Here is a 121,896-nt window from a genome sequence, read left to right as displayed (position 1 = left end):
CATATCTCTACCTGTCTAGTAACTGAAACATATCATTATAAGAATTAATAATTTCATAATTAATTAGTCATAATCTTCTTATTAGAAATAAAATCAAAACAATCAAGTTTGTTTCGTTATTTTTACTTTTTTTTCCTCGTGCATCTTCTTCGAAATAATGCACACTCTCAGAAATGAAATTTGATTACTCAGCCATTCTTGAGCTGTGTTTCGTTACGAAATCACGATTTGTAGCGAATTTGCAACGAAACGCGAACTCTCAAATCTATGACGAAAATGTTTCCTCAACTCAAAACTTCACCGTAGTGCATTGTGAAAAATTGTTTTACCAGATCTGTCCTTCTTATGTTGTTTGGATGAAATTGATAAATCTATATGGTGGCCCCGATAAAGTGATTATTAGAAAAGTTTAATACATTCAGCATTACGATTTTTTTTACTTTTTTGAAAACAAAATAGATTAATTAAAATATTCCTTTAATTTTGACGAAATTTGTTTCTTTGATACTTATGTGACGACAGTTATTTAGTCACTTTGATGAAATTTGTGTTCGCAGTACTAGTAAACGGTTTCGTCAAAAACGAAGAAAGTTTCGTAGTAAAATTTGAGTATCCATTTTTTATTCGGTAAAAATTGAGTTTCTCCACCATCATCATTTCACTCCGTAGGAACTGGTTTTGATTGATTCTGATATTTAAATAAATGTAAACATTTCATCGAATTCTGTATTTTAAATTTATTTTTACTTACTTTTCATTGTAAAATTATCTTTTGTAAAACTTACAAACAATTATAACGAATTGAATTGATTTTTAAAATGTAGTTGGTTATGTTTTATATAATTAGAAATACTTCTTACGGGTAGCAAAAGCAAAGCAAGTGCTTTGAGAAAACGATTATTTATAGAACATGTTTTCATATTTCTAAGAAAAATATGTAGATTTTTTCATGAAGCATATCTTAAAACTGGGTTTCGCACATCTTGCGAATTACACCTGTCCAATTATTTTACGCTTAAGAATGCTAGATTATGCCTTATTCAAATGAAAATAATATTTATTAAGGGGACCGCAAAGATTTTGAGCAAATTATTACATATTTGAAGAACTTATTTTCAAATTCATATAAAAGAAGATTAAGGAAAACATATTTTCATTTATCTATAAATATTTTGCACAGCGTACAAATATTGCTGTTAAGTAATAGAGTGAAAAATTTGTCTGGTATGTCTTGGCCACAAAGAAAGAATACAAAAAATAAAAAAAAATAGCAAGCGATTCTATGAATGTATGTAACTAAAAAATATTGTATATATATATATATATATATATATATATATATATATATATATATATGGGTCATTCTCACGAAAACTGTCATTTTTCAGTTCATAAAATCCCGAAAAAGTAAAGTGAATAAAAAGCTCTGAAACTTTTTATATTAATAGAAATATGTAATGGCATTATAAAGAAAGTATATATCCTATCAAATATACTTAATATTTAAATTAATTAATTTTTTAAATAGTTAATTTATAATTAATTAATTTATAATAATTAATAATTAATTAACTAATTTAATAAATAAATTAATTAATTTAATAAATAAATTAATTAATTTAATAAATAAATTAATTAATTTAATAAATAAATAAATTAATTTAATAAATTAATTTATTAATTTTTTATTTTATTTTTCAAATTAATTAATAAGTAAATTAATCATTTTCACTATTTAAAAAGTGAGGGAATGACACTAATAGTGAGGGAATGATATTTTATTTTAATACATGTTTTTATCTAAGTTACATCTACCTAAAGTTTGAAAATGATGACATACTAAGTATATCGAATATTTAATATAATTTACTCTTATGTATTTAATAGTTTTTACAGGTTTGGGAAATAAAATTGACTGGCACGATTGAACAAAAAAAAAATTTAATAATATACTCATCTTGAATCATTCCCTCACTTCAGCGTCATTCCCTCACTTTATACACTAGTGAGGGAATGACGAATTCAATAAAATTTAAAAATAACAGTTAGGCCTAATTAATTTCTGAAGTCAATCACATACAATTATATTCATACAAGAAAGCAACATATAATTATCCACTTTCTCGATGAAGTTGTATTTTATTTTACTCTAAAAAATGACATGAGGGAATGACAAATGTAAAAAATTTTACCTGGTTTGATTTACCTGTTGTTAAAATTTTTTTTTTTATTTCAGTAGCAATTTTTTTCTTTTTTTAAACCAGCAGCGGGGACAAGTGAGGGAATGACATATTGGTATATTTTAATTACCTAAAATAAATAAAAAATAAAAATTGATAATTTTATTTTTATTCTTTTGTTAACTTGCATTCTGAAGGACACTTTCCCTGAATTTTTTTTTTTTTTCGTAAGCTGTAAAACAGACATAAAATATACTGGGGACATGAAAATGACTGTTTTTGTGAGAATGACCCATATATATATATATATATATATATATATATATATATATATATATATATATACTGTTTTGTTTGATTAGTTTGGTAGTTTATAGGTCTTTCGTTAAACCAGAAAATTATATTGAAAAGACGAAAGAGATGCATTTAAAAATGAAATTGATGTTAACTTTTTGTATGCATTAAGCAATTGTAAATGCATAATGTTTACAAAACTCATACAAACTACATATTAGTATATATGTTTCAGCCAAACCAGCTAAACCTATGAGTTATTTGGTTTATTTAAGACTATTTGATGAAAGAATTTTTAATTTCCCACTCAAAAAGTGTACCGATTTTAACTCTAACTTAGTCAATATGTTTTTTTTCTCAATATAATTACCAATCAGGTTCTTAGATTTCATAGAAATAATAATTGTAAATTATTTTAAATAAGTTGACAATTTTAAACAGATCTAATAATTACTAATTTTTTAGTTTTTCATTCTTTTAATTTCATTTTAACAAAATTATAAGCAATTTGAGAAATCCATCTGATCTCACTATTAGCCTAGATTTATTTTTAAGGACAAAACTAATTATGATAATCTATTCCTTCAGCTGGATGAAATAATTTGGTCTTACTTAATTACTTAATTAATGAGTTTATTTAAATTATTAATTTTGAGCTTTACAAAAATAAGTTTTAGTTTTAATTATGCAGTATAATAAATTTTTTTTTCTATTTAAGTAAGTATATGGATAGGGCTCTGACCTATAAACGGACACCCCCAATGAATACAAGTAATTCGTGTAGATTTAATAATTATGAAAGAATTTATTAATTAAAGGTGAAGTCTAAGAACAGCTTTCTAGTCATATATGTAGGTTCTGACTTATTAACTGTCGCCCTAGAAGACCAGTAAAATGGTTTATTCCTTGTTTGTGTTTGTTTGTCCTATAAATATTTCTAGTACGAATGATTTTTTATTTTATTTTCTTTATGGTTTGTAACATATTTATAAATAATTATTGAATGGCTTCAATACATATATGGTTTAAATGTATATGAATATAAATTTTTAAAATTTTTCACCTGATTGTTCGCTAGATGCACTTTTAAAGCGATCTTCAATGTTTGACAAAACGCTCATTACTTCATTTGAGAGAAAGAGAAAAATCTAACAGTTTAAAGAATAAAATTCAAATCACATAAGCAATACTAGTAGCTAAAATTAGTGCTAAATAAGCTAAATTAGTAGATATTATTTAAAATTTTATTTGCATGCATAAAATTCAAACGAAAGGAACACATATCAACCCACACCAATGTCTTGATTTCCTTACCGTTTTATCATTTATCCATCCCACTGTGGATTGGATTGGTGAAAAGATCCAGCAAAGCCACCTGAAAAGAATTGTACTAACAATTCCTGGGGTTGGTGAGAGATATCGAATAAGGTTGCTTGGTCTCTAATATATTTGAGATAAAACGTAAGAGAACTTTAGGTATAATAGAAAATAAATTAAAGTATTCAAAATAAATCTTCACAAAATGTGCGAAATGTGCGGAGCGAATCACAGATAACGAAGAAATCTTCTAGAACTGCGTAAGTAGTAGCGGGGAGTTGATGAGCTATTGGCGAGCATGGAATTCAAGAAGCAGAGCATACAAAATTTTAGGTAAATAAGAATAACATTGATGCAAAAAATTTTGCTCAGAAAGAAGTCAAACATGTCAAACCAAGGAGTAACCATTCAAACCAAGGAGTAACCATTCAAACCTAGGAGTAAACAGTCAAATTTCGGAATTACCAAACCAGTCAAACCTAAGAGTAATAAAACCAGATAAATCTAGGATGTACCAGTAAGACTTAGGAGTTACCAATCATACTTAGGTGTTACCAGTCAAAGCTAGGATTAACCAGTCAAACAAGTAAAACCTCGGAATTACTAGTCAAACCAGCAAAACCCTGTTAGCAGCCAAACCAGCAAAATCTAGGGATTACCAGCAAAACCTAGCGGTTAGCAGTAAAACCAGCAGAACCTAGGGTTACCAGCTAAACTTAGAGGTTACATACTTAGGTGTTACCAATCAAAGTTATACTTATCATACTTAGGTGTTACCAGTCAAAGTTAGGATTAACCAGTCAAACAAGTAAAACCTCGGAATTACTAGTCAAACCAGCAAAACCCTGTTAGCAGTCAAACCAGCAAAACCTAGTTGTTAGCAGTCAAACCAGCAAAATCTAAGGATTACCAGCAAAACCTAGCGGTTAGCAGTAAAACCAGCAGGACCTAGGGTTACCAGCTAAACTTAGAGGTTAACAGTAAAACCAGTAAAAATCAGAAATTACCAGTAAAACCAGAAAAGCATAGGAGTTACCAATAAAACCAGCCAGGGAGTTGCCAGAAAAACCTAGGAGTTAGCAGTAAAACCTTGAAGTTACCAGTAGCACTTAGGAATTACCAGTAAACCAGTAAAACCAATAACGAGTTTAAAAAACAAGTAAAAGTGAAGTTATAAAAAAAAAATACGATTTTGAAGTAAGTTTGTAAAAAATTGATAACTTCAAGTAATCAACATTGAAAAAAAAACATTTCGTTAAACATTATAACATCAATATTAAAAACATAACATCAATAACATTACAATAATGGGTAAAGAGTGACGAATAAAAAGTAGCTTAAAAAATAACGGGTAAAAAAAAACAAGTACAGTAAATTCCCGATTCTCGGCGGATAACGGTGAGGTATTCATAAAGAGCCAATATGAGTCCTGATTTATAGCGGTCGAACTACAAATACAGGATGAAGTTCAAATTTCAAAGAATAGATTCGTATTCCATCAAAGCAATGATATTGATGGCGAGTAAAGAAATTTAGTAAAACAATTTATGATTTGTGTCTAAAGCATTTTGTGAATTATCCGCTTATCCGCGTTAGAAAAATGGATTTCCGCGTTACTCAAATCAGCGCATAATCAGGAGTTTACTTAACAAAACAATAAAGTAACGATTTTAAAGTCCATTTAGGAAAAATCGAAAATTTAGAGAAATCATAAATTTCAAAACCAAAGTCAAAGTATTCATTAATAATCATAATTGTGACAGTAATATACCAAACTCACTCATAGTTAGTTAACTCATAATCATTAAATCATCCCAATGAATTTTATCATAAGTAAAAATTGAGAAATTTAAAAAAGAAAAAAAAAATGTTTTTTTTTACAAAACCAAAAAATTAAAAATAAATGAGTCTCTATAGAATTTTTTTTAATCCATACTAAAATATTCTAGAGACTTACTCATTATATAAATTAAGACGGATTAAATAATTAATTATAAATTTCGAGAGAGTGTTTGAGGAAGCAACCCTGTTAGAATAATTATAGCAATTAGGTATTTAAAGGTTTAATAAACTATTTTTCTGAAAATAGTTTATAAACGTTATACTTATTTTACAGTATTTCAAAGCACAATTTCCCAGTTCTAAAATTTCTTCTTTCTGAGCTCAATTCCTTTTCAACACCAAAGGTATTCACGTAGTGTATCACCACTGATTCTTTAAAAATAGAGAACGCTTGTTACTGGAATAATCAATCAATCAATTACTTTTGCAGCATTTAAGAGTTCAACGGGAAATTGCAATCATCAAAAGTGTTTCGAAAAAGTTAGCTGTTGAAACTTACATAATTCATTAAATCCATTATTGTAAAAAATTTTAATAAAAAAAATGTTTTTTGGAAAATAAATAAAAAATTCCCAAAAAATAAGATTTCTTTCATTTTTGTTATGATAATGATTCATAATGATTCATTCATTAATAATTCATCATTGATAATGATAAATAATGATTCATTTTTGTTATTAATACTTGTATTTAATAAAGTAACGAAAAACAAGTGAAAAGTATTAAATTTAAAAAGTAACGAAGTACAAGTAAGAGTAACGTACTTTACTTTTTATTTCTTTACAAGAAACTAAAGTATAAATATTGCCATATATGGAGGTCAGTTCTAAGCAGCGACCAAAGGTGTGCGATATTGTTCCTCTTTATATTGCTGTTGTTGTTGTCACTTGCCCCTACCAGCAAGCTTGTTTGATGAAGCCAAGAGAATTTAAGGCAGAGGGTGCAATTCTTGTTTTTCAGTGCCGCCATCTATGACCAAGAATGCGACTTCAGCCATGGAAACGGCATTCCCATTCATACATGCATTTATTCATCCACAGATCGTAATTTTGAAGTGAACTAGATCACGATCAATCTCCAATTCAGTACCCTCAAATGTATGATTTGTTTTGAGAACATGTAGGATTTTGTGACCCGACAGATTAGATATGCACCAGTCACCATTTACTAAGCGGGGAGACTTCGGCCGGCGGGGATTGAATTCAAGACCTCTTGGACATGGGTCCGACGCCCTACCAGCCAGGCCATACCCAACTTTTCCTTTAAATTGTTCTACCTAAAAGTGTTAGATTCTGACCAATAGTTGTTGGTCAATAATGTTGCAATAAAGTGACGTAAATAACGTATTTGTACTGAACCAGTAGGGAAAAAGTGTTATTTACATTCTAATTTAATTACAGATGCTACTTGTTGGTTAATTATAGGTGCTGCACACCCTTCAAGAAAAGTTTTATTGAAGAAAAGCTTTACAAGCTGTTTTGTATTATTTTTTAACTGTTCTTAATAATTATCTCATCGTATAAAAGAATCTGGGTCTGGAGGGTCTTATTGTTAGCACGTGGAGTCCGTGTTCGGGAGAACGGGAGTTCGAATCCCACCGGTCATGGGATCCCCGTGTATTAAATGGTGACTGGTGCACATTAAATCTGTCAGGGTCACAAAGTCCTCCAAGTTCCCATAACTCAGGGAGTAATCAGTTAGAGAGTGATCGATCTCTGATTCAGGTCAAAACTGTGGTTTGTGGATAAATTAATGAAGTGTGATTGGGACCTCTCTCTAAAACTGGCTGTTATGTGTTTGTGGCTGAAGTCGTATTCTTCACCATAGATGGCGCCACTATAAAAAGAAGAAACGCACCCTCTGTTTAAAATTTTTCTTGATTTCCCAGGCTTGCTGGTATTGGTAAGTAATATTGGTATAAATAATAACGTATTGGCGTAAGTAATAACAACAACAATAAAAATATATTAGAATTTTAGTGTTGCACAACGTCTCACTGATAAAAATTCTCATTACATACGCTAATATTTTTGGTGTTTTGATAAACCAACCTTCAAATATAATTCCTTACATTAAAATATCGTTCAAATAAATTTTTAAATTCTACCAAGATTTAATATCATGCAGTACAATTTCAATTCAGTTCTTCAACTTGAATGCATGGTATCTCAATGGCTACCCCGCTTTGGTAGTCTGATGAACAGCGCGCGAAGTCGAGCTTTTTACGCTAGAACTATATATATCGAAGACTGATACAGCACACCCTCTGTTTGCTGGTAGTCTAATTAAAGACGTGGCCCATCCACTCACTGTCTGCTGTCTGTGAGGTTTGACTTCCAGAGATTTACTAGGAACCGCTTCTAAACTATCAGTCTACAGCAGGTCATGTAATCATCTTAAAAGACCTATATATCATCTAAAGGGGTACAGTAGCCTCTATTGACCTTTTTTTTTTGTTTGTTTATTTGTTTACTTCTGATCACTATTTCATAGCTTGCCAAAATACAAAATTTGAGAATAAAAATAATTTTCTTTCTCCAAAACCAACGTATGCGCAAATCCACGCAAACCAAAGAATATATGAGCCATACCATATGTATGAACCAAAGTCCATATGAACGCGATTTTCTTATTTATTCATTAACTAATAAATTTTTAAAAAAAACCAGTTTGATATCTTTTATTTATTGAAAAGTGTTCAATAAAATCTACCAATTTTAAATATTAAGGTGGTAAGAATTTTCAAGAAATTTTAAATTTATTATTATACTTTAGAACAAGGCTGTCCAACTGCAAAGAGTCCACGGGCCAGAATTCTGGTCACTGATCACCTGGCGGGCAGCAGTTTGAAAAAGTTGGACAATACCCTCTTACCTCTTATAAATACAATAACAATTAATAGTTGAATTATTAATTATAAAACAATGGAACAGAAGGATTATAAAACAATTTGTTTACATTTTAATGGGAAAACTGAGGCCGATCAGCCTGAATAAGAAGTTGGCGGGCCACATGCGGCCCGAGGGCCGCCAGTTGGACAGCCCTGCTTTAGAAGAAAGTTTTAAAATGCAACCTTAATATTTAAAACTTAGTAATGACGTTCAATAGACCGGTTATATATATTTCTACAATAAGTGCATGTTTATGCATTAGTACAGGTTTAAATTAAAATAAAAGGGAACTCATTGGAAAATATTGATTAGTTGTTTTATAAATGAGCAAATCAACTTTTGAGGAAGTACCCAGGACACTTTATTTGAAATAAAATAAAAAACTTTCCAATCGCAATTTCGCCATTCTAAATTTCACAGGTACGATGCCATAAGGGATTTTCCTGATTTTAAACACATTATTATGAAAAATAACATCCATGATGATTCAGAACATTATATCCACGCAGCATTCAAAAAATGAAACAACAGATAGAAAGACGGTTTTGGGAACTGAAACTAATCTGGTTCATAAGAAGTTGATAAGATATTAGCTATCTTTAACAAGTATACCAAGTTCAATACGTCTCATCTATCATCTGTAAGTAAAATCTAACCTTTTTGTGTAGTTGATTGGCGTATTTTTAATAATATGGTATTTTAGGAATAGTTATTGAGTTGGCATTATATTTTATACTCGTTAGATACTTTTTTTCTTGTGATCGAGCTTATTCTTTTTTAAAATTTAAAACATGTTAATTAATATGCTAAGAGGAAAGCTTTTTTTAGAGTAACAGGAAAAAAATTTTAAATCACGGTATTAAAATTATTAACTGATCCTGAAAAGTCAAGTTTATAAGAAGTTGATAAGATATTAGCTGTCTTTAACAAGTATATATCAAGTTCAACACGCCTCATCTATCATCTGTAAGTAAAATCTATTAATTTGTGTAGTCGATTGGCGTATTTTTAATAATATGGCATTTTAGGAATAGTTATTGTGTTGGCATTATATTTTACACTCGTTTTATACTTTTTTTTCTTGTGATCGAGCTTATTTTTTTTTTTTTTTTTAAATTTAAAACATGTTAATTAATATGCTAAGAGGAAAGCTTTTTTAGGGTAACAGGAAAAGGAAAAAAATGCTTGAATTATGGTATCAAAATTATTAACCGATCCTAAAAAGTCTATGCCAATGTTGGTACATCTTTGTACAACTTTCTATTTGGATAACAAGTGGAAAAACTTTTCGATAAGAAGGACTTCAGTTGAGAGCTCGTTTTCAGCATTCGCAATAGCTCAGCCAGTTTAACAAATCAATTTATTCAAATATATTCAATATTCTAGCTAAAATAATAATAAATATAAACTGTATTTCACTTGAAAATCTAAAAAGAAAAGCACAGCATCGAAAAATAACAAAAAATAACCATTTTAATTAACTTTCACTTGACAATCTTATACCACAAAAATACAAAAGAATATCTGGATTTCTTTTAGAAAATCTTTAAAAACGCAGCATTAAAAAATAACAAAAAACAACCATTTCAATTTTCTTAAAAATAGAAAAGTTTCATTTTTTATAGATATGATAGAGTTTGAAGGGTCAGCCCCGAGTGTGGACTATGAGGATTTGTATTCAAATCCCTCTTATGACCAAGTAACGTAAGGGACTTGCAATTAGTTTGGTAGCTTTTTATTGTTTTTAAAAATAATTATTTTTTGAAAAATAGCTTAAGGGAAACATCATTTTCTTTCCTCAAAAACATTCAGAGTACAAGTAATATTTTTTAAGCATACTGTGAACAATGAAAGCAAAAAATAACTGTTTTGAAATTAATCATTCTAAATTTATATTTTTTGAACACCCTATTTATTACCTATTGGTTTAATGTATTGTAATGGAAGCCTTATAACATATGAGGCTTTGAATGCTAAATAAAATAGTTAACTCTAAACATATTTCATTATGAGATAAATTACCATTTATATAACTCTATATTTCAATAGTCTTTGATAAATAAATATATTTTAGATATAGTTATTTAAACTGTTTTGGCAGAAATTATCTTTATTTAAATTAACCGCCTAGTTTATATTTGGTAATAATTGGAATATTAAACGATTTTAAATTTTATTTTTTATTACGTTAATTAGTGCTTATTAAATCAATTACGCTCTCACCGAAATAGAATTTTTTTAAAAACAAAATTTGATAGGTCATTGCTTTTAATTTCACGACTTTACAAGAGTAAACTAATAAAACTTTGTAAGGAAATTTTTTCCCGTATTTCAGTTATGGAGATCATTAATTTTATATGCAAGAATAATATATAGTATTAAAAGTAAATTAATTTAAAAAATAATTCCAGAACAAAGCCTTATAACAAATGAGGCTTTATATGCTAAATAAAATATCGTGCTCTAAACATATTTCATTATAGGATAAATTACCATTTATATAACCAGCAAATGTAAGTAAACCCAATAAACCAACAATAAACAATAATTGTTTTAAACTAGCTTTCTCTTGGTTTCTACTGTCCCGCAGTGGACTGATCGTTAAGACACGGTTCCCAGTAGAACACCGAAGTCAAGCGTCACTGACTGCTGTCAGTGTGCTGGTGGCTGACCACTTGGATCAGTCTGCGTAGGAACCGAGGGTGTGCGGTATTGGTCCTCGTTAAACTGTTCTACCGTAAAGTGCTCGATTTCGCGTGCAGGTCGTTGGGCTACCGAAGCGGAGGTGCCACCCCCTCTGCAGAGGATAAAAATTGTGATGGCATGTCTTCGGATCATCCTCAGGGATGTTTCCCAGACCGTCGCAAATAGCCCATTGTGCAGCTCTAGTGCGACGTAAATTAACAAATCAATCAATCTATATTTCAATGATTTTCATTAAATAAATATATTTTGGATATAGTTATTTAAACTATTTTTGGCAGAAATTTTTTTCTTCCAAATTAACCTCTTTGTAAATATTTGTAAATATTTGTCAATAATTAGAATATTTGTGCAAACGATATTATATCTTATTTTTTATTACGTTAATTAGTGCTTTTAAAATCAGTTAAGCTCTCTCCGAAATAGATTTTTTTTAAGACAAAATTTGATAGGTTTCTGCTTTTAATTTCACAACTTTACAAAAATAAATTAATTAAATTTTGAAAAGACATTCCCCCCATATTTTAGTTATGGAAATCATAAATTTTATACACAAGAATAATAAATAGTAATAAAAGTAAATTAATTTAAAAGTAATTCCAGAACAAAGCACTTTCTATTTTTAGATTGACTATTGTTTTGTCTTGAGGCCAATAGATGGCAGGCTATGCTTTTTATTAGTTGAAAAGAAACTTGTACTTTAGCTAGACAGAAGAAAAAGGATAAAACATGAAACAAACGTGACGTAATTGAGAGTTGCGACACCTTTGAAGTCCGATAATGTTCTCTCATGGCAACGTTTGTAAATACAAATTTAAGCACGATACAACATTTTTTCACCAGCTGTGAGCTGCCCTAAAGATTATTTTTACAGGTAAAGTTTTCATTTCAATATTATCCTTTTAAGCTCTTTTCATAAATTAAAACTTCGCTTGCCAAGTTAATTAAATATTTATCATCAAATTAAAAGAAAGATTAAAAATATTTATACTTCGAAATTATAAAATTTGATCATTTTAAAATAATTGGTTTCTTTTGAAGAATGAATTTTAACAGGAATTTCGTGTAGATACAGTAACTTATTATAGTCATATTTAGTAGCAATAATTTACTTCATTTTAATAAAATTTCGCAATTAAGTTTTTGAAATTAATACCACAAAGGGATTTTCTTCTTTTTTAAAATATGTGTACTTTTATTACTTGCTTTAATTAGCTTTTTTTGCATGTTTTAGCATGGAAAATTAATTATTTCTCAAGGATTGTTTAAGAGTTTTAGAAATAATGAAATTGCTGTTTGGAAAGGAATTATTTATTCCAGATTTATATTTTTAAAAACCATGCTTTTTTCTTATTAATTTAATGCATTGTAGAAGTCATAGTATCATAGAAGTAAATGAAAAAACTATATACTTAAATCTTATGTTAATATTATTTTGGGACAAAAGTATAAGATATACGTAAAATTCATAAAAATATTATGATAAAAGATTCATTTTATTAGGGAAAGCATAACCTGGCATATTTGGATCCTATGTTTCACATTCCATTAGTACTTTTAAGGGGTGAAGTTTCACTTTTTTAATCGAACTTCATATGCATCCACTGACTTACAATAAGGATGCTAGGAGGGTAACGTCCCTAAATATCCAATTAACCACTATGGACATTTAACCCCTTACGCGGAGTTTTTATTAAACTTATTTTTCATATTTTCTTCATTATTTTGTATTAATTTAGGTAAAAATAATTGAAAAATATTTTTTTAGCATTTTAATGATTCATGGTTTTGAAATACAGTTTAAAACACACCTATGTCTTTTTCTGCGTGAAATGCAAAATCTTCTAAACGCGACTCACTTCTAAACAGTAATTTTTCAAATTTGTGCTGATTTGCTGATCTAAGATAAGCAGTTATTCCACATTGAAATTATTTTAATTTACGAAAACAATCTTGTAAATTAATACAATTTTGTAAATTAATTCAATTGATAATTTGTGAACATGAATAAAAATTTAAAAAAAAAAAAACTTTTTTTTCTGGATTCTACATTTTAGTACAAATATAATAATCTAACAAATTTTTTAGTAACTATTAGACTAATATACAAAATACAATAATATATTTTTGTTTCAAATATGAGCGCCAGATAAGTAGAAAAGTACTTTATTTACGTCGCACTAGATCTATAACAATGGGCTATTGGCTACGGTTTGGGAAACATCCTTGGGTATGATTCGAAGACATACCATCTCAATTTAGACATTGATCTGAGAGGGAAGGAAATTTTCTCCGGATTCCTGTGCACATGGTACTGCTCAGAAACAGATCACAGTACTTGCGATTCCACAGATAACATATCTCAAGTACTCGGTGAGTCACAGTGGAGATAAGGATTCTCTGATCACCGGGCTATCGCGTTCCATTTGAACGCAAGAAAAAAAAATATATTAAAGGGACACCGGTGTCCCGTCTGCATCAAAGAGTTAAACTCGAAATCCATTACTATTTGTTCCAGAAATGGATTGATTGTTAAAACACTGTTTCCAGTAGGACGCCGAAGTCAAGCATCACTGGCAGCGGTCAGTGAGCTTGGAGATGACCACTGATCTGTTTGCGAAAGGACCTAAGGTGCACGTTATTGTTCCTCGTAAAATATGTTCTACCATAAAGTGCTCGATTTCATGTGCAGGTAATAGGGTTGCCAAAGCTGGGGAGCCATGCATTTCCGTTGCAGATGATCGAAACTGCGATGGCATGTCATCGGAATATCCTCAGGGTTGCATCCCAGATCAGCAGCAATAGACCATTGTGAAGCTCTATAACGACGTTAATAAAATACTATTCTACTACTATTAATTATAATTTTTGTACAGAAAAATATATGGTTCAAAGGAAATATTTTAGGAATAATGTAGTCAGAAACCCTTACGTTTTAGAAAAAAATTAAGAATATTTTGTATGTAAGAATTAATTTCTTATTCCTTTATTATTTCTGCCTATTTTTGTATAACAAATGAATTTAAAATAAGTATTTTCCAATACTTTTGTTTTGCCCGTCTCCCTAGTGATTGCACTTCTCCTTTCGGGGGCTTATTTAATCAAAAATGCCCCTGGCATCCTCACTAAGGATCGGGTGTCTCCGGTTTCAAAACCCTATCATGTAGTAGCATGTAACGATCTTTAATGAAATTGTTGTACTTCTTTTCAATAAAAAATTCGGTCCCTGACGACACTTGAGAGCCTGGGTTTAATAACCAAGTAACTCCAGATTCCTAATTCGCTGATGATTGTCTAATGAAATTTAATTTAATTTTATTTAACTAGTGTTCATGTGTTCATGTGTTCATTACAAAGTGTGTTTATTGCAAAGACGACTTATAAGCCCTAGCCAAGTTAAAGAACAGACCTTAGAAAGAAAATAGCTAAAATACACCCTGGTTTACTGTGGGATTCGAACCCACTACCTGCACGCTGAAAAGCGTTTGGGGGATCAACGAGACCTCTCTACCAGACAGGTCCCCAATGAAATCAAATTCGATAAGATAAAAGTGACCAGTGCCCGCAGAAAACCAAAAATCTGATAGAGTAAAATTTCTAAAAAAAGATTCGAAAACTCACATTTTTACCTTTTCAATTACTTAAAAATTATTTACATTAAAGAATCACTGAGAATGACTTTTGTTCTCAGAATATTAAAGTGGAAGGTAAAGCAAGGAGTTTACGAATATCTGCATAGAAATTCCAGTACCATTCTTTTAGTTTCTTGGTAGCTTGGACGCTGGTCAGCTTAGTTTCGATTGTTTCCACTCACAATATTTATTGTACAAAAGAGATTCGATTTATTTATACCAAAGCAGGGGGGCCATCCCTTCTGCGGAAAATCAAAATTATAATAGCATGTTGTCTTCGTTTTACCTCAGGGATGTTTCTTAAACCGTAGCCTATCGCCCAATGTGCAGCTCTAATGCGATGCTGATAAAGTATTATTACTACTACTGTGCTCATTACAAAGTACAGATAAGTCCTGGAGAAGTTGAAGAACAGGCAGGTGAACTTAGAGAAGGGCAAAGATGCATTAAGAGTTTATGGTGGAATTTGAACCCAACACCTCTATTCTGTAGAGTGTTTGGTGGGAAGACGAAACCACTCGTCCAGGGAGGCCCCGAATCGATTTTACACTTGTATTCAGTTTTTGCACTAATCGAAGTCACTATATCGTGCACGAGAAAATTTTCAATAAGATAAGCATGAGTTGGATTTAATTTAATGCATTTAGCCCTTCACTTATTTCCCTAAATTAGAGTATACACCCCTGGTCCTCCCGCTTTCAACCTGACCAAACTTTCATTAGATAGTTTTAGTCGACCGATTTCTTCAAACATGTAATAATGCTTGCTTGTAGTAAAGGAGCTTTTTCTCTAAGTTTCATTTTTAGATATTGATCTGCGTATTGATAGGTACGGTACTTTTATTGACTTCGTACTAGAGTTGCACAATGGTTTATTGACGATAGTCTGGGAAACATCCTTGAGGATGATCCGGAGTCATATCGCTTTCTATGGAGAGGTCACATTCACACACCACACATTCAGTCGTAGATCGTAATTCTGACCTGAACCAGAGCACGATCAATCTGCGATCTAGTACCCCCAGTAGTATTGATTTATTGGAACTTATAGGACTCAGTGATCTCGACAGATTTAGAGTGCACCAGTCACCATTTTTTACAAGAGGAGTCTTCGACCGGCAGAGATCGAACTCATGATCTCTTGGACATCATGATCTAACAATTTGCTTCCAACCATCGTAATATATATTTCCGCTCTGTGGCAAAAATATTTACTCTGGTCCGAGTTATTTGTGGTTGCAATTACAACATTCTCCATATGTTTAATTTACTGTCACTCTTTAAGGAACTATAAACTGAAAATAGCGAAACGTTATGATAACAATATCAGAGACAACCAAGCGATAGTCTACGGCTGGTGGGGATAAGGCTGGTAGGGATCGAACTCAGGACCTTCCGGACATGGGCTCAACGCTTTACCAGCCAGTATGCATATTGAAAGGGAGTTTTTGTTAATTGAATAAATGCAACTGTTTTTATAATAGTAAATATTTTCGAAATGTTAAAATTTTCAAAATTTTAAGCTACGTTATATTATAAAAAAAAGATTAGAAACAAAGCAGATTCAAGTAGATTAAGTCATTCTAGTAAAAAAAAGTGTAAAAAGAAGAAGTATAAGTTTGTTGGTAAAATCTTTGGTAGCTTTATATTCCAAATAGTGTTACTAACATGAATTCAACTTTTTGAAATAATATTCTAATTTTTTTTTCTTCTGTTCAAAATTTGTCCTTTTTTACAGGCAGTAAAAAATCAGTATAATATAAGGACTAAATAATATAAGGACTAAATTACTACAATGTTAAAATTTTTTTAAAAAAAATATCTTTTTGAGTGAATAAAAATAAAAATTCTCTGGAAATTTTTATTATAGCTTTGTGAATTTTCTTTCAATATTTGCTCAGAAATATAAAACAAATTTATTGTTTTTAGTCAACTCTATTCTTGTCTAGTATCAGATTTAGAAAGAAGATTTGCTCTAAATGGAAATAACACAAAAATGAATGAAATCAAGAATTTGAAACTTTTTGATATTGTTTCCAGTGTTATTCTGAATTAGTTGATGCTAATCATTCGTTAAAATTAGTGATTTGAGTAATTTTTGAATAATTAATAAGACTAAGTGGTCAATCATTTCAAATCGATTAGTTCTAACAAAATCTGTTAGTTTTTCGACAAGGGTTCGAATAAGTGTTTTAAACTAGTTTATTTTTATTAATCATTCAATTTAATTGATTATAATCTACTGATTTCAACTAGATTTTAATATGTTTTTAAGTTGATTAAAAAATTAACTGAAATTATTTATTTCTAAGCCAAAAAATAGGACAATTTTGTTACGACTCTTTAATTTCAAGTCCATCTTTACGAATAAAATTCGTTGACATATTTTGGAATTGTTTCCAATAAACTTAATCAAGTTCATAAATTATAATATGTTTTTAAATCGAATTTGATTTCAAAGAGCTTTTTTTTAAATTTGTTATAAGGAAATGGTGGTACAGTTTCGAAAATACTACTTAGTCGCTTGAAATCAGTCAAACACATTGGTATTTAGAACAATTGCATTTCGGCGCTTGTTATTGGTCAAAAAATAACATCGTATTCATCATATTCTCTTGCGGTTGCTACCAATAATAACAACTAGAAAGTACAAACATAAACTTAATTACATTTCGACACAAATCATCACGGAATTTTAAGAATAACATGATAAAAACTCCCATAGTTTTTTTTGTGTGTTAAGAGTCTTTGCATCAAATATAACCGTGGCAGTTATTGTTATAGCCGCAGCAGTTTACGTAATCGTTTGAAGTTGAACTATTCTTTTCCAGTTCATAATTACGTCACGTTTTCTCGAACCACCAATTACCTATTTTACTACCAGAAAGTTCTCTGATATGGCAGCAGCAATCCGAATAAAGAATCATATATTTTTTTCATGGGCCCCATTTACTTGCATTAGTGTAGTATGGAGTATAAAGCAAAATACCAACTTAAGAATCCACTATGGTTATGTGGCTAAGATAATAAAGATAGGAGAGTTGTCTTTCATTACATTAATTAGCAATGTAGGAAAATTGCAAACATACGATATAGTTGTTTACAATATATATTAAGGGCAAAGTTTTGTAAATTATAAATGACCAAAATTGTTTTAACTCTACTTTATTAGTTAGTGTTTTTCATTGAGTGTATGGAGAAAATGTACATAATGCTTTATCCATTTAACCAGGAAGAAATAGTTAATTGACTTGGGGACTGAACTAGCAGTGCTCGCAAGTTTGATTGCCAAATCTGTAAATTACGATAAAACAATTAAGTCTCGGCCTGTTTGAATGCAATTTCAATCATCAAATATTAAGAAGCATAAAATTTAGAAACAAAAGTTTTGGTTTTAGAGTGCACGAACAATCAGTCCATTATATGAAAGCACTCTTAGAGGCATACAATGACATTGACGTTGATGGGTTGCTATAATATGCTCTAGTTAGATAGTTAGTTAGATATAATATGCCTTAGAGATCACGTGTATATATCTTTATTACTTTGCCTAGACTCCACTTTAAAGTACAGTCACACGAATCGAGTGACTGTAATGTTATTATAAGGTGCTGCTACCATTAGTTTCATCATGTATGTCTCAATTGCTTTACATAGGCGAAACTTCATGTACATAAAAAGACCAATGGTAGGAATGCAAAATTTCCTTAAAAGTTTCTATCCTCATGCATCTATCATAATTATTTTACCAAGACACCACTTTAAGGCAATGTTCCATCAGGTGTTCCTACTATTAGTTTCATCATGTATACCGTAATTACTTTACCTAGACACAACGTCATATACACGAGGAGACCAATAGTAAAAATACCTTGACAAAATTTCCTTAAAGAGTGTTGCTGCTATTATTAGTCTCCTCATGAATATATGTTAATTATTTCACCTTGACACTACTTCATATACAGGTGGAGACTAATGCTAATGTAGCAATACTTCGAAATTTTTTCTTTAAAGTGCTGCTATCATTAGTGTCCTCGTGCATATATCGAAATTATTTTATCTAGCTTTCACTTTAAGGTAATGTTTTTATAAAGTGTTGATACCATTAGTTTCGTAGTGGATATCGTAATTACTTTACCCAGGTACCACTTCATCTACACCAGGAGACTAATCGCAAGAATAATACCACAAGAAAACGTCCTTAAAAGGTTGCTGCTATTAGTCTCCTCGTGTATCGTAATTAATTTTCTTAGAATCCACTGTTATTATAAGGTGTTGTTACAATTAGTCTCCTCGTGTATCGATTGTAATGATATTATCTAGACACCACTTAAGGTTAATGTTCTTATAAGATGTTGCTACCATTAGTTTCATCCTGAAAATAGTAATTATTTTACCTAGACACAATTTCATACAAACGAGGAGACCAATGATAGGACTAGTTCAAGAAAATTATCTTATATTGTTGCTATCACTAGTTTCCTTATATATTATATGTATCCTGATTATTTTACCTAAACACCACTATATGGAAATGTTCTTTAGCTAACTTCTAAGAAAAAGGTGAAAATTAAACAGCGTTATTTGACCACTCGAAGCAGCTGATTCAAAAAAATTTTTTTTTTGAAAATTTAATAAAAATAAAGATCTTCAACGTCAAAGACGTTTGATGAGTTAGTTACAACTGTCCAGTTACTTCTCGTTGATCTTTTAGTTCCGTGTTTATTCAGTGTTGAATCCTCTTTTAGAAAAAGAACTAAAAGTAGACATGAAAATAACCACTTCGCCTCCACCCGTTCCGTGACGAGTCAAAGAAAAAAAAGTGGTGAATGAAGTTAAATAAGCAACCGGTCAATTTTCACTATTTTTTTTAAAAAAAATTGTTTTAGTGCGCATCGAATTTCCTTGCACGGCGAAGTCGAATCAGTATGTTTAACCGAATTATGTCATATATTATTTTTATTATTAAACTACCTATTGAAAGCTGTATATTATTTCTAATATGAATCTAAAAAATAAATGATGATGTCACCTTAGAGGCGGCATTAACAGTCACCACTCTAAAATTAAATATTATTATTCAGTAAAAATTAGTGACCACATTATTTTAAGAATTTTAAAAATTATATAAAAATACTATATTATGTATTTTATATGATTTAGTGCTTATATTTGCTCAAACAGCATTTGAAAGTACTTGGAGTGCAAAGGGTTAATCCAAGCAAAAAATAAAATGCTAAAAGTAGCTATTAAATGAATGGAACCAATCGGTATAGGTTACTGACCCATTAGAGTTGGTGGAAAATGTGGCGATTTAGTTAAAGACTACCGGTCACTGGCTACTAACTGAACTTTCAAATTTTCAGATTTAACTAAAACTGTTTCCTACTCCAAAAGAAAGCTCTTTTGACAAAGCTCACGAGTAGAGATAACCTCCGCTAGAATTATTTGAATCTAGAGGATTTTGTTTCATTATCCAAAATTTGAGGAAATGCATTACAAATTTATTCTACGTTATGCTAAAATGTTTAAAAGTAAAATGATTAATTTTATCTATAATAATTAAAAATCACAAAAAAATTTAAAAATGAGTTTTCGAATTTCTAAAAAAAATTGTTTTATTGTTTTTATGAATTCACTTGGCTCTAAGCTGGTTATTTCTAAGTAAAAATAATATTTTCTGCTGTTATTTCTAAGTTCACGGGCAGAGGGAACCTCCGCTTTAATTATTCGAATCGAGTGGATTTTGTTTCATGATCAAAACGTTAATAAATGCATTAAAAATATTTTATAAAAATATTATATATGCTAAAAAATAAAAATTTTCATTTTTTTATGTATAATACTTAAAAATCACTAAAGAATTTTGTGTTAATCATTTGAAATTTTTTAATTTTTTTATTATTTTGCACTTGCTTTACTTCGTTTTAAGCGGTATTTCATTCAAGTAAAAGTCACGTTTTCTTCTATTTTTCGTAAGTTCACAGGTGGGAAGAACCCCAACTAATTCAAATCTAGTGGATTTTGTTTCATGATCAAAACGTGAAGAAGTACATTCAAAAGAATTTTACGATATGCTGAAAAGTAAAAATGGGTATTTTTTAATATATAATACTTAAAATTCACAAAAAAATGTATGGTTAATCAAATTTTAAATTTTTCTTTAAATTTCACTTATGAGTTTACTTTGTTTTAAGCTGCATATTTCTAAGTAAAAATCCTATTTTTCAGCCATTGTTCGCAAATTCGCCGTAGCCACTTTTATTTTTAGAATCTAGATGATTTTGTTTCATAGTCGAAAAGTGAAGAATTACATAAAAAAAAATATCTGTGACAATATGCTAAAAAGTGAAATGAATAAAATTTTATTGAATAATTAAATTTAGTATAATTAAATAATTAAATTTTATATAATTAAATAGTTAAATTTTATGTAATAAAATTTTATAGAATTGAATAATTAAATATATTACATACATTAAAAATATTTAAATGTGCTTATGTTTTTTTCTTCCCTTCCTTTTTTATTTTTTTTATTTTTTTACTTAAGAGTTTACTTGGTTCTAAGCTGCATATTTCTAAGTAAAAATCCAATTTCTGCTTGAAAGAGGATATCGATGACTATTTCTAAAAATATTGATTAATCTTAACCATACTTTTTGAGCGATTCAAGCCTAATTTTCAACAGTATCCTATCTTTCACCGACTGTAACTCAGCTAAACAGCAAAATCTAATTTTTTCAGTTAATTATAAGATATGTAAAATATTTCTTAAATTTTACAAATTTCTTTTTTTTTATTTGTTGTCGTGGGTCAATAAGGCAAGGGGGTGCGATTGTTCTTGCTTTCCAGTGGCACCATTTATTGCCAAGAATTCCACTTCTGCCACACCCATACGTCATTTCCGCTTATAAGGTGGACCCAATCATACATTCATTCATTCATCCACAGATTTTGTAATAATTTTGATCTAATAATTGTAGTAATACTGATCTGAAATGGAGAACGACCAATCACCAATTTAGTAGCCCCAGAGGTATTGATTTGTTATCGGAACATGGAGGACATACTGACCCAACAGATTTACCATGCATCAGTCACCATTTACTATGCGAGGATTCTTCTGTTCAGCTGGATTCGAACTCCCATTCTCACGAACGCGAGTCAAGCACCCTGTTAACAAGGCTATCCCGGTCTTTTTCATAGTTAAAACGTATGATCAGATGGCAGGATTAATCTATATAACTAACTTTTTTTCCCTCCATTAAATTGAAGCAAATCGCATGAAATGCAGTGTAAATGTGAACAAAGGAAATAACAGGAATCCATTTCTTTTTTCTATTACAGTAAAATCTCTCACACGCTGTTCGAATTTATACACGAAAGGAAATTCTCATTCTATTTCATTTCCATTTATCCATCCGGGTGTTTTAACAAAATTTGTGCCAAGTCACGAATATCTGAATTTGTGATGAGAAAATGGACAGTTTAATCGATTTCTTTGCAATTTATACTATAGACTTTCGAGTCTCTTTTTTTCCATCATCAAACTTTTTTTTTCTTTCCTTTCTCTTCTTTAATTTTATATTATACTCAATGACAACTGAATCGTCCCTTTTCTCAAAAAAGAATAAAGGGAGAGCTGTTTTATTCAAGATTAGGTTTTTAATAGTGATTTTGTTCGATTAACGAAAAACTTTACTAAAACAAACAAACATTTCTATTTAGTTTAAAAAAAGACACTTGTCAAAAATTACAGTTTTTTTTCTTCTTTACCCTAAGACGAATGTTTCAAAACAAATGATCACAATTGTATAGGGTTGTAGGGAATGAGTTGTTATCGACAATGTCAACCTTCATCTATGAAAAAGTACCCCAACATTGAATCGAGTTAATTTGTCTTATATACTAGTGAATTGGAATTGTATTTTTGTAGTGGTAGACACATTACAGAACTCCCCCACCAGAACTATAGCTGTAATAGAATTCGATGAATGGATACCACTAGTTGATTCATTGCAGTTTCGTGAAAAGCCGGGATAGCTGTATTAAGATCACCGTACTTTTGAGTGCTGATCGTGAGAGCTGTATTAAGTTCACGGTCATGGTTTCTCCTGTTTTGCCTTTAGCAGTCTAGTGAATACGTTGCGTTTGAACGAGAGTGAGTAGCAACAGCGTAAGGAGGATAATGTCGCAGTCGCAAGTAGCAAGTCAACTGTTTAATGTGGACCATCCATCGAAGTAGGCGTGTTCAAATCGAAGTGGGCGTTACTGTCAAGATAGCCGTGTTCGTATCGAAGTAGGAGTTTCGGTCAAGGTAGGTGTGTTCACATCGTAGTGGGCGTTACTGCCAAGGTAGGCGTATTCACATCACGTTCAAAGGTCACCAATGTGGGGAAAGATGTTTAGACAATGTCAACCTTCATCTATGAAAAGGTATCCCAACATAGATTCGAGTTAATGTGTCTTACATCACCGAAGAGCCATTACATTATGACCACCCTGCTAATAAAATGTAGGATCACCTTTAGCCCTCAAAACTGCTAGCACCCACCTTGGCATTGATTCCACAAGGTGCTGATAGGTAGTCTGAGGTATCTGGTACCAAGCGCTCACCAACTGGTAATGCAATTCCTCACATTGCGAGGGGGTAGAGTGGCAGCACGAATTCGGTTTTCCAAGTAGGACCACAAATGCTCTATTGGATTAAGGTCAGGGGAATTTGGGGGTCAAGACATGACTTGAAAGTCACTGGAATGCTCCTCGAACCATGTTATAAGGGTAAGGTTGATGCACCATGTTATAAGGGTTGAATCGCTCCATGACGATTCAACCCTTATAACATGGTACGTATTTGTATACGTACAAATGAATGTAACTAAAATGTATGTACATATGATTTTATCTAGTGCATATGTTCAGACATTTTAGTTTCACACATATATACATACAGTAGTAGTACAGTAGTAGTACACATGTACATACAGTAGTTGTAGGTATAAAATATATGTACGTATGCATATAGATAATAATTACGTATGTATGTGCAAATAATGGTAGACATGTACATTTATACACAATGAATATATGCATTTTATGCAAATATTTGTGTATCTAAAATGTATATCTATGTTCATGTGCGCATGTATATACAAGTACTTGTGTTTGTACGAACATACATACATTGTCTGTACAATGTATGTCCCATGCATGCATGTGCAATTTATTTATGAACAGTATAATATATGTATGCATGTACAATACAGGTATATCTGTAGGATGTACAATATAGGTATATCTGTAGGATGTACAATATATGTATATATACATGTACATGATATGCATGTTCAGTGTATTTATGTACATATACATAATATGTTCATGCACAATGTATGTATCCAAATATGCATAATACATTTGTGTACGATTGTACGTACATTTGGCGTATTTATATTTTACATATATTCATACATACATTCGACATGCATAACGTACGTACATACACACATTTGAGATGCATATATTGTACAGATGTATATACATATAGCGTACAGATGTATATTCATATAATGTACATATGATGAAATGAACATATAATGTTCATATAATGTACATATGTGTGTACATATACAGTACATATGTGCATAAATATATTGGGCATAATTCTTTCGTACAAATTTTGCATGTGTACATGCATGCTATCCCTATCTATGCATATGGTGCAATGTATATATGTCCAATGAATGTATCCACACATGCACAATACACGTATGTTCCATGTATGCATATCCATATGTACTATATATGCACGTACAATACATGAATGTATGTACATACATTGTACATGCGTACATACATTACACGTATACATATGTACATTACATTTATGTCTAAATATGTGTACAATGTAATAAATAAAATGCATCTAAGTTAACTTTTAATGACTCAAGCAAGTTAAATGACAAAATCAAACGATATTTAAATTTAGTTTTCAGCTTTAATTGTTCTATATCATTTTGAAATTCTCTGAATGAAAAATTATTTTCAGGTATTTTCATGAAATGTTTGACAATACAGATTTATTTTTTTAATATCATAATGCATGATTCATGGAAATTTTTTAAATGGTAAGAAAAACGGTAAATTTTATGTGTGGAATTAATATTTAGAAATTCAAAATAAAATTATCGTTTGCTTTCTAAAAAATATGAGGTCGAGTTTCATATGCCTCAGAATTAATTTTAAAACAAATTTTAATAACTTTACTCATATAAATTTTTTTAATGTATGCACAATGTATGTGTATATTGCAATAACATATATTTTAATGTACGCATTTATTTGTACATTACTTGTAATTATGTACATGTATACGTTGTATGTACATGCGTACATTGTGCATATAACTATTTTTTATACATCCATACATTACATGCGCATAAGTATTAACAAAGTATGTAGTTATACAAGTACATACGTAAGTTGTGAATAAGTACATACTTTGCGTGCACATATATCGATGTACATATAAATATGCATGTATACATGTACACATTTTATTTATGCAACTATGTGCATATATTGCACCTTTAAATAGCATTCTTATATATTGCACGTAAATACGTACAATTTTATATACATACGTACATTGTATATACGTGCTATTATCGTAAATTTATACAATATATGTACTTAAGTACATAAAAGCATGCAAACGCATAAACATTATTTTCATATACGTTCATACATACATTGTCTATGTATACAAAGATACAAAACATTGCCTTTTTGTACAAACTAACATACATGCGTACATGTATCATAAATGCATAATTATATGTACTAAGCATATGCGCATTGCATTAAGTATATTACAATATAATTATGAATATTGTACGTACAAACAACGTTTGTGCATACATTGTATGTATAGGAATTGCAAATTGTACTTTCATGCGTGCATAGATTCTATGTACATAAAAATATGTAAACACATGAATACTTACATAAAACATTTGACTATAGTATACAATCGTAATAACTTGTAATCGTATAGTTTGATTACAAGTAATCGCAATTACATGTAATCAAATTACATGTAATCATGATTACATGTAATCAGATTACTTGTAATCATAATTACTCGTAATCGTTTTTGTTATGATTACTTGTAATAGCAATTACTTGGAATCATGATTACAAGTAGTAATTGATTACTGTAATCAAAATTGTAATCATGATTACAGCAGTAATCAAAATTTTTTGAAAGTTGTAATCACGATTACAAGTAATTGATTACTTGTAATCGTGACTACAAGTAATTGATTACTGTAATCAAAATTGTAATCATGATTACAGCTGTAATCAAAATTTTTTGAAAGTTGTAATCACGATTACAAGTAATTGATTACTTGTAATCGTGATTACAAGTAATTGATTACATAGCTGTAATTATCTGTAATCAATTACAGTTGTAATCGATTACTGTAATCAACTGCCAACTCTGGAGGGTGGTCATAATGTAATGGCTCTTCGGGGTACTATTGAATTAGAATTGTATTTTTGTAGTGGTAGACGCACTACAGGGTGATATAATTTTGCAACTTTCCAACAATATGGGGTTTGGAAAGCAAGGGGTGAGTCTTGTAAAATTACTTTTGTTGAATGGGATTTGTAGGATATGTATAAGAGGATATGGACATTAGCTTTCACCATTTAAAAATAACCATCATTTACGTTATTTATTCTATTAGCAGCACTTTGCTATGGCAAGCGTTATCATGAATGACTAATGACCAACAGTATAATTCAAAGTAGCAATCAATATTCAACCAATTATTAACATAAATTCAGCGAAACAATATAGTACAACTAATCGAGAACAACAAGATTAATTACTAGCCACTACAACAATTTACCAATAGCATAATTCGAAGGAACAATATATACAAGCTAGAAAAACACTTCTAAAGTATTATCCTTTCATTTGGTTTTTCATTCCTAGTTACAAGTTAAGTAAGTTAGTTATAAATTTTATTCCTTTTGCATTCGAAGGAAATATTATGAAATTTTTTTAAAATTCAACTGAAAAAAAATCAAACCAAAATTTCAAACTGGTGCGGTCAACATTACGCGACAGAAATCACTTTTAATTATGTCCAATACACCATTGATTTTCAATTGTCTCGCAATAACTTTCTAAGTTCTTTTTAAGTTCATATTCCTTGGCTGAATTCCCAGTTGGCTGCATTCGCCTATAATTTTCTTCGATTGCGTGTTTCGACATGAACATTTAGTACTTTGTTTAAGTTTTTGGCTTTTAACTTAACAAGCATTTTTTTTTCTATTTAACCGAGTGCATTACACTTTTTATTGAATTTTACTTTTTCAGCACTATTTTTTTGTGACCATAGCTGTCGCCGTTTCAAAGGGAGTTAAAGCTTCTAAGTTGACACCCGTTCGCACTCCAAGAAAGATTCAAGCATTTTAGGCCACCGCTTGGCATTATTGGCGAAAACCCTTAAGTCGAGCCAACTCTATCGCTAAGTTGCTTTGCTCAACGCTTGTGAATGAAGGATTAAAAAAGTATTATACATACTTTAAGAACTTGTACTTACTAAAATATTAAAAAAATAATGAATTTAAATTTTCCGATATTAAAATCGGTTTTCTTATAGCTCAATTTAAACAAAAAATTCTTCCTCTCGTTTGATTTTTTGTTTTACAGGTATTTTTGTAATGAAACACGATAAAATTAATACAAAATTTAAACCAATTAATAAAATAGTTGAAAATTACTAGTTATTTCTTCTAGAAATAAGAATGAAAGAAATTAAAATTGTTTTGTAATAAGCCAACCAAGTTTACCAATTTATTAAATTGTATATAATTATTCTTAAAGTAATTTGTAAATGAAAATTTAGTTATTAGTCGAATACAAAAATTCTGTACAAAATCTTTATGAAATGCACTTATTTTGCAGGTTTCTTAAAGAGTGCTTTAGGTTTTTTGAAGGGAATAAAAAACTTATGTTTCTCTACATCTGTTAATAAGGTTATTTAAAGGTTTTTTAAAGCACGTTTTAATTGCGTGAATTTTTGGTAAAGGTTTTCTGCAGAATTTATGCTTTTCGTGAAACCTTTATTTGATCTACAGATATTTTACAGGTTTCTATTAGAAATTCGAAAGTTCTCTGAAACCTTCCTTTTTTGAGCAATGCCTCCTTTTAGGCCTTTTTTTTTTTACTTTTTCGGATACAATTAAATTAGATATATCCAATTCATTGGTGTTTTTTTTAAAATTGTCTAAACTTTAAAAGTTTTTCGGCAGCATTTGACAGAATTTTCAAATACATTTCACAGCACTCTTTTATTTTTTATAAAAAGCATAAAGATTAATATTTTCTAAGTTCTTAAATTAAGTTAATAAATTATTTATTAATATTTAAATGCATTTCATTTTTTCCATTTAATCAACAAAAATTATGTGTGTATGTGTATTTTTATTTTTATTATAATATTTTGAAAAAAATAATTGAAAAAAATCTTTATTACGTTTTATTACAATTTGCAATAATTTAGCAGATTTTTATTTTTAACAAAACTATAAACTGAAACAAAAATCTATAATTTTTTTTTACGATTAACCTGCTATTTCATAATATCTACATTTCTTAATACATATTTTAATTTCTTAATTTTATTACTATAGAATTAATGTTAAAAGAAAACCGCTAATTTATGGGTAGTTGGTGTATTATGCAACAACCTATATTGCCATTGCCATTTGGTGGCTGGGTGGAGCAGTTGGTTTGTCGTCGGCCTTCTGAGCCCAAGTCTGCGGGTTCGATCCCCGGCCCAGACACCGGATTTTCGGGATGGAGAAAATCCTCAACGGCCATGCCGTATGATTATGCGGCATGTAAAATATCCCTGTAGTGCCTTACTGGCTCTTGGCATTTCCAACAAAATTAAATTCCTAGTGCACTTTAGCATCCAAATAGAGTCTCGGCAATGCCATCTAGTGTGGCAGAAACCAGACTTCTAAATTAACATGACCAACGGTATCTCACCCATTGTGGTGGTCCTGAAAGAGTGGATACCACCTCTAGAGAACGCACTAGGTCTGCTTATCGGCAAGACCGATTGTGCAGTTCATTGGAAATGAAAAAAAAAATATTGCCATTTGGCGAAAGGCTTTTTGTTACGACATACTCAGAAAAACTCGCCTCTTTTCTACGTTTGAGAGGGAAATGGGGGGGGGAGGAATTCGGGGAATTGAATTGAATTTCTTCGAAACACGGGCAAGTGAGGCATTGTTTCAATTGTAATTTTTCATTTCGAAATGAATGAAATACACCGCTCATGAGACAACTACACAGAAATTTTATTCCCAAATATTGCAGTTAACAGTGATTTACTATGCATTTTGACAAATCCTTTCCTTTTAAGAGGTTAAAATATTCCGCTGCCTTCTCATCAGTATCGCTGACAGCCTCTAGCTGACTTCGTAGTTGTAATAAAAATGGTTCCTCTCCGTAACAACCATCACAGTCACTTATAAATCGAAGAAGTGGCACTTTATCCGATAGTAATAATCGGGCGTAAGTCATGTACGAGCCGAAATAAAACCCACTGCGTTTCTCATACTCATAAGGACCAAAATATGGATATTGTTCAATGTCCAAGCAACTGCTGTATCCCATACGAAATTTTTTCAAATTTTCGATGTCCTTGCATTCACATGTATAATATTCCAGAACAGGAGTGAATGTGTGTAGATGGGAATCTTCAATCGAATCTTTCGTCACGAAGTGCCACATAGAATCGTTCCCCATTCTTCTCTTATAATGTTTCCGTTCCCCTTCAGGTATTTCGATTCTTTTTCTTGTAGCACATGAATGAACCTTGACATTTTCATAAACAACGACATCCAATCCCATGTTATCTATAAATGATACTCTCAAGATCTAAAGGACAGTTATCAAAGCTGAAAACCTCAATCCCTGAAAAAAAAGAAAAGAAATTTCTAAAATAGTATTGGCTTCTAGGATCATACACATCAATGCATAAAAGATGTTTAGCATTGATTATAATTTTAATAACTAATCAAAATAAATAATTAATAGGGGAGAGTGGGGTCAATTGTTACAGGGTATGATTGTAACAGAGCAGAAATTTCGAGTGTCGGCTTCTAGATTTGGTTCCTAGGTGGCGCACAAGGTGTATTTAATAAATCTACATGTACACCCCTGCTGGCAACCATTTTTATGTACTTTTGAAAGAGTTATATCACAAAAGATATTTTCATGCTACTTAAGCACTTTTTTGGTATTAGAATATTATATTGTAACAAAGTAATTTTGTTTAAACAAATAAAAATTATTAACCGAATATGTAAGTGAACACCTTAGTTAACATTTAAGAAAAAAGATTAGTTTTGTTAATTAACTAGCATTGTTTTTAACAAATGAAGCTGAAATGGCGTCTTGGGAACGATTGTAACAATAAGTAAAGGGACGATTGTAACAGCTGAAAATAAGTAATCTTATGTTAACAAACCATTACTTAACTCTTTAAGAACCACCAATAGTTTCCTATATCATTTATATTATGTTGCATATGCATTATTTAATTTGTATATCACAGCACTATTTAAAATTTTTAACCCCCTAAAGTTAAAAGTTTAACCCTTTAGGTCTCTGCTCATTATTATGTTTACTCCCAAAATATCACTACTATTTTGATCAATAAAAAAAATATATCACAACTATGATAAAATGAATTAACTATGCTTTAGTTGAATTTATGAACTGTTACAATTGATCCCGTAAGTGGGGACAATTGTAACAAGTGCACGACTGTCAAAAATTGTTAATAACTAATATAATAACATTTAAAATAAGGTATTTTTTTCTAGTAGAGGATAGTCTACTTTACGCGTCTGTCAATTAATACTAATAATATATTGGATTTTTTGTTAGTTAAAAATAGTTAAATAAAAAGTGTTACAATTGACCCCACACTCCTCTGCCGATTAATAATTATAGGAATTCATTTAATATCTACATAACAATCGATTAACATTTAGTTAATAAAGAAATGCATAAAACAAAAAAAATATGCACCAACATGCACAGTAAGATATCGAGTGCATCTAAGGTGAATGTGCATGTTCGAGTGCATCTAAGGAGAGAATGTTTATATCACCTACGTCATAGCAAGTGAAAGTTGAAGTTCATTTCGAAGGATGGGAGCTATTGCCCGACCGCCGCAGATGTATGAAAACACACAAAAATGTCATGTAACTTATCATTAGCGTTTGTTCATTCCAGAGCTATACTCTATATGAAATATATATCTAATTTAAAATAATCGTTAAAAAGATAATCAAGAGCACCTTTTCCCCAATTTGTTCGCTGTGGAACCCTAAATGATTAACCTTATTTTGGCAGAGCCCAGAAACTCCATGCATAAATTTCATTAGCGATGGTCAACCTATCAATTAACGTAAGAATATTAAATATTTATTTTACATGCAATGATCTAAATGTTATTCATCATTTCTTTAATAAATAGTAAATTAATGAAGAATGTTAATTTTTTTATCATATGATTTTATCAAGATTATCTTAAAATTGGGTTTTTTGTCAGACAATTAAATTCACAGGTCTAAAGCTACATTTAGTCTAGTTCTTTATTTGGTTTTGGTGCATGCATAAACAGAAAATAAATTCTGAAATTTGGTTTGAGTTAGAAAAAAAAAAACGAAAATAAACGCAGAGAATGTTTATCAGTGAAACATACTCCTTCATAGTTGAGTTTTCTTCTATGTGATACGAAATACTAATGCAATTTTTTGCAAATGTATGTCCTATTCATATTTCATTCTTTATATTGCAATTAGAAAAAAATGATTGCTTTTTCGTTCTACATAAAAATTTTAATTAAATAAAATTTCGCAAAAATAACGAAATTATTAAATAATTAATGGATTACTAATTCGACACAAATTAATTTACAGGTTTCCAAAATCAGTGAAGGCCTGGTTTCTTAGGACAAGCGCCTTATCTAGGCGTCAGCGGGACGTCAACGTCTCACTGACGCCAACAAAATACTGGTTTGTTAGCTTAGGGGCCGTTCAAAAAGTACGTACACAAAAATGGAGAAATTTTAAACCCCTCCCCCCCTTTGTACATTACCGTACATAAGGTCTTACTCCCCCCCCCTTAGAGTACGTACATTTTATTAGTCTACCCCCCTTTTTCATAAAAATTAAAATAATTATGTTTTAAATAAAATTAAATATTTACTTAAGGAGGGTGTAGGATAAAGTCAAATTTAAATTTGGTGTATGTTTATAAAGTACGTACTTTGTATAATACCTCCCCCCCTCCCCATCGTACAAAACCGTACATAATAGCAAATCCCCTCCCCCCCTTCGGGATGTACGTACTTTTTGAACGGCCCCTTAAGGCGTGGTTTCTTAGCGCCTTATCTGGGCGTCAGCGGAAAGTTGACGTAGAGCTGAAGCCAAAAAATACTTTTTTGTTAGCTCAGCGTGAGCAGTCGGTTCAACGCAGACATTATCTCTCATTACGCATGCGTTAATAGCCTAAACAAATATTTATTTTGAATTTGTATTGATTTTGTTATTGTCAACCAGTGTTTTAGAGAACAAATAATGACATTGTCCAAGAAAAAACACATTATAGCTGAGCTAAATGAAGAGTGCTATGTTTAATGAAGAAGCTATGTTTAATGTCAAACTCAAAATCTTGGCTGATTTCAATGACTAGCCCTTGATTCCCACATTGACTCTGATTGAGACTGGATCATTCCATTTATTTCAAAGGTGGGAAAAGTAGAAATTACTGCGCATGCGCCGGATTTACTCTCACCAGGGTTGCCATAAGTAGTATTTTCAATAATACGTATGGTAAGTATTGTGTCACTAAAAATTAAAGATAAATAATTTTAATAATAAAATATAAAATAACATTTCTATATAGTATTTTTTTTAAAAAGTGTTGTACAAATGTTTTTTTTTTTAATTAATTTTTATATCAAAGAGAAGTGCCACTCTAGTTTTTTGAAGTAAAAAGCGATTTTTGAAATAAGACTACTGGATACATCTCGATTTTTACAGTGACCATGATAAACTGTTAGATATGGAAGCCACAAACTAAATGCAAATTATTCAAGCCTGGCGATGTTTTAAATAGCAGTCGCCGTGGAAATCAAGCTGTACCACTAACCGTTCGTTTTGTACTAGTCACTTTATCTAGTGATGATTGTAAGAAATAAAAGTTGATTTATTCCTAGTTTGTAGATTAGAATGTAATATAACTTGCTTTTTGTGCTACCAAAACAGACTTTACGCTTTTTCTTCCTATGTAGAATATGTTATGAAAATGGGATTTTTTTTTTAATGTTTGATTTTCTATAAATTTGTTATAAATCATTTACAATGCACAAGAGACATTTATGATACACACAATTCTTTTTAGACAAAATTGTTGATTTGAATCTTTGTTACTACGCGTTCACCTGAAGTTAAAGTGCACAAAAGGGAAAATATAATTGTTTTTCTATTTTAAAATTATTTTATTCTTAGTAATATATCCTTTTATTTTATCTTTCTAATAGTATTATTATCCATTTAATAGCATTTTATCCTTTTAATATTATTTATACTTCCAAATTACTGCAGCAGATGGCGTTCAAAAATATGTAGTATTTTATGGTATTTTTTCAGATAAAGTTGTAGTACTTTTTAATTTCAAAGTCTGGCAACCCTGACTCTCATGTTCTCATCCTTGGCTATCAAGTTTATACATAACGCGTTGGTTTGATTGCTAACATTGTGCTATGTCCAATGATTTTAAAACAAAAAGGCTCTTTTTAGGGCCACCTTCGGAAAACTATGTTGACGACACGGAACAGAACTTAGGTAATGAATTTATGGATACGGATAAAGTATTGATTTTGGAAAATAATGTTGACGACTCGGAACAGAACTTGGTTAATGATCACATGGATAAGGATAAAATATTGCCTTCCGAAAATAATATTGACAACATGAACTCGCAAAAAGTGAATAAATTTTCCTGTGCACATTGTGTTCAAACTTTTTCCAAAAACAGTAATCTACGCCGGCATGAAAGAAATGTTCACTCTATAAACAATGCAACTTGCAACCAAGTTTGCGGTCTATGCAGTTTAAAAACCCGAACAATTATAGATCTCCATAATCATATAAAAACGGAACATCCTGAAATTAAATTAACTTTTCATGATAAGGTATTTTTTTGTCAATCTGATTTTGAACAGTGGAAAAGTGACATCGAGCAGCAAACTGTCTCTTCTTTTATCTTAAAAAACTCATTACTAAAGGAAAATTCAGAAACTCGGTATTACAGATGTCACAGAAGTGGTATTTACAAACCTTGTGAAATAGAAAGGAAAAGACGTTCGAAATATACAGGATCTATAAAAACTAGCATCACTTGTCCAGCAATGATCACTGCTACTAAAGAAACTGTTCACGAAGCTACTCAAATTACTGTGCAATATCAATCAACTCATGCAGGTCATAAATGCGAAGTAGGAAAACTTCCCTTGCAAAAAGAAGACCGTGCAACGTTGGCTAATATGCTTGGTGTTGGGATGCCAATAAGTGTTGTGATGGACAAAATTCAAGCCAAGTTCTCGCCAACGAAGCGATTAGGACTTACTACACGTCAGGATATTTACAATGTTGCTCAAGGTTTTAATGTTAGCAATATTATGCATAACGATGATGCTATGGCAGTTGATATAACTGTGAAGAAAATGATGCAGGAAGAAAGTAATCCTGTTCTAATATACAAGCCGATCGGTGAAAAACTAAATCAATATCCAGGAATTGAAGAAGAAGAATTTTTGCTAGGAATAGCCACTGAATCTCAAATTGAGTTAATGGATTTTTATGGAAAAGAGTGCATCATGTTAGATGACACCCATGGCACTAACCAGTATGGGTTTCACCTAACTACAATTTTAGTCCATGATGAAAACCACGAGGGTTTGCCAGTAGCAATTTTCTTCTCTAAGAGAATTGCTTCTGAGAGTTTAGAACCATTTTTTGATGCTATTAAATAAAGATTGTCAAGTTTTGTAACCCGTGTCATGATGACCGATGACACAACAACATTTTTGAATGCCTGGGTGAAATCTTTTAAAAACGAACCGCGTCATTTGCTATGTTCCTGGCATGTTATGAAAAGTTTAAATAAAAACCTCAACTCCAAAGTAAAAAATGAAGTGGTTCGAGAAAACATGAAAAAAGACATGAAGCTGATAATACATGAATTGGATGAAATTACTTTTTCAAAGCTAGCTGAAAACTTCTTTGTACAATACAAAGAGGAAGAATCTTTTCTCAGCTATTTTCAGGAGTATTACATGTCCAGAGCAGAAAAATGGGCATATTGCTTCAGAAAGGGTTTAAAAATAAATACGAATATGAAGTTAGAACGGTGGCACCGCCAAATCAAATATGAGGAATCTGGCGGTGTAGTTATGAAAAGACTGGACAAATCCTTACAGACAGTAATGAAAGCAATGGCAAAAAAACTTCTCAATAGGGTTATCGCCATTGAACGCGGTAAGCTGACGAATCGCGTCAAACTTATAATGAAACGCCATTTGGAAAGCACTAAAATGGATGCCAGTATGTATTCAGCTATGCAGATGAATGAGGGACAGTATATCGTATCAAAAGAGGAAGATGGAAAAATTTTTACATATGAAGTCGAAAAAGAGAGCAGTAGCTGTAGTTGCACTACTGCATGCATAGATTGCAATATATGCATTCACACCATGTCGTGCAGCTGTGTAGACTTTAGTATAAGATACGTAATCTGCAAGCATATTCACTTTGTATGCCAAAAATTTAAAAACGTGTGTAAAAAAGTCGAAGAGGATATTTGCCCTAGTACATCCCAGGAGAATATGCTGGTTATTGACGATGACGAAATTTCTAAGAATACTGAAAAGAACATTATTTTAAAGCAGATGAATAAAAAACCTCGGAAAGACATGAATGAGAAAAAATTAGCTATAGAACAATATTGCAAGGATATATCTAGTGATGCCCAATCCATTCAGTCATTTGAAAATTTACAGCAAATTGAAGATGGTTTAAAAAATATTCGTGCTCTAATGCAAGCGTTTAACAATTCAGAATTGCCCACTTCTGAAGAATGGAAAGCTATTCCTTCCAATAAAAAAATATATCCTCAAAGGAAATTCAAAATTCCCAAAAGAAAACAACAACAAAAAAAATAGATAAAAGGATAAATGAACTCAGAATTCAATATTTTTAACGCAATTCCTTTCTACTATATGCTTAATTTTATTTGCATACATTTAAACTACTTTTATAATACTCATCATTAAACAACTGTATGACCTTAATCTTAAACCTTAATTTCTTCAAGCTTGTATCCTGATGAAACTCTCCCCGAATTTTCTGCAAATAGGCTATTTTCTTATGATAGTAAAAAGAAATGAAATCATTACACAAATTTCTCAATTTTTGAAGTAAATATTTTGGTTCGAAATTTTTTATGCAAATTTAAAGTAGCATTCATGCTTAATCTTTTTTATTCTTGGCTTATTTCTTGCAATACATTTTTTTTTCATTTAGCACATAGCCTATTACTTTCATCTTTCAAACAAAAGATGAGAATATTCTCATTTCGGTATTTATGATTTTCATTCATATAATATGAAATATATAATTTCAGTATCTATTTCAGTAAGTCAGTGAAATTGGCCAATAACCAAGCGAAAGTGCACGGTTTTTGTACTGGCAATTAATTTAAAAATAAAAAATAGCTGTTTCCTCCTTGTAGGCTTTAAGTTAACCAATTTTTGTGATTATTTTTTTAGTTTCTAACATGACACGGTTCAGCTGTTGACAATAGGAAACAGCCAGCCATTTTAGTATCAGTGCTATTGCGGAAATTCTGCCAAAAAAAGATACTTATTCGCCATTATTTCGTTAAGTTATTTGGTAACTTTCAAATTTATTTTTCATAGTAATTGATCATAAAGAAAATACAAATATAACTTATTCATACAAAAAATGAGAAAATATTTAAATTTGAACGACAGACAAAATTATTTTTTTAAATTGGCGAAAATCGGCGGCGGATAATGCATAAAAGTAATTATGGCTCTTTTTTGCTGCTGGTGAAATAATTTTAATAGGTTTTAAAACTCAGATATTCCATGAATGGTGATGATTTTTTTTCCTGATCTTTTTTTTCAAAACTTGGTGCATTAGAATAATTAAGTGAAAACTTCAAATTTTAAAACTTAGATAAGAAAGGTATATGTTATGTATTTTAGTTACAAGTAAAAATATTTATTTTACTTACGCTTCAAATTCATAATTTAATGTGATAGCGCCATCTTTAATCTGTGTGTCAAACAAATTACTTATTGTTTCTATTGGAAAATTATAATATTCTTCATATTTACTATATCATTTCAGATTGTTGGTGAAAATTATCCATTTATAAACTTTTGTGGCGTTATTTTCATTTTCTTGAGGTAATCTCACTAAATAAATGTATTTGAACTCTTTTGATATTTTTCTTTCATAAAATAAAATTATAATATAAAAGTATAATTTCTTTCATAAGATAAAATTATTATTTTATAAAGGTACTTATCAATTAAAGGGACCATGTAGCCATGTTCCGTATGTAGCCATTCCCCTGTAGCCATATATATATATATATATATATATATATATATATATATATATATATATATATATATATATATATATATATATATATATATATATATATATATATATATATATATATATATATATCAATGTTCATATAGACGAAGATATGTGAAAAAAAAGTCGCCAACATAGTTCCTAAAATCAATTAGTACCAAAATCACTTTTGGGCTTTACACTTTGTATGCGCATAAGGATAATGGGATTTCATGTTTTATTCATCTTATTCCTGTTGGTGGTTCTCTACATTATTAGCACATGGCAATGCAATAATATGTATTTAAAACTTCTTCTGAACAAAATGAAGATAGAAATAACGTTTAATTTAGCATTTTTATGTAATTAAATATATCTGTTAATTGCATAAGAAATTAAATTTTAAAGAATAAATTTTGATTATTTATTTATTTTTTGTAGAATAGTCACGATTATCCATTCATAGAGATTGGAATATATATAAAAAAATAAAATACATCTTTTGCAAACAGAGAAATATACAAATATGCTTATAAAATAAAATAATTTCCGCCCATGCGTTTTTATCATCTTTATTTTTAAAAAATTCTATATTATGATGAATCTTTAATTTCATTAAGCTCTTTCTATATTTTACTTAGATTTTCTTACCTCAACTTCATAAAAATACAAGAAGATATATAAAATAATATTTCAGACACTATATAAAATTAGTTACGATTTTAAAAAATGTAATCAGAGTGTAAAAAATATGATATTTAAAAACATCAGATTAATTTAAAACTTATCAGAAATGTATAAGTTAATATATATTTAAGTCCGAAATTGGTAAATGGCGCCGTCATTTTAATTTTAAAAATCTGCTTACAGAAAGAATAGGAGATGTGTCTTCAAAGAAGATATTGCAATCGGATTTACTGTATAGCACGTGCGCCGAAATGATGCGCAGCAATTTCTACTTTTCCCACCTTTGAAATAAATGGAATGATCCAGTCTCAATCAGAGTCAATGTGGGAATCAAGGGCTAGTGATTTCAATGTGCTGTTGGATGTTGTCCGCCATTGCTTCTGTGGTTAACGTCACGTTGTAATCCAACTGCTGTTGAGTTGGACGGCAATTGTAGTTCAAGATGAGCGTTCGATGACGTATACTATCAAACTCACAAATGGACCAATCAGAGGTTAGAGCTGATTTCCAGTTGACGGCGTCCTGTTCTAAGAAACCAGGCCTTAACTGATTAAAAAAAAGTCTTAACTCTCGAAACCATTGCAAACCATCCACGGAACACCATCTAGGAATCATTTATCTAGATCAGCGGTTCCCAAGCAGTGTTTTTCGCGAAACATTAGATTTCTGTGATGAGTTAAGAAGGAATTTAAGACTTTTTCAAGCCAGTATTGATTAATGTTTCAGTTGCTGGTATGAAATTATTTAAAGCAAAATGCCAATAAAAATAATTGACAACAATTTAAAAAAAAACTCTAGCAATAATATATTGAATGAATTATTAAAAGAACATGCGTTTTTGTAGGACTAGGCGATCTTAAGATTTTGGCATCGCGATGTATCGTCTTGCAAACATCGCGATATTTTGATGCATCGCGATGTGTCGGTACATTAATGTTTTGCATTTGGTAGTGGGTAAATTTGAATTCTTGCTCTTCTTGATTGATTGATCGATTAAGGCAATTATATTGATGAAATAAAATTAAACTGAAACATTTCCCACCATCTTAAATATAGTTCATTGCTATCAACATTTATTAAAAAAAAAGGAATGTATAAAAAAGTAAAACGAATCCTGGAATAAAAGTAAATTATTAACAATTCTTAATTTGCAAGTTGCATTTTTTATTTAAATAAACTTAACTTTTTTTTAAATATTTTCTAACAATAAAATTATTTCTCAATATTTAAAAACGTAGATGTCTGCAAAATAGCAATTAAAAAACGACAATTGGCTGGATTGACTGTAAAAAAATCAGCAGGATTTGCACAATTAAAAGAAAAACACTTTCGTAACTAAGAGATTCAACAACACTCCGATTCTCAGACACATTGGGATACATCATGTAAACAAAACGATTTGTCTCGATGTAACAATCGACAATGCAACGACGACAGATAACGATCATCGCCGCTGTACAGCTCATTGCGCAACGTCGCGATGTCATGATCGGGACTAGTGCTCTTCGGATGCACTTGAAACCATCGATGTGCTATCCGGAACTGTGCTCCGGAATCGTGCTTGTAGTCATCGATGTCAAAGACATATCGAAAAACATCGTACACATTTCAGTACAATTTCCGATGCTTCGAAAAATAGCAAATCCAAACATCGGATCAGCGATGATTGCACAACATCGATATTTTTCGACGCATCGGTTTATCGCTCAGTTCTAATTGCTAGTATATTTCCCATTGCGCTTTTCCATCCAAAATGAAGTAGCTGGGGGATTCCTTAAAGTTTCCCCAAAAATCATTTTCGACGTTTATCCGCTTATTTTGCTAATTTTCAGCCTATGTATGTGTTACCGATAAAGAGTACAATTCAGTTATTTCATCGAATAACTAGGTATTTTATGAAATAACCAGAAAAGTCAGTTAAAGTCATATATGGCAACGTTACTTTTAAAAAGTAACTAGTAAAAGTACAAGTATTTTTAAAAAAAGTAACGAGTAAAAAGTACAAGTACTAAACAAAGAAAGTAACGATTTAAAAGTACATTTCTAGGAAATCAAAAATTCAAAGTAACTTAAAATTTTATTGAATAATATTCTTATGTTCTTTAATGTTTTTGCAAAACTGTTGTTATTTATTTAATTATTTTTAATTTTGAAAGTTATGGATATTAATTTATTTTTAAATTCGGAAGAATATTATAATATAATCGTATAATATAATTTTAAAATCAAATATAATTTTAATATCAAACTTTTTATGGATTTGCACGAAAAAGAAATTTTATCTATTGATTTTAATTTTTAGTTTATAATTTTTATTTATTTAAATACCATTGATTTAAAATTGTTTTACTCTTTAGAAACGCGTTTTAAAAGCACAAACATAAACAAAGCAAACACGGGTTTTCAGATAGCTTTGTGATCTTTGAGCTAGTAAAAAATAATTGAATGTGCAGTATAAGTTGAAACAGAAGGTATTTAAACACGAAGTTAGCAGGGAATGCATATATATTGCACATTAATTTTATAAATTAAAAAAATGTAAGCATTTTTTTAAATTTAGTTTTTTTTTTAATTCAATTTTTTTTTCTTTTAGAAAGCTTACCGAGTTTTAGAAAAAAGTAACGATTTCATTCGATATTTCTGTTACAAATACTTGTACTTTTTCCCTAAAAAAGTAACGAAAGTACAACTAAAAGTACTAAATTTAAAAAGTAACGAAGTACAAGTAAAAGTACGTATTTTTTACTTGTACCGGCGGTACAAGTAACGAAAGTAAAAGTACTTCCATATATGGTTAAAGTACATTATAAAGGAAAAATTTCATACTTTACCTTATTATTCAATGACATAACTAATCGTTAAAGTGAAAAATATACAGTTTTAAAGTTATTTTATAAATTATTTGATCGTAATAGCTGAAACCTATCGAAGAATGCATTTTATACCTATTTGTGAAGGATTAATTACTAAATCATGAGGAAAAACAGATGAGATATAATTTATTATTGCTCACATTAATAACTATACATCGAAAATCAACGAAATGAAGCGTACTCACACACTTCAGGGCAACTACAACCGGTTCAAAACTGACTTAAAGCAGCTACAACCGGTTCAAACAACTTTCGAGTACCGCATTTCATACTTTAAAAATCAAGCAATCGTTATACTATAGAATAACTAGTTAAATCGTGGAATTCAATAATTTTAAATACTTTAACTTACTTGTCTAATTACTACATGATATATTTAGTTACTTTATGAAAAAACTGATTTCATCCTTTAAAAATAACATATTTTCCATTTGCAATCTTTTTAACCTTACGATGTATCTAAATAACAGTATATAACAGTATGTGATTAAGTAACAGTAAATAAACCTTGAAAAACATCTCATTTATATCTGAAAAATACCTCATTTTTTTGTAAGGGTGAACTCATTTTACATGGAAACTTCTGTTTCTCCACATTTCTGTTTTAAAATTTAAAGCTTAGAGAAAAGTTTCTCGAGTGGTATAGCGCCCTTAAAGCCGTTTTTACGAATTATTTATAGGTTATACTTGAAAGCATTTTGCGATTTTGATAAATATATACTTGATTCATACTAGTTATTCTATATGGTTCCTGATAGACATGTTGTATTTCTGAAGCAATAGTAATGAGCCTTGTGGTTATAATAGTTTTGTTCCTTATACCACTCTCATAGCATTGTAACACCATGAAGCTATGTTGAGCAAGCAAAACCTAGTTTTGATAATAGTCGAAGGCACAGCCTAGCAGAAAGTTGGCCGTATGATTATTTTCCATATTTTGTATATAGTATATAAGGTGCCTACTTCAACTCGCCTGACCCCTTTTTTCTTAAAAATTGCTAACACTCAGTGGTCGTAAAATTGGTGACTTGGTATAGTGAAGTAGATGTATATGCCATTGTGAAGTTAACATTCCTATTGTGCAAAGAACAGGGGCTATAAGTGAGTTACTCAGTTTTAAGATTTGGGCGAAAAAGATACTTTCTGGTTGACTAGTAATAGCATATTGGCACGAGAGCCAGAAATGGCTATGCTGCTCCAGGCACTATGCAAAAGAATTGCAATTTTTTTTATATTAATGAATATAGTCCTAATGTTTTGATGAGATTGCGATGCATAGGGCCACTAAGTAAGACTGAAATATCAGGATAAAAGCGGCCAAAACGTTTCTTTCTCAAATGTTTGACTCGTCTACAGTCAGTTATCCTGTGTTAAATGTAAATATCAGGATAAAAGCGGCCAAAACGTTTCTTTCTCAAATGTTTGACTCGTCTACAGTCAGTCATCCTGTGTTTAATGGAAATATCAGGATAAAAGCGGCCAAAACGTTTCTTTCTCAAATGTTTGACTCGTCTACAGTCAGTCATCCTGTGTTTAATGGAAATATCAGGATAAAAGCGGCCAAAACGTTTCTTTCTCAAATTTTTGACTCGTCTACAGTCAGTTATCCTGAGTTTAGTGGAAATGTCGACTTGATATTGAGTGCAGATACCTTCTGATATTTATACTAAGAACATAACTCTTAGAATGCGTGTTTGTCTGTGAGCGAGTTTTTGCTCAATACCGTGACAAAACAATCTTGGTTAAGAGAGATAAACAATTATGTATCACAAAATACAGTTACTTCAATGTTCAAACTTCTCTTAAGCATTTTAATTTTAGCATTAATAACCACAGAATAGTTTTTTTTCATACTAAACTGGTGGTCTTTTAATGTTTTTAGTTTCTTTTTCCTCCTCTGTGTACCAACAGGTGACGTCCCGCGCAGTCTAACTAAGTAACGCGTATGCGTAGACAGTATATCCATAGCTATTGCTGCGTAAGGAGCTTTAGGTGTTAAAATAAAACTGGATATTCTGTGGACAATAAACGAATCCAGTATTAAAAGGTTCGATAGAATAGAGATAATAAAACATTTACCTTTAGTCTGCTGGACTGGTTTCAGTGACATAAAGTTTAAAACACACAAGCTTTGAAATGAAACAAGCTAATAAAAATAAAGTAGATCAAGTACAAAATATTCATCATATCATAAAAAATAGTTTAAAAAGTGGTTCAACAAATTTTTTCGATGATCCATTTTAAATCTGACGAAGATAATTCAATTTAAACTGGAAAGGTATCATCGTAATATATCGTGGATTTAAATGGCACCTTTAAGAATGGTGTCATAAGATTAAAGACCATTTGTTTTAGATAAAAGATCATATTCTTGTAAACTTACTAAAAATTCTTTTTTAACGGGTGTATCAATTAAGTATCGACACCATTTATGTATATTTTTTAAAAAATTTTAATAATTTTTAATCAGGACAAAAAGCTGTAATTTCATACACAGATCGAAAACAAAAGTAAATACATTAGAAAACAAAATTATACAATTGATGCACCTAGTTGACAAAAACAAATGTTCAAGGCATAAAAATAAATTTATAGCTTAGAAAGCATTTTCATGTGTTTTCCGTTCAATAATCAATATGGAAAGATTATGAATTTATAAAATAACAGATTAGTAATGCGTTATAAGCATATCGACATAACAGCATATTCACATAATCGTATATAAATGATATAATAACATCATTATAAATAGGTGATATGAAAATGACATAATATAATATAATTACGCATAACAGCAGCGACAAAAATGTGAAGTAGCATTAACTCACATTTAAGTTTAAGTTTTTTTTTTCAGATTATGTTTTAAAAAGAACCTTAGCCCTCGGTCCATTTAATTAGCCTTTCGGGATTCGATTCCAAGTGGTTTTCGCACCATTCCAGAAAGTGTTTTGGCCACTTATATTGTAATGGTTCATTATAATAAACTTCCTTCCTTTCATGCACTACAGAAATAACATTCCTTTCTTGCGGAGGACAATTATTCAACCTACAATAAAACATTTCAACGTCGAGAAGAGCCAACTGAAAGTCTTCATCAAAATTAAGCCACGTTTCACAACCAAAGGTTAGGCTGTTTTCAATGATTGTTTGGTAAAAGTATTTCTTTAATTCATCGGTAATCATCCCGTTATGTGCTACGAAGTTCATGTCAAAGATTGCATTCTTCGTATCCATAATTCGATTTTTAATATCGATAGCGTTTCCGCCACCTCTTTCCAATACCGATCCAAGGAACTCAATAGAGTCTTCACTGACTATGTTTTTCTTGCCGATCTTCAGTTTACGTTCATCATCTTCGGTTATCCCTAAATATTTGATATTTTTGAAACTGATTTGCAAATTTAGTTTCCCCAAATGTTTCAGCAGGCTCTCAATTGCAACACTTAGATGCTTTTGACTATCGGAAAGAACAACTAAATTCGTTTGTTCCGAAAGGAACGAAAACATATATGGGGTGTCCAAGGACAGTTCCTTTTTATCGTTTTCTTTTAACCAATCTTTTATTGCCCTTCGAATGTAAACATGAAATAATGTTGGGGATAACGAACAGTCTTTCTTAAGCCCTTTAGATACTGGGTAACTAAGATTAGAAATTTCGCTTGAAAAGATCATGCGAACAGTGTTGTCTTTGTATAGATGCTCAACTATCTTCACTAAGGAGTCTTCAATCCCTATATTTTGAAGCTCATTAATCATATTTATGCGTGGAACATCAAGAAAAGCTTCCTCCAAATTGATGAAAACTAAATGCAAGTGTATATTTTTCTTCAAAAGTAATCTTCTTAGAATAAAAGTTGCATCCAAACATGATACTTCATGAATTAGTTTGCATTTTTCTTGAAATACAAGTCTTTCTTTAATAGAATTCCTTATAATTGCACTCATGACCTGCATAACAGTGTGGGAAACGCATTTTGAACAATTTATAAGATTTAACTGTTCTTCGTCACCAGACTGGTAAAAGAAAAACATTTCATTAATTTCTTCTGGTATTGTTTGACCACCAAGGATGGCTTGAATTAACGAGAGTAAAACACTTATCAATGCATAGCTTCCATGCTTCAGCAGTCGCATGCTAATGCCACCAGGTGATGGCAAGTCAGTATCTTCGAATTCATTCAAAACTTCTTTGATATTTTGAAGAGTTACAGGTATAGGAATATCAGATGGTTCAATGGTATTTTCTAAATTATCAATAAACTCTGAGCGGCATTCTTTAAAATAGTTTTCAAGAAATTTTTTATCTGCTGTCAGAGTTGTAACAGGCTGATTTTCTAATTCTTTTAAGATGTTACAAATAAATTTTTTCCTTTGAAAATGCTTTTCTTCTGAAATTTCATTAACAGCTTGGCAAATTCCTTTCCAAACTTGTAACTTTTCATTAAGTGAAATATCAAATGCATCTTTTTCCAAAGGTAAAATATCAGTTGAACGTTTTTTAATTCCACTCAACAGAAATAAGGATCTATCTCCCTGTCCATCAATTCCCAAGACTTCAGTAGCGGCAGAATGTATCGCTTTCTTGAAGATATTATACAAATCAGCTGCTGAATTAAACCCATTATTCTGGAATGCAAAATGAAGATAGCTATCAAGATTATCTTGATATTGTTTTTCAATTGTCCCATTAAATAGCAAATGGGAATTATACACGTTTAATGAGAAATTTGGAATTAATGCCAACGCCTCTACGTAACTATGATCTGTTATCTGGCTGTTATAAGCAGAAACATCCAAAAACTTCAAATTAGTGTCTTGTCTGACTATGCAAAAATCAATTATTGTCTTTGTGCCCTTACTATCGTACCAAGTGTATGTACGTATGTCTTCATGTTTAAAAAAGGTGTTTAAAATCGTCAAACGAAAATCCTTACAAATTTGAATAAGAATATCGCCATTATTATTCGTTCTCTCATCGCCGAATTTTCCAATTTCTTTGCTATCTTCGGATGTACCAACCCAAGCATTGAAATCCCCTAAAATGACCATCTCGTCTGTAATACTTTCTTCTATAACTTTTTTTAATGCTTTCACAATTCTGGATTCATTCCGAGCGTACACATTATCCCCATAAAAACCAATGATCACAATTTTATTCGCCCCCACTTTAAGTCTGACTCTGATTATTCGTTCGTTAATTACTTTCCATCGCATACCAAAGGAATGTTTTTTTTTGACCAGAACAGAGACGCCGGCTCTGGCAGGATCATCATGAACGCCGCCGTAGACGTGGATATAGTTCGAATATTCCTCTTTTCCATACCCTCTGAGTTTAGTTTCTGTAAGTACAACCACATCTTTGTTTTCTCTTTCAATTTCAGCAAAAATTTTCTTCTTTTTTTTTTCTTCATTTAAACCACGTACGTTCCAAGTCCCGAATTTAAAAAACCTGCTGGGAATTTCTTTCCTATCCATCCTTCACAGAAATAAAAAAAAATTCTTGAAGACAAAAAGATGATATCGTTATTTTAACTATTAGTAAGATGCTATTAGTTCTTTACAGTCAATTTTATGCCTATTTTCTAAAGAGTTTACAAGTCACACATAAAACTGATGTATTCAGCTGAAACACTGATAACAAATGTAATCTATAAATTTTATGATTGAAGTTCAGTTTGCTCTTGTCTAGAAGTTTTTTGGTCCCGAAGTAAAGTAAGAAAGCTCTTCTGATGTCTCATGATAAGTATTCCACCACTCAGATGCAATACATTAATTCTAAAAAAAAAAATTATTCAAAAGCATTATTGACGAAAATAATAAATAAAATTCTAAATACTTGAAACCTTCTAAACGGATGTTCGTACACTTTAAAAACTTTGTCAGATAAGAATCTAGATTATTTGCATGAATAATAATTTTACAAAATGGCACAGCATCATATTTCGTTGTTAGGAGTAGTTAATATAAAATATTATAAAAAGAGACATTTTAATAAACATATTTTAATTGTATCTTATTTCTTAAAAGAAATTAATCTTTATAAAATTATTTTAAATCTTTTTTAATCTATGCATTATTGCTCGAAAAGATCAGATGAATTGTAAAAATTTTCTCGATTGTTTTTCTCTCCGCTTGGCTAAATACGCTACATGTATTTTCTTTTTCTTTTACACCTATACATTTTAGAAATTTATAATAAGTTCCATAGGTAATATCAGCTGGTATCTATTAGTTCAGCAGATATTAAATCCTCAGTAATTCAGATAAATACTAGCTATTATCTGTCAGGTACCTCAGTCAACTGACTGATAATATCTTGATAATACTATACCTGTAAACCCGTACCTTACACCTGTGCAAAAAATAGCGTCTTGGTGGTGTAATCGGTTAAAATACTGATCAAACCACTGGTTTTGGTTATGAGTTTAGTCCAGCAGCGTACTAAAAAATAGACATGTATACGCAGCAAATTTACGTTGACGTGGCTGAAGTTCCTTAGCAAAAGATATGACTGTGGAAATTTGGAGATATGATACAAGTTTACTCGCTGACAACGTCGTCTGATCGCGTGGCACCAGCTCTTACCGGAGCCTTTAGAAGATAAAGTTCTGGAAAACGGCACTAAGTGCTTGGATGTGCTTTAGTAAAGTGTACACAATTCTATCTATACGTATGCAATTTCTATCCTTAATTGATAAATAGGAATGATAGACTAAGTTTTTACATATTTAAAAAAATACATAAAAATTCAGGGACTCTTAGTACATGTATTGGTCTATAAGTCTTAGTGTGTTCACAAGTCTATTCTCTAAGCAAAATCTGAACCTTAATTATAATTAAATAATACATAATTAAATAAGACAGAAATTGAACCGAAAAGTGGTATATTTAATGATAATCATTTTTTTTTAAGAAAATATTTTATTTAAAGCGTGTTTAGGCGTGTTTTGTGTAAAGTGAAATCCAGCATTATTATAAAAATTAGGTTAAAAAAAATCACGGTTGTGTATTATAAATTTGAATAAAAAAATAAGTCATTAGAGTCTGTCATTTTCACGAGTCACTTCTGAGTGCATTTTCATTTATCAGGTGATTAAAAACTTAAAATTTTAAAGCTTTGCTAAAAACTATAAAGCAGGAAAACAGTAAAGTAATTTGTGATTTAAATTCGAATATTAGCGCGAGTGATATTGCAAGGATAATTATTACTTGTTAAAGGCATAAGCCGACCCGCCTGTGTAGGGGACAGGGAACTGTCCTTGCATCAGAAAGGTCCTGGTTTCGAATCCCGGGCAAGGCATGGTTGTTTCTTTCTCTGTGTGTGTGTTCTATGTCCTTTCTCCTTTGTGTGTGAATGTGTGACCCGCCCTATAAACGGTTTGTGTGAATGGTGTGGCAGAAGTCGAATTCCTGGCCATAGATGGCGCCACTGAAAACAGGAACAATCGTACCCCCACTGCCTAAACAGGCATACGACAAAAAAAAAGCCATAACTAAGGTTACTATACTAGGAATTCAGGGGATCTAGGCATAACATTTGTCTTCAGTTTTAGGAGTTATTTCTGAAAATTTTTACTGCCCTTTTCTAGCTCAAACTTGACCAAAGTGTTATATTACGTGAATTGCTTCAATGATCACACGGCATGCAAATATTTATGCATTATTATAACAGTGATTTTAATAAAAGAGGTTAATATAAAAACAGATAATTCTTTGATCTAAAATATTTTTGTAGTTTGGTTGTGTCTGATATTGTTATCATTAGATTTCACTAATTGTAGAAATTAGTTCTTTAAAGAGTAACAGTAACTTAAATATAGAAACAATGTTGTAACTGCTATCACAAATAACTCGGGCCAGTGTAAATATTTTCACCACATAGCGGAAATATATGACTGAAAGGGAATTGGGCCTATGTCTGAGAGATTGAGTGTTCGATCTCTGTCGGCCAAAAAGTCCTGTGTACAAGATGGTGACTGGTGCCCACTAAATCTGTCGGGGTCACAACGTACTTTAAATTCCCATAACAAATCAATGCGTCTGAAGGTACTGGATTGGAAATTAATTATCCTCTGGTTCAGGACAAAATTATGATCTGCGGATGGATGGATGGTGTGTTAATGTGCGTCTCTGTTAAACGGGAAGCGACTTACGTATGTTATCTCCGAATCGCCCTCAGGTATGTTTTCCAGATAATTATATGAAACTGAATAATTCATGTGAGAAAGATAGGAGTTAAATGAAATAAAAAATACTTCAACGACATCATCTGCTGAGAAAAGAAAAGATATACAGTCAAACCCCGCTATAGTGAACCTTCAAGGGACCGAAATTTCTGTCCACTATAACCGGGAGCTCACTATATCCGTTACGCAGGCAATTTCACTAATAGTTCCCAAACTCCTCCCTTTTATTACATTATATTCATATAAATGACTGAAAAATATTATGTAATAGCAAAAAATGTGTTATTTTTCATCACTCTTCGTCTTACGTACAAATAAAAATTAGTAATCTTTAGCTGATGAGCAATCCTCAACATCAGATATGGAAACACTTCCCGACTCTCAGATAATTTTTCCTGAATTTCTGTTATTCCGCTTTTTAAACCTGTCTAACCTGCCATTCGAGCACATAAAAGTAGCTTCTATAGATGGTTTTAAAAATCGGTATATCTATTTATTTTGAAGTAGAAATTTCAAAATTATTACAAAGAAAATAGGGGGGAAATCAGTCGAAGACAGAAAAAAGTTCATTATATCCAACTTCCTCACTTTTTTGGTTCACTATATCCACTAATAGTAACATTATAAGTGTATAGCAAGGCACGGGACCGAGCATTTCGTTCACTATATCCGGGAGTTCACTATAAACCGTGTTCACTATAGCGGGGTTTGACTGTATTTCAGCAGAAGGGAAAAACACACAATTGTAGTGTCTTGAAAACTTCGTAAACTTTAATGAATCTCAAAATTGGATTTCAAAAACGCATGAATACAATCCTCAATCTTGATTTTAAAAAAGCGTGAATACAGATCTTAATATTGAATTTTCAAGTATCGTCGATATAGGAATCGCAACGTGTAATTTCTTAATTAGGTAAGTAGAAAAATCTGTTTTTGATATTAAAATCGCGTAATTAAGACGCACTACATTAGTGGATTCCGGCACAGTTCCAAATATTCAAATTAGGGAAAGACAGCTTAATGGAGGAAAAAAAAAGCACTTTTATGTAAACTTCTCGTTAATGGGATTAAGCGAAAGTTTCGAAATTTAAATTTTAGACTGTGCAACTCGTATGAAAATTTCTTCGGATTAGATCCGGGGTGCACCCAGAATACAATCAGCTCTGTAAAAAGCTCATAGGAAGTTTTCTCATCCTGCCCCCCGTTCAAAAACTTGTAAAATTCATTGAAAATTTTGCAGATTTAAAAAAGGAAAAACTGAAAATTTATACTTTGCAGTTTAGTTACTGAAGTTGCTTTAGTGGAAATATCAGGATATTGTTCAAAATTAAGCTTGCTAAAAATGTGCAGTTGGAATCAAACAACAATTAGAAGTAGTCATCTTGGGGCAGGAAATGTGATTTTTACACATAGTTTAAGCAATTTTTTTAAATACAAAGAAAAGTTTTAGCATATTGTAAAATTCTTTTTTAATGTTTTGATCCTGAAGCAAAATCCATTAGATTCGAATAATAAGAGCAGATATACAGAGGGCAAAAAAGGAATATCGCCCTGAATAACTTTCGTTCTAATGATCGGATTTTCACGTACTAAGTGCCAATCTTAATGGTTCCTAAGGGGAACTCAAATATGCTAATAATTTAATGCTAACTCTTATAAGTTACAAAATCAGACATACAAACGTACTTTCTCTGAATAACCACATTTTTTTTCTTTCACATATTTGGATTCTTAACCTTTAAAACATAGGTGGTAGCCGCAATCTAAGAAATATGATCCGCATGGTCAGGAGAGCTAACCAAAGTTCGGACCCCTAAATGTCAATTTCACTTTTAGCGTTTTTAGTCATATTTTTATAATCAATAAAGAAATTTTAAAAAAAATTGCACCTACTTATAAAACCCATTCACCCAAAGATAATTTCATGCAGAAATAATTTTTAATTATTATTTATTCTTTAATTTAATTTAATTAATAATTTTCTTTAATTTAATTGTGGGTGAAAACCTTTTGAATCATGAAGTATAATTTGTTTTAAAATTGCGTTAATCTACGTTTTTTTCTATTGCAAAATTTAAAGTTTTAACCGACTTTATTTGTTTGAAGCTGAAAAAAATTAAAATGAATTATTTTTAACAGAATAATTTGGCGACAATGAAGTAATATTTAAATGGGGCGAATAATATTTAAATGTGGTTAATTTAAAAGGAACTTGACTTAGCAAGCGTAGAGTAAAATTTCATTCATATTTTTTTTTCGCTCATAACCGATTTCTAATCCTTTTTTTAAATTATAAAATACGATGTTCCTTTTTTAGTCGTCTAAAAATTTATTCGTAATTGAAGATTTGAATAAGATTTGAATTAAAGAGACTTGAATGAAACATTTTATTCAACGAATGTTGAGTTTAATAATAGCATGTTTTTGATAGAATGCGATAATACATCAGGTTTTTTTTAAAAATTTATTTTTGAGAATGTTATTTCAGTAATTGATACAATTTCAATAATATACAAACGTATGCATAGATTTGGAATATGTTTATCAGTTTCTTCAATATATATTTTATAATTACTAATACGAATAAGTAGTCAACATTTCTAAGCATCTTAAAATTTCTCACCAACTTATATATGGTCTTAATCTTAAAATAAATTTGTTAATTACATGTCCGCACGTGTATTTAACATGTATTTATAACATGTATTGCACACGTATTTATAATTATTTTACCATCAATTAAACTAAACTCAGTGGCGCGACAGCCCATAGAGGGCCAAGGCCTACTGTGCCCATCTCAGTTTTCTTGACCTTGGGCTCTGGGGTGCAGGAGCAGATGTTCCGGTCAGGTGGTCAGCCGAACGCGGAACCCCCAGTGTTTAGTTCCCAAGCATGCTTGGTACTCATTTATCGACCCACTGAAGGGATGAAAGGCTGAGTGAACCTTGCCCGGCCCGAGGATCGAACCAGGGACCTGTGGCACGACAGCGCGAAGCGCTACCGCTCAGCCACCGGGCTTCTTTACCATCAATTATTCAATTAAATTTTAAAATTTCTCAAAATCTTATTCTTTACGCTACCATGCATATTATTTTCTCGTTAGTATACAATTAAATTGTTTTAGTACTTCAATTTATGTTTTCCTCTAAAGTAAAATGTCTTTTTTTTAAGTTTTATTGAAATTAAACTTAGAATTATTGTCAGCTAGCTGAGAATAAAACCTTGTTAGGAAATTAAAAATGATCTGCTGATCAAAATTGTTAGATGCAAAACAGCTGATAATTTACTACTGTGGGGAAAGATGTTTAGATAATGCCAACCTTCATCTATCAAAAAGTACCTCTAGATTGAATCAAGTTAGCATGCCTTATATACTAGTGAATTGATGTTTAGTAATCGTAGTGGTAGTTACGCCACACTACTATTTTTTTCGAAAAATGAAGATTAATTATTGATTGTCTTTTTCATTGTTTGTTATTTATTTGACAGTCAAAAATAAATGCGTACGTGTGCACAGCAAAAAATACAACAGTTTGTTTCGTTTTTTTAAATGAACAAAAAATTATGGGCAAACAATTTTATTTTGACGTTCAAAGTTAGTCTTGCCCGCAAACTTTAAGAAAGTTGCTTTCTTGAAAAGGATAATGTTGCAAAAATTAGCTTAAAATGTTGCTGCTATTATTTCTAAACTTTAGCAGAATTAAAAAAAATATTGCTATGTCAGGAAAATGCTCGACAATGTCTCATTTTGCTTAATGGCTACTTAATAGAAAATTGTAAAAAGATTCGAAAATCATGCTATTTTTAGAATCATCATTTCGAAAATTGTTCTTTTTCTAACATCGGGTATTTTCTACTTAAATAGCCTATAATAATAGTTTTATCACACGTTTTGAAGAAATTATGTGTAAAAATTTCTTCTAATATTTCGTAATAAGGAAGTTGTTGTTGTTGTTTTTAATTAACGTCGCACTAGAGCTGCACAATGGGCTATTGGCGACGGTCTGGGAAACATCCCGGAGGATGATCCGAAGACATGCCATCACAATTTTGATCCTCTGCGGAGGGGATGGCACCTCCGCTTTGTAGCCCGACGACCTGCGCGCGAAGTCGAGCACTTTACGGTAGCACAGTTTAACGAGGACCAATACCGCACACCCTCGGTCCCTACGCAGGCTGATCCAAGTGGTCACCCACCCGCACACTGACCGCAGCCAGTGATGCTTGACTTCGGTGATCTGCTGGGAACCGTGTCTTAACGATCAGTCCACTGCGGGACCGCAATGAGGAAGCAAGAATATTAATGATTCATTGATAATTGCTTCCTTAAACCGGAGTAGTTAATTTTTTGCCACCACGTGGCCGAGTGGTTAGCGTGTCTGACCGTGGAGCCGATGGTCGTGGGTTCAAATCCTGCTCAGGGCATGGATGCTTCTTTCTCTCTCTCTCTATGTATTCTATGTCCTTTCTCCTTTGTGTGTATGATTCTGTGAATGTGACCCGCCTTATAAACGGGTTTGTGGTCCGCCATTAAAAAAAAAGTTAATTTTTTTTAAAGAAATAATCGGCTTTGCAACTATTTAACTTTAATTCTTTGGACTAGGGTGTATTTCATGCATGTCATTTGACTTTGAAATTTCACATATAAAATGCAAAAATTGCAAGCATGCGTAAGCTGGTTTTAACTAATAATAAAAAAAAAGAACAAAATCATCGGCAGAAGAAGTTATCTTATGAGAAGAATGTTAAAAAAGTTAAAAAATATAGTAAAAATTGTAACAATTGTTACTCTTGTTTAATTAGGGGTATTATAAACCTAAAATTTTCCTTTTTTTAAATTATGTTTAACACTAACGAAGAAGTTATCTCATGAGAAGAATGTTAAAAAAGTTAAAAAATATAGTAAAAATTGTAACAATTGTTACTCTTGTTTAATTAGGGGTATTATAAACCTAAAATTTTCCTTTTTTTAAATTATGTTTAACACTAACGAAGAAGTTATCTCATGAGAAGAATGTTAAAAAAGTTAAAAAATATAGTAAAAATTGTAACAATTGTTACTCTTGTTTAATTAGGGGTATTATAAACCTAAAATTTTCCTTTTTTTAAAATTTTGTTTAACACTAACGAAGAAGTTATCTCATGAGAAAAATGTTAAAAAAGTTTGAAAATATAGTAAAAATTGTAACAATTGTTACTCTTGTTTAATTAGGGGTATTATATGTTAAAAAAGTTAAAAAATATAGTAAAAATTTTAACAATTGTTACTCTTGTTTAATTAGGGGTATTATAAACCTAAAATTTTCCTTTTTTTAAAATTTTGTTTAACACTAACGAAGAAGTTATCTCATGAGAAAAATGTTAAAAAAGTTTGAAAATATAGTAAAAATTGTAACAATTGTTACTCTTGTTTAATTAGGGGTATTATAAACCTAAAATTTTCCTTTTTTTAAATTATGTTTAACACTAACGAAGAAGTTATCTCATGAGAAGAATGTTAAAAAAGTTAAAAAATATAGTAAAAATTGTAACAATTGTTACTCTTGTTTAATTAGGGGTATTATAAACCTAAAATTTTCCTTTTTTTAAATTATGTTTAACACTAACGAAGAAGTTATCTCATGAGAAGAATGTTAAAAAAGTTAAAAAATATAGTAAAAATTGTAACAATTGTTACTCTTGTTTAATTAGGGGTATTATAAACCTAAAATTTTCCTTTTTTTAAAATTTTGTTTAACACTAACGAAGAAGTTATCTCATGAGAAAAATGTTAAAAAAGTTTGAAAATATAGTAAAAATTGTAACAATTGTTACTCTTGTTTAATTAGGGGTATTATAAACCTAAAATTTTCCTTTTTTTAAATTATGTTTAACACTAACGAAGAAGTTATCTCATGAGAAGAATGTTAAAAAAGTTAAAAAATATAGTAAAAATTGTAACAATTGTTACTCTTGTTTAATTAGGGGTATTATAAACCTAAAATTTTCCTTTTTTTAAAATTATGTTTAACACTAACGAAGAAGTTATCTCATGAGAAGAATGTTAAAAAAGTTAAAAAATATAGTAAAAATTGTAACAATTGTTACTCTTGTTTAATTAGGGGTATTATAAACCTAAACTTTTCCTTTTTTTAAAATTTTGTTTAACACTAACGAAGAAGTTATCTCATGAGAAAAATGTTAAAAAAGTTTGAAAATATAGTAAAAATTGTAACAATTGTTACTCTTGTTTAATTAGGGGTATTATAAACCTAAAATTTTCCTTTTTTTAAATTATGTTTAACACTAACGAAGAAGTTATCTCATGAGAAGAATGTTAAAAAAGTTAAAAAATATAGTGAAAATTGTAACAATTTTTACTCTTGTTTAATTAGGGGTATTATAAACCTAAAATTTTCCTTTTTTTAAATTATGTTTAACACTAACGAAGAAGTTATCTCATGAGAAGAATGTTAAAAAAGTTAAAAAATATAGTAAAAATTGTAACAATTGTTACTCTTGTTTAATTAGGGGTATTATAAACCTAAAATTTTCCTTTTTTTAAATTATGTTTAACACTAACGAAGAAGTTATCTCATGAGAAGAATGTTAAAAAAGTTAAAAAATATAGTAAAAATTGTAACAATTGTTACTCTTGTTTAATTAGGGGTATTATAAACCTAAAATTTTCCTTTTTTTAAATTATGTTTAACACTAACGAAGAAGTTATCTCATGAGAAGAATGTTAAAAAAGTTAAAAAATATAGTGAAAATTGTAACAATTGTTACTCTTGTTTAATTAGGGGTATTATAAACCTAAAATTTTCCTTTTTTTAAATTATGTTTAACACTAACGACTAACACTTGATAGTGTAAATAATATGCACTATTTTTACTGAAAACCCAGTTTACTTAGAATCATTCGCAAATCTTATGGAGCGCAGATTTTTGAGCCACTCCTTATGTTATTTTTGAATCGTGGTTGAAAGAGTACAGATGTGTGGTGAAAGGATGTATGTTACGCTCGGAAAAAAAAAGTCGTGTGCAAGAGATAATTTCAAACAAAGTGAATTAGGTCTTTTGGTTGAAATGCAGACAATTTCATTATAGTAATCTTGGTTAAAAAGTGCCATGAAAAAAGGTTTTGAACTTAAAACATGGATTTTAATATACAGGGTGTTCCAAAATTATCTTTACATCACCTGGCTTGAAATTGATTACAGACTGGAAGTGCTTAGGGCCACCAATGGTGCGCATGTTGAAGTGTACTAAACAAAACTTTATTAGTTGCAGTAATACATGCAAAAGACAGAATATAAATATCTTGTTTATTTTTGAAGTTATGAACTTTTGAAGTTGTAAAGAGAATTTTGGAACACTCTTCATATAAACTCAAACGTTTTCTTAACATGCCTCCTTGATCTCCACAATGCTTTGATATTCTGTAAAGCATAAAATTAAATAGTGTTGAATAAAAAAAGAGATTTGAATTGAAGTAATATATTTTGAATACTAAAATTGTAAGTTTTTAATATTATTTAATAAATTTACTAAAAATACTAGTTCACAAAATTTATTTCAAATACCATTTTACAAATGTATTTCATGTACTATATCACAAATTTTATTTATTTATAATTACTATTTCACAAATTTACTTCAAATACTATTTCAAAAAAATATTACAAAAAGTATTATACAAATTTATTTCAAATGCTATTTTAAAAATTCATTTTAGAAATTAGTTCAAAAATTTATTTCTAATACTAGTATTTAAAAAATTCTACTTTATTTAAAAAATTCTACTTAATTCTACTTTACAAATTTATTTTCAATTCTATTTTGCAATTGTATTTCTAATACTATATTAAAAATTTATTTTAAATACTACTTTGGAAATTTATTTCAAGTACTGATCTAAAAATCACATTTTAATGGAAATTTTATATCACCTAATAAAATTTTTACTTTTATAAAAAACTGTAGCGAACAATTTATATTATGATCTTTTGCAGTTATGAATATTTTTTTTAAATATTTTTTTGAAAAAAAGCTATAAAAATGAATGCTTTATGTTAAATGTATTATTCTAACAAGTTAAATGTATTTGAGCACAAATCGAAAGGATACTTACTTAATGCTTGGAATTCGAAAACATATCTACGAGTATGAGGATCATAATTAAAAGAAAGTTTACCTTGCAAAAAGAGAAATAATAGCGATGGTTCTGATGCCACCCTTTCTAGAGGATTTAAACGACATGTTGTTATAATATTTATTATTTCAAACAGGTTCTAAAAATAATACAAAATGCAAAAAAAAAACAAAAAAAAAACGTGAAAACATCTTTGAAGGAATTAAAGGATTTTAAATTTAGTAACATTCTAAATCTAGACCAAAAATAAGTTTCAGCTTTAGTAAATTTTATCAGAAATAAATTTAATGTAAAACTGAATTAAATTAAAAAAAGTGAAGCATTTGATTATGTTTTAAATAAAAATCCTGCTGTAAAATTTAAGTGAAGCTATTCTGACAAATTTTGGAAAATTTTATTTTATATGTATTCTAGTTCAAAACAGGGCCTGGAGAATTAGTTACAATCATGAATTACAATCAAAACTCAAAGAACCTAACATAGTAAAAAAAATCAAGGTCAATCAAATAAGGTGGCTAGGATATGTATATAGCTATACGATATAGCGATGAAAATCCTGTTAAAAAATATCCTTCCATGCAGCAGAGGGGAAAAAAAAGAGGAAGACGTAGAACAAGATGGTTAGATAGAGTGGAGAAACGGTTAAAGGACTCGGGAATTAATAGATGGAGAAATATAGTCCCGAAAAAAATCTAGATGTGTAAACTGGAGACGGTCTTGGCCGGTAACCGGCTGTAGTGCCTAAGAAGAAGAAGAATGTCATTTAGTTCTTTTTGTCTATTTTAAGTTTGGTCTACTTTGTTTTCTATTTCTTAAGGGCTATTAGTTCTTCCACTGTTTCAAGAATTAAAATTTTTTTCCCCGCAAAAAATCCAATCTCACATGCAATATTTTGGGTGAAGTTGTGTAAAAGAATAATTTAATTTTTATACTGAAAATATGAAGGTAAACTTTGCCTTACCCTAACCTAATAGCTCTGATTCTATTAATTAATTCATAAACTTCCTATTATAAACTTAAAAAAAGAAACTGTAAATTAAATTGCATTCGAATACTTAGAAAGATTAAAAGATAACATAAAATCTTGGTTTGAAATAACGTCATAGTTTCGCCTCTCCGAAGAAGAAGAAGACAAAAGGCCCCGAAAAGAGCAACCTTACTGTTAATTGATCTTGCAATAGTGTTTTCTATCTACTACTGAACTGCCATTTCTTTTATTTAAATCATTATTTTTAAATGTTGGACTAAAAAACGGATCGTTTTTGCCCCTCGACCAACAGGGCTAAAGAGAATTAACAGGCTAGTTCACTCCGCTCTTAGAGCTGAAGCTACGATTACCCTCCTCATGACGTCACTGTGTCCACAGATCTCGGAAGATCTCACGCAAAGATATTATGATAACTTTGCATCTTTCTCTTTGTAAAAATAAGTTAGACTTTTTCTGGTTATTAGCTTTCAAACTTTACGTAATTAACACATTATTTCCATTCATAAACATAGTTTAAAAAAACTTTCTTGGCCAGTATGTTAAAAAAATACCATTTTAAACTTATAAAAATATTTTACTAGTTGGCGAAAATGACACTATAAATACTTTATTTTAAAAAGTTCAGTTTTAACTTTAATTATTAAGAAAAATGAAAGTATATATCGACACTTTTTTATCTACATATTTTTTTATAACAATAAGTTGAGTTAAATTTAGAATCCCCGATTTTAAAATATGCCGTTAATAGCAATTTGTTCATACCTTATCATTAGGAAACATCAACCTTAAACGATAATTACTGAAACAAAATAATAATTTAGGTTCATAATGACATTAGAAATTTTACAATTGTTTATAGATATTTAAATTTACGATGGTATAATTTATAGATATTTAAATTTAAGAGAGTATAATTTTTTTTAAAAAATCATAAATATTAAGAATAACTACATTAAAAAATATGTTATGAAATTAGGAGAATTCCTACTATATACTATATATTTTATTTATACTTTTTATTTACATTTTAATTTTCTTTGACTTTATCCATTTTTTTTCACCTGCCTTTCTTTTTGAAGTAACGAGGCGGTTTCTATTTAGATAATGAATTTTTATAAGAGTTCTTAACGACAGAATAAACGTATTGCTGTTTTATACTAACTGTGTCATTACGGAATCCATTCTTTACATAGTTGTTCATTTACTTTAGGGAACACGCGGAAAATTATATTTTTTCCTTCTGTTTTTCTATCAAATGTTTTTAAAGTTGCAATCACGCAAACAGGCATTTCGATAATAGCTTTAAATTCTTGTAAATTCGCTGCAAAAACTGAGGAAAGTCATTATAGAAAATAACAAATGCCTTAGAATATGTCGCAAAAAGAAATGCTCCAATATTAGTTAGAGCTAGTAAGGCCGAAAGCTCCGTTCTTGAAGTAAAACTGCGAGCTTTGCGCCAAAGTGACGTCACTAGAGAAAATCGGAGGATTGGTGCGGCGAGAGCTACTTCAAAGGAGTGAACCAGCCCTTCTATTCTCTTTAGCCCTGCTCGACCAATACTTCTTACATAACGACTTGTCATCTCTCAATATTTAAAAAATTATATGCTCGTTTGTTTACTGACTGAATTTTCGTATCGGAGCCTATTGAAAAATGGTTGTCAATGACAATCTGGCAGTGACATGCGAGGAAAAAAAGTAACAGATGTGAAGGATGCTGCTCCAAACGAGCTATTTAATCTTAATTGTGAAAGTGAATCGTCAAAGTGAAATAATATACTTACTTAAAACTATATCCCATAGTCCAGTGCTAGAGTTGTGATTACATAAATAGCAATTTTTAAATATACTTTAATCAGTTTAATGCAAACTACATTCGAAAAGTTATTTATGGCTCCGTTTAGTTTTCTAATTTTTCCTTCTTTTTTGTCGCTTGCATACCTTTTAAATCTTGTAAAACTTTTTTTTTCAGAGCATAAAGTGAAATTGCTATTACTTTGTTCAGATAAAGCACTGTGCAATTTACTTGCTAAGAAATAATGTAAAGATTTTACAGTCCTGAAATTCTTAATTTGTTATTAGGGAAGAGCAGAAAACAAATTTCATTTTAAATTTCTTCTCTTCATTAATAACCGATTTGTGAACATGCAGATTCTGCACTAAATGTTTTTCCTTGCTGACAGTGAAAAAAAACGTACCGGATTAAATAATAGAAAAATATCTATTCCAGAAAAATACTAGAATGATATATTTATAATAATGTGCAAGGCTTAAAATATTTTAAATTTAATTATTAAAAGACCATATTATTAAACCTCCTTTGAACAATTTTAAATCCTGCCACCTTTTCAAGCAAAAATTTTTTTTTAGAAATACCAATGTTAATCATGTTTACGTAACTGATATTCACGTAACTTTTAAAACTTTGACTTCGCTCAATCACTAAATGTGTAGTGATTTAGCTATCCCAGATGGCGACTACCTCTCTATTTCGGGAATCAGAAAAAAGAAAGGTATGTTTAATCTCAGAAAGTACGTTTTTGTATCTAATTTATTAATCATAAAATATCGCTTGCACTAATTAATTAGTATATTTGAAGTTACTCTCTCGAACTATTTAGAAGGATTCCTAGAACATGAAGATCCGATCACGAGATCAAAAGTTACTCAATAGTGTCCATTTATTTTATCGTATAACATTGTTAATTTAAATAACATAAATACATTTTCCTCAAAAACATTTTTGCTGCAATAGCAGAAAGGTAATATATTTTTCTAGCTCGTAATAAGCAAAGAATTTTTGTATCTTAAATATTAATATTTTGAAGGTAGCTTAATATCGGACTATTAGCTCTATGCCTTTTGAGATTTTACTGTATCTCAAATTTGCAAATAGACGAAATGAAATTTTGTTTTGAAGAATAAATATTTGCGCCAATTGTTGAAAGTGAATTAAAATTATGCATATATATATATATATATATATATATATATATATATATATATATATATATATATATATATATATATATATATATATATATATATATAATATATATATATATATATATATATATTATATATATATATATATATATATTATATATATATACATATAAATTACTATCTTTTATTAATTGTTTTTGTTAATTTTTTTTCAAATTTAATATTTTTAATTCTAAGGCGCTTTTTTAAGTTTTAAAACGTTAAATAGAGTAAGTATTAATATTTAATTTGCTAACGAAAAAGAAAGGGAAGGAGAATAATCTTAGCAAATTTATGTTTGCAAAACAAAAATAAGTTAATTCTAAATTAACTTCGAGAGAATATTTTTTATTTTTTATTTCATACAAAATTCTTTCCAAATGAATAAATAAAATTTACAATTTATCAAAAATAAGTAAATAAATGATAAGAAAAGATTGAAAAAAATTTATCTATTGCTAGATTTAAGATATAATTTTTTTATCACTGGTATTAATTCATGCAGATGATTTTTTGCATTTAACGTTAAAAGGCCCCAGTTTTGCAATTTTGCACCGAACTTAGGGTACAAGGGAACTCCTTGGTAAAGTTTTAGGACAAATTCACTTTCAATGAGGGCATCAAAATCGAAAAAAAAAAGATATGAAAATATTCCACGGTTAGCTCGAAGGCAAGATTACTAGCTCTCATGACAATGCTAAAACTGGAGATTTCGTATGTCGGAACGGTTGTGTTGTCAGTGCAACCGAGAACAGTTTACTATTTAACATGGGATTCGAACCCAAGTCTCAGGAATGGAAAGGGGACGCCAAATAACTTATCATATAAGCCATAACGGCTCTAGAAAAAACAATGAAAAGTTTAGAATCCAGTATTATAAATTTCGATATAATGTAAACGATTATATTCCTATCAAAGGAGTTGCTGTACTGTCCGACCATTCCTCCATCTCTCAATTTTGATGAAAACGGTGTCTATAATGATGAAAAAAAAAAAGAAATAAAATGAATAAATAAATTAATTAAATAATAATAATAAATAATTAAACCGCATGACAGTACAAATTCTAATTTTTGTCAGTTTTTTTTTTATTTTTTCTACCGGAAGATGAACTTTTCTGACGAGAGCAGAGATTGCAATCGTGATTTCTATGTCCATTTTGGTAATCATAATTTTTTTTATTATATTAAAAAGAAGAAAAAAAAATTTCGCTGATTAGTCGGTCACAAAAGTCACGTGGGGTAGAAGTTAGGACTGTTCTTCTTGTCTCCCCCTGTTCCTCAGGGTTGATGAATTCCAGGACTCCATATGGACTTGATGCCCAGAATTTCTCTGATAAAAAGATGTCTCAACAAAAAGTTGGTAAAGGGTCAGTAAAAGGAACATATTCTCGTCTTTTTGTTTTCAATTCATTCTAATTAAAAAAAAATTTTTTTTTTAGAAATATAATTACAATTCTTAACAAGACAGTAGCATTCCCCCCCCCCAATTTTTAAGTTCTTTCTGATAGAGGGACAAACGATGTTCAACAGGTGGGCAATCGCCCCCCCCCCCTGATCCCCTACTGGCGCCGCCCTTGACTTCATAACATATGGGAGGAAAAATAACAGTAAACTAAACTTATATGGGCACAAACAAGAGACTTGATCTCCAGAATTTTCTGATAAAAAGATGTCTCAACAAAAAGTTGGTAAAGTGTTAGTAAAAAGAACACATTCTCGTCTTTTTGTTTTCACTTCTTTCTAATTTTTAAAGAAAATAATAATTTTTTAGAAATGTAATTACATTTCTGAGCAAGACAGTAACATTTCCCCCCGATTTTTTAAGTTTTTTCTGATAGAGGGCAAACGATGTTCAACTGGTAAGCAATCCTCCCCCCCCCCACACTGATCCCTACTGGCGCCGCCCCTTGATTTTATAACATATAAGAAAGAAAAACAGTAAACTAAACTAATAGTTACCTGCTAATTAATTACTGTGGGTTAAACTCGTATCGTTGTTAAAACACACAAGCCCCTGAATTTCACAGTAAATCAGGGTGAGACAGGATTATTCCACTTCTTCTGCTGTCTGGGAAATTAGATCTTACTGCGCATGCTCCAGTATTGGTGACTTCAGACTAAAGTGAATCCCGTGATTTCGCAAGCACACAGTTCATCCAACCTCTTCTTTATCTTCTGTATAAGAAGACTTTTGAAATTATGATGGCGCCATCTAACTATTTCAGATTTAAACATATTCTTATCTTAAACAAATCTAACAAGTTCTAAATTAGGCGGATCTTCTAAAAAAATAATATTCGTTACACTTTGATTATATTTTTCAGTTGTAATTAATTTTATATATCATCTAATATTTCTTATATCGCTTCTTGTATTTTAAACAGAAGGGAAAAAAAAAATCAAAATTGGATCAAGCTGGAGCTGGATAAATCGAATTTTAATATATAATTAATGCTATGATTAATCATATTTTACAATTTAGTTAAAAAATTAAGATTTTTGAAAATTTTGTAGAAATATTTAGATTTATAAAAATACTAAAATACTAACAGCAAAAATAGTCATAATTATTTTTTTATAATTCAATTTCCTTGCCCTTTTTTACATTTATTTCCATTAGATAGATTACATATCCGTTTACAGGACAATTTGAAAAAAAAGAAACAGTCATAAAATTTAATTCATTTTTTATTTCTATCAAAATGTAAACGAATTATTTTCTTAATTCTTAGTAATCCTGTCTTAATTTGTTTGCATTTGATATTTTAAAGAAACGAGAAAAAGTAATGCCATCGCTTATAACTTAATTACTTATTGTAAGTTAGTAAGAACTAATTTTTTTCTTTTCTTTTTTAAACTTTACATTTTATCTTGCTTATGTAGAAAAAAAAAGTTTGCCGTGAAAGGTTTTTCCCGTGGTATAGTGTCCCTTTTAAACCTGGTTAATTTATTTAAACATGAAATAAGCATAGCATATCATGTTTATATAATGTAGAGCGTTTATAGAATGTAGAATGTTCATAGAAGATTGAATGTTTATAGAATATAGAATGTTTATAGAATATAGAATGCTCATAGAATATTGAATGTTTATAGAATATAGAATGTTTATAGAATAAAATTACAGAACTCTAATTAGCTGCGTAAGTTTTTAATAACTGAACACGTGTGAACTTATCTGAAATGTGGATACATTCAAATAAATTATATTTCAGGCATTTTCAAACATTTTTATAAATGCATTTAAAATGATTCGATGTTGCAATTTACACATTAATAATTAAATAGAGCTGGAAAGATTTTAAGCAATGTTTTGAAAAACAGTTTTCTTTGCATAAACATACTTCTTTTAAACGAATTCGAATTTTTGATAAACAGTTTTGGTCATAATCAGGAAAAATATAACTCTAATAGTTTAAACAGAAGAGTGGTGGAATTTTCTGAATGTTATTTCAATTATTGCTTGATTTTATAAGTTAATAAGGAATTCAACGTATAACATATTAATATAACAGTATTCATAAGGAAGGTGTTAAGGTCTTGTTAGCAATATATATATATATATATATATATATATATATATATATATATATATATATATATATATATATATATATTGCACTTTACTAAAATATATATTTAATTTAATGAATATGATAAGTAGATGAATTATTACGTTTTTCTTTTAAATGAGGAGTTACAAGTAAATAAATCTTTCATTTTGTAAAATGATATTTTTAATCGCGTTTTTACACGGAATTCAGCTAAATATACAATTCAGATTTATCTTTACAAAAAGTCATTGTTTAGAGCCTTTCTAAGAAACAAAATTAGATAAAAAATATATTTGTAAAGAAACAAAAGACATTGCGTTTCCTGACTTTTGAATTTTTAATAGTGCCTTTTATATTGATTAGTATCGTTCACGTATCAAAAATAGTTTCAACGAAAAGTGACTACTTTCTTTAAATTTTTTCATTAATTTTTAAGTAATGAGTTTTTTTTTATGCAGTTAGAATACTCACAGCTGCGAATAAACTTCAGCCGATCTGGGATCAGCCGAAGGCAGATCAATCATTTAGGGTTTAATAGCCGAAAAAATTAAAGACCATTGATCTGAGACAGCGGTTCCCAAATTGTGGAACCCAGGATTCCGTTGAAATGTTAGAAGGGTTTGGAATTCAGGATATTTTTAATCAGTTACCATTTTCAAAACCTACCATTAAATTTATATCTAAATAATTATCCATTTTTTATTTAATATTTTTGCTGATTTACTAAAATTATTTAGTTAATACACTTGTGAAGAAAAAGAATGAAAATTTAAAATTTATTGAATGAATTGCGAAAAAACAGGCAATTTGAAAAATTGCTCCAGTTTTCTGCATCGAAGAAAAATAACCTAATTCATTAATGAAGAAGTATGTTCCTCAGAAAAACATTCTCGAGATCTACTTTTGGCATTTTTTGTCTTTAGTTCAACGAATTTCAGCTTTTTTATTTTTAGTTAATACTTACATTGAAATCAAATAATGAAATAAACTAGATGCTGCTCCAGACCAGTACATTCAACTGTCTGACATAAAATCCAGTTTTAAGACTAATCTCGATAAAACGATAGGATAAAAGAATTTCAATCTCTATTAATTTACTATATATTGACGAAGTAATGAATATTTAGAACATATTTTAATAATAATTAATATTCTTTCGTTAATTAATGTGTTAACAATCGCTTTAAGACTTATCTCGATAAAACGATATGATAAAAGAATTTCAATCTCTATTAATTTACTATATATTGACGAAGTAATGAATATTTAGAACATGTTTTAAAAACAATTAATATTCTTTCGTTAATTAATATGTTAACAATCGCTTCGTTAATTAATATGTTAACAATCGCTTTAAGACTTATCTCGATAAAACTATATGATAATAGAATTTCAATCTCCATTAATTTACTATATATTGACGAAGTGATGAATATTTAGAACATATTTTAAAAACAATTAATATTCTTTCGTTAATCAATATGTTAACAATCGCTTCGTTAATTAATATGTTAACAATCGCTAACGAAATTTGTTAAACAAGTTTTTTGACGTTTTCGAAGGAAAATAAAAAAAGCCCTAGGTTAATATATATATATATATATATATATATATATATATATATATATATATATATATATATATATATATATATATATATATATATATATATATATATATATATATATATATATATATATAACTTGACCTAACAGTCATGAGTAACAGTTGCAAACTTACAGCAGTTATAAACATAGGCATATTATGAGCAAAAAAGCACCCTTTCATATTACGACGAAACATTCGGAGTTCCGATACAATAAGGATGATCATTTAGGGATCCTCAGACGAAAAAAAAAATCGGAGCTGCTGTTCTAAATTATCTCTAGATCGGGCATTTTGAATTAGGCATGTTTCATATGGAGTAGTGCTCTGGAATGAACAGAGGTTGATGATATTTTACATGACATTTTTTAAAAATACATTTTTTATGCAAGTGTTTTGATGCATACGATCCTAGAAGCCAACACTATTTTAGAAATTTCTCTTTTTTTTTTCAGGGATTGATGTTTTAAGCTTTGATTTAATACTGTCCTTTAGATCTTGAGAGTATCCTTTATAGATAACATGGGATTGGACATCGTTGTTTATGAAAATGTCAAAGTTCATTCATGTGCTACAAGAAAAAGAATCGAAATACCAGAAGGGGAACGAAAACATTACAAGAGAAGAATGGGGAACGATTCTATGTGGCACTTCGTGACGAAAGACTCGATTGAAGATTCCCATCTACACACATTCACTCCTGTTCTGGAATATTATGATTGTGAATGCGAGGACAGCGAAAATTTGAGGAGGTTTCATATGGGATACAGCAGTTGCTTGGACATTGAACAATATCCATATTTCGGTCCTTATGAGTTCGACAAATCCGAAGGGTTTTATTTCGGCTCGTACATGACTTACGCCCGATTAATGTTATCGGATAAAGTGCCACTTCTTCGATTTACAAGTGACTGTGATGGTTGTTACGGTGGGGAACCATTTTTATTACGACTACGAAGTCAACTAGAGGCTGTTAGCGAAACTGATCAGAAGGCAGCGGAATATTTTGACATCTTAAATGGAAAGGATTTGTCAAGATGCGTAATACGGCACTGTTAGCTGCAATGTTTGAAAATAAAATTTTTGTGTAGTTGTAGTTGTTTGTTTACGTCACTCTAATAGAAATAAGAAATGAATATTACGAAGTAGCAGTTTGATTGTAAAAAAAATTATAAATTTTTGCTTCAATTTATAGTTTTGAAAAAAATCATCTTCAAAATTATTGCAAATTGTAAAGAAACAGAATAAAGATTTTCTCTTGGTTTTCTTTTCCTCCAGAATATTATAACGAAAATAAGATTATGCATGCATATAAATTTTTTTCTGATCAATTGTAAAAAAAGCAAATATTTTCGGTCTTAAAAAAAAATATGAAAAATTCTTAGAAGAAACTTTCTTGAAAAAAGTTTTTAGATTTTCTACATATCATTTACAGCTCAATTAAAATAATTTAATAGTTTTCGAAAATTGGATATTTCAATATAAAGACAATGTCATTTTTGCACAAATCTACAGTTCTGTTTTTAAATAAAAGAACTATTGGGTTAATTTTTTCGAATAAGTTAATTTTTATTTTATTTTATAACCAGCGTTGAACAGTTGTCTCACTTAAATCTACGGTAAGGAGATAATAACAAATGATTTGTCTACCAGTGATGATTTTTTACGTCAGCACTGTGGTCAATAGCAGAATTCGTTTCGACCAGTTAGCTGTATCTTGGATTTGAACCTGGCTCATCTTATTAAGAGGAGAGTGCTTTATTAAACCGGGGTAACAACGACTCTAAACATTCTCTAGCACTTATCTGGAAAACACGAAATGGTCTACAAGACAGTTGATAGGTCCCGTGGTAGCAGGTATTATCCACGTAAATTGGATGCAAATCGTGATATACATTTTCGTTATGTGGCAAAAATATTTACATTGGTCCGAGTTATTTGTGGTTACAGTTGCAACGTTCCCCCCCCCCCCATATTTAATTTATTGCTACTCTTTAAAGAACTATTAACTAAAAAATGTGAAACGTAATGATAAAAATATCATAAACAACCAAACAATAAAAATATTTCATATTGACGAATTATTGGTTTTTATATTAGCATCTTTCACTAATGTCGCTGATCTAGCAATAAAAAAACTGTTTCATGCAAATTTCATTTTATATTATAACCGTCGTTGAACAGCCGACCCAATTTTCTGGTGTTTCATGCAAATTATACGTTTCTGTGTGATTATTGAAGTGAATATGTAATATAATTTTTTCATTATCGGTTCTTATATTAGCACCTTTTTTCATTGTCGCTGATCGAGCAGTAGAAAAAGTGTTTCATGCAAATTATACGTTCATTGAAGTATGAGCATTGAAGCGAATATGTAATATAACTTTTCGCCAAGTTTATGATTTATAAGCTTAAAAAAAAGGAAAAAGCGATAAAAAAAATTTCAGTAGTTCCTAAAACTGCTAACAAATTATCTGACTGTTATGCCACTAACGAGTGAGAATTATTCTTGCAATATCAGTCACATTGATATTCGAACCTAAATTACCAATTACTGCTTTCTTGCTACTGTTTTCGGAAAACCCTCAAAATGTTACGCTTTTAATCATGCAATAAATGGAAATGCAAGACAATATCAACTAGCGAAAATCCCGGACATCAATGTCTTCTTTTTTTTATTCAACTTTGAAATGCACTCTCGTTTTTTTTTCGATCTAATTTTTGTAAAAACGCCGAATTTTATTTCACAAAAAAATACACTGAAGCATATTTTAAACAATATATATTCTTAATAATTAATCAATGTTGAATATACTAGTATTTTAATTTGACTTCTGTCTTGTTAATAATGTGTTATTACGTTAAATTTAAACTGCAGACTTTGCTTAGAGAATGGATTTATGAACACATTAAGACTTATATACCAATACAGGCACTAAATCCATATGTATTTTGTTAGAATATATTTAAAACTTAGTCTACCATTCTTCTTTATCAATTAATAAACTTAGTCTACCATTCCTCTTCATCAATTTTAAGAACTTAGTCTACCATTCCTCTTTATCAATTAAGAAACTTAATCTACCATTCCTCTTTATCAATTAAGAAACTTAATCTACCATTCCTCTTTATCAATAAAGAAACTTAATCTACCATTCCTCTTTATCAATTAAGAATAGATATTTCACACGTATAGATTGAACTGTGAGCATTTTACTCAAACATAGCCTAGTACCATTTTTTAGTTCCTTATTTTTTAACGGCTGCTACAAAAACTGATGCAACGTGATAAAACGACGTGATCAGAGCCTGATCTAGTATTGTATCTTCCACACTACACCATTTCCCCACCAATATCTCTAACAAAGGAATTTCATCCACATTAACATGCACCTTGCTGCGTATTCACACCGATTGTTTAATAGGCTGCCAAGATTGAACTCACGACCACTACAACTGGTATTACCTTTTTTTTTGTTAACCAATCACACCATCGAGAAGCTATTTTTTCTACAGGTAGTTGACGGTAGTACATAGTAGATAATATCTTGAGAGCTAATAGGTATTCTTCAGTATTTAGCAATTTGTGAACTATTAAGAACCAGACAAGATTATCTGTTGAATCCATTCTAAATTTTCATAATCTGCAAACGAATAAAAATAAATGTAGTGCATTTTGAAAAAGAGAGATGAAATCAATAGGGAAAATGTTTACATTTTAACATTTGCATTCTCATTAAAATATATTTTCTTTAAAGATTTTAGATTAATTGCTCTCAACAGCTTATTATGATAGACTCTTCGAAAATTATTTTTCATTCAAATGAACTAGATTCCTAACTGGAAGAAGTTTTTGGAGTGTACGAATATCTTTTTAGAAGAGTTTTCATGTATATTGCAGCTTATTTATTATTTTCGAAATTAATGCTTTTGATTTGTTTTAATGAATTATTTTCTTTTCTAGGATTTATATATTGCATTCGAATGGTGGAATGCATATCATGAGACATCAGAAGAGCTTTCTTACTTCACTTCGGGACCAAAAAACTGCTGGACTGAAGCAAACTGAATTTCAAACATGAAATTTCCAAATTTCATTTGTTATCAGTGTTTCAATTGAATTCATCAGTCTTATGCGTGACTTGTAAATTCTTCAGAAAATAGGCGCGAAATGACAATAAAGAACTAATAGCATCTTACTAATAGATAAGATAACGCTATCATCAGCAATTCTTTTTCTTCTTCAAGAAATTTCTTATTTCTCTGAAGCATGGTGGAGAGAGAAATTTACCACAGATCTTTCACTTTCGGGACTTGGAACGTACGAGGTTTAACAGAAAAAAAGCAAGAGACTTTTGCTGAAATTGAAAGAGAAAACAAAGATGTGGTTGTACTCACAGAAACTAAACTCAGAGGATCTGGAAAAGAGGAATATCCAAACTATATCCATGTTTACAGTGGTGTTAGAGTTGGTGCTGCCAGAGCCGGCGTCTCTGTTCTCGTCAAGAAAGAATTTTCCTCTGGTATGAGATGGAAAGTAGTTAACGAACGAATAATCAGAGTCAGGCTTAAAGTAGGGGTGCATAAAATCGTGGTTCTCGGTGTTTATTGGGTTGATGATTGCGCTAAGACTGAAGTTAAAGACAGATTTCAAACTGCATTGTGCAAGGTTTTGAAAAACATAAAAATTACAGACGAGATTGTCATTCTAGGGGACTTCAATGCCTGGGTTGGTACATCCATCAGCAGCAGAGCAATTGGAAGATTCGGAGAGGAAAAAATGAACAACAATGGCAGGAGACTTATTGATGTTTGTGAAATCTTTCATTTGAAGATTTTAAACACATTCTTTGATCACGAAGACATGCATAAATACACTTGGTACGATAAAAGGAGCAATTCAAAGTCAATAATTGATTATTGCATAGTCAGACAAGACACTATTTTGAAATTCGTGGATGTTATTGCTTGTAGATGGCTGGAATGTGGCACAGATCACATTTACTTAGAGGCGGTGGCAATATTTTCTTCGATTCCGCCTCCAAAGTCATCTTTGCGTATGTATAATTCCTATTTGTTATTTAGTGAGACAATTGAAGCCAAATATAAGGAACACCTTGATAGACACATAACTTTAAATAAGTATAAGTCAACAGCGGATTTGTATCAGCACTTTAAGGAAGTGATACATTCTGCCGCTACTGATGTCTTGGGAATTGATCCACTGGGTGATAGGTCCGAGTTTTTGTGGGATGAAGAACTTAGAAAATTAAGGTGCAAAAGAAAGGAATATAATATAGGCATAAATTATATTTACCACCCTAAATCAGAAGTAAAAATAGAAGTTTGGAAAGGAATTTGCAAAGCTATTGAAAAAATTCCAAAACAGTTTCAAAGGAACAAAGTGATCTACAATATCCTAAAAGAGTTTCAGAACCAGTCTGTTACAACTCTAACAGCAGATAAAGAATTTCTTGAAATTTACTTTAAAAATTATTTTAAAGAGTGCCGCCCAGAATTCATTGGTGATTTAGAAAGATGCATTGGACAATCTGGTTTTTCCATATTTCCTGCAGATATCATACAAGCTTTAAATGAATTCGAAGATTTTGACGTGCCATCACCTGGTGGTATCAGTATGCGTCTGCTAAAGCATGGCAGCAATAACTTAAAAAAGCTTTTGAAGGATTTAATTCAAGCAATCTTTGATGGCCATACAATACCAGAGGAAATAAATGAAATGTTTTTCATTTATCATTCCGGCGACGAGAAACTGTTGAATCTTATAAATTGTTCAAAATGTGTTTCTCACACTGTTATGCAGGTCATGAGTGCAATTATAAAAAACTTCATCGAAAAAAGTAATGCATTTAAAGAAAAATGCAAAATAATTCATGAAGAATCATGCTTGGATGCAACTTTTGTTCTAAGAATGTTGCTTCAGAAGTGTGCTGACAAGCAAAATAAACCCTTGCATTTAGTTTTCATCAATTTAGAGGAAGCTTTTCTTGATGTACCACGCATAAAAATGTTTAATGAACTTCAAAAGCTAGGAATTGAGGACTCTTTAGTGAAGATAGTTAAGCATTTATACAAAGACAATACTGTTCGCATGATCTTTTCAAACGAAATTTCTAAACTTAGTTATCCAGTATCTAAAGGGCTTAAGAAAAACTGTGCCTTATCCCCAACATTATTTAATGTTTACATTCGAAGGGCAGTAAAAGATTGGTTAAAAGAAAACGATAAAAAGGGTTTCCCCGTAGACACGACAAAAATGTTTTCGTTTCTTTCGGAACAAACGAATTTAGTTGTTCTTTCAGATAGTCTGAAGCACTTAGGTTCCGCGATAGAGAGCCTACTGAAACATTTAGGAAAACTAAATTTGCAAATCAGTTTCAAAAATATCAAATATTTAGGGATAACTGAAGATGATGAACGTGAACTGATGATAGACAAGAGAGGCATAGTCAGTGAAGACTGTTTTGAATTCCTTGGATCGGTATTAGAAGTTGGTGGCAGAAACGATATCGATATTGACAATCGAATTATAAATACGAAGAATGCAATTGGCGTATTGCACTCCGTTGCTCGTGACAAACGAATTGACAAGGATTGCAAGAAAAGGATATACCATGCTATCATTAATAACAGCTTGACCTTTAGTTGTGAGACGTGGACAATGACTGAGAAGTTTATGTCACGTCTTCTTCGAGTTGAAATGTCTTATTGGAGGTGGTGTTGCGAAAATTATCCCCAGCATTTCAAAAATGATATCGTACTTGAAATAATGGAGGTTGATGAAGTTGTTGATGAGGCAGTGAAGCTGAAGAGGTCAGCTTGGTTTGCAAAAGTCAAAATGACCAATGATAATAGATGGTCAAAATGTGTTCTGGAATGGAACATTGATGGTAAATCCAAACCTGGAAGACGGAAGCGTTGGATTGAAGGAATTGAGGATTTCATAAATGAATTGAGCTTGCGACAAGGGTTTGTTATTAAAAATAAGCATTTAGAAAATATAGTTGCTCTAAATCGTGAATCACATGAAGATTCTTAATATTAAAACATAAACTAAAAATAACTCAAGCTTTAATGTGAGTTTATGCTACGTCATATTTTTGTTGTTGCTGTTATTCGTAATTATTTTATATTATGTTTTTATCATATCATTTATTTATTATAATGTTGTTCTTACATCACTGATTTGTAATTACATGATGTTATGTTCTTATGCTTGTAATGCATTACTAATTTGTTATTTTATGAATTCATAATTTTTACATGTAATATCATTGATTAATGGGCGTAAATTTTAATCTGTTTCCTAAGTTACAAATTTATTTTCTCACCTTGATCATTTGTTTTTTCAATTAGGTGCGTCAATTGTAGAATTTAGTTTTCTAATGTATTCTCATTTCGATTTGATTATTAATTTACAACTTTTTGATTTCATAGATGAAAATTATTTGAATATTAAAAATTTATTAAATAAATACAAATAGTGTTGATACCTAATTGATACTCCTGCTACAAAGGATATTTTAGATATTTTATAAGAATATGATCTTTAATCTAAAACAAAATGGTCTTTAATATAATGACACCATTTCTAAAGAAGCATTATAAGAATTATTACAATGATAATTTTCTAGTCTTAATTGAACTCTAACTAGTTCCGATTAAAACTAGTCCGATTTAAAAAAAATTGTCACAGATGCCTGTCCAGCTCACTAATGGTAATTGTTTTGTTACCTCTAGTCTATCGGATCTTTTTATACTGGATCTGTTTATTTGTTTGTTAAAGATAATCTGCTATCAACAGATTATCCAGTTTTATTTTAACATCTAAGGCTCTCTCTTCACGTAACTATATACAGGAAAATGCTGTTTGCATATTTATTTAGACTATGGCGTCACCTGTTGGTCCATTGATGAGTTAGAAGAAAGAAAAAAAAGGGAATTAAAAAGTTTCAGAAAACCACCAATTTCGAATAAAATATGTTGTGGTCGTTCATGCTAAAAATAGAATTGCTTAAGAGAACATCGAAAGTAAAGGTATTTCGTGATACGTATTTGTTTTCCCCCTCCAATTAAAGATTGTTTTGTTTAGATATAAAGTGAAAAATCCAGCGCAAACAAAGGCGTATATGCGGTGTTATGTTCTCAGCATTTATATCAGAAGGTTTCTTTTCGTCGACTTTCTAAGACTTAGCAATTCACTTTTTGCCTTTTTCTCACATTCCTAGTGCGATAGAAATAATAACTGCTCAGTTTCAGAATTTGTGGAGCGTTAGGTAGCACATACATCAACTTAAATATACCTAGTCAATTTTACGACCACAGAGCTGTTAGCAAATAAAAAAAAAGGATTTAGAGAGTTAAAAGCAGCACCTTGTGCTATGTAAAATGAGTAGAAAATATTCTAGCAGAAAACTTTCTGTGAGGCTGTTCCTTCGATTATTACTAAGACATAGGTTTACTTGTATAACTTAACGAGCTTCATTGTGATACATTGCTATGAGAGTGATATAAGCAGCAAAACATTTACAAACACTGGCCTCATTACTATTCCTCTCAGCAATATATCTATGGAGAATAATCTAAAAAAAACTAGAATATAACTGATGTATACTCATATTTATTGAAATCACTATATGCTTTTCGGTATAGACTGTAATAGTTTTCAAAATGTGCTGAGAGGGTAAGAGGTATTACAAATTTTTTTTAAAGCTTAGAATATTAAAATATCAATAGAAGGGAAACATAATTTGCCATGAAAAGTGATTTCAAGAAACCCTTGAGTAAGGCATGAAGTTTTAAATGATGAAACAAAGTTCAAAATATCAAAATGCAACCAAATTATTGTAGGATTACTACCACACTACGTAATCCTAAGTAATTCTAGTATAATTTGTTCGCATTTTGATGTGAAGAATTTTCAGCATTCGAAACTTCATGGTTACTGCTTCTGTGTTACTACTTTTTTTGTGCTTTCAAATTTAGTCACACCAAGACATATATGTCCCACAGACGAAAACACCACTGGGACGTATGTTTCCCATCTAAAAAACCTGGTTTGTCACATATGTTTCAGCCCCCATCCGCCAATGGCTAAATTGTTGATTTTTTACTTCATTTTGGCGGGATATTGTTTTTTTTTGTGTGCCTTATTTGATCCTTTTGCCTTATTGATCGTATTTTGTTTTTGATTTTTTTCGAAAAAAAAATCTGGTCTTGAAAGGGTTAAGGATTGTTTCTGCAATATAGCATCCTCTTAAAATTACTACATTGAGGTGTTTAATAATAGAGCTGGTAATATTGCATAGTTGAAGATTAATAGTTTTATGTGCCATATATTACTTATACAAGCTATATAAATAACATATACGTTTAAATCTATATAACTTATGCAATTCATCAAGCATGTTGAAATGGCCAAACCTTTCACTTCGCTCGTTCCTTGTTATTTTAGAGACCTAAAATGTAACATAAAAATACCTCTAAATGCATTACAATTCTATATTTGGTAAAACATAATTCGGAAGGAAAAGTTTTATCCATATTTTAGTACCGAAAATTAATAAATTATGTTGATGTAAGGAAAACTTATCTTTCGTTGAATTAAACATTTAATTCCTATCTCTAAAATAAGGCAAATAATGTCCCAAAATAAATAATTTATGAAATAATAATTTCAGTACAGAAATGTAAATTTTATTTGATAATGAATAAAACAGAAAATTTTTCACAGTAATATATATTTAAAATATAAACTATACATTTAAATTAATAGTTTAATGATCCATTTATGTTTTAAGAAAATTATATTACGCAAATTCTAAGCAAACATGCCTTTAAATTCCAGTTTTTAGCTTCAAAGAAAAAAGCTTTTTTTTTTGTTTATTTTTAGAAGAGAATAGTACGTTTATATTATTTAGAGTAAAAGTAAAGTTTTATGTAATTAAATTGTTTTTATTTAATTACTAATTCAGAGTTTTTGTATATTTTCTGAAACCTGCTGAAAATGGGATACATTAACACATGTTTTTACCTAATTTATTTTACAGGATTTATAATTATTCTTAATTTATTAAATTTGGATTTCTGATCTTATTCATCTTTTCATAGTATGTACGAAATGAAATTTTAATTTTTGTTGAGTTATTTTTCATTTTGAGAATTATTATTAGTTGTTTGTTATTATAAAAAAAATAGTTAGTGTTTCTTGGTATTTTAGCATCGTTAGCATTTCCTTGTTAGTTTAAAATTAATTTCAATGCAAATTCCTAATTTTTTCTCATAAATGCTGCATAGATTGTTTTATGCAAGTGATAGAGCTTATAAGTTAGGGAATAAAAAAGAAAGATTTGGTGTTTGGTCCACGCAACGAAATGCTTCTTGCCAACTTTTGCATAGTCTTTTTTGCACAGTGTGTGATCCTACGATGCAATATTTATTGTATGACTTTCTATTTGAATTATACGTAGTAATAAATTAGTTGGTTTAAAGTATTTTTGAGTTTTTTTAAACATTTCCTTACTTGTATAAAATTAACTTCATAGCAAAATTTTAAATTTTTTTTAATAAGTGCTGCATAAATTGTTTCATGTAAGTGATAAAACTTATACGCTAGGAAAGAAAATGATATGATATTTAGTCTATGCAACAGAATGCTTGCCAATTATTGCATAATTACTTTTGTGTTGAATGTAATGCATTAATGAAAAATTCTGTATATGATTTTCAATTTAAAATATATTATTAAATTAGTTGTTTGTAAATGCAATAAAAATATAATTTAATGTATGCTGGTGTTGTTTAACATTTTTTTGCTTACAAAATTAACTTCATTGCAAAAAATCCAATTTCTTTTTGCTACATGCTGTTTAAATAATTCTTATACAATTGAAAAAGTTTATAAGATTGAGGTTGAGTACATAAGAAAAAAAAATTACCTGAGTGCATATTTCATAATTTAGATTTGTCTTAGGAGAGAGTTTAAAATATAGTTTAAGCATCATAGTATAAACCTTGATATACTGATCATAGTGTATGGATAAAAATGAATATTAAATCGTGGTAAATATAGCAACACACATAATTTCATCAATACTCATAACTATCAAAACTCAAGAATGATTTGAAAATTAAAGAATAAGTAAAATAAAACTCTTATATGCTTAGTAAAAAATAAAATATTTGGGTGTAGCCTATGAGAATATAGTTGATACAATTTCAGTTAATTTTTCCGAAAATATCTCAATTTTACATCAATGGTTTATTTGAATGAGAAATCAATGATTTAATTGAAGTTTATTTTAAAATATGTTGCAAGAAAGCCGTATAATTTTTTTTAAAGAAAGCAGATGAGAAATCGGTGGTTTATTCGATATCATTAGTGTTAATCGGAAAAAAAACAGACTTTCAATCTGCTTCCTAAACTGTTTTCAGATAGAAGCAAGAAGATGAGAAGTCGGTGGTTTATTTAATGTCATTTGTGCTAATCGCAAAAGCATCGACTTCTCATTTGCTTCCAAAACTTTTTGCAGGTTGTTTGGTTTACGAAGCAAACCATATAAGATTGCGTAACAATTTTCGGGGGTTGGCGAGCGTTAGCGAGAGCAGAGGGCACAGCCCATTAGTTTAAAATAATCATTAAAAAGATAATCAAGAGCACCTGTTCCCAATTTTTTGGCTTTGGAACCCTAAATGATTAACCTTATTTTGGCAGAGCCCCGAAACTCCGTGCATAAATTTCATTAGCGATGGTCAACCTATCAATTAACGAAAGAATATTAAATATTTATTTTACATGTAGTGATCTAAATGTTATTCATCATTTCTTTAATAAATAGTAAATTAATGAAGAATGAAATTTTTTTTATCATAAGATTTTATCAAGATTATCTTAAAATTGGGTTTTTTGTCAGAAAATTAAATTCACAGGTCTGAAGCTGCATTTACTCTACTTCTTTATTTGGTTTTGGTGCATGCATAAACAGAAAATAAATTCTGAAATATGGTTTGAGTTAGAAAAAAAAGAACGAAAATAAACGCAGAGAATGTTTATCAGAGTAACATACTCCTTTATAGTTGAGTTTTCTTTTATTTGATACGAAATACTAATGCAATTTTTTTGCAAATGTATGTCCTATTCATATTTAATTCTTTATATTGTAATTAGAAAAAAAAATATTGCTTTTTCGTTCTACATAAAAATTTTAATTAAATAAAATTTCGCAAAAATAACGAAATTATTAAATAATTAATGGATTACTAATTCGACACAAATTAATTTACAGGTTTCCAAAATCAGTAACTGATTAAAAAAAAGTCTTAACTCTCGAAACCATTGCAATCCTTCCACGGAATCACGGGGTTCCACGGAACACCATCTAGGAACCATTTATCATGAGCAGCGGTTCCCAAGCAGTGTTCCGCAAAACATTATATTTCTGTGATGAGTTAAGAATGAATTCAAGACTTTTTTAAGCCAGTAATGATTTTTGAAAAATTTAGATCCAATCCATAATCCATTATTTAGTTAATGTTTCAGCTGCTTGTATAAAATTATTTAAAGTAAAATGCCAATAAAAATAATAGGCAACAATTTAAAAATAAATTCTAGCAATACTGTATTGAATAAATTATTAAAATGACATGCGTTTTTGTAGGACTGGGCGATGTTAAGATCTCGGCATCGCGATGCATCGTCCTGCAAGCATCGCGATATTTTGATGCATCGCGATGTATCGGTACATGTTTTGCATTTGGTAGTGGGTAAAAATAAATTCTTGCTCTTTTTGATTGATTGATCGATTAAGGCAATTATATTGATGAAATAAACTCAAACTGAAACATTTCCCACCATCTTAAATATAGTTCATTGCTATCAATATTTATTAAAAAAAAAAGAAGAAGAAAGGAATGTATAAAAAAGTAAAACGAATCCTGGAATAAAAGTAAAATATTAACAATTCTTAATTTGCAAGTTGCATTTTTTATTCTATTATTTTATTAGTTGCATTTTTTATTTTCTAACGATAAAATTATTTCTCAATATTTAAAAGCGTAGATATCTGCAAAATAGCGATTAAAAAACAATAATTGGCTGGATTGACTGTAAAAAAATCAACAGGATTTGCACAATATAAAGAAAAACACTTCCATAACTAAGAGGTTCAACAACACTCCGATTCTCAATAACATTGGTAAACAAAACGATTTGTCGCGATGTAACAATCGACGATGCAATGAGGAAAGATAACGATCATCGCCGCTGTGCACTTACGGAGGATAATGCTCTTCGCACAAGGTTGCAGACATCGATGCCATAGGAGTGCTCTTCGGATGTACTTGAGACCATCGATGTGCTATCCGGAACTGTGCTCAACATCGTACGTGTAGTCATCGATGTCAAAGACATATCGGGAAACATCGTACACATTTCAGTACATCGCAATTTCCGATGATTCGAAAAATAGCAAATCCAAACATCGAATCGACGATGATTGCACAACATCGATATTTTTCGACGCATCGGCTTATCGCTCAGTTCTAATTGCTAGTATATTTCCCATTGCGCTTTTCGAACCAAAATGAAGTAGAGGGAGGATTCCTTAACGTTTTCGCAAAAATCATTTTCGACGTTTATCCGCTTATTTTGCTAATTTTCAGCCTATGTATATGTAACCGATATAGAGAACAATTCAGTTATTTCATAGAATAGAACAGACTTGTCTCATAGACAAGTCAGTTAAAGTATATGAAAGAGGAAAAATTGCATACTTTACCTTATTGTTCCAAGACGTAACTAATCGTTAAAGGGAAAATATACAGTTTTAAAGTTATTTTATAAATTATTTGGTCGTAATAGCTAAAAACTCTCGAAAAATACATGTTATACCTATTGCGAAGGATTAATTGATAAATCATGAGGAAAAGCAGATGATATAATTTATCATTCCTCACATTAATAACTACATCTAAAATCAACGAAATGAAGCGTACTCACACACACTTCAAAGCAGCTAAAACCGGTTCAAAACTGACTAAAAGCAGCTACAACCGGTTCAAACAACTTTCGAGTACCGCATTTCATACTTTAAAGGTCAAGCAATCGGTTTACATGTCTAATTACTACATGAAATATTTAGTTATTTTATGAAAAAACTGATTTCACCCTTTAAAGGTAACATATTTTCCATTTGTAATCTTTTTAACCTTACAATGTATTTAAATAACAGTATATGATTAAGTAACAGTACGTAACAGCCTCAGAGCAGTAAATAAACCTTTGAAAAACATCTCGTTTATACCTGAAAAATACCTTATTTTTTGGTAAGGATGACCTCACTTTACATGGAAACTTCTGTTTTCTCCCTATTTCTATTTCAAAATTTAAAGCTTAGAGAAAAGTTTCTCGACTGGTATAGCGCCCTCTAAGCACTTTTTACGAACTATTTATAGGCTATACTTGAAAGCATTTTGTGATTTTGATGAATACATACCTGATTCATACTACTTATTCTATATAATTATTGATAGACATGGTGTATTTCTGAAAATATAGTAATAAGCCTTCCGGTTATAATAGTTTTGTTGCTTATATCACTCTCATAGCATTGCATCACCATAAAGCTATGTTGAACAAGTAAACCTATTTTTGATAATAATCGAAGGGGAGGCCGGGATAGCCTGGTCGGTAGGGCGCTGGGCCCAGGTCCAAGAGGTCGTGGGTTCTATCCTCGCAGGCCGAAGACTCCCCGTGTAGTAAATGGTGACTGATGCAGGTTAAATCTGTCGAGTCTCAAAGTCCTCCATGTTCCCATAACAAATCAATACCTCTGGGGGTACTGATCCAGGAGTTTCCTAGTCTTCTGGATTGGTTCAAAATTACAAGGCTACGGAGTTGAGCATTAGCAGTCGTAAACCCATTAAATTGGGTCGTCTGTTCAACGACGGTTATAAAATAAAATAAAATAGTCGAAGGGGAGGCCGGGATAGCCTGGTCGGTAGGGCGCTGGGCCCATATCCAAGAGGTCATGGGTTCGATCCTCGCCGGCCGAAGACTCCCCGTGTAGTAAATGGTGACTGATGCACGTTAAATCTGTCGAGTCTCAAAGTCCTCCATGTTCCCATAACAAATCAATACCTCTGGGGGTGCTGATCTAGGAGTTTTCTTGTCTTCTGGATTGGTTCAAAATTACAAGGCTACGGAGTTGAACATTAGTACTCGTAAACCCATGAAATTGGTTCAGCTGTTCAACGACGGTTATAAAATAAAATAAAATAGTCGAAGGGACAGCCTTGGTGAAAGTTGGCCGTATGATTATTTTCCATATTTTGTATATTCAAAGCTCAGCCCCGTCCCGCCCCCTAGCGGGGGCATCCGGGGTGAAAATTTATTGATGAACAAAAGGATACAATACAATTTCCAGTTTGAAAACAAAAGAAGATGAGAATTTACAATGATAAACATGAATAATAAAACAAAATAAATGAATAATAAATAAATATAATAATATTTAATGCTTATCCTAAATTTTAGTTGACATCCTATAATTTTAGTTGACAATGACTTGTATGCCTTAGATTTGAATAGAGACGAATTTGATATAGCATTACATGATTTCTTAAGTATCTTTGAATATTACTAACAACAACAATCTGAAAAAGAATACAGTATATAACATTGGATCCAAGAGGGTAAACAGGCAAGTGAAAGATTGTAAACATTAAAAACATTGGATCAAAAGGTAAATTAGACAAGCAAAAGCAATTTAAACGTAATAAAACATTGAAAACATAGAAATTGAACCAACAGGCTTCCAGAATATAAAATATAAAATATCATTGAACCAAAAGGGTTCCAAAGTTAAAAACAAATAAATAGCAATGAAGTGAAATGAGTAGAATTAAAAGAAAGCATTAAGAGCAATTAGCTGTTAGTGGCAGGGCAGGTGGTCGCTATGCAACCCCGAGAGATGTTAATTAGGTGCAAAGATCTAAATTTGATTCATATGAAGAGGGTCCATGAGATCGTCTGGTGTCATTATATCTACCAGGGTACGTTTAATAATCTCAGTGATAGCATATTTTTGTGCTTTAGATCGGAACCAAAGAGTCAAGTCGTTCATATTACGAAAGAGATTTCCTCGGAGTGTCCGGAATTTGTCACATTCGGCGATTAGGTGTTTAAGAGATTGATATTTTCCACAGTATTTACAGCTGGCTGTAGCTTGGAATAGCCTAGCTTGATGCTCGCCGAAAACTCCGTGACCCGTGAGAAATTGATTAAGAAAGAAATCGCTGGAGAGTCTATTCTCCTTGACCATTGGGTAGAAGATATAGGTTTGTCTCCCATTTGTTGTGGTTGACCACCTGTCCTGCCAAATTGCGTTGCTTACCTGCCTCAGTCTGTAATTGATTTGTGGTTTTGAAAGAGGATAATAGTGATCAACCCTGCCAAGAAGAGTGCCTTGTTTGGCAAGTGCATCAGCTTCCTCGTTGCCAATGTCCCCAGAATGTGCCTTTACCCAGTTGAGACAGCATGTTTTATATTTGACCATGTTCTTAATTTCTTCCACAAGTGGGTCATTCGGATTTGGGTTTTCTAGCGACTGCAGCGAGGATTTAGAATCAGAGAATAAATTAAATGCATTAATATTTTCAGCGTTTGCCCATGTGATTGCAAGTTTGATGGCAGTGAGTTCGGCGGGGTATACACTTGCATCGTTATTAAGTCTAGCACAGTGTTGATAAATGGTGTTGTTATTAAGCTTCACCAAGAAACCACAGCCCACTCTATCCTCGGTCAACCCTGTATCCGAATTTGTTATTTGTCTTCTACTGCTGTCTGTATAGATTTCATAACCCACACCCCTCGGTGAGCTGTAGCCCCTTTCTATCATCTTGAGATCCAAGGGATTATGGTGTACTGGGGTATCTATCGGTAAGGCATCTAGTTCTTTGATTTGGAAGTCGCTATCGAAAATGATTTGCTTATCTCGCGTCCACCGATGTTTCTTTATAGTACAAGTCTGTCTAATTTTTAGGTCGATGGGGGGAATACCAGCAAGAATTTGGAGAGCCTCTGTGCTGGTGGTGGAGTAGCATTTGGTGATATTTAGAAGGGGGATGCGCTGTATGGAGTTCAACTTCTTATTAATTTTCACGTTATTTTTATACCATACAGAGGCTCCGTAAGTGATTTTTTTCTCAATAGCTCGGAGATAAATTTGTTTAAGAATGTTTGGGGACAAGCCCCAGGTGGCTCTACTGAACTGTTTCATTTTGTTGTAAAAGATGTCGACATCGGACTTTAACTGCTCGAGATGTGGCATCCAGCTCAACCGAGGGTCAAAAATCACGCCAAGATATTTAAGTGTTTTTACTGGTTTAATATTGGCAGTAGTTGTGCCAGCCATTTTGATACGCGGTTGCCTTCTAACACATTTGGCGTCTTTAAGAAATGTGATCAATTTTGTCTTTTCAGGTGCGAAAACAAGGCTGTGTTCCCTGGCCCAGTCCGTAAGAGACTGTATAATATCTGTGCCTATTTTGTCGATTCTATAGAGTATTGAATGCTTCATCAGTAAAAAGACGTCATCGGCGAAGGCAAGCAAACTGCAATCATAATAGTTAAAATTGACGATCAATGAATTAATGAGTATGAGCCATAAAATGGGTCCCAGGGACGAGCCCTGGGGTACCCCTACATTGGTTGGTGATTCTATAAGAACATCAATTCGATTAAAACAAACATATCTATTGTTTAAAAAATCAAAAACCACCGCCAGCACCGAGTCGCCCAAACCCAAACTATTTAATTCCTGCTTAAGCAGCCTCCAACTGGCAGAGCCGAAAGCATTTTTAATGTCCATGGCGACGCCGACTGTATGTTTACCTTCGTGTTTAGCAGCTGTGACATAGTCCACAACAAATTTAAGCGCGTCATCCGCTCCCCTGCCTCTCCTGAAGCCAAATTGATTTTCATGTAAGATATTATTGCTTTCTAAAAAATAGATTAATCTCTCAGCAATCAACTTATCCAAAATTCTACCCCAGGTAGAGAGCAGAGAGATTGGACGATAGCTCTGCGGTAATTGAGGATTTTTGCCATGCTTGGGAATCAGGCAGACAGAGGCTTTTTTCCAAGGATCTGGAAAGGAACCCAATTGAAGACATTTGTTCAATACCGATCTGAACCAGTGTTTATTACAGTAATACATGTCCCTGTACACCTCGGCTGGAATTCCGTCTGGGCCCGGAGCTTTATTCGGTTTTATGTTTTTAATGACATGCTCGATTTCCGCGAGTGTAAAGTGTGGGTCATGGTTGCCACTGAATTGAATTCGGGTATCGTCTTCCCGTACCATGGGGAAATGATGATTTAAAATATTGGTAATGGATTCCCTATAGTCTTTTGTGCTTGTGCCGTCTTCCTTAGTCGTAAGGGTGTTATTTTTGTTCCTAATATTAATGCCCTTTGAAATCTTATATGGTTTACCGAAAGCCGTGTTTAATGTGAAGCTATCGACATATTGTTTGATACTGTTGTTTTTCTGGCTCCTGATCATTTTCCTGTACACTGCGAGCTGTTTTTTAAATTCGATTTTATATTGTGCTCTGCTCAGGACGTCAGTGCTTTTCTGGAATCTTCGCCTAAGAGCTCTCACCCTTTTTCTCATGGTCGTGAGCGCGTTGTTCCACCAGAGGTTCCTAGCATTGGTCTTGTTTGTATTGCGCCTGAAAGTTGTTTGTTTACAGATGTTACTGATGTCATTGGTAACGTTTTTGATGAAACTATTAAGTCCTTTTATGCTGTTAATACTATTCGGATCGTACGCCTGCGTGATACCGGTAAGTTTTGCTTTAAGGTCAATCCAGCTTAATTTATTATAATAAAATCTCGTGACTCCGTCAAGTGTTGAGATTCTGGCTGTATTGGTATCCGAGATGAAAGAACAGGTTAGGAGCTCGTGATCAGAGGCGGTGATCCTGTCCTCAACCATGAAATTGGTATAACAGGGACTACTAGCAATAATTAAGTCAATCCAGCTCTGGCCCCGAGGTGTACAGTAAGTGGGCGGACTATTTGGGTCGTTAAGAAGATAAAGGTCAAAGTGATGGATAAATTGGATAACTGGTCCAGATCGGTGTGTCGCGTGCCCCCCCAAACAAGGGATTTGGCGTTAAAGTCGCCACAAATCAGTAAGTTATTAGTTACGTAGCGCGTCGCCATGGACTCCAGTTTAGTGATATAATTATCTATTGGCTCGCTGGGGGAAATATAAATGGATATGAATATATGTTCCGTATTATGGTAAGTATAGCCAATGACTTGCAAGCATTGCTCATTAACGATGCAATAGTCGTTTAGATCATTACGATTAATCAGTATAGCTGCTTTTGGCTTTTCGTTCGCGGCGTATATTTTAATGCTACTAGTAAAATCAGTAATATAACCCTGGGAATTAAAATACGGTTCGTTAAGACTGACGATATCAAGTTTTAAGTCTAAGATATCGTGATTTAATTGAATATTTACAGCCCTGGATCGATGGAGGTTGAGATGGCCGAAAGTAAGATCAACATGGGTATTAATGTCCATAGTTTGTCCTTTTAATTTGCTGATCTCTGGCACGTTTGAGTTGGGGGCAGTCTATGTCAAATGGGCTGTGATTGATGTCGTGGATGGCCTTAAATTTTCTATTGGCTATATCGCAATTAGTGCATAACCTAAGATTTTGGCATTCCTTGTCTTGGTGACTAGTCTTAGAACACTTCCTGCAGATTTGCTCGTTAGCACGATCCCTGGCTAAGTGGCCCAGCTGAGCACACTTGAAACACTGTCTGACACGGAGATGTTCCCTGTAGAAATACCTGCTCCATCTGATGTTCAACTTTCCGATGTTCATAATTTTATTAAAAGCTAATGGTTGGATTTCCACAACCCAATTATTCTTATCCTTACCGGCGCGCAGGGGAAATCTAACATCTATATCTTCCTGTTCGATGGTATTCTGATTTATGAGCGCTTCTGTGAGTTCTTCCTTACCAATGTCCCCATCAACACCAAAGACAATAATGGATGGATTAATCAATTTCGGTCTGGCAATCCCATACTTCTCCATCAAAGTATTTCCTCTGAATTCCTGTTCAAGGATCTTCAATTCACGCTCGGTATTTGTCTGTATCAAAATTCCCCCGTCTCTGATCTTAGCCAGTCGCTTCACTCCGATCTTGAGTTTGTTTGGATCAAGGCTACCCAAAATGTCTGATTTTGTTTGCTTGCTAGTTGGTTGGTCTTATTAGTGCAATGTAATCTTTGGGCCTTGTCTTTTGAGGCATCGGGGTTTCCCGTTCTTTGTATCCCTTGAGAGCGTCGGCGTATGATCGATCATTATTTTAGGCGGTGTCGTTGATAGCGTGTTCCGTGGTATCGAGCTGATCAGAAGCACTGTCGAGTCGATATTTCATTACAGCCAAATTAGCATCTTGCTTACCAATAATTATCAATAATTCCGTCACTGCCGTAAGAATTTCGGTTTTATCACCGTTAGCTATTTTGCAGGTAGATTTGTATAAGACGTTTCTTATTTTGGTCTGCAATGCCGTGCCGTCTGTCATAAAATGTGTTTGGACCTGGCCATCCCCCTCTCCATCATCACCAATGTCTATAACCTCCTTTGTCTCCGAAGATGTCGTAGACATCTCTTCGGGCCACTCAGTGCTGACAGTCAAATAAGAGATTTATGGGAAAAACCACATAAACACTAAAATTAATTACCAAGTGAATAGAATAAAATCCGAGGGTGCTAAAACGCTACAACCAATACACAATATATAAATGCAGTTAAAACACAATAAAACTAAATATAAAAGAGTAATAATAGATTAAAATCAATCGATGGGGAAAGGATCAAACTTGATCAGTTCCAATAAAATACGAAAAAGAACAGCAAGAACCCTTTTTTTTAAAAACTTACTAACACTCATTGGTCGTAAAATTGGTGACTTGGTATAGTGAAGTAGATGCATTCGCCACTGTGGAGTTAACATTCCTATTGCGCAAAGAACAGGGGATATAAGTGAGTTACTCAGTTTTAAGGTTTGAGCGAAAAAGATACCTTCTGGTTGGCTAGTTATAGTGTATTGGCACGAGAGCCAGAGATGGCTATGCTGCTTCATGCACTATGCAAAAGAATTGCGATTTTATTTATATTAATGAATATAGTTCTAATGTTCTGATGAGATTGCGATGTATAGGGCTACTAAGTAAGAATGAAATATCAGCATAAAAGCGGCCAAAACGTTTCTTTCTCAAATGTTTCACTCGTCTACAGTCAGTTATCCTGTGTTTAATGGAAATATCAGGATAAAAGAGGCCAAAGCGTTTCTTTCTCAAATGTTTGACTCGTCCTCAATCAGTTATCCTGTGTTTAATGGAAATATCAGGATAAAAGCGGCCAAAACGTTTCTTTCTCAAATGTTTGACTCGTCTTCAATCAGTTATCCTGTGTGTAATGGAAATATCAGGATAAAAGCGGCCAAAACGTTTCTTTCTCAAATGTTTGACTCGTCTTCAATCAGTTATCCTGTGTTTAATGGAAATATCAGGATAAAAGCTGCCAAAACGTTTCTTTCTCAAATGTTTGACTCGTCTTCAATCAGTTATCCTGTGTTTAATGGAAATATAAGGATAAAAGCGGCCAAAACGTTTCGTTCTCAAATGTTTGACTCGTCTTCAATCAGTTATCCTGTGTTTAATGGAAATATCAGGATAAAAGCGGCCAAAACGTTTCTTTCTCAAATGTTTGACTCGTCTTCAATCAGTTGTCCTGTGTTTAATGGAAATATCAGGATAAAAGCGGCCAAAACGTTTTTTTATCAAATGTTTGACTCGTCTTTGATCAGTTATCCTGTGTTTAATGGAAATATCAGGATAAAAGCGGCCGAAACGTTTCTTTCTCAAATGTTTCACTCATCTACAGTCAGTTATCCTGTGTTTAATGGAAATGTCGACTTGATATTGAGTGCAGATACCTTCTGATATTTATACTACTAACATAACTCTTAGAATGCGTCTTTGTCTGTGAGCGATTTTTTGCTCAATACCGTGACAAAGCAATCTTGGTTAAGAGAGATAAAGAATAATTTATCACAAAATACAGTTACTTCGATGTTCAAACTTCTCTTAAGTATTTTATTTTTAGAATTAACAACCACAAACTGTTTTTTTTTGCATACTGAACTGGTGGTCTTTTAATGCTTTTTAGTTTTTTTTCCTCCTCTGTGTACCAACAGGTGTCGTCCCGTGTAGTCTTATTAAGTAACGCGTATGCGCAGACAGTATATCCATAGCTATTGCTGAGTAGGAAGTTTTAGGTGTTAAAATAAAACTGGATATTCTGTGTATAATAAACGGACTCAGTAAAAAAAGATCCGATAGAATAGAGACAATAAAATATTTACCTTTAGTCTGCTGGACTGGTTTCAGTGACATAAAGTTTAAAACACACAAGCTTTAAAATAATCTAATAAAAATGAAGTAAGATCAAGTATAAATTATTCATCATATCATAAAAAATACTTTAAAAAGTGATTCAACAAATTTTTCCGATTATCTATTTTAAATCTGACGAAGAGAATTCAATTGAAACTGGAAGGGAATCATCGTAATATATCGTGGACTTATAAGGCACATTTAAGAATGGTGCCATAAGATTAAAGACCATTTAGTTTAGATAAAAGATCATATTCCTGTAAACTGACTAAAAATTCCTTTTTAACGAGTGTATCAATTAAGTATCGACACCATTTATGTATATTTTTTAAAAAATTTTAATAATTTTTAATCAAGACAAAAAGTTGTAACTTCATACACAGATCGAAAACAAAAGTAAATACATTAGAAAACAAAATTATACATTTGATGCACCTAGTTGACAAACCAAATGTTCAAGGCATAAAAATAAATTTATATACTTGGAAAGTTTTTTCATGTCTTTTCCATTCAATAATCAATATGGAAAAATTATGAATTTATAAAATAACAGATTAGTAATGCATTATAAGCATAAGCATATCGACATAACAGCATATTAACATAATCGTATATAAATGATATAATAACATCATTATAAATAGGTGATATGAAAATAACATAATATAATACAATTACGCATAACAGCAGCTGCAAAAATGCGAAGTCGCATTAACTCACTTTTAAATTTAATTCTTTTTTTAGATTATGTTTTAAAAAGAATCTTTGTCCTCGGTCCATTTTATCAACCTTTCGGTATTCGATTCGAGGTGAATTTCGCACCATTCCAGAAAGTGTTTTGGCCACTTATATTGTAATGGTTCATTAGAATAAACTGCCTTATTTCATTCACTACAGAAATAACATTCCTTTCTGGCTGAGGACAATTATTCAACCTACAATAAAACATTTCAACGTCGAGAAGAGCCAACTGAAAGTATTCATCAAAATTAAGCCACGTTTCACAACCAAAGGTTAGGTTGTTTTCAATTATTGTTTGGTAAAAGTATTTCTTTAATTCATCGGTAATCATCTCGTTATGAGCTACGAAGTTCATGTCAAAGATTGCATTCTTCGTATCAATAATTCGATTTTTAATATCGATATCGCTTCCGCCACCACTTCCCAATACCGATCCCAGGAACTCAATATAGTCTTCACTGACTATGTTTCTCTTGCCGATCTTCAGTTTTCGTTCATCATCTTCGGTTATCCCTAAATATTTGATATTTTTGAAACTGATTTGCAAATTTAGTTTCCCCAAATGTTTCAGCAGGCTCTCAATTGCAACACTTAGATGCTTCTGACTATCGGAAAAAACAACTAAATTCGTTTGTTCCGAAAGAAACGAAAACAAATATGGTGTGTCCAAGGAGAAATTATCTTTAAAGTTTTCATTTAACCAATCTTTTATTGCCCTTCGAATGTAAACATTAAATAATGTTGGGGATAAGGCACAGTTTTTCTTAAGCCCTTTAGATACTGGGTAACTAAGTTTAGAAATTTCGTTTGAAAAGATCATGCGAACAGTATTGTCTTTGTATAAATGCTTAACTATCTTCACTAAAGAGTCCTCAATCCCTAGATTTTGAAGCTCATTAATCATATTTATGCGTGGAACATCAAGAAAAGCTTCCTCCAAATTCATGAAAACTAAATGCAAGGGTGTATTTCGTTGCAAAAGTAATCTTCTTAGAACAAAAGTTGCATCCAAACATCATACTTCATGAATTAGTTTGCATTTTGCTTGTAAAGCATTTCTTGCTTCAATAAAATTTCTTATAATTGCACTCATGACCTGCATAACCGCATGGGAAACACATTTTAAACAATTTATAAGATTTAACTGTTCTTAGTCACCAGACTGGTAAAAGAAAAATTGGTCATTAATTTTCTCTGGTATTGTTTGACCACCAAGGATGGCTTGAATTAAAGAGAGTAAAACACTTATCAATGTATCGCTTCCATGTTTCAGCAGTCGCATGCTAATGCCACCTGGTGATGGCAAGTCAGTATCTTCGAATTCATTCAAAACTTCTTTGATATTTTTAAGAGTTACTGGTATAGAAATATCAGATGGTTCAATCGTATTTTCTAAATCATCAATAAACTCTGGGCGGCATTCTTTAAAATAGTTTCCAATAAATTTTTTACCTGCTGTCAGAGTTGTAACAGGCTGATTTTCTAACTCTTTTAAGATGCTACAAATGAATTTTTTCCCTCGAAAATGCTTTTCTTTTGAAATTTCATTAATAGCTTGGCAAATTCCTTTTCAAACTTCAAACTTTTCATTAAGGGAAATATCAAATGCATCTTTTTCCAAAGGTGTACCAGTTGTACATTTTTTAATTCCACCCAACAAAAATAAGGATCTATCTTCCTGTCGATCAATTCCCAAGACATCAGTAGCGGCAGAATGCATCGCTTTCTTGAAGATATTATACAAATCAGCTGCTGAATTAAACTCATTATTCTGGAATGCAAAATGAAGATAGCTATCAAGATTATCTTGATATTGTTTTTCAATTGTCTCATTAAATAGCAAATGGGAATTATACACGTTTAATGAGAAATTTGGAATCAATGCCAACGCCTCTATGTAACTATGATCTGTTATCTGGCATCTATAAGCAGAAACATCCAAAAACTTCCAATTATTGTCTTTTTGCCCTTTTTATCGTACCAAGTGTATGTACGTATGTCTTCATGTTTAAAAAAGGTGTTTAAAATCTTCAAACGAAAATCCTTACAAATTTGAATAAGAATATCGCCATTATTGTTCGTTCTCTCATCGCCGAATTTTCCAATTTCTTTGCTGTCTTCGGATGTACCAACCCAAGCTTTGAAATCCCCCAAAATGACCATCTCGTCTGTAATACTTTCTTCCATAACTTTTCTTAATGCGTTCACAATTCTGAACTCATTCCGATTGTACTCATTATCCCCATAAAAACCAATGATCACGATTTTATTCCCCCCCCCCACTTTAAGTCTGACTCTGATTATTCGTTCGTTAATTACTTTCCATCGCATACCAAAGGAAGGTTTTTTTTGACCAGAACAGAGACGCCGGCTCTGGCAGGATCATCGTGAACACCGCTGTAGACGTGGATATACTTCGAATATTCCTCTTTTCCATATCCTTTGAGTTTAGCTTCTGTAAGCACAACCACATCTTTGTTTTCTCTTTCAATTTCGGCAAAAATTTTCTTCTTTTTTTTTCTTCTTTTAAACCACGTACATTCCAAGTCCCGAATTTAAAAAACCTGCTGGGAATTTCTTTCCTCTCCATCCTTCACAGAAATAAAGAAGAAGAAGAAAAAGATGATATAGTTATCTTAACTATTAGTAAGATGCTATTAGTACTTTACAGTCATTTTATGCCTATTTTCTAAAGCGTTTACAAGTCACACATAAAACTGATGTATTCAACTGAAACACTGATAACAAATGTAATTTATAAATTTTATGATTGAAGTTCAGTTTACTCTTGTCTAGCAGTTTTATGGTCCCGAAGTAAAGTAAGAAAGCTCTTCTGATGTCTCATGATATGCATTCCACCATTCTGATGTAATACATAAATTCTAAAAAAAAAAAATAATCAAAAGCATTATTGACGAAAATAATAAATAGAATTCTAAATACTTAAAAACTTATAAATGGATGTTCGTACACTTTAAAAACTTTGTCAGATAAGAATCTAAATTATTTGCATGAATAAAAATTTTACAAAATGGCACAGCATCATATTTTGTTGCTGGGAGTAGTTAATCTAAAGTCTTATAATAAGAGACATTTTAATAAACATATTTTAATTGTATCTTATTTCTTAAACGAAATTTATCTTTATAAAATTATTTCAAATCTTGTTTAATATATGCATTACAGCTTGAAAAGAAGTTCAGATAAATTGTAAATACACTATCTGGAAGAAAGTGACGGGACACTCCTCGAAAAGTAGAAAAGTCGACAATACAGCTGACACATGCGCAATAATAGGTATCACGTGTCAGCCATATCCTATAAATACTCTGTGGATTCGACTAGTTTTGTTTTTGTCAAGATGCCTTCACAGAAAGAGTAGTCGGAGTTCGAGAAAGGTGAGTTTGTTGGATTACATCTTGCCAATGTGTCAATTAGAGAGATATCCCGTCTCCGTAACTGCTCAAAATCAACTGTTTCACGTGATTTGTGTCGCTACAAGACTGAGGGACACTGTCAGAACCAACCCCGAAGTGGACAACCTACAGTTCTCACCAGCAGGGACCAGCGGGTGCTCAGCAGGGACATTCGAAGTAACCGCCAAACATCCATGGATAACATCGCTAATGAGTTTAGACAAGCCACAGGTGTGGCCGTTTCGACCAAGACTCTTCGTATCGAGGCCCATAAGTTAGGTTACACTGGATGTTTGGCGGCCCATAAGCCTTTGATTACGAAACCCAACAAGGGAGCGCGCCTTCGATGGGCCAAAGACCACCTTTCTTGGACTCTTGTTGACTGGAAACGCGTGCTTTGGAGTGACGAGTCACGATTTACCCTTTTCCGTTCCGATGGGCATGTTTGGGTATGGCGTTTACCAAGAGAACGCCTTTTGCCCGAGTGTCTCGTCCCAACTGTAGAGTTTGGTAGAGGAGGATTGATGGTATGGGGCTGGCCCACTGGTGAAGGTTGATGGTATGATGAATGCCGATGGATACTGTGATATTCTCGACAATCATGTCCTTCCTACCTTGTGAGCAACGTACGGTATGGATGATTGCTTGTATCAAGACGACAAAGCAAGATCCCATGTTGCAAGGAGGACTCTTGATTAGTATGTGAACAACAACGTTAAACGCATGGAGTGGCCGGCTCCGGGCCCTGATCTTAACCCAATTGAACATCTCTGGGACGAATCGGACCGCCGGTTGAGGGCCTGCATCCCACTCCCCAAAAGCAAGCATGAACTATGGAGGTTCCTATTAAACATTTAGAAGGAAATTACTCTTGCCAATATGACTAATTTAGTGGAAAGCTTGCCCAGAAGGGTTGCAGCTGTGTTCGCTGCCAAAGGAAGCCGTACCTCCTATTAATTTTAATAAATATGGGTTTATGTCGTTATTGTGTCGTGTCCCGTCACTTTCTTCCAAATAGTGTATTTTCTCGATTGTTTTTCTCTCCGTTTGGCTAAATACGCTACATGTATTTTTTCCCCCACCTATACAATTTATGAATTTATTATAGGTTCCATAGATTATATCAGCTGGTATCTATTAGTTCAGCAGATACTAAATCCTCAGTAATTCAGATAAATACTATCTATTATCTGTCAGGTACCTCAGTCAACTGACAGATAATATCTTAATAATACTATACCTGTAAACCTGTAACTCACACCCGTACAAGAAATAGCGTCTTGGTGGTGTAATCGGTTAAAATACTGATCAAACCACTGGTTCTGGTTATGAGTTTAGTCCAGCAGCCTGCTATAAAATAGACATGCATACGCATCAAATTTATGTTAACGTGGCTGAAGTTCCTGTGGAAGTTTGGAGATATGATACAAGATTAGACGTTGACCACGTCGTCTGATCACGTGGCATCAGCTCTTACCGGAGCCTTTAGAAGATAAAGTCCTGGAAAACGGCACTAAGTGCTTGGATGTGCTTCAGTAAAGTGCACACAATTCTATCTATACGTATGTAAGTTTTATCCTATATTGATAAATAGGAATGATAGACTAAGTTTTTATATATTTAAAAAAAAATACACAGGGACTCTTAGTGCATGCATTGGTCTATAAGTCTTAGTGTGTTCATAAGTCTATTCTCTAAGCAAAATCTGCACCTTAATTATAATTAAATAATACGTAATTAAATAAGATAGAAATTGAACTGAAAAGTGGTATATTTAATGACAATCATTTTATTTTAAGAAAATATTTTATTTAAAACGTATTTAGGTGTGCTTTCTGTAGAGGGAAATCCAGCATTTTTAAAAAAATTAGGTCAATAAAAATCATAGTTTTGCCTTTTAAAATTGAATAAAAATATAGGTTATTAATGTCTCTAATTTTTCCGAGTCAATTTCGTGTGCATTTTAATTTATTACGTGATTAAAAACTTAAAATTTTAAACCTTTGCTAAAAACTACAGCAGAAAAACAGTAAAGTAATCTGTGATTTAAATTTGAATATAAGCGCGAGTGATATTGCAAGGATAATTCTTACTTGTTAGAGGCATAACATTTGTAAGCAGTTTCTGAAATTTTTTATTGCCTTTTTTTTAAGCTTTTAAATCTCAAACTTGACCTAAAAGTTACATTACATGAATCGCTTCAATGATCGCACGGCATGCAAAGATTCACGCATTGTTAAATAAGTGACATTAATGAAAAAGACTAATATAAAAACAGATAACGGATTAAATATTTTTATCGTTTTGTTGTTTTTGATATTGTTATCATTACTTTTCACTATTTTTAGTTAATTGTTATTTAAAGAGTAATTAAATACTCGTATAGGGAGAATGTTGTAACTGCAACCACAAATAACTTAAGACTACTGTAAATATTTTAGCCACATAGCGGAAATATATGTTACGATGGCTGGAAGGGAATTGTACCCATGTCCGAGAGATCGTGAGTTCGATCTCTGTCGGCCAAAGAATCTCCGTGTATAAAATGGTGACTGGTGCACACTAAATCTTTCATGGCCACAAAGTACCCCAAGTTCTCATAACAAATCAATGCGCCTGAAGATACTGGATTAGAAATTAATTGTCCTCAGGTTCTGGACAAAATTACAATCTGTGGAAAGATGGATGGTGTTTGAATATGTCCTCCCTGTTAAACGGGATGCGACATATGTATGTGAAATCTGAATCATCTTCAGGGATGCTGCCGAGACCGTCGCCAATAGCCCATTATGATTCTCTAGTGCGATGTAAATAACACTACTGTATTGCACTCAGTATATAAATCTAATGCCTGCAACAACAGACACTATCTGCTGTGTTGTAGACCATTTATTGTTTTCGAGGTAAAGGTAATTTCTAAAGAATATTTTTTTTGGTATAATTTTCTTAATTGGACCTGTTGTTGCTTCGGGAATAGAACATTTACGTGGGAGTATAATTCGATATGAATTCTGCTTCCGGCTACAGTGCTGACGTAAAAAAAATTATCAGTAGCAGACGAATCGTAAGTCAGAATCTCCTTGCCGTAGGTAGGTAGGTTTTTCCTGTCTATGTAATGCAAAGGCAGGCTAATTCCACGACAAAGTCCTCCACGAAGGATAATTTGTCCTGCTACTTCATCTAAGAATTCCCTTATCTTCTGGCTTGGGTTTTAAATTCAAAACCTTTGAGATGAACATTGATAGTAGTTAATTCAAAAATGGGTGAACTGCTCAACGCTGGTTATAGAATGAAGTGAAAATCAACTTATCTGAAAAATAAAACCATTTAGCATTTTTATTTGAAAAAAAGCTAAAAGTAAAAAAAAAGTTTATAAGCTTAACAAAATGAAAAAAAATTCCTAGTCCTTCGTAACTTGTATCTCAGTATTATACTTTGGATCGGTTCAAAGTATGTACTGTAGGTCCGGTTGGCACAAATATATTTCTCTATAAACCTTGAAACTCGCGACACAAAAAATTTTTATGTTACAATTCAGTTTTTAAATTTTGAAATCTTCCTACAAATTGTTATTTGGTATTATTTTGTGATTGATTTGATTTATATCAGCTTATGCAGACTACTTAAGAACTATTCAAAAAATAACTTTAATTGTATGAATATCTTTATTCAATTAATTATGAAATCGCGAAAAAAAAGACACAAAATGATTGTTATCTAAGAATAAACATCCAATGGTCCTAAATATATTATGTTGTCCTAAATATATTATGTTGTACCTTAGACCAATGGTTGTTAATTTTTTTGTCCATGGAACCCAAAATGATTGATCTTCTTTTAGCGGAACTTAATGAATTAATTTAATTAGCAATTGTGAAATATGTTTTAGCTATCTTGGAGACTTGGTTCAGTTTTTATCTTTGCCTTTTCTTTTACAGTTAGTGATAAAGAATGTTATAATTTAACAATTTCATTGTTTAGATATCAAAGATAAGTGACGAGTCCACAAAACTTGGACTTTATCTGAGGTATAATCTCGGGTTCAGTTGGGGTCGGACAAAAATTCTTGGGGCTCGGATCAGTGACTTAGCAGCACCCCCTGCAAGAATTATAAATGCACCCTATCTAAGACTTAACACAATATTTTTAAAATTATAATAAGAGAGAAGAGCACTATGTAGAGACATTCAGGATTATCGAGCAATCAAAATTGTTGAGATTTTCAATACTTTGGAAATTCGTTGCGATAACCTCCGAAAAAAGCTATCAAAAGACTTCATTTGTTTAGATTTGGCGCGCTCAAAAACTTAAATACGCAATTCAAAATTTCAGACTTTTTTTTGCATAAAAAAAATAAAAAAAGTAAAAAATTTTTTAACAATATTTTTTATGTTCAGATGCCCAACGGCGACAAACAAAAAACAACGGCTACATCCTTACGTTTTTTTTAATATAGAATGATGGATAGAATGCTTTGAATGCATTCTATATTGCTTTGCTAATATAGAATGCTTTAAATATACTCGATCTCTGAATTGATCAGATTTAAAAATATAAAAACTATTTCAAGTATTGAAAAACGTTATTAAATTTTAAAATAAACATAAAGTTAGCGAGATTTTTTTTTTCCTCAATAAAAACCACGATACACTTACACACTCATAAATAACTGTAATTAAAAAAAGCAGAGTATTTTATAAATTAAATTATTCAAAATGGCAAAACAAACGGCCTTAGGGAAGAAAAACTATATTTGATACCATTCTCTGCAGTTAAATTCCTTACAGTAGGTTTAAAATATTTTATTTATAATAAAAATGTTTCATTCCTCCTTTTATTAAAATTAGTAATGTCCACCGTCTCTGTTTCGGATGTTCAATTTAAAGATACATTTTGTTTTGCATCGCAAAACCTACAAGACTTAGAAGCCTGAAACTACTAAGATGTATAGACTAGGGTTTACAGGTATCATGATGGAAAAAAACATAACTATTTAACTTAAAACTATGTTTAAACTGATTACCCCGTTAAATTTAAAAATTAAATAAAATTTTCAACAAAATAAAAAGCACTGCAACACATTTACTGTTTATGAAAAAATTTAATTATAAAAATGTTCTGAAAAGCTTAAAATGGAATTTCTAAGAATATCTCCACAGTTCAGATAAATCCACACGTATCCAACTATTAAAAGGTTACGCATCCAATTATAATTTTATAACATTTTAATAAGAAAGAACGTTATGGGCTTTACTTGTTTCGTGCTTAAAATAAATTAACTAGGCTTAAAAGGACGCTACACATCGGTAAAACTCTTTTATTGTATGCCACCATCGATTATGATAGATTTGAAGAAATACATGATTTAAAGTAAAGAAAAGGCAGTTCATGTTAACTTTCAGTAATTCATAGAGTTTTAAATGCTGAGAATTTGCAAACAAATGTAAACAAATTGCGAAATGCAAGCAAATTACGGCAGGATTACTTAGGATTAACAAATGAAAAAGTAATCGTGCGTAATTTACTTAAATTTTGAGAGCCACGATAGGCTCATCGGTTAAGGCACTGAATTGACCTTATGAAGAACTGGGGTTCGATTCTCAAAGGCGGCTTGAAACGAATCCAGCTTTAGATCGATGAACATAAGCTTGTCTGTGAAGAAAAGGCGGTCTTGTGAGCAGTGCTGACCATATTGTACAATCATGTCGTTGTTCACGAAATTGTAGAGCCTTAATCTGCTTGGCCTACAACGGGATGTAGCAGGAATGATTTGCTTTATATCTTGAAAGCATTTCTTCAGCGTATTATTCTTAGTCTACCTAAACTCACTTTTCTCTTAACTTCAAATTTAAATTATAAAATACATTATTATTAAATTACTTTCCAAATAGATTAAATTCCTAAGTTCCAAGTTTTCTATAATATTTAAATTACCAGTAATAATATATTTATGATGTTTATCTACAAAATCAAAATATTTCTCTTCTCCACAGTGACAATCATAATCGGATACATTAATCCTCCCTAAATTTTTCCTTATTTCATTATAGTTAAATATAGTTCTACCAAGAGATTTATTATATTTAAAGCTTTTAATTATGTTAAAATCTTTTAATGGAAATAAAGTTTTAAAATTTTCAAAAATATTATGATATTTGATCTTCTCGAAAATAGGATTTTGAAAGTTAATAACGAAATATAAATTATCTAAATTTTTTAAAAAAAAAAAAAAAAGAAAAGAAAAGAAAAACAAAGAAAAAAAGAAAAAAAAATTAGATAATTTATATTTCGCTATTAACTTTCAAAATCTTATTTTCAATAAGATCAAATTTCATAATATTTTTGAAAATTTTAAAACTTTATTTCCATTTAAAGATTTAAGCATAATTAAAGGCTTTAAATATAATAAATCTCTTGGTAGAACTATATTTAACTATAATGAAATAACGTTTGAACGTTTTTGTATAACGTTTTTGTTAAACTAAAATTATTAGTAGAATCTTTCCTGTTGAACAAAAATCGTTAAAATTTTATAATTCAGCAACCAAAAGCTATAGTGTAATTTTAAAAAAGTCAGTTTATGCGTTATAAACGTAACTGTTATGAACTTGATGTAAAAAGTATATAGTATAGTATATAGTGCTATAGAATAATAGTATTACATAAACAAAATTTCACACTTTGACCCGAACCAATATTATTCCATACGATAAACAGAGAATATGTAGGAATAGAATTGTTCATTTATAATCCTAAAAACGCATTTTAAAAACAAAATTTCTGTTCAGAACTCCAGCATTCATGAACAGAAATTTGTATATTCAAAATCATTTATAAGAAGATAAAAAGATTCTTATACAACATTTAGTACAAACGGTACGGCTAAGGAAAAGTATTACAACTATTTTATCATTGTTTAGTTCATGAAATTGATATTAAGAATGATTGAAATCACTTTCTATTAAATATTTATAAAGTAAAAATAGATTAAGATCATACATTCATACGATCATACGATAATTTCGGTTTTCTTGTTCACAAAAATTTGTCAGAATCTGAGATTAAACTAAAAGCGCAAAATTTGGTGAAAATTTACTCATCCGATTTAGAGGAAAACTTTGTAGATGAATTTTTACTATTTTCAAATTTATATGAACATAAATCTGCACAAGAAATGTTGAAGGCTCAAATTAAAGATTAAATTGTGAATACTTTTCCTAACGTTCACATTGCATTAAGAATATATTTGTCGATTCTTGGATCAAATGCAGAAGGAGAAAGATCTTTCTCCAGATTAAAATTGATAAAAAATTATTTGCGTTCAACAATGAATCAAGATCGCTCGCACTAATGTCTATTGAATACGACATTTTGCGTAGTTTGGAATTCGACAGCATAATACAAGATTTCGTTGAATCCAAAAATTGTAAAAAAGTAATATATTCATAAGATCATAAGATTCTGCAAAATAATTTATTACCGAAAAATATTATATTTTTATTTGAATCTTCATAATTTTGTGCAAAATACACTTGTTGTTTTTAAAGCTAAATTATTTTTGTCAACAAATTTTTTTCTCCCAAGTTTTTCGTAGGCCCCTGAATTTCGTAGGCCCTAGGCACGTGCCTAGTGTGCCTATAGGTTAATCCGGCCCTGGGTATACAAACGATAAAACTAGGCCTATAACCTATAGGCACACTAGGCACGTGCCCTAGGCACGTGCCTAGTGTGCCTATAGGTTAATCCGGCCCTGGGTATACAAACAATAAAATAGAAGGAAAGATTAGAGAACTAAACGGAGCCATAAAAAACTTTTCGAATGTGGTTTGTATTAAACTGATTAAAGTATATTTAAAAATTGCTATTTATGTAATCACTTCGTGTAATCATCACAATCTTTGTGATGATTTGCAATTCACTCACTTTACCATTACTGCTTACAAAAGGACTTGTGATTTCTCAATATTTAAAAAATGATATGATCGTCTGTTTACTGAGTGAATTTTCGTAACGGAGCCTATCGAAAAACGGTTGTCAATGACAATCTGGCAATGACATGCGAGGAGATAAGAGACCAGACTACTCCAAACGAGTGATTAAATTTCAAAGCGACCGGATCACGCTATTGGTCGAAAATGACATCACTACTTGTGGGGAAAGGAGATGGTATGTGTCGATTGCCTGAAGTTGACGGGATTGTTGTCGATTGCCTGAAGTTGACGGGATTGCTGAAAATTTGCCTACAAACAAGGTAACTTTCTATTTTCTTTATTTCTATTTTCTTTATTTCTGTTTTCTTTATATCTATCTAATAATTTTTTAATTGATTTCATTACAATCTTAAGTCATATAACTACGTTTATTTTCAAATGCGATTTTTAGCCCAACATTTAAAAATAATGATTTAAATAAAAGAAATGACTGTTCTGTAGGTAGGAAACACTATTGCAAGGTTAATTAACAGTAAGATTTGCTCTTTCCGGGGCCTTTTTTCTTCTTCGGAGAGGCGAAATTATGACGTTATTTCAAACCAAGATTTTATGTTATCTTTTAATTTTTCTAAATATTCGAATGCAATTTAATTTACAGTTTTTTTTTAAAAGTTTATAACAGGAAGTTTACGAATTAATTAATAGACTCAGAGCTATAAGGTTAAGGCAACACAAAGTTTACCTTCATATTTTCAGCGTAAACATTGGATCTATACTTTTACACAACTTCACCCAAAATATTGCACGTGAAATTGGATTTTTGCCGGAAAAAATTTTTTAATTCTTGAAACAATGGAAGAACTAAAAATCCTTACGAAATAGAAAAAAAGTAGACCAAACGCAAAATAGACAAAGAACCAAAATACATTCTTCTTCCTAGGCCCTACAGCCGGTAACGGGTCAAGACAGTCTCAGTCAGTAAAACCGTTATATTCGATGCTATATATTTTTCCATCTATTAACTCTCAAGTCCTTTAAATACTCCTCTACTCTAACCATCTTGTTCTAGGTCTACCTCTTTTTTTTCCCCTCTGGTGCTTGGAAGGTTATTTTTTTAACATGATTTTCATCGCCATATTGAATATCGTCGCTATATCGCTAGATATAGCGATTAGGGCTATATCGCTAGATACATGTCCTAACCACCTTATTTGATAGACCTTGATCCTTTTTACTTTGTTAGGTTCTTTGTGTTTTGATTGTAATTCATGGTTATAACTAATTCTCCAGGCCATGTTTTGAACTAGAATACATATAAAATAAAATTTTCCAAAATTTGTCAGAATAGCTTTGCTTAAATTTTGCCGCAGGATTTTTATTTAAAACATAATCAAATACTTTTTTTCAATTTATTTCAGTTTTGCCTTAAATTTATTTCTGATCAAATTTACTGAAGCTAAAACTTATTTTTGGTTTAGATTTAGAATGTTACTAAATTTAAAATCCTTTGATTCCTCCAAAGGTGTTTTCACGTTTTTTTTATTTTTTTTATTTTGTATTATTTTTAAAATCTGTTTGAAATAATAAATATTATAATAGCATGGCGTTTAAATCCTCTATAGGGGGTAACATCAGAACCATCGCGATTCTTTCTCTTTTTACAAGGTAAGCTTTCTTTTAATTATGATCCTCATACTCGTACTAATGTTTTTGAATTCCAAGCGTTAGTAAGTACTCGTTCGATTTGAGTTCAAATACATTTACATTTTTAGAATAATACATTTAACATAAAGCATTCATTTTTGTAGCTTTTTTTAGGAAAATATTAACAAAACAATATTGATAACAAGAGAAAACTGCAAAAGATCATAGCATAAATTGTTTACTGCAGTTTTTTATAAAAGTAAAATTTTTATTATCGGGTATAAAATTTTAATTATCGCTTATTTTGATACTTTTATTAAGTTTTATGTGTTTTTCAAAATTATAATTCCAAGTGAATTTATCACACCGAATGAAGAATAAAATCCTCAGGGGTAGTTCTTAATCTGTAAATAATTAGGATTTTCTATACAGTTAGAATATTCACAGCTGCGAATGAACTTCATTTATAATGTCGGGGATCCGCCGAAAGCAGATCAGTCATTTAGGGTTTAATAGACGAAAAAATTAAGGACCATTGATCTAAGACAGTGGTTCTGTTTTAAATATTGGTCAAAGTCTTTCGTATCATAAAAATATTCACCTTCTTCTGAATCGTAACTTATTTTTTTATTCTTAATTTGTTTAAATATCTTTGCATAAACATTTTCCATTTATTTAAAAAAATATATAAATATGTGGTGTAAAAATGCTTTGTGTTCTTTCTTTCTATTGCACAATCACAGCCATAGAGATGGCCTTATTGCACAATTCCTATGAGAGCCATCTAGATAGCCCTCTTACGTCATAGCCACCAAGATGGCTTTATTACGCAATCATTACAGCCATCAAGATGGCTCTCTTTCGCAAGACATCAGCTTTTCCGAATCTTTTTTTAAACAATAAGTTTTTTTTTTAAACTAAAAGAATTTTTCAAAGTTAATTCAACAGATAGGAAGATAAATAATCGAAGCTTTGCTGTTTAAATTAATATATAATAAACTTAGAAAATAAAAAAAGTCTTATTATTTTTTTAGTTATCTAAATTAATAATAATAAATAAAGCTTTAAAATAATATAGTTCGTTTTCAGAATGTTATGCTATAAGTCAGAAACTTTACGCTAAATAAGAAAACTTTATGAATCTAATATTTAAGTAATTCGTTTAATAAAACTATAAGTAATTCATTTTCAGAATAATAAAATACAATAAGATATAAATAATTAAAAAACATGCATGAAAAAATATTATAATACTTTGAAAATACAAAAAAAAGAAAAGAATAATTTAATATAATAATCTACTTAACTCAAATGTAATAATCTTAAATATAATAACCTAAATAAGACTAACCGACTCCCTCGACGATTTGAACTCAAATGAACGAACACGGAAGTAAATGATATTTAGAATGTTCTATCGAAAGGCGTAGAAAATTCTAGTAGGACCTGACGTCATTCAATGAATCATTTGTTGCTCGAATAAGTATAGATATTTTTTATGATTTGACATCTCTTTCATCTATCCAGCTGTTAAATTCTTTTGGATAACCTAGCCCAGAGGTGGCGAACCTTTATGCACCAACGTGTCATTTCTTCTAAAAAATTGTTTAATTTGGTCATAGACGTGCCGTCAAATAATTTTGACTTCGTAATTACTGGGAAAATAACAATACTAAATAATATCAACTCAAAACTCTTTATTTACTACGAAAAAGAATACATTTCGCAATGTCTCAGTTATATGCGTAGTTCAACTTAAAGTTACATCAGTGTGGCTTCTGTTGTTGCAGATTGGATGACAAATAACTTATATTAGGTTGTAAGATGTCATTTTAAGCAGGTCTGTTAATTTATTGTTAGCTTGTTTTTTTATGGTTATTAATTATTTTTTGGTATTAATTGTAATTTTTTTGTTAATAATTGTTTATTTTTTTATGTTTGTTTTTGTGAATTTTAATTTAATTGGTAAATTGCTTCACAGTGAATTTCGTGATCGGTGGCGTGCCCAAAATATTATGTGGCGTGCCATAAATGGCACGCGTGCCATTGGTTCGCCATCCCTGACCTAGCCATTTGACGAATAACTTATTATCTTTTCTTTTAATTATTTTTTCTATCTTATATGTTTCAGATTGCGGCTTATATTTAACTAATTCCTTTTCATAATAAGTTCCTTTTATTTCTTCCCCATTTAAATCTTTAACTCTATAAGTTATAGGATCTGTTTTCAAAACTTCAGATATTATAAAAATTTCTTCTGTAAACGTTGGATGGTAACCTCTGGTAAATGTTTCTTTATATTTTGAAATTCTAACTTTATCGCCTATTTTAAACTTTGGTTTCGCCTATTTTATTTCTTTTTTAGAAAATAAATTATTGTATACGATACTTTCATTTTCTGTCCGACTGGCTTCTGAGGGTACCATTTTAATAGATCGATGATAAGAATTATTATAATTATAAACTAATTTATCTAGCACGTCTAAGTATTTATTAGTATTATTTGCAGCCATATATTTTCTAATTTTACCATTAATTGTTCGATTAAATCTTTCAACAATAGAACATTTTATTTCAGCATTTTCAGTAGTAAACCAGTGAATATTATTATCTTTGAATAATTTTTGAGTATCTTTATTAATAAATTCCGTACCTTTATCCGTTTGTAGTTTCTCTGGAATTCTTTCTTTAAAATGAGTTTAAAAGCTTTTATTACTTCCTCACCTGTTTTTCTTTTAATAGGAACGCACCAAGCATATTTACTAAACATATCAATAACTGTTAAAATATAATTAATTCCACTATTATATTTACTAAATGGTTTTATAAATAATAAATCGGCTTGCCATTGATCATCAATATGTGAAACGCAACATCTCCTTCTTCTAAATTTACGAATAATTGGTTTATGTCCAGTATAAACAACTTGTTCATGTAAAAAAATCTGAATTTGTTTTTGAGATAAACCTGTTTTTCTTTTTAATTCATTGATACCACAATAACCTTTTTCGGGATCATAATATATATCTGCTGCTGTTTCTATGACCCCGCTTTTCTTAAAAAACAGCTCTTTTTAGATCCACAAACTTCACATATACCTTTCCTCATCAATCTTTCATTTTTAGAAGTTTCTTCATAAACATCTTTAGTATTAGTAAAATTTTTACATTTCAAACAATAAATCATACCCATGCCAAATGTTCTTTTGGCTTTGATAATAGGTTTAACAATTCCTCTTTCTATTCTTTCCCTGATTGTAGGATTTGGAATTGTACTTAACTCTTCTATCATATTTTTATCGCATAGATCATTTCTAGTTTTAGTATCTTTATTTTTAAGGTAACAAACATCATGTTTATATGCAATTTCATCTACTCTGTTATTGGGCTTACTCCATTCTTTATATGTTAAATCGTCGTTTAATCTTTTCTTTCCATGCAATAATTGTGTTCCAGGTCCTGTAAATTGATGTCCTGGTAAATGCATTTCAAAGGGTAAATTATTAATTGCTGAATTGATAAAGCCAGATCCTTTTTGACCACATTCTTTACAACAAAACTTGAACTTTCCGTCTTTACTTAATTTTCCAACTTTGAATATATTACTTTTACACGACATTTATAGGCAATAAAAATTATGAGGTTATATATATTTGTAGCCATTCAATTGAGTTTTTTTAACGTATTTCTCCAAAGGAAAATATTTCAAACTTTGAATAAATTCAGCCTCTTTTTTATGAATTTCTTCTTCAGTTAATGTATTAGCTTTAAACAAATTCAGTAATTGTTTATAAAATTTGTAAGTATATTTATATTCTTCTTTTCTTTCGGATATATTTAAAGATCTGTCGATCACTTCAATCACACCAGCTCCTATACTTAAAGCTGATAAGGGAATTAAAATAAAACCAGATAAGCCAGATGCACTAAATAAAAACTTACTCATAGATAGTGCGATACTAATCTTTTGATAGTAATTATAACTTTTTCTGTGAATAAAAATTCCTTTCTCTAAATATTCTTCCATTTACATATACACAAATTCTTTATTTCGGTACCTCATATTAGGATTGACTAAATCTAAAACTAAAAAATCATATGGTTTTTTGATACAGTTCTTATACATTTTATTAAATTCTTCTTTTGTTAATTGACCATCTATTCCTCGTATTATTTGTTTAATTTCTTTTTGTTTCATATCGAAAAATATAAAATAATCGCTGTTACTTCTGATGGTTATAGGTATTTTATAATAGTACTGATTTATATAGATAAGGGATGCATTTTTCTTTCTTCCTCGCATAAAAAATTCTTCTATAGATTGTTGATCTTTTTCACATATGCAATCATCAAATATTACTAAGTTCATATACGAAGGATCTAAATCATCCACTGTAATAAAATCAATAAGGCATGAAGAAAATACAACTTGATCCTTTTTATATTTTTTATATTCTTCTAAAAGTCTTTTCTTATTTTTTAAACCTTTACAGTTTTCAATATCTTCCCTTTCTACATCTGTAAATTGAGTGTATTTTTCTTGTAATTTTGCATACTTAGATTCAAATATGTCTTTTGCACACATGTAAAGTCTATCAAAGTGTAAATAGTCATAAATTAAATTGATTAATAAGTTCGATTTTCCTCTGTTGGAAGCACCATTTATGATTAATCTAAAGGGATGTATAGGCAATAGAGGATGTTGATTTGGATCTTTAAATTCATCCGGTTCATTATAGTCTTTAATTACAATTTTAGAATGCATTTATTAATTAAAAAATAATCTCCTGCAAGTCGAAAATAATCTCCTGCGAGAAGAAAATAATCTCCAGCGAGTAGAAAATTAATTATAAATAAATGGAAAGTATTGAAAATGAGAGAAAAAAAAAAGTTGTTAGAGCAATTAAAAAATGATCTTAGATTAGTTAAACTACAATCAGAAATTAGGAAAAATAATGAAATGAAATTAGAAGTAGATATAGGAATACAAAAATCGTTGGCAGAATTTCACGAACCTGTACTTCATCAAATGGAAAAACTAGAAACTTCTAGACAACAAAACTTGCTAGGCATAAAAGATGCTGTTGATAATTTATCTTTCACTATGAATGAGACCTATGTATCTTTATCTCAGATAGAGAATCAGTCAGAGGAAGATTATACTGAAGATGTAGGAAATATGTTTAATAAGGCTGAAGTTTTAAAAATAGATATAGACAAAAATTTAGATAAAGAATTACTAGACGAATTAAACTTTGAATTACCTACAATAATGTGGAGTGAAACTGATGAAGATATTGAAGAAGTTTATAAAAGGGCAAAGGCAAAAAGAGATCAATTTAAAAGAGAGAAAGGAAACGGAACCAAAAATAGAAATTAAACAAAGGACAAAGATGAGTATCAGAAAAGGATTGATAATGCTGATTATAAAATTAATATGATGAAAAGATATTTAGAAGCTTTATCAACTATTAAACAAGGTAGATATTTCACAGGAAAAGGTTTAGAAGATAAATTGAAAATTTTAGCTGATTTGACTGATAAAATTTGTAAAGGTTCTAAAAGTAAAAAATTGTATAATAAAACTGTAGATTTGTTGGATTTACTTTTAAGAGAGGGAACTATGACAAACGATCAGGTAAAGGAATACTATAAGAAATTTCTTAGTAAATAAATGATTGTAAAAAAAGTATACTTGAGCGACAGTCAGATTTCTAAATTGAAATCAGCTTATAAAAATGGTGAAGAAGTTAGTTTACAAATAGATAAAAGTAAAACACCCAACTTTGATTTACATTTAACAGTTACGCAAATTAACCAAATTGATAAAGGTAAATGTAGAATTCAAAAATTCTACATGTTTTATTTACCTTTAACTTTTTAAATTTCTTTTATTCTTGGTAAACTTTATTATTTTTACTTGTAAGAGTTCAGTTTTTTTAGGTATTTAATTTAATTTAAATTTTAGACTAATAACTTTTTCTTTTTAAAAATTTATTTAACTGTTTCTTTGAATAATAGTGAACAGGTTTTTTTTTTTTTTAAAAAACATTTGTTCAGTTAGTTTCTTTTTGAGCAGACAGGTGGCAGCATCAATCATGACTTAACTTCAGTTTATTCAGTTTAAGTTTTTTTTTTTCTTCTGCTGATTTGATATGTTTTTGTAATTAAATTTTTAAATTTGGTTAAATAGTTAAATGATTAAATTATTTCACAACATATGCAAGGTATTTTTATTTTGTAATTATCTTTCAATTTTTGTTAAAATAATTTTATTTTTGAAAAATTATTTCTTTTTGTGAGTTTTGAGGTGTTGGCAATGGTGGCGTTTTTGGAAAGTATATAAAAGGAAGTGTGCGCGGTGTGCAAAAAAGGCTTGCTCTCTCTCGCTCTCCTACCTGTTAGACGTTGTGCTCCACGAGGTTTTGGCTGAAGAAAGAAAACCATGTGGAATTCGAAAGAAACGCGTGCCATGCGGCACAGAAGCTTATATGCAGATTAGTATTAAAGGAAGATGAAATGGTGATCAAGATCTTGTGCATTTAACATCATGATGGAGTGCCATCAAGTCCGTGCCAGGGGGCACGTGGTATGATTTCGTTTCTTTTATAATTGCAATAGTAATAGTGTGAATGCAGCTACCGGACAGTTATTTTCCATTTTTCATCTAGTGAACTTTTAGTTTAACAAATTGCAAACCTTGCCAACTACCCTGCATTTTAAAACCTTAAAACCTAAAATTATATTTTATAATCCTGAAAAATATATCCTGATAACCATGCTATTATAATAAATAATTTTTTTTTTATCTTAATGATTGGAGTCATTTCTCAATAAAATGTTGGTTTTTCTTTTTTCTATTTTACTTAATATGTTATAGCTAAATAAGGGGGGGGGGTAGTATTTTCTTTTCAGCATGTGTATTCTAAAGCTTTAGGTAAGTGATTTTTTTTATAAATAAATCTTTTTTTTGAATCGAACCTTTCGGCAAATTTAGGTTAATTTATTATTTTTTTTCTTTTGTGTTCTAATGTTAATATTGTTAAAACTATACGATCTTTATGTTTTTTAGTTGTTTTCGGCCTAAACTCTAACTAATTGTACCAAAATGTTTACTCACGGTACAAAATTGGTGCCGTGACTTTTCTTTTTTTTAAAATTTACTTTTAGCCTTTGATATACACATGTATTTTTATTAAGAAGTGACTCAATTTGTGAGGGGTGACCAGGTTATGCCAGGTTAATTTTATTGTATTTATATTGTTTTTATTGTATTATATTATTGTTTTGAATCATGAATACTGATGAGAATACTGACTCGCCTGGTCTTCCAAACGTAATTGCCAATATCATCCCAGTGGCTTTAACTGCTTCATCGCTTATGTCATTGCCAATTTTTAGGGGTGGGAACAGTGGTATGAAAATTAAGGAATTTTTGGCACGTTTGGAGGATTATGCAGTTCAGTTCAACTGGTCAGAAAGTGACAAATTGTTTGCATTAAGAGATCGATTATTCGATGAAGCCAGAGAGCTCAGTGAGGAAATTAGGGAATCGGTTAAATCATATAAAGATTTAAAAACAGCTCTTTTGAAAGCTTTTGGGGAGAAAATCTCTCCCTCTCAAGCATTGTTTGACTTTATGGCATTTAAACATGATATTAATACTCCTGTTGATAGATTTATTGCCCAAGCATTTGAGAAAGTTAAAAAATTAGATTTAGGATGTGACCCTGCTATGGCAAAAATCCAACAGGAAAAAATGCTAATTAATATGTTAAAAACAAATCTTCATCCCCAAATTTTAAGAGGGGTCCTTTCAAAAAATCCCCTAACTTTAGAAGAGGTTAAATCAGCTGCCAGGATTGGGGAACAAGCCTTTTTGGCTATAAAAAATGTGCACAACCCATTTGCAGTCTCTTTAACTGAGGTATACAGGGCTGAGGCCACTCCGGCTCCTGCGACTCCTACAAATGAGCTAGTTGCAGTTTGTACTAAGCTTGCTGATCAGGTTGAGCAGCTAACTGCTAAAGTTAGCAAATTAGAATCTGATGCAAATAGAAGCTCTACCTCTAGGAGAAACATAAAATGTTTCCGCTGCGGAAGAATGGGCCACATTAGAAAATTCTGTCGGGTTAGAATTGATGATCCTCAACCAGCTGCTTTAAACTAGTAGGGGGGACCTGTCCTGTTGTGCAGACTCAGGTGAAAACACCCCAAAAGGCACAAATTTTCTTGTCTGAATTTAGTATTTTACCTAAAATTAAAATTGAGGTCCTCGGACAACATGCTTTGGCTTTATGTGATTCAGGTGCTTCTGTAAATATAATAGAGGAATCTCTTTTACCGAAAGAGGTTAAGACTTTTCCATGCTGTACTGAACTTAAAACTTTAAGTAATACTATTAAAATTTCTAAACAAGTTAAACTTAAAATCATTATAGGGAAAATTAAATGTAATTTACAATTTTTGATTTCACCTACTACTATTTCTAAAAATTTTAATGTCATTTTGGGTCATCAATTTTTTATTGACAATAAAGCAAATCTTGATTATGGGGAGAAGGTTTTATGTATTAAGGGTGAAAAAATAGATTGGGTTAATTGAAACAAGGAAAAATGTAAACAAAAAGCATCTGATATGGCTGAAGTTAAAGGATATTTGAATAAAAAGACTCAGTTACCACCTTTGTCACAAAAACTTGTTTTTGTAAATATTAGAGGAAATTTCCAACCCGGTTTGTTCTTAGCCGAACCTGTTACAAGAGAATTTAATTTTTTTATTGCTCGTTCAGTTGTAAATTTAAAAGATAAAAATAAGATTCCTGTTTTGTTAATGAATACAAATAATTTTGATGTAAATGTAAATAAAAATTGTAATTTAGTTAATTTTACCAGTGCTATTTCTTCAAATGATTGTAATAAGGAACTTTTTAATGTTAATGAAGAGGAAATAGGTGATTTAGAGGAGGTAGAGTTAGAATTTAAACAAGATTTCAAAATTGATCATTTAGAGGAACCAACTAAAAATAAACTTTTAAAATTTTTAGAAGAGAATAAGGCTGTTTTTGCAAAATCTGTTAAAGATTTGCCCGGCTGTACTACTTTAATGCATAAAATTCCTCTTAGGGATGATATCCCTGTTTGTAAGAGACCCTATAAGGTACCTTACCATTTAAGGCAAGAAATGAATGAGCAATTAAATATTTTGTTAGAAGCTGGAATTTTAGAGCCCTCAACTTCTCCATATAGCTCTCCAGTTATGTTAGTTAAGAAAAGTAATGGTGAATATAGATTTGTGATAGATTTTCGAGCATTAAATACTAAGGTTATACCTGATGCCTATCCTATCCCAAACATAACTGAAGCCGTTGATAACTTGTCGAGTGGAAAAATCTTCTCGTCTATTGATTTAACTAGTGGTTTCCATCAAATGTGTGTGGATCCGGCAGATCGCCATAAGCTAGCAATTACTACTCACCAGGGGTTATATCAATATACCAGAACACCTTTTGGGCTTCGCACTAGTGCCAATTCTTTTCAACGACTCATGAACATTGTTTTGTCAGGGTTAGAACCACTTAATGTAGGTATTTATATTGACGATATTATTGTTTCAAGTCAAACAATAGATGACCATTTTCCTAAGTTAAAGGCTGTGTTCCAAAGGTTGTTACAGCATAATTTAAAAATTAAACCTTCAAAATGTAAATTTCTTACTGAGACTATTAATTATTTAGGATTTGTCATTAATAAAGGTAAAGTTTTTCCTGATCAACGTAACATTGAAATAATTAATAATTTTCCTATACCAAAAAATAGAGTTGATGTTCAAAAATTTTTAGGCTCAATTAATTATTATCGTAAATTTATTTCTAATATTAGTAACCGTTCTTTACACTTAACAAATTTAACTAAAAAGAAATCTGTCTTCAAGTGGTTAGTTGAAGCTCAGAATGAATTTGATGATTTAAAAAAGTCTTTGAAAAGTGACCCTTTTTGACTTCTCCCTGACATGGAAAAGGAATTTGTACTGTATACTGATGCTAGCTCAGTTGCCATAGGTGCGGTTTTATGCCAAATGCAAGATAATTTCCCTCGACCTGTTGCATTCGGCAGTAGAAAACTAACGTCTCCCGAAACCAGATATTCAGTGACAGAAAGAGAGACTCTTTCCATAGTGTATTTCACTAATTATTTTCGACAATATTTATTGGGTAAAAAATTCAAAATTTTTACTGACCATGCTCCTCTCACTGGATCTTTAAAATTAAAGGACTCATTTTGTAGGATTGCTAGATGGGCTTTATCCTTATCTCAATTTAACTATGAAATTTTTTATCTCCCAGGAAAAGCCAATGGAATCGCTGATTTTTTATCTAGAAATATTTCTGAGGCTCAAACAGTTAAAACTAATTTATTTATGACAGAAACAATTACCATTTTACCAGATATTTCTTTCGAAGAGCTTTTAGAAAAGCAGAATGAGGATAGTTTTTGCAAACAAATTAAAGAAGATTTAAAATCCAGTAATTCTAAGTCAAAAAGATATAAATTTTATTTAAATCAAGGTATACTAATGGGTAAATTTAAAGATAGTAATGAACAAGATGAAAGTAAATTTGTTATTCCAAAATCCTTAATTAATAATGTTTTAGAAATTTACCATGATAGTGCAGCAGTTTGCCACCAGGGCATTCATAAATCAATTAAGAGAATTAAAAAATCCTTTTTCTGGCCTAAAATGGTTAAACATATAACTAATTGGGTTAAATCTTGTGAGAGTTGCTTGGGTCGAAGAGCACACCAACCTAAACACCCTGTTCCATTTCAAAGTGTGCAAATGCCTAATGGTCCTTTTGAACATATATATTTTGATGTTGTTGGTCCCTTGCCAATTACAGAGTCAGGCAATAGATATATAGTAACTTTTACTGACAATTTTACAAAATGGTTAGAGGCTTTCCCTGTGCCTTCTGTCGAGAGTGAGACCATAGCTCGGGTTTTAATGGAATTTATTTGTAGATATGGTACACCCACTAAATTGTTTTCAGATAGGGGATCTAACTTAATTAGTCAAGGGATGGGAAAAATTTATTCGGCTTTAGGGGTTAAGAAAATTAATATTACTGCCTTCAGACCACAAAGTAACGTAGTTGAGAGAACACATAAAACAATAGCTAACTTTCTTACACACTTAGTTAATGCTTCACACACCGATTGGGATAGTAAGTTACCTTATGCTCTACTTGCTTATCGTACTTCTACTCATGATACTACTAATTTTTCACCAGCACTTTTAACTCTTGGTAGGGAATTTAATTTACCACGACAATTACTCAATACACCAGTTAAATTTTCTTATTCTGACACTATTAATTACACTGACGACTTATTGAATAAATTTAAGGTAATTTATAAGGAGGCAAAAATTAAATTTGAGCAGGCTTCTCTCGACAGACGGAACAGGAGATTGAAAGTTGCTAGGGATCCAAATCTTAAGGTTAATGACAGGGTTTTCTGGTTCAATCCTTCCATTAAAAGGAATCAATGCAAAAAATTTGCAAAACTTAATGAGGGTCCTTTCGTTATTACTAAATTTTTTTCACCTGTGTCTGTACAAATAAAACATGAGACAAGGCAAGATTGTACTAGAATAGTACATATTGAAGATTTAACTAAAATTAGTGACAGAATTCAACACGATACAAGTGACAGTAGGGAACTAATTGCTGATCAGGTGGATTCAGGTAATGATAAGGTTGAGGATAGTCCAGTTAATGAAAATATTGAATGCATTCCTGACGAGGATATCCTTTTAAGGCAGGTTCTGGATTCTTTGGAAGTCCAGGGGACTGTAACTTTCCCTCCACCTTACAATTTAAGACCCAGACATAATGGGCGAGTGCAGCGATAATTTTTTTTTTCCTTCTAATTTAAAAATCAAGGAAAAAAATTTTTTTTTGTTGCTTATAGGAATTACCATTCAGTTCAAAATTTTGTTCCCGATTTCCCGGATATGTCTAATGAGTTACATTTTCTTGTAAATTAAGTGAACCAATATGTAATTCATAATTATTTGAAATTTTTATTTCACTCAAAATTTTTTGTTAATGATAGCTATCAGAAAAATGTGCACTTTTGTTTATATTATGTTTGTATTGTTCAATATGTATTCCAGAAATTGATATATAATTGTTACATGAAAATCCAGCCATTGTGGATCTTTTGCCAAAGTTGAATGTATTTGATTTAGAGGTTACGTTCAATTTTCCTTTCTTGTTGAGGAATATGAAAGTTGTATTTCTTTTAATTTTTAGTATCACAATACTGTGTTAAGGTATAACTTTTGATCAAAATTTGTGTTTAACTTCTGAGTATATTGTTTTATATTATGTCAATTTTGGGGGGAGGATATATACTTGTTTTACTTTTTTTGTTTTATATGAATAACTTTTTAAAAAGGAAAGAAGGAAAGAAAAGAAAAAAAAATTTTTTTCTTTGTTTTTTCCCTTTTGTGGCATACCTGGCACCCCTTTTCCAAATTTGTCCAATTTCAATTTTGTAAGCTGCCATTATGTTTCATGCTTCACTAGATTACCTTAAGTTAATCGTTGGCTATAAACGTTTCTATTTTTTTTTACTTTGCTTTCATTCAGGAGCTTTTGTTTGATAGGTTGGCGCGCACCTAACAAACTTGGGTTTTCTTTTTTTAAGAGTAGTTAGTTAAATGATTTGAGTTTAAGAGAAGTTTTAATTTTTCTTGTGTGGTGCTTAGATTATTGATTAACTTAATCTTTTTTTTACAAAAAAAAAATTTTGTCAAATTTTTTTTTAATTTTAAGGGAGGGGTATTGTAGAATTCAAAAATTCTACATGTTTTATTTACCTTTAACTTTTTAAATTTCTTTTATTCTTGGTAAACTTTATTATTTTTACTTGTAAGAGTTCAGTTTTTTTAGGTATTTAATTTAATTTAAATTTTAGACTAATAACTTTTTCTTTTTAAAAATTTATTTAACTGTTTCTTTGAATAATAGTGAACAGGTTTGTTTTTTTTTTAAAAACATTTGTTCAGTTAGTTTCTTTTTGAGCAAACAGGTGGCAGCTTCAATCATGACTTAACTTCAGTTTATTCAGTTTAAGTTTTTTTTTTCTTCTGCTGATTTGATATGTTTTTGTAATTAAATTTTTAAATTTGGTTAAATAGTTAAATGATTAAATTATTTCACAACATATGCAAGGTATTTTTATTTTGTAATTATCTTTCAATTTTTGTTAAAATAATTTTATTTTTGAAAAATTATTTCTTTTTGTGAGTTTTGAGGTGTTGGCAATGGTGGCGTTTTTGGAAAGTATATAAAAGGAAGTGTGCGCGGTGTGCAAAAAAGGCTTGCTCTCTCTCGCTCTCCTACCTGTTAGACGTTGTGCTCCACGAGGTTTTGGCTGAAGAAAGAAAACCATGTGGAATTCGAAAGAAACGCGTGTCATGCGGCACAGAAGCTTATATGCAGATTAGTATTAAAGGAAGATGAAATGGTGATCAAGATCTTGTGCATTTAACATCATGATGGAGTGCCATCAAGTCCGTGCCAGGGGGCACGTGGTATGATTTCGTTTCTTTTATAATTGCAATAGTAATAGTGTGAATGCAGCTACCGGACAGTTATTTTCCATTTTTCATCTAGTGAACTTTTAGTTTAACAAATTGCAAACCTTGCCAACTACCCTGCATTTTAAAACCTTAAAACCTAAAATTATATTTTATAATCCTGAAAATATATCCTGATAACCATGCGATTATAATAAATAATTTTTTTTTATCTTAATGATTGGAGTCATTTCTCAATAAAATGTTGGTTTTTCTTTTTTCTATTTTACTTAATATGTTATAGCTAAATAAGGGGGGGGGGTAGTATTTTCTTTTCAGCATGTGTATTCTAAAGCTTTAGGTAAGTGATTTTTTTTTATAAATAAATCTTTTTTTTGAATCGAACCTTTCGGCAAATTTAGGTTAATTTATTATTTTTTTTCTTTTGTGTTCTAATGTTAATATTGTTAAAACTATACGATCTTTATGTTTTTTAGTTGTTTTCGGCCTAAACTCTAACTAATTGTACCAAAATTTTTACTCACGGTACATAAAAGAATTAAAATATCAAAGACTCAGCTGAAAAAGAATGGAGGGTTTTTACCACTTTTAGTGCCTTTACTTTCTACTTTAGCATTAGGAGCAGCTAGTGGTGCAGCTGGTTGGGGTACTAAAAAAGTGTTGGACAAAATTTCTGGATCAGGTAAAAAAAAAACCTTGTGGAAAGGGAGTCTATCAACCCTGGGAATATCCAACAAAGTAATACAAGAAAATATGAAAAATGAAAAGAATTTAGAGGTATATTTACTATAGATATGTTACCTAAAAAGATAAGAAAATTTGAAAACGGAATTACAAATTTAGATATTTCTACAGGTCCTGGCACTCATTGGGTTTGTTATTATAACGATCCTAAATACTCTTTTATAGAATATTTTGATCCTTTTGGAGAATATGAATATAACAATAGAGAAATAAAAAATGATTTTCTTCCAAAAAATATACAAAATTATTTAAATACTTCTCGTAAAGAAATTAGATATAACGATAGTTTTTTTCAAAGTCCGAGTTCTGTAAGATGTGGATATTATTGTATGAAATACATAAGAGAAAGAAACAAAGGTGAATCTCCTAGTGATGTTTTATATTCATTTACCCAAGAGTCTAGTGGTTTAAACGAAAAATTAGTTCTTTATAAATGAAGTATATTATTTTAGATTCGAAAAACGCAGATAAATTTGAAGATTTCATCATTGAGTATTCGAGACCATTTCATTTTACAGAGATAGCTCTTCAATCATTTTCAATGTATATTTCATAAAATAATATTACGGAGAAAAACAATAAATTTTCATATTTTGATGGAGTCAAATGGGAAGATTTTATTATTAGGGAAAAATTATAAAATTGATTTATCAAAAAGTGAATTGTACAAAATTTTAGGCTTTGAACCTAAAATATATGAAGAGGAAGAGCAAGAAGGTAAATTTATTGCTGATATAGCTAACGAAAATGATAATATTTATATTCACTGTGATATAGTAGATAGTGCTTATATAAATCAGTTTCAATCTCAAGTCATTTATTCTTTTACATCTACAAATCCTCCTGGAAGCTTATATGCTAAAGAATTTGATAAACTAATATTTTTTTCCGGTTAAATCTGATTCTATTAATCGAATTAGAATGAGTATTACAAATCATAGAGGTGAACTAATTGATTTAAATAAACAAGAAGTACAGTACAAATTTATTGCTAAATAAATGAACAAACATAGATTATATAGAAAGAGTAAAAAAATACAAGGTAGAGGCTTCTTTTCAGACTTTATAAGTCCAATTGTAGAAGAAAAATCTAAAGAATTTGTGAGAGAAAAATTGAACGAAATATTTTCCAAAAATAAAAAAACATGGTGCTGGATTGAAAATTTTTATTCCTAAATAAATGGATAAAATTTACGATTTGAAAGACACTAGAAAATGCTACATATAATTTCTTTATCAATGATACAAATGCTAATATTTTATATTCTGCAGGATATCTGCAACAAGAATTAAAAATTGTAAAAGGAGATGGGGGTGCAATAAGTAATGAAAATTTTACTCTAGTGAATGAAGGAGGTCTCGTAAATTCAAACAGGATGACTATAGGAAATACTGAAGTTGAATCCACTATAAATTATAAGACCATTATGAATCAAGTATTAGGAATGATACACTTCACCCCTGATTATTCAACATCGGAAGCTACTAACATGTTCTCTTATGTAGACACAGCTGATTCTGCAGATAGAAGCAATTTCAAATATAAAGGAACTCTGGTAGAAACTACCAAAATAACTGATTTTTTTAAAAACCTTAAACTAAATGAAAGTTTTAATGAAGGATTTTCAAAAAGATGTAAATTTACTAAAATAGTCAAACAGTAAAAACATGGATTCCTTTAAAATATATATTTGATTTCTTTAATGAATATAAAAAAGTAATGACAGGTTTTCAAGTTAAAATAGAAATTCAAAGAAATGATAGTAAAAATATGCTGTATACAGATATTCAAAATCCTGATTTTAAGGTTCTTGTGGAAGATTTATCACTTTGGTTACCTTATGTTAGATTTAAAAATTCAGCATCTGTAAAATTCAATGAATTAAAATTATTAAATACTCCTATAGAAATAAATTGGGATCATTATAACATTATCAAATCGAATGTATTTTATAAAAATGCCAGTGGATTCTATTCTATTCCTGCTACATCTGGTGAAGTTTTGAGTTTATATGTTATTTCACAATATGAAGAAAGAAATGAAAATATGAATCAAAATAACATGATGTTTGATCACTTGGATATGATAGAATGCTGGTTAATGATTAATAACATTAAAGTTCCCACTGTAAGTTATATGATGGACTTTAATAATAGTGATTATAATCGATTATATTATGCTCTTTTAGAATCAGGAATGAATAATATAAATTCTGAAACAGGTTGCATGATAAACTATTCAAATTTCAGTAAGTATCCTATAATTTGTTTCAACTTGGCAAACCATGAAAATTATACGAACTTAAGAAATTTAATGATTGAATTCAATTGGAGGTTGAGAAATAATACTACTAGAAATTATGCTTTTTACTTTATTTTGAAAGAAAGAAACAAATGCTCCTTGAATATGTCAACTCAAGATATAAAAATGATTAAAACTCTGAAAACATAAAGGATTTTTATTATTTTAATAAATGGCTGCTTATTATCCTCGATGAAATAAAAGAAGGTCCTCCGGGTCCTTCTGGTATAGGCTTCAAAATAACAAATGATGGTAATTATGATATGGAAAGAAAACTTTTAAAAAATGTATTCGATCCTCGAGAAGATAGTGATTCTGCAACTAAAAGTTACGTAGATAGTAGCTATAAGGAAATAAAAGAAAAAATTCATACTTTAACAGATAATAGTCTGATTCATGGGGAAGATTTTTTCAATGAGTAACAAAAATATATAAAAAATTTAGGAGATCCTAGAGAAGAATCTGATGCTGCAACTAAAAAATATGTAGATGATTTAAAAAATAAGTGTTTAATTCGTAATAACGGTCATTATAATGCTAAACATAAATGTATTAGAAATATAGCTACTCCTCTAGAGGACAATGATGCTTCAACTAAAAAATATGTTGATGAATTAAAAGACAAAAGTTTAATACATGATGAAAATAATTTTGATGCTAAAAATAAAATCATATCAAATGTAAAAGAACCTGAAAAAGAAGGCGATACTGTTACCAAAAAACATCTTGATTATTATTGTATACTGTGGGATAAAATTAATAGAAGTTATTATGCTCACAACCAAAGAATATCGAGTGTAAAATGGCCCACAAATGATACCGACGTTGCTAATAAATATTACGTTGATAATAAAACTTTTTGCGCTACCACAGATAGACTTGTTCAGTTTACAGGTGTAGGTTACAAGACTTTTGAATTCAACGAAACTACTTCAAAACTTTTAGATTCAAACTTAAAATTATCACAAAACATGTATATGAAAATTAAAATTTTTTTAGCCTGTGATAAAGTAGGGGAAAAGCCTAAAATACGTTTAGAAAAAGTGAAAGAAGTACTTCTTGATAAAGAGATAAATGTTAATGAAGATCCAATAACTATGTTTGGTATGGAAAGTTAAATGAAGTTTTAACGTCATCAGTGCTAACAGGAGGAGGCTGTAAATTAAAACCTTATTTACACATTGAAAAGATAAATTTTTCTTCTTAATAAATGGCCAATGAAATTAATTGGAACGACTTTTCAAGAAAGAAACTTTCAGAAGATGTGATTATAAGTCTAGCTGACTACTTAAAATGGGAATATGTATTTCAATATTCAGAATTATCTGAAGTTTTAATCGAACGATATGCACAGCCAGACGATTGGTTTATAATTTCTCTATATCAAAAACTATCAGAAGCTTTTATTGAAAATCATTTTAATGATGTAGATTGGCAAAAAATAAGTAGACATCAAATTTTGTCTATTAATTTTATCGAAAAGCATTTAGACCGAGTTGATTGGTATGAAATTTCAAGATGTCAAAAACTAAATGAAAGATTTATCGAAAGATATCATGATCTTTTGGACATGTATGTAGTATCTAGATTTCAAATACTGACGATGGACATGATTAGAAAGTTTCAGAATGAAGTGAATTGGGACTATATTATACAATATCAGGAGGTGGATCAAGACTTTATAATAGAATTTGTGTCTAAAATAGACTTTTGTTTTTTGATTAAAAATAAAAGCAAGATATTACCAGAAGAATTTTATAATTCAAACAAAGAAAGGACAGTTTGTATACTTCTTGCTGAAATTTGTCATAATACACGAGTATCGCTATATGAACCATTAAAAGAATCGAATACAACTTATGTATAGAATGTTATTTTGAAAGTGTTTTAGAAGGTTAATATATTATGGTGTTTTCTCACATCATTGTTTTTTTTTAGATATAAAATATATTGTAGTAAAATATGTATATAAATACAAAGAAATTTTGACTTAGAATTGTTCTTAGTGTTATGACTAATTTTTACAGCGTTCAATAAAATGTTCTTTAATAAATGGAAGAATTCAATAGTCTCAGAAGCGACAGCCCGATATTAAAATTGATTGATTTAAAGCCGGGTGAATATGAACTGATATCATTGAGAAAAATAAGAACAAGGTATGGTGATTGTGTAGTTGTGAAAATAGATGTGGCACTAAATGAAGTGAAAAAATATTTTCTAAAAAGGAAACATGGAGAACTTTCGGACAAAGCAATTCAAAAAATAAATGAAGGTGATTATGTATTTTATTATGAAGGATTAATTGATGGAAAATACATATATACTTTAATGGAAGGTTACTTAGGGGA

The 121,896-nt window shown here is 30.7% G+C and overlaps 5 protein-coding genes across 6 annotated transcripts; 3 read left to right on the top strand and 2 right to left on the bottom strand.

The window, feature by feature from the left end:
- The first annotated feature begins 9,084 nt into the window (after window positions 1-9,084).
- On the top strand, window positions 9,085-67,746 carry LOC147815906 (uncharacterized). 2 transcript variants are annotated; one of them, XM_087157729.1, is made up of 4 exons: window positions 9,085-9,164; window positions 11,854-12,101; window positions 46,439-46,538; window positions 67,106-67,746. In XM_087157729.1, the coding sequence occupies exon 4, from the start codon at window positions 67,173-67,175 to the stop codon at window positions 67,707-67,709; it is 537 nt and encodes a 178-aa protein (XP_087013855.1). In that variant the 5' UTR covers window positions 9,085-9,164; window positions 11,854-12,101; window positions 46,439-46,538; window positions 67,106-67,172; the 3' UTR covers window positions 67,710-67,746. The 2 variants fall into 2 exon arrangements, with proteins under 2 accessions (XP_087013855.1, XP_087013854.1); XM_087157728.1 differs by lacking the exon at window positions 46,439-46,538.
- On the top strand, window positions 9,143-77,352 carry LOC107451950 (LINE-1 retrotransposable element ORF2 protein). Its single transcript, XM_071177823.2, has 2 exons — window positions 9,143-9,490; window positions 70,615-77,352. The coding sequence occupies exon 2, from the start codon at window positions 70,921-70,923 to the stop codon at window positions 73,708-73,710; it is 2,790 nt and encodes a 929-aa protein (XP_071033924.2). The 5' UTR covers window positions 9,143-9,490; window positions 70,615-70,920; the 3' UTR covers window positions 73,711-77,352.
- LOC147815907 (uncharacterized) lies at window positions 28,399-57,610 on the bottom strand. The gene is made up of 2 exons (XM_087157730.1): window positions 57,497-57,610; window positions 28,399-29,862 (listed from the first exon to the last, which is right to left on the bottom strand). Exon 2 carries the CDS (start codon window positions 29,797-29,799, stop codon window positions 29,263-29,265), a length of 537 nt encoding a protein of 178 aa, XP_087013856.1. The 5' UTR covers window positions 29,800-29,862; window positions 57,497-57,610; the 3' UTR covers window positions 28,399-29,262.
- Window positions 33,728-34,999, top strand: LOC147815908 (uncharacterized). The gene has a single exon (XM_087156651.1). It carries the CDS (start codon window positions 33,728-33,730, stop codon window positions 34,997-34,999), a length of 1,272 nt encoding a protein of 423 aa, XP_087012777.1.
- A 12,595-nt stretch (window positions 77,353-89,947) lies between the features above and the next one.
- Window positions 89,948-90,808, bottom strand: LOC147815905 (uncharacterized). The gene has a single exon (XM_087156650.1). The coding sequence runs from the start codon at window positions 90,806-90,808 to the stop codon at window positions 89,948-89,950; it is 861 nt and encodes a 286-aa protein (XP_087012776.1).
- Between the last annotated feature and the right edge of the window lie 31,088 nt (window positions 90,809-121,896).

The sequence above is a fragment of the Parasteatoda tepidariorum genome, chromosome 2 (genome assembly GCF_982258835.1).
Source record: "Parasteatoda tepidariorum strain Cologne lab strain chromosome 2, Ptep-v5.0, whole genome shotgun sequence".
NCBI classification, from domain to species: domain Eukaryota; kingdom Metazoa; phylum Arthropoda; class Arachnida; order Araneae; family Theridiidae; genus Parasteatoda; species Parasteatoda tepidariorum.
The sequence above is the reverse complement of the archived record's forward strand: the minus strand, read 5'-3'. Positions and strand labels throughout refer to the sequence as shown.

Coding starts and splice junctions, on each gene's coding strand:
- LOC147815907 (XM_087157730.1), bottom strand. CDS start 29,799: ATGGGATTGGATGTCGTTGTTTATGAAAATGTCAAGGTTCATTCATGT.
- LOC147815908 (XM_087156651.1), top strand. CDS start 33,728: ATGTCCAATGATTTTAAAACAAAAAGGCTCTTTTTAGGGCCACCTTCG.
- LOC147815906 (XM_087157728.1), top strand. CDS start 67,173: ATGGGATTGGACATCGTTGTTTATGAAAATGTCAAAGTTCATTCATGT.
- LOC107451950 (XM_071177823.2), top strand. CDS start 70,921: ATGGTGGAGAGAGAAATTTACCACAGATCTTTCACTTTCGGGACTTGG.
- LOC147815905 (XM_087156650.1), bottom strand. CDS start 90,808: ATGATTAATGAGCTTCAAAATCTAGGGATTGAGGACTCTTTAGTGAAG.